The 144179-nt window shown below is 37.3% G+C and overlaps 3 protein-coding genes across 3 annotated transcripts; 2 read left to right on the top strand and 1 right to left on the bottom strand.

Moving 5' to 3' along the window:
* Positions 1-50024: 50024 nt before the first annotated feature.
* On the bottom strand, positions 50025-53073 carry cst3.L (cystatin C L homeolog). The gene is given in 3 exon segments (NM_001095613.1): positions 50025-50155; positions 50728-50841; positions 52856-53073. Coding segments are annotated over 3 exon segments (402 nt in total). The 5' UTR covers positions 53066-53073; the 3' UTR covers positions 50025-50077.
* A 795-nt stretch (positions 53074-53868) lies between these two features.
* Positions 53869-87468, top strand: ufl1.L (UFM1-specific ligase 1 L homeolog). The gene is made up of 19 exons (XM_018263377.2): positions 53869-54027; positions 57652-57797; positions 57940-57968; positions 60285-60382; positions 66221-66335; positions 67425-67555; positions 68777-68835; positions 70736-70882; positions 72150-72325; positions 73535-73711; positions 75726-75846; positions 78425-78550; positions 78962-79082; positions 81325-81491; positions 81574-81704; positions 82337-82417; positions 82712-82797; positions 83375-83555; positions 86347-87468. Exons 1-19 carry the CDS (start codon positions 53951-53953, stop codon positions 86563-86565), a joined length of 2388 nt encoding a protein of 795 aa, XP_018118866.1. The 5' UTR covers positions 53869-53950; the 3' UTR covers positions 86566-87468.
* Positions 87469-92513: 5045 nt separating this feature from the next.
* fhl5.L (four and a half LIM domains 5 L homeolog) lies at positions 92514-138411 on the top strand. The gene is made up of 6 exons (NM_001094408.1): positions 92514-92568; positions 122083-122254; positions 124200-124374; positions 127292-127461; positions 128268-128454; positions 138030-138411. The coding sequence occupies exons 2-6, from the start codon at positions 122096-122098 to the stop codon at positions 138179-138181; spliced, it is 843 nt and encodes a 280-aa protein (NP_001087877.1). The 5' UTR covers positions 92514-92568; positions 122083-122095; the 3' UTR covers positions 138182-138411.
* Positions 138412-144179: the final 5768 nt, after the last annotated feature.

Raw genomic sequence — 144179 nt, 5'->3', positions numbered from 1 at the left:
CTCCTTGCAGTGACAGACAGCACCCCAGCCCCTCTGGGAGTTCCTAACACAGACAAGTAACCTTCCTGTCCTTGCTCATAAAGACTTTCACTCTTCTGTGGAAAGTGAGCTTCAATATGCAAACTGGATCACTGAAATGGATTGTCTGGCTTGTCTGTTCCTTCCAGAACACTATAGCTTCCAGGGCCAGACAGCAATTTCATTTAAACAGAGAAATTCTTTTCTGTTTAGCAACATCTCCTTTGCCTGCGGTGGTAAAGTTACTTGAAAGGTTAACCAAAACTCATGTAACTCCTGCTCTTTCCTTATCAACCCCCCATGCACATCTAATTCTTTGGAGTCTCAGCATAAACACAAGGGAAAATGAGGCAGTGAATGGTAAAGTAAGGGACTGAGCAATTCATTTTGCATTTTTTATGGGGAGAGGGAAGGGGTGAGAGCAGTCTTGTTTGCATCGGCCTGGGCATAGATAATGCAACTTTTGAAGTTCCATTACTATGATGCTGCTGACTTTCCTCCTGCCATTCTGGGAGAGAGTGGGGCAAGGAAGGAGAGAGCAGGAGATTTGTGTCAGGAATGGACAATTAACTCTTTAAAGCCACTCAGCTACCAGTCAGCAAGGAGGAGATAGATAACAAAGAAAACTCTATATAGTGTATTACTACTGATAACTGTGGGAAAATAAAATATTGAAACTCTATTTCAATTATAATTAAAGTATACTTCATAAATGTGTGTGAAAAGCTTTTTTTGGTGCAGAGATGTATAGTTCTGTGCTAGTTTAAACACCACAGTCCAGTGTTTCTACAACAGACAGTGTTCACGTCAATAAGTGAAGATGTGATATCTGTTGTAAAAGTGCTTGGACTGCGGTTTTTAAAGTAGCACAGAACTATAACTCTCTGCACCAAAAATAGCTCTTTTGGATTTTACCAAGTTTAATCATAATATATTTTTTTTTCTTCAATTATGTGAACACTGCATTATATATGTAGTGTTTTTCCCCTAGCTCATAACAAGTACCAATTTTTGCACATAATTGCCATAGAACGTAGAATCTGCAGCACTTCTGAGTGGTGGAGAGCACTTAAGGCGTATGTTTTTTTGCAGATGAGCTGTTGTCTCTGCATTGGAGGCTCCAGCCACTTCTGCAGAGAGTGTGCAGCAGTGACAGTCCCCTGGGCAATGAGGCCCCCTGTTATGTTGGTCCTGCAACGCAATTGTCACCGGGCGACCGGGATTCGTCAGAATCGGTACTTTCCAAAAATATATGGCTTTCTGTGGGTCTTTGTACAGTTGCATGTTTTTCATTTGCAGTCTGTTCATACCACATACTTTGGTAAAGCTATACATATTGGGCATCAAAGTGTTCTGTAGACCTCTGGCATTCATACGCCTTTTATGTAAAACATTATGTGAGATAAATGTGTTAAATTGCAACATTTTTACATACCTCCCAACATGTTAGAAATAGAAAGAGGGACAAAAAGATTTGACATGCAGGGTGCTGAGAATTTTTTGACTATGCCCATTTTGTGACCACATCCCCTCATTACCATGTTCATTTTACAAAATTTGGCAGGTTATGAAAGTTTGAACACATTTCTGTGGTTTTTATTTGTTATTACAGTTTTGCTAATGAAGGTGAATTACCATTTAAGCTGCAAATCAATTTCCTTATGAGACCTGCTTATCTTAAATTGTTACAATAGTTTCTTTGCTTATCTTAAATTGTTGCAAAAGTATCCAAGTCCATCTGGCACATATTCTCAGCTCTCTGCTATAATCCAATTTTCTGGCTGTTCAGTGCAGGAGATCAAAAACAAAGTAGAGACATTTCAGTAACAATCCAGGACAGCAGGCTGAGCTGTCAAAATCAGGACTGTCCCTCTAAAAATTTACCAGGCCCGGGCTAGCAATCCGTGGGTTCTGCCAAAGGGGCTGCTGTAAATTGCCATTGGGCTGGTCGGGGTTGCTTAGGCCTCTGTGTACTTGGCCTATTTTAAATCCCAGTCCAGACCTGGTATTTACTTATGTTGGATTTGTCAGAATGTGTGCTTTCCAAAAATATATGGTTTACTTGGGTTCCCCTGTGGTGGAAAGCATAAAACACCCTTGTGTAAGAGCCCTTAGTTTGAAAGAGGTTCCAGTGCATGCAGCTGTGAGGAGGTTGCTTTTCATTCAACATAGGGGAAGGTGGGACATTGCTAGTGGGTTTGTGACATCACAACAAGGTGCTAACACTCCCATTCAGCAATAGCTTGAACTGGCTCTCAGAGAAAGGGTCCTAAAATACTGTAAATACTGTAATAATGTTTCTTTAATATACAAAGTAAGCATTTTTGTGAAACAAATATCCTTGAGAATATTATTATTTTCATCATGCCTGTCCATTTAGACAATTCGATTTTCATCATATTCCCCCTTTAACAAGTAACCAATACTTAGGGTCAGTAAAACGCCAAAGCTGCATTTTCCTCAGGCTATGTAACCGACCTTCGCTAATCAGCTTCTCAAATACTTTGTTTAAAGCTTGGTACAGAACACTTTCCTCATTAAGCAATTTGCCAAGGTCAATTGCAGGCTGATGCTAGGCAACACCCAAAAATGGTTCTGTATGGGAAAAAAACCCAAGCTGAGGCAAAGGTAAGGTATGGGCAAGGTGCTAGATGGGGAACCCCTGGCCTGAAGTAGATACCTGGGAAGCTTAAAAGGGCAACCCCGGTAAGATAAAGAGGCAGCTAAATTGAGCCTTTTTAGCAAAGGGTACAGCGATGTAGTGCTTTCCATCACTGGTGGGCTGGTGCCAGCCCCCTCTTTCCAATCAACCTATGGGTAGACAACTTGCCCTTCCATCTCTCTGGCTGACTATGGGTCCATCCAAGCAGAGCTGTTTTGTTGCTGAGTTTTCAGTAAAGGTGTGAATTAAGTTCATGACCTTTGGGTTAATAGGCTTGCACCTTAACCACTGGAGCATTCGGGAGGCCTCCCTTAGGAAGGTACACAGGGTCGTATTAACTCTGTTAGGCGGAAGCTGCCCTGCAAGCACTGCCGTTCAATGTAGAGGCACAAGGGGATATTCGGTTGTTAGGGTCACCCGGAACGAACCCTGGCAGGATTAGGCTCTGTGGCGCAGCAGCTAAAGTGCCTCTTGTTTGCCCATGGAGTCCCGAGTTCAAATCCCAGGTGGATGATTTCCTGTACCTTTCAGGGTTGGTTATTTCTGTGCAGAACCCTTTCTTCTATGCAGGCTCATTGGTGCCATTTTCTTTAGGCTGCATTCAAGTATGACTGTTACTTTGGTGTTGGCAAAATCGGCAAACCAACACATCTGTTCTGTGGCACATGCAGCAAATCTCCTGGGCTCTTCCCTCTGAGGGCCTTGGGTATGATCCCCAGTGGGTCCCCTTTGGCAGAAGTTGCCTTTGGTTCAGGCTACATTAACGATCGCGTCCTATCCAAATAGACCCTTGTCTCATCCATCTATGGATTTTATATTAGATCTTACGCCTTCTCAGGGGAATACTGTGATTTAGGTGGTGGTGCACAGATTCAGCAAAATTATTAATTTTATTCCACTACCAAATATTTTTTTTGCTAAAATGCTGGCTGAGTTGTTTATTTTTAATGTTTTCAAATTCATGGTTTTCCCTTTTCTTCCGCATATCATCCTCAGACCAATGGTCAGATATAAAGAGTAAACCAGTCTTTAGAACAGTTTTTAAGATGCTATATCTCTGACAATCAATTTCAGTGGGCCAACATGCTTTCTGGGCAGAGTTTGCATTTAACATGCATCCACTGGTCAGTCTTCATTTTTCATTGCGTATTGTTTGCATACTAAAGCATTTTCTTATTGTGGTCATTTATCCCCTGTTCCTACAGTGAATTCTTCTCTTGTCCAATTTTCTAAAATCTGGTGGCTGGGTAGGGAAGCACCTAAATATCAGGTTGGGAACTTGGTTTGGTTGTCTACAAACAATGTTAAACTCAAGGTTCCTTCTCTTAAGTTTGGCCCTAGGTTTATTGGTCCATATCCAATTATTGCAATAATCAATTTCGTTTCGGGCCACCAGGGCCTTTAATCAAGCCTCACACTTATTCAAATTTCCAGTGTGCTGCTGACCTTTTCTTCACTTAGACAACAAAAGGCCCGATAAGCAAAACCACCCATTGACTTTATTGCATTTGGACAAAAAAGTCACAGAGACAAAAAAAAGTTGCCACAAGAAAAAACTCCTATTGACTTTAATGCATTTGAAGCAAGAAAAATTGTTGGATGCATAAAAAATTGTTGCTTGTAAAAAAAATTGACGCCCATTGCGTTTTTTGCAGTTTTGTGAATTTTTCGGTGAAGCAAAATGGGACAGACTCACTCATCAATAATTATGGATTACATTAAAAATGATTGTGGAAAAAAAGCAGTCAATATAAATCTTCCATAAAACATTTTAAAAGGTTTTTAAAGTTTTGAAGACATATTGTTATCCTCCCTTCCTGCCTCCCCTTAGCTTACACTTTGGCAGGGGAGTCCATCATCATCTTTCTTACTGCTGCATTTTGCGTTTCCCAGCAGGAAAGTGTAGCTCCACGCAGACTGATGCTATGCCTGTCCGTACACTGGCAGAGGAAAGTGGATGATAGTCGAAATTCGAATATAGAAATTTATCTACTGTCTCTTTAATACTTCGACCATTCGCCACCTAAAAGCTGCCGAAGTGCTGTTTTAGCCTATGGGGGACCTCCTAGAACCTATATGGAGGCAATTGGGGGAGTTTTGGAAAATCAACGTTTTTTGGGGGAAAAACTTTGAATCAAAGTAGATCGAAGGCGATATTTGACCCTTGATAAATATGCCCCTTTGTGTGCCTCTGCCGTTAATTTAATGCCCTTTTTTTTAGGAATCAATACAAGCTTTTCTGCATGCAGGAGTTAAGTATATTTAACAGGGGAACACAAGTATAATTACACTAAAAGCTAGCACTTACTGAATCAAACAAAACTTTTGATTAATGTGATGCTGCCAATGTAATCACTGACATTACATAACATTATCAACTTCTAGTTTTAAATGACTTGTTACAACACTACTAAAATTCCATTTTGACATTTTGCTTTTAACTTTGTTTTTTTCTATACATTACATTTCTGTCAAAGCAAATAAATTATTTTTTTCTGTTAAGGTACGCAAAGATTTATTTCCTGATCTAGTTTTTGTAATGCAGACTGACATATTTATGAAATAACAGTGCAGCATATAAATCTAGCAGAGGCTGGTGTCAATTTATACAAAATGTCTCAAGTGGAGATTTAAAAGAAAAAAAATCCCAGTCCCTTATTAATCAATCAAAACGGAAGGCGCTAGTAAGTAATTGCCAGTTAAAGCACATTTTTCTACTGTTTCTGCAAATAAAATAAAGTCGATTTTTTGTTTACAGTAATGTTGTCCATACACAGGCAGACACTGCCTTCCAACTTTCCATGTTTTTTAAGTTGTAAAGTAAATTCTAATGAGCTGGGTCCTCTTTACCTACTGTATTGATCGGTGTGATGTATTTTATTGTTCAGCTCTGTGCAACATGTTGGCACTTTATAAAAATGTGCTTCTAATAATTGTAAAAATAATTGTGATAAAATATATCTGGCTCAGTGACAAAGCACATTCGGATTTAGAATACAGTGATCAAAATCTTGGTTGTCTACACAGAAGAAGAAAACAAGACTTTTGCTTAGAAATATATCACAAAAATAATCTATAATAGCACTTTTACTTGTGGTGATATTGGCCTGTAAATATAATACACACTAACTAAAATTACTTAAAAAGTAATCTTAAAAAGAAACACTAATCAGAAAGGCTGCATGTTTTATTTTACAGTTTTCAGTAACGGCAATGAACATCCCTTTTATCTTACCTATTAAACGGTAGGTTTGATAAAAAAAAAATTGAGGGAAGCAGAGACGCGTGTTTGCCCATGAATACAGTGCTGCCTGCCTTTAGCAGCTCTGTACTCATGAGAGGAGGCATGTAGGCAAAGCCTCAGTAAATGAACCTTCTGGAGCTCATGTAGAGAATGCAACACTGCCATTCACAATAACTTCTTCATAGGTATTCTTATAAAAAAAAAAGGAAATTTTAGGTCCATAACTTTATTCTAGTCTAGGGGGGTTATCCGAGTTTATATCAATATTTTCTGGAAAAAAAATGACCAAATCTGCAACAGATTTTTCAGTGTATTTATTAGTGTACTTCCCTGGAAAAAAATTTTGCGGGAAAAATCCGAAAAAATCGTGTAAAATAAGAATTAAAATTTTTTCATATTTCCTCCCGAAAACCCCGAAAATCTTTTTGACTTCTCCCATTGACTTATATGTAAGCTCGGCAGGTCTTAGATGGCAGATTTTCGGATTCTGACTTTTGCCATCCTCTGCGTATAATAAATTCGGAAAAATTCGTGATTGTTTCACCAAAAATTCGGATTTTATACTACAAAAACGCACATTTTTTGGGTTTTTGGCATTCGGAGTTTAGTAAATAACCCCCTAAATGTCATTGGTGCACAAAAAACATAGACTTGAACTTGTTTTTAAGCTTAGTCCTTTTAATATTGCTCATACATTTCATGCCCATTCCTATATTATAACAGTCATTCTGCGCCAAGTATCCTGCTGTAAGAACTCACACACAAGCTTCTCATAGATAAATTATAATAATTCCTCTTTATCCACACATGCATTTGACATACAATAAAAATGGCATAACAAATTACACTTAAAAAATCCCTGCAGTCAGCTATTTGGCCAGACAGGCAACATTTAATATATTTAAGAAGTCAGACAGGATCTTTTAAATTCCTTGTCGAAATGTGATTATAACACAATTATAATACATGCAGAACCGTCATTTAATGCAAGAAATAATGTAATGCTAGCAATCTAGAAAATATAATAGAACTAGCTAAAGCAGCAGGTCTGCACTTCATAAAACCCCCCTGCAATACTTCAGCTGGAAGTGCAATTTATTCTAGATAAAGGCCTATTTTTAACCTGTCAGTATAGAGAGGAATTGGAAATGTACTGCTCAAATTGCCTTTCAGTGAATCTGAGTGACTATCACACCAGTCATGCAACAATAAATAACAAGTCCTTAGACAAAGTTGTCTTTTGTGACACTATACATGCATTTGTGGAACTCAGTTTAGGTTTTTTTCCGCTAATTTTCAAAAACATGATTAAACTATATTAGATTGTTGGTAATGTATGTCATTTTGACAATATCCCCTGCACTCTGTTTCTCTGTTCAGTTGCTTGCTGTGCCCTAGTTTTTTTTTATTTCATACCCACTGTTTTCTTTTCATATTCTGTGCATAATGCTGTGAGAATGTGACATTGAACGTATTTGTTCATTTTGTGAGCTCAAGCCTTTCTGTTTAAATGGTTAACCCGTTATTCCTACACCTACTTGGGTGCATTGTCTCTGGTACAATGTGGCTCAAAGGGTGGTATCATGGGAGATATGTCCCATATGTTACTCATTTCATTTCAAAGTCATTATCTGCTCTAGCTTCTTTTATAACTAATTGTTTATGTATAGGCCTATTTATCAAAGGTAGGATTTTAGTGGTTTTAGTTTTTGAAACCACAACTAAATTTACAAACTCTAAAAGTACAAATGTCATGAGATTTATTAAAAGATTTGAATAAGAAAAAGTACGAATGGAAAATTACGCTGAACAATGCACTAAAAATTTTGAATACCTTGAAAAATTTGAGATCTGGGGAAAAAAAATCCGAAAACCTCTAAAACTCTGAATTGATTTAAAACGGTCTAGTAAGATCAGTGCAGCTTCCACTGACTTCTATAGAACCTTAACAACTTTAACCTGGCAACGTTTATATCAGTGTTTTTCATGGTTTTCACACTTAATAAATCTTGAATTTTTAGAAATCCGTGGAAAATACTAAATTAGATGGATGACGGATGCCACTGGAGTTGGGTACAGGAGGAAAGAGCAACGGTGCCATTGCATTAGCGGGGGTACTGGGAATTCTAGTACAGGTATCCAATATCTGGAAACCCATTCCAGAAAGCTTCAAATTATGGATAGGCCATATCTCATTTTATCCAAATAATCAGAATTTTTAAAAATGATTTCCTTTTTCACTGTAATAATAAAACAGTCCCTTGATCCAAACTAAGATATACTGTAAGCAATCCTTATTGGAAGCAAAACCAGCCTATTGGTTTTACTTAATATTTACTTGATTTTTAAGTAGACAAGGTATAAAGATCCAAATTACAGAAAGAACCATTATCCAGAAAACCCCAGGTCCTGAGCATTCTAGATAACAGGTCCCATACTAATGATCCAAACTAAGATATAATCAATCGTCATTGGAAGCTAAATCAGCCCATTAGGTTTATTTAATGTTCACATGATTTTCTAGTAGACTTAAGGTATGAAGATCCGTCATCTGGAAAACCCCAGGTCCCAAAAATTTTGGATAACAGGTGCCATAACTGTAGTAGCAATAGCCCCAAACCTGGAGAGCTGGGGCATATTAGTAGCATTTGGTCACTTTTTTTATGTTTCACTTTCACATGCCGTAGTATCCGTATCTGACTATAATGTGGACAGCACCCAGGCACAATTGGAATCATTTTCGTGGGTGCTGGGACCCATATAAAATGTGTGATGCCTATATGCTGATTATGATTAGCACATGAAGTATTTAAAATAAAAGTAGTGATCTATAGGAAAACACTAGGGGGCAGATCTATCAAAGCTTTAGTAGTGTGTGCGCACCAAAATTATTAGGGGTTTCCCCAGGTTTATTTTACATTTAGATATTCTGATAGTGATAGTGTATACTGTCATGGTGCAATTTCTGTTCTACATTCCACTGTCTCAACAATGCAGACACAAACAACAGATTCTCCCAACTTACCCATCTTCATATATTGTTGGATATTTAGACATCAAGTGCCAAGTGTCAACTATATAGGGTCTAAAATTGTACCTGCATTTCATTTTAAAGCATGGGTGTGAAAAGAATATGTCCACATAATTTAAACATACCAATACTGCACATGTTCCTTTATAATTTATTAAAATTCATTGCTACATTCTTTGCCAATAGCTCTTAATATATCTTACCATTTAGAAAAACATATTTATAAAAATATTTATATTGTAATACAGTATATTTGATCAAAACAAACAATCCTGTAAAGAGGAAGGAATTTTACATTGATTGTTTGCAACAAAAAAAAAAACAAAAGAAAAAAATTGGTTTCTGTGCAAGACTGTCGTTTTGCAAGCGAACTGCAGTTTTTGCAAAGCATTTTCTGGCATATCACGAGAAATGATCAAGTTTTGAAACAGCGCAATTCAGAGAATGTCATAAGTTGATAAATTGTTTCATTTATCTGTACTGGCTTTGTCTTCTAATATTCTTTGAGTGCTTCAGCAAAGAGCTCAAATCCTGTCACTATGCAGCTCTTCTTCATGCTTTGAAGTCAAACTTTCTTGGTTAACAGTTGCCACCTTGTGATCCTAGAATGTGAACATCATGTTCTGGGTAGTAGGAGAAATGTGTCAGTGGCACCAAATGATAACTAGCATGAGCACCCTGTGTCAGTGACAGATACACACTAATACATTGTGATAATCAATGCTTTAATGACCAAAGTCTGTTTGGCCTAGAAGCTAGTAGCAAGGCCCCAAGGACAAGAGCATATACTATAAAATAGATACTGCGGCACGCTACTAGGTGTTTTAAGACATTCCATGTTATAATTTTACCCACTGGCACAAGAATAATATGTGTTGCCAGAACAAATGTAAATGCCTCCCATGCCTTGCACCAGGAGTGCAAAGACACAGGGAAATAGAAACAACCCATGTTTCCCAGACTCCACCCCCCCCCATAAATAATCACTTCTCCACTTCTTTTTGTGGTAAAGAAAAATGAAACTTTAAGAATATCAGAATTAATATTCTTATACCAGAACAGGAGTGGATGGGTCAGAATAAAAAGATATGATGAATAACAGCACATGCTTATTGTGGTGAGGTCACTACTAGGATACCTGGGAAAGTCCAGGACGGAGCTTATTTATGCCCCAGGTTCCTAATAGAGTGGAGAGTTCCTGGCTGGGGAAAAGACACAGGAAAGCTGCCTGTGTGAGAGGGATTGAAATCACCAAAAGGTTTGGGATTTTATATATTCCTGTAAGTTCTTTGTTTTGGGGAGACAGGCGGTTGGCCTTCTCCTGGTTAGTTAGATAAACTGACCTGTATTAGTTAGAAGCCCATTAAGTGGCAAGTATTTTATTTTGAATTGTTTGTTTTGTTTATTTTTTCTGCAAGAGACAATACACTGCCAAAAAGAGACTACACTCTCATGAGTGGTGCTTGTGCCGTGGGCTGTGTTACCCTTAGAAAAACTGATCCCAGCTACCCAAACCCTTACATTATGAAAATAGTTCTTTTTCACATAGGATTTCATAAGCTGAAATTTGTCCAGATTGTCATTTCAGAAGATGCTTCATTCAAACAATAGGTTTGTATTCAGTCCATAAAGCAGCTGGTATGCGGCTCTACTGTTTCCCACTGGTATTCTGTTTTAAAAGAGAATCTCTACAATATACTGTATCTATTTTGGGGGAAAAGGCCACCTTTCTATTATCGTAAAATAATAATAATACGTTCCTTTAAAAAGGCTTAAAAAGCTTCCTTTCAGATAATAACAATGTTAGCAGAAATAAAATATTAGTGAAAATGTAAGTTCATCTTGGAATGAACATTTAATAGGCTATATAGAGATATAGACAGGCAATAATATTACCGAAATGTGTCTTATTGTTTAAGTTTATTTTTCTGTTGTGCTTGTTTCTAATTCTGTTCAGATTTTCTGCTTTTCAATGTGTCAGTCAACCATTGGTTGGTTAATGGGGTCAGCAATACCTTTGCAGCATGTCTGATAACAGTTTTGTTTCAAACTATAGGGCTTTATGATGCCAAAAATCTGAAAAAGTCACATAAAAAAGTCCAAATTTGGGGATTTACTATGCGACAAAACTGCAACAATTCCAAAAATAAACCTGTCAAAGTCATGTAAAAATCAATGGCAGATGTCCCTTTTACAATCTTTCTTTGATTGGTGGTTTTATAGGTTTTCGGGTATTTCTGATGCTGGCTTTTGGGCAACAATTCAAAAAGTTTGCATGACTTTTCTGCGACTTTTCCCGTTCGTGCTTTTTCAGTTCCGATTCTTTAATACATTTTGTGACATTCATAGTTTTAGAGAAAGTGAGTTTAGTCGTGGTTTCAAAAACCTAAAATTCGACCTTTAATAAATAGGCCTCTATGAATTACATAACAAAGTGTTAATTTCTACAGTCACAAATTGCTGTACATTATACTATAACAGTATAAACCCTTTCAATGAGTTCTCAACTTTACTTAGCACTATGAATCATTGTATGCATAAGGATTTCTGCCACTTTATATGAGGCAATATATAAGATTCCCATTTGTGAGGGGATTTGCTTACAGCTTGGCTTAGGTCAGAAGACAATCTCAAACATAATCACGTAAATCTCTATAACCTGATATTTCCCTAATTTACCAAATGTGAAATTATAACCTGCTATTCTGTATCGAAGCACTCTCTGATTTTCCTGCCGAGAAAGAGCCTTTCACCAAACAGACACAATGAAAGGATCCAGACTGAAAGAACACGATGAAAGTAATAGTGCTCACCATTTTCCGTTTCAAAGCACATCAACAAATGCCTTGTGGATAAATTCCTCTTACTTTGCAATCTGACATGGGTACTGTTCCCTATACCCATTTATTACTGACTGCACCAAACTTGAACTGAAAAACATAGATAGAAACCACGAGTTAAAGTCACTGGTTAGAGAGGAAGCAAAGTATTTCTTCACTCTGGATACATACTGTATGCATATTTCTTAACAGAATTCCCATCCTTATGTTTGAACGCAATTATCTGTAATTGGTGCTACTGCAAACTTTACTGTCTAAGATTTTCTGAAGATTGTCTTACCAAGATTTTCTAAGAGATAAGGTGATATATGTTGAAAATGCAGATTTATTGCTGTGTTCCATCTACTGTTAATTATGAGAATGATAATGTTCTACTGAAATGACTTGTGATGTTTGCAGGGCAAGCAATAGAATGATTTAAATGAAATGTTACTATTCTCCCAGGCTGCATTTCAGAATAACTAAAGAGACATTGTCATGGTATAACTTAAGTCCTCGTGTGGAACAGTGATAACTAGTGACCAGATAGAGAATCAGAAAGAGACAGGCAGGAAAGAGAATGCTTTATAAATGTCACATGAAAGCAAGGCAACATTCACTGTACTTTTGCAATCAATCACATGGAAGAGTATAATGTACAACTCTTTTAAGAAATCAACCACTTTGGGTGTTACCTGTAAGATATGTACTACACACCATTTATTTGCAGGAAATGAATAAATAATGCACTTTACAAGACAAAGTTTACTTACCTGCAGATAATTTAACCACCTCAACTCACCTCAAATGACAACTGTTAAGTGGGGTGCATACCACCCTAAACTTGACTTTGAACCCTTTAGCTCTCCAAAGTAGGCACATCATGCGTATCCAACATTTTGACATTACCATGCAAATAATGCTTGCCAATATTACACTGTAATACACTGACTTGTGTTGCCCCGATAATCCAAACGCATGGGTGCAAAACTATACTTCATTTCGTATTTTAACCATTGATAATTTGCAAATCCTGGGAATTTTTTGTCCAGCAAAATTTGGGTGGAACAACACTGCTGTTGTGTAAGGTGTATGTCCCATTTAATTCCCTTTCCTGCATGGTCAGTTTAATTTATTATTTATATATACATAATACATGGTATTGTAGGAGGCATTTTAATACTATACCAGAAATAAACAGACCAACACAAGAATATGGTGGAAAGGTGCTGTTGTTTATTTAGGGTTTTTTTTCATAACATTAACATTTAACCATTAATTCACTGTACTGAGACCGTTATATCATAACCACGTACCATTTCTCCTTGCCATAAAGCCTAGGAGCTACCATTACAATCACCATTATCCACCCTGATTGGGTGACATTTACCACCTAAATAACAGCAACAATACAAAATACATTTTTATATAACACTGTAATATTGGGGAGGGGGAACGTGTTCAAGACGTTGCAGGTCCCAAGAGAACGTGCACCTGCTGGACACTGGTATTTATAACCTTACCCCCCACACCTGCAGTAATCATCTAGCCAAACCACCTGGTCGCTAATTAATAAACCCCTTTTTATTTGCCTCCACAATCCCATGAGGCCTTTCGCCTATTCTGCTCGGCCCTTACCATTCTCTGCTTTAATCAGTTCTATCAATTAATCATTCTAAAAAAAATTCATTGAACTTTGCAACATTTCTGCGTTTTTGTTAATATTCTTGACAACTGCTTTGTAAAGATTTTAAGGTCTGTCCCATATTCCCAAAGCCACATGCAAAATTAGGCACTTAGAATAAAATAAAAACCTACTCTTATCTGGTGGCCTTTAGGTGACTGTAGGATATTTTTTAAATAAAAACACATTTGCATAGGAAATTTACTGTCACCTAACATTTTCTAAACCAATTAAATAGCAGATTATTTTCCTTGTCAGTTTCACAACATAAAGCATATTAAGGGGTTATGTAATAAAAGGTGCAACCTTTGTTACAGGTTCTTTTGCAACGAATGAGCAGGCATCATTTACTGTTCTGTTTAAAAGCAAACATCATATTGGTTGGTATGGGTTATGGAAACTGTGCAAACTGTGTGCCTTTTATTACATATTCATATATTTCATTATCCAATAGTCATTTTGAATTTCACTTTACAACATGAAGTTTCTCATAATACATAATACTTCAAACTTGTCTTCTGCATAGCATTAGCTTCTCATTGCAAATCTTTCTACAGTAACCTGTTTCTCCAGGAACATCACGTACCGAGAACTACACCAAGAATATTTATATATTGTACACTATATTGTAAGAAGAAAATGACCCATTACACAAGAACAGATTTTTAGTTAAATATTGATGATGGTGCATTAGAAAGAGAGTGTGTGTGGCGCCAGCTTGGGTGAGCTAGCATATACAGAATTTAATATAAAACTATACTGGAATAGTTATTTGATGGGAAGATGAAAACAATGAATTGCATCCAGGTTTACTGCAGACAGTAGCAGTAATGCTTGTTTGGCTTCTAGTTTAAATATACTGAATGCTATATCTTCTTTTTAAAACCTCATAGAATTTCCTTTCTTGCATATTCTGCACTGGTAAATGAGCATATGTTGCTGAGCATATTTTTAATAGCATTTCCTATTTTTATTCAAACATTTTATCCTACATACTGTATTCAGTATTGTACAATGTTACATTGCTTTTCTTGACAAAAATCCAATGAGAGCATAATGCTACCATTAACTCCCAGATGTTCCCCATCTTGAATATTTCATATATACTTAGCATCTTTTGAAATCCCTAGAAAAGTAAAAAATAAACATGCTTAAATAGTTTTGCTTGTTTCCTCCTGGCTGTTAGTTGTACAAACTAGAACAAAAGTTGTTTAATACTATCAGCAACAATTGTATTAAAGGGATAGTTTACATTAATATCACGTAATGTTACTTAAATTACTTTTAATATGATGTAAACATTGATGTTTTGAGATAATTTGCAATTGGTCTTCATTTTTTATTTTTTGTTCAGCAGCTCTCCATTTGATATTTTAGCAGCCATCTGGTTCTAGGATCTTATTTACCCTATCAACCAGGCAAAGAGAGAAATATGAGTAGTAGAGAGCCTGCACAGAAAGATATACAATACAAAGAAACTATAACAATAAAATTACAGCCTCACAAAGCAACAGTTTTTGGCTGCCGGGGACAGTGGCCCCCATTTGAAAGCAGGAAAGAGGCAGAAGAGAATGGCAAATAATTAAAAATACTACACTATACTATAAAAATAAATAATGAAAACTTATTGCAAAGTTTTTAGGAATAGGGCATTCTGTAACAAATTAAAAGTTAACTTAAAGGTAACCCACCCCTTTAAACTAAGAAGAGATTTTACTGAATGTTACCTCTTTCGCCAGACTTGCCTTTGCCACCTCAGACCAGGTGAAGTGTATTGGAGTGCATAGAACTTCCTCCATCCTTTGTTATGTACATCATATTTTTAGTGGAAAAAGTTTCTAAGTCTAGGGGGCACATTTACTTAGCTCGAGTGAAGGAATAGAAGAAAAAAACAATTAGAATTTTAAATGTTTTTTTTGGCTACTTCGACCATCGAATTGGCTACTTCGACCTTCGACTTGAACGATTCAAACTAAAAATCGTTCGACCGATATTCGAAGTCGAAGGATTTAACTTCGACAGTCGAATATCGAGGGTTAATTAACCCTCGATATTCGACCCTAAATAAATGTGCCCCCAAGTGATAGGCTGCAAAAGTCCTTAAAAATGTTTTGGGTAACCAGGTTCCCTCATACATTTTCTAACATATGGAACAAAAACTATACAGTGGGTTCATGTGTAGGGCATTATAACAACTATTTTATTTATTAAGGATATACATACATATACAACATATACATCCATTCAAATTTCCTGCTGTATGCAAATAAGCCAGAGCGAAGACCTCTAACAAAGTTGTGCTAGGCATAATTGAACGCTAGCGCATCTTCGCTTTGATTGCCGAAGTAACTCTAGCGAAAATTCATCAGCGGTTGGCGCCCTGGAAGCAACTTCTCATTTTAGAATAGCGTTGCCTGAGTGAATTTTTGCCTGGCGAAGTGTTGCGATGGCTGTGAAGCCGTCGCTTTCTAATTTTCGCCGCTTAGTAAATTTAACCCCACTAGTCACTAAAGCAGTAACGGATTACAGATGCTTTTAGATTTAACATTTTATTTACAGCTCTATTGATCTAGCCAGGAAAATGAGAGGAAGTGAGGATTAGGATGGGCATTAGTGCTCATAGCAGTCTGAGAAATTAACACAAGTATCTTTTTTAATAAATGTGTGAGATCTTTAAAGACTTTCCTGACTGTCAAGAGAATATCAGGAGAATTCCGAACAGAGAATTCTTAATGGTTATTTTTGTGTTTGATCTTTGTCCCAAATATTTTCTTCCATGTAGTTATTTGGTTGAACCTGCTTTTGTATAAAAAAAATGGAGTAAAAATAGATAGAGAGATAAAGAGATAGTGAATGCCTTTTTTACAAGCCATTCTTCAGGGTTCAGCCTTTACAGGAGAATTTTACATTGAGGTAATGCAATAAAAATGGTAAATGTTTGCTTCTGGTCTTGTAGCCCATAGCAACCAATCAAGAAGTAAACTAAGTAAATTCTGCACAGCTGATTACATTACTCTCAGCCTACTCTATTGGAGTGGTTTATATTTGCAAAAGCATTTACAGAAGAGTTTTCCACTTGACTTAACATTTTGTTTACGGTCATGATTGCCTTTTATCAACGAGCAGTTCACATTCAAGCTTCATGAGCAGTTTCAAGAGTAAAGTATGTGACTATAATTGTACTTACAGTTATTTACTTTGCAGACATTCTTGACCTATCATTTCAAGACATTGTGGCTATTAATTTGCTTCCATATTTATTTTAATGAATGTGTTGTGTGCTTATAGTGCAATTTGACGAACTATAGGGTTATACTGTATGTGGTGATTGTATTGTACAGAATGATTGCTATGTTTATGAAACATAATTACTCTCCACCAATTAATTACTAATATAATGAGCTGTGAGTGTGAAATATATTTCCCACTTTCTGACTGTGTTATTTAAGATTTTGTTCTTTTTTTTTTACAAGTAGGATTGGTATAAATTGGTATTTATTCTTGCAATATATAGACAATTTTTATGCATGATACAGCATGAAGGTTCAATGTATGGATAACTTGGATGTACAGTGCTACTTGAAAGTTTATGAATCTATATGAATTTTCTGCATAAAAATAAAATAGTATCTGTTTTTCACACAAGTCCTATAACTAGATAATATATATGTAGCAAAAGTATTTGAACCTCTAGGATTCTCAGTTCATGTAAAGGAAGAATTGGGGTCAGGCATTTCATTTAATGGGATGATAATCAGGTGTATGTGTAGGAGGCACTGCCTTTTTTTTAAAGAACAAAAATCTGGTTCCGCTCTCTCCAAATATGATCTTAACAACACAGGTCTGTGGAATTGTGTCATAGCTCAAACACAGGAGATTTCTGCAGACATCTGAAAAACATGGATGGTTATTAATGCTCAGTAGGCTGGAAAGAGTTTTGGCTCCATCAGTCCATAATCAGGTAGATCAGGTACAAATTGTGGCAAATTAAAACCATTACTGTCCCCCCTTCCCAGGTGTCGCTGAACTAAAGGGTTCTCTTGCATTGGCAAATGTCAGTGTTCACCAGCAGGAAAAACCTGAATAACATTGGTGTGCATTGTGGGGTTGCAAGGTGAAAACATATAGTACAAAAATGAAAATTTCCTATCATACTTACCGTAAATTTATTTTCCTGGCCACTTATCATGTCAGCAATACTATGGGTATTCGCCCCGCCCCCATACCCCAGTTAGCATTGTCCCTCCCCCAAAGAAAACGATAAAGGACCCAGCTCCTCCTCACTTACTTGTCTCATAATTTAGTCAACAGAGGGTGGGTTTGCTGACATGATAAGTGGCCAGGAAAAGAAATTTACGGTAAGTATGATAGGAAATTTTCATTTTTCCTGGCCACTTCATGTCAGCAATACTATGGGTTATACCCAAGCAATGACAACCAAACAAGAGGGAGGGCATAAACAGCTTTTAATCAACAGAAAAAGACCGCAGAACTGTGGAAGCAAAATTATGTTGAGAAGGTTTCTTAACATTCAAACGATAGAACTTAAAGAAGGTTCGAGCAGATGACCAAACTGCTGTCTCGCAAATTGCCGATTCTGAAACCTCCGCCTCTGCTGCCCAGGAGGTAGCTACAGCCCTTGTTGAATGAGCTTTTAGCCCTGCTGGTGCCTGCTTGCCTTGAAGATTGTAAGATTTTGTATCAAGATTACAATCCATCTAGCAATTGTAGACTTCGCTGGCTGTTCCCCTTTTCGAGGACATGCCGGTATCACAAACAGACTTCCAGACTTTCTCAAAGACTGAGTCATAGCCAAATAATGTTTCAGCATCCTCACCGGATCTAGCTTCTGGAGCTTCGAGGAAAGGTTGGGCTCGTCCGGTATGATAGGGATTATTATGTCCTGTGCAAGGTGAAATGTGGAAACCACCTTGGGTAGAAATGAGTCTGGAGGCTTTAAAATTACTTTATCCGGCCAAAAGGAAATGTTTTGCTCTTCTACAGACAGAGCATGTAGGAGACTGACTCTCGCTGCTGAAACTATTGCCACCAAGAATAAAGTCTTTAGGGTCACCAACCATAAGGACGCCTCTTGCAAAGGCTCGAATGGAGGTTCACAAAGGGCTTTCAGCACCATTGGTAGATCCCAAACAGGAGATAAAGTCCTTTTTGGAGGACAAATCTTTAACGTGGCTGAGAAGAAACGCTTTACTAACGGATCTTCTGCCCATCTTATCCCAGTCATCGCTGAAAGTGCTGCTACATGAACTTTTAGAGTTCTGTATTGCAAACCTTTGCTCAATCCTTCCTGCAGGAATTCTAAAACCTGAGGTAAAGGTGGTGGAAAACAGGAATTTGCCTTCTCCAATTGCCATAGGAGAAATCTTTCCCAAATCTTATAATATGTGGTAGACGTATTACTTTTCTTGCCTTAAGCAATGTAACCACCACTGCTTCAGAGAGGCCCAAGGCTACAAGCCTTTTGCGCTCAATCTCCATGCCATCAACGAGAGCGAGTGCGGGTCTGGATGTGACACTGGTCCCTGGATCAGTAGATTCTCCCTCACAGGAATCGGCCACGGGTCTGCTACTGCCAGTCTTCTGAGCAGAGGAAACAATGGGCGACAAGGCCAATAAGGGGCCACGAGGATTAGCTCTGCTTCCTCCTGAATAACCTTCAGTAGGACTTGAAGGAGGAGAGGGATTGGTGGGAACACATAGGCTAGACGGAACGACCAGGGCTGAAGGAGTGCATCTGTCCCCTGAGCTAGAGGGCTGAAATGTCTTGCATAGAATATAGGCAGTTGAGCATTGTCCGGAGAGGCCATGAGGTCCACTTCCGGAAGACCCCACTTCTCTACTAGCCGGTGGAAAATGTCTGGATGCAGCTTCCACTCGTGTTTTGACAAAGTCATACGACTGAGAAAGTCCGCTTTCTGATTGTGAATCCCTGGAATATGAACTGCTGTCAGATTCTCCAGATTCTGCTCTGCCCAGCTCAGGATTGGACATACTGCTTTCCATAATAGCAAACTTCTTGTTCCTCCTTGTTTCCTTATATAGGATACTGCTGAGGAATTGTCTCCCTTGACTTTTACCGCCATTCCTTTTATATCTGGAGCAAAGGCCTGCAGTGCTTGAAACACTGCTCTTAGTTCTAACACATTTGCGTGCACTTTCAATGGAGACTTCCAGGTTCCTTGAGCCACACTGCTCTCCAGGAGAGCTCCCCAACCTTGGAGGAGGCATCCGTTGTTATTATCCTCCAATTTATTGGAGCAAGGGAAAACCCCTGGACAAATTTGAAGGGTTCATCCACCATTGAAGGCTGACCTTGAGTTCGGGAGAAAGAGGAATTAACTGATTCCAATTGATTTCCCATCGATTCCAATGGGTCAGGAAATAACGTTGTGCCTCCCTCATATGGAATCTGGCCCATTTGGTCATTGGAATGGAGGCTGCCATCAAACCTAGGAGAGACATAAATCGTCTTGCTGAAACCTCCCCTTGGAGACAGAAATCTTCCATTTCTTTCACCATGCGCTCTATCTTCCGTTGTGGCAACTGAACCACATTGTCTGCCGTGTTGAATAGAGCCCCCAGGTAAATTAGGGATTGAGATGGCTGCAACTGACTTTTTTCCCAGTTGATTAACCACCCGTGAGATTGAAGAAAAGAAATTGCAATCTCTCTGTGTAACAAAAGGACTTCTGGAGACCCTGCGGATAGGAGGATATCGTCCAAGTAATGCCAGACCGTCAGGCCCTGTTTCCTTAGCTCTGCGACCAGGGTGATGAGTACCTTGGTAAACGTTCTTGGAGATGTTGAGAGACCAAAGGGAAGGGCCCGAAACTGAAAATGCCTGTGTCCAAGTGCAAAGCGTAGAAAACGCTGATGCTGATCTGCTATCGGAAGATGAAGGTATGCATCTTTCAAATCGATCGAGAAGAGCCAGTCTCCTGCCTGGACTGCCGCAATAATGGTGTTTATCGACTCCATTTTGAATTTTTGAAGATGCACCCAGGAATTCAGTTTCTTCAAATCCAGCACTGGCCTCCACCCTCCCGAAGCCTTCTTCACTAGAAAGAGTAGGGAATAAATGCCTTTTTCCCTTTCTTCCTGAGGCACTGGCACCACTACCTCCTGGTCCAACATGATTTGGACATACTCTTCGAGGGCTTTTTTCTTTTCTTGACCTCGAGGGATAGGGGAAACCAAAAAAAAACTCAGAGTTGGAACCGACAAAAATTCTATGCGGTAACCTCTTTTCAATAAATCCAGTACCCACTGGTCTGAAATTGACTGCTTCCAGACCTCGTAAAACCTTGAAAGCCTTGCCCCTACTCGAGCATCCATTACTCCATGATCGTCAGGAGGATTTCTTAGAAGTTGGGGACAGTTTGAGCTTGTTCCCCCTGATAACTGCGGAGTGACCCCCTCTCCAAGATGACTGTCTTGAACTGCCTCTACCAAAGTATCTATAGTTACTGGCATAACCTCTAGCTCTTCCTGAGCCTCGAAAAAAAAACCTTTAAAGGGTTGAGCCTTCGATTTTTTCCTTTCTTGCGGCAGGAAAGAACTCTTCCCACCTGTCGCTTTTTCTATGACCTCTTGTAATTTAGGACCAAAAAGATTTTCCCCAACATAAGGTAGGTTACAGAGACTTAGTTTAGAAGCCGCATCTGCACCCCAAGATCTGAGCCATAATGCTCTTCTTGCCGACACTGATACTGCCATTGACCTGGAAGCCAACCGCGTCAAATCCACTGCCGCTTCCGACATAAATGCCACTGCCATCTTTAATTCGGATAATCCAGCACTAATGTCAGCTGTATCCGTACCTTCAGCAATCGCTTTATCCAAACTGTCGATCCACAAGGAGACTGCCTTTGCCACTGAAACTAGAGCTACTGCCGGCTTACATGAGGCTCCTGCCACTTGATATGCCTTACGAAGCTCCGTCTCCACTCTTCTATCCATGGGATCTCTTAGTACTGACGAGTCATCAATTGGCAAAATTGTCTTCTTTGCCAAATGAATCACAGGTGAATCCACTGCTGGGGCTGCATCCCAGTTCTTGGTATCCTGTTCTTTAAATGGATATAACTTTGCAAATCTCGTAGTCATAGAAGCAAAAGAAACCTTTTTAGCTGCTTTACCCCATTCTGCCGAGATTAATTCTGCCACTTCCGGAAAAAGAGGAAAAAATTGTTTTGGCTTTGAAGAAGATGGGAGCACCTTAGACTTCTGAGCGTCCGCTACCTCTTCTACCCCCAAGATTAATTTTATTGCTTTAATTAACGGAGGGATTAAGGTCAAATCAAAGGATGAAGATTCTGTCTCCTCTTCTTCCTCCTCAGAAAACAATTCCGACATTGGTTCTAGACTTTCCTCTCCTGAGAAATCAGAGGAGTCGGACTCCTCCCTGGACACTGAAGCCCCTTGGCCTGAAGGGATTTCACTAACAGGCGTATCCTGTAGTAGAAGGCCAAAGCATGATTTACAAAACTTCTTCCCCGGTAAAGGAGCGTCAAAGCAGCCTGCACAAACTTGAGAAGAAGAGCCAAGCTTCCTTCTTTTCCTCTGCAAGGACTCCATAAGGCAAGCTGCAGAGACAATAACCAAAAACCATTTGAAAATGACAGTGAGAGAAAAAAAAAAAAAAAAAACTGCTAAGAGAAAACTAAGAGGGACATACCAAGCAACAAGGGCAGCTGTAACTGAGGCTGTAAGATCACCAGTACACTTCAGTACCTCCTGGTATGCTACAAGCAATACAGGAGAAAACAATGAAAATTTAGTTTTTACAAACCCGACCTTTCTGTAAGACAGGCATCTGATTACCTGACTGGAACAGAAAAACTGAAGTATCCACTTCCAAATGTATGCACTTTCCAGCATACAAAAATGGCGACCACTTTAAAAAAGCTGAAAAAACATGCGCCAGAAAAACGTGCGCGCGACAATACGCACGCGCGCGAAAAAAACATGCACTCGCAAACATGCACCCTAGGAAGTATGTTTGGTAAAAAAAACCACCTGGGATCTCACACACCAGTAGCGACTTTTTAAATCACTAACCTGGAGTAGCCTGTAATAAGGAATTGGATTCCTGCTGAGGGGGCTTCATGCGACAGTCTTACTGAATGAATAGCCCTCAGAAATCGCCAACCTTTCTGAAGAGTTGGATCTGAACAAAAGCCGCCGCCAAGATGTCCCATGCTAACTAGAATGAAGACTAAGCAAAAAAGACAAGTAAGTGAGGAGGAGCTGGGTCCTTTATCGTTTTCTTTGGGGGAGGGACAATGCTAACTGGGGTATGGGGGCGGGGCGAATACCCATAGTATTGCTGACATGAAGTGGCCAGGAAATAGCGATTATGGTGCATAAATGTGAAAAAGTAAAACATGTCTCTATTGCACCATGGATCCATTTTAACATGGTGCATTACATGGATAGCCCCAGGCTACTTCTTCAGAAGTGTTATACTCCCATGGGGCAATGCTACTTTCATATATATATAGATACATATTTCATATACACAAGACTATTTTAAAAATATTAATCCCTTACAAAAGGCAAATTATTATAAATATGTAAATTCATTTATATCCCAAATGCATTTGATGGTAGAGCACCGCTATTAACTTGTTACTATTATTCACCACAATCAAAGACAAAAGAGTCGGATTACACAGTTAATAAAAACATGATGATTTTCATTCTGTATTCATAATTCAGGTATGGGACCTGTTGTAAGAACTTGCAAGCATTGCATTTATTCCTTCTACTTTATAGGTGCCCTTAAAGCACATTCATGTGGATCCACCCTCCAGCACCATTGATCTATATAGACTTGGTGATAATGATGATGCCACATTTCTACCTCTCCTAAATGCAAAAATGGAAGTATCACTAAGGACCATCTCTGCACTGGATCTTGTTAACAGAATATACCAATATTTACTCCTTTGTGTTAAATATGCATGTTTACCAAAAGCACAACCTCTAAATTCCTGGGGGCAGATTTACTAAAGGGCGAAGTGGCCGTAGCTAGCAAAAATTCGCCAGTTCACTAACAGGCACAGACGACAATTCGCTAATAAAAGAGACCATCACTAGTGTTCGCACTCTATCGCCAGGCGACTTTTCCCTCAGGCAGATGGTTGTTGCTCTGCAAATTTTCTAAAGTGCGGATTTTACTGAATGCTACCTCTTTCACCAGAAGTGACTTTGCCACCTCAGCAAACTGCTAAAATGAAGCTAGATCTTCCTCAATCTTATATCACTTACATTCTAGCCTGTCTGCTGAAAAAGCATTAAAGTTGAAAAAACGCTGGCGACTTTTAGTTTTTTAAGCGGGATTGCCTGCAAAATTCCTAACAAACTTTTTTTGGATTAACATTTTTCCCCAGACATTTGAGGGCCATGGAACATTAATTTTACAGTGGGCTCATGTCTAGGGCATTATAGAATCTCTTTTTTCTTTATTTGCTCTTTAGTAAATCTGCCCCCTGGGCTCCATTCTTACTCCTGTTACTCACATCTTATTTAACCAAAAACTAATTTCTATTAGACAAACTCCCCTATCATACATTTATTTTGAATCCCCATTTTTTAATCCTTCTCAATAAATCTATCCTTAAGAGATACTGGGGGTTATGTAATAAAAGGCACTAAAGGTGGACATACACTATAAGATCCGCTCGTTTTCCAAGGTCGCCAAACGAGCGGATCTTAACCCGATATGCCCACTAACGGCTGGATTGGATTACAATGCTAATTATGGGCTCCGATGGGTTGCAGGAGCTCATCAACTAACCGATGCAGTCCTGGATCGTACAAAAATTCAAACTTGACCGATCGATATCTGGAGGACCCATCGGGAGCCCCCACACATGGGCAGATAAGCTGCCGAAATGGTCTAAAGGACCGATATCGGCAGCTTTAATCTGCCCGTGTATGGCCACCTTAAGTTTGTCCAGGTGTAGTAACCCATAGCAACCAATCAGCAGGTAGAATTCCTGTTGAAAAGCAAACATTTAATTGGTTGCTGTGGGTTGGTGTTACTGGGCAAATATAGGGGCAAATTCACTAAACTCCAAAAATTCGCCAGCGACAGCTTCGCTCATATCGAAACACTTCACCAGACGTAGATTCTCCAGGACAACGCTAATTCACTAAAATCCAAAGTTGCGTCCAGGGCGCCGAATGCTGACAAAGTAGCGCTAGTGTTACTGTGGCAAGCGAAGCAAAGTTGCGCTATCATTGGCTAATTTGCATACAGCGGGAACTCAAAGTTGAATGGACGTATATACAAATACATTACATTACACAAGCCCGGGAAACCTTAATAAAATAAAATAGAGTTGCTATAATGCCCTACACATGAGCCCAGAGTATAGTTTATGTGCCTTATGTTAGGAAATGTAGGGGGGAAACCGGGTACCCCAGAAAAAAATTACGATCTTCTGCAGCCTATTACCCTGGAAAATGAACAGTCGCCAGCGGTTTTTGGGGAATTTTTCAACTATTTTTTGAGGAAGTCCTATCTACTCTATTGCACTTCGCCTGGTCTGAGATGGCAAAGGCAAGTCTGGCGGAACAGGTAACGTTCAGTAAAATGCACATCTTAGTGAATTTGTGAAGTAACGCTCTTTCGGCAGAGTGAAACTTCACCTGGCGTAAGAGTGCAAAGTAGCGTTAGAGTCCATCTCCTTCGCTAATGAAGTTGACACTTTAGTGTCCACTCTGTACCACTTGTGGCACTATTGCAGTTCTCTACAAAAATCCTCAAGACATTGAGCTGCTCCAACCAACCCATGCACTAAGATTTCAATAACCTTTCCTAGTAGATGTGCTCCCCTATCTACCTCCAGCACCTTCAATTACTAACTGTCAATCTCTTACATGGAGCAGCTTCCTGACTAACCATGTGCTTTGGGGCAGCACTATGTTCTGTTTGCTTTTGTTCCCCAACATATGGGCACATTCCCTGCCCCCAAGAAAAATTACATTTACTACTGTTTTCCATGTCAGAGATCAACAGGGTTAATAAGTGGTAAGTTGGGGAGGAAAGGGGAACGCTCCTACAAGGAGCTTGTATAAAATGGAGACAAAAAGGAACACCAAGAGCCCCAATAGTGTAATATATTTTTACAAGGAGTAATGGTAGAGTAAACAAGTTAATACTCACAAACCAGGGTTACCGATAGGCAACCACTGTATAGGCAGGTGGGGAGATTATCCTGACCCCACTCAGGAATAGGACGTCGCTCTCTGTAGAAGAAGAAAACGGGGATGATACCCCTCCACTCGGGGTGGACTCGATATGGTAGTAAGACAAAACAGAGGCGCCAAAAGGATAAAAATAGCTAAAAGCACTTAAAAACCCAATGGGTAATTCAGAGGAGGTAGTAATGAACTTACAGTACCTCCTCCAAGCAGACACCAACGAAAGTGGTAATTTTCAATAATAGTTTATTCACAAAACAGTATTGCAACGCGTTTCGCAGGCATTTCCTGCTTCATCAGGCAATATGGAACGGGAGCAAAAACAACAGTGTCTTTGTATAAACACGCCAGGCGCCTCTGTTATTGAAAATTACCACTTTCGTTGGTGTCTGCTTGGAGGAGGTAAGTTCATTACTACCTCCTCTGAATTACCCATTGGGTTTTTAAGTGCTTTTAGCTATGTTTATCCTTTTGGCACCTCTTTTTGCTCCTACAAGGAGAGCTTTTGATAGCTAGGTCTATAGAGGAATAGTAAGATATTTCTGTTAAAACCTGGAATGAGTCACTATCCCTTTAGGGGCTGCAAAATACAAATTTGGTTACTAACTAGGTTAGCAACCAGACAAGTATTGTGTGCAGTAGCATTATTTCCAGTATATCACAGTTTCTCAGAGAAAATCAGCTTTTCCTGCGGCCTGAATTTTAAAAATGTGTGCATGGTACATGTGATTAGTTTGCCAATACATATGATTAATTTCTAATCTTTCTAAGATGCATGGTTTACAAGCTTTAATTCAGCACTTAAAAGTGCCAAGCATTTTATTTAGCAACATTGTGACATGATGAATAAAATCCAATTCGCTGAAATCACTGGTTTCAGTCTTTTTCGTATCACCTCTAAATCCAGGCACTTCACCATAACAAGCTAAGACAATATGACAGCTAGATGCTAAAATTGTTGACCTCCGGTATTCCACAGTACTTTAACTGTCAAACTGGACATTCAAATGACAATATACAATTAATTTCTTTTTTGACAATTATAGTCCTGACTTATTTTCACCTGAACTACCCATCCCCAGAGATTCAGGTTTGATATAGGCTTTAACACAATTGTTAAATAAAATGTTATGTAAAATATTATGGTTGGCATAATGCTATGCAAGGTCCTATGGCATAATAGTTTTAAAAAGAAAAATGTCCATTAAGGTATAGCCTCCATTCGAAAAACTCCTATTTTATCTTTGGTAAAGTCAAATGAATGGAAAAGCAAATCAGCTGAAGCAGCTTTATCTAACTATAACGGCATTTAGACCAGTTCGCAAATAAACACACACTCACGTGATGAGCAAAACTGTCCCATTTTGTTTAGTAGAAATATTTAGTAATTTTCAATGAAAATTTATGAAGATGTCTTATTCTGGAAATTCTAGGTCTCAAGTATTCCATATACAGGTATAGGATCCGTTATCCAGAAACCCGTTATTCAGAAAGCTCAGAATTAAGGAAAGACTCCCATAGACTCAGTTTTATCCAAATAATCCAAACTTTTAAAAATGATTTCCTTTTTCTCTGTAATAATAAAACAGTACCTTGTACTTGATCCCAACTAAGATATAATGAATCCTTATTGGAAGCAAAACCAGCCTTTTGGGTTTATTTAATGTTTACATGATTCGAACTAAAAATCGTTCGACTATTCGACCATTCGATAGTCGAAGTACTGTCTCTTTAAAAAAAACTTCGACCCCCTACTTCGCCACCTAAAACCTACCGAGCATCAATGTTAGCCTATGGGGAAGGTCCCCATAGGCTTTCTAGCCAATTTGGGATTGAAGGAAAACCGTTCGATCGATGGATTAAAATCATCTGAATCGAACGAATAGCGCTAAATCCTTCGACTTCGATATTCAAATTCGAAGGATCTAACTTCGAGGGTTAATTAACCCTCGATATTCGACCATTAGTAAATGTGCCCCATCATGTCAATTCTGGAAAACAACCCTCACTTGTTCCCCTTTTATCTTGATAATCTCATTTCTGTGTTCCTCTTGTCTCTAAATCACTTGAGCATTTAGTATACAACTGATTGACCCTCTTTTCCTCTGTTCATGGGTTGCTTAGTCCCTACAATCTGGCTTTGAGCCACAACATTCTACAGAAACTGCTCTAAGACTCACTACTGACCTATTATCCACAAAAGCCAAAAAAATATTTTTAAAATTAACACTACTACATCTTTCAGCTCTGTTTATCACTTTTTCCACTTACAGTCCATCTATTCTCTTTACTTCATAACACTACCCTGTCCTAGTTTTCCTGTTATCCTTTGATTTTAATCTTTTACTGTCTCCATACAATGGAGCATCATCTTCTCCATTACCTCTCTCTCTCTCTCTCTCTCTCTCTCTCTCTCTCTCTCTCTCTCTCTCTCTCTCTCTCTCTCTCTCTCCGTACTTTCCTTGGCAAACTAATCAATTAATATGGTTTCTAATACCACCTCTATGCTGACAATTCTTATATTTATTTTTCCCAGTTACAATCCATATCATTTAACTCAAGTCTCTTCTAGTTTGTCAGTCATTTGTACTTGGATGTCAAATACAGAAATGCTTCTCTTTCCCCATCCAACACATATTTTGATTCTGCACTGTCCATCACTCCTTATATCCAGTCCAATTACTCACCAAACCACTTATTTTAGGGTAGGACTACATGGACGATTTGCGAGTGATCCGACGCGCTGTGCAAAAACACACATCGCGGCACATCGGATGTGACAGAAATAAGGTTTTTGTACAGCGCGTCGGATCGCGCAGAAATCCATGAAGTCCTACCCTAACTCCCATATACATCCAACCTCCTCCAAATATCAATGCATTTTAAGGGGTTATTCAACTTCCAAAAACTTTTTTCAGTTCAGTTGTTTTCATATTTTTCATCAGAAATAAATACTTTTTTCAGTTGTCTAAGAAGATTCTCATTTATCCAGATCATGATATACAGTATCCCTGTATCAAATTTGGGATCCTGCGGTCGAAGTAAAAACGAACGATTAAATCCTTTGAATCGAACAATTCGAAGGATTTCACGAGCGTTCCATAAACGTAGAAAAATGCTCTAGAAGGTCCCCATAGGCTAACATAGCACTCCGGCAGGTTTAATTTGGTGAAGTATTTAAGTCAAAGTTTTTTAAAGAGACAGTACTTCGATTATTGAATGGTCGAATATTCGAACGATTTTACTTCGAATCGAATTCGAAGTCGTAGTATCCTGTTCGATGGTCGAAGTATCCAAAAAATTACTTTGAATTTCGAATTTTTTTACTTAGAAAAATTCCCTCGAATTCACTTCGACCCTTGATAAATTTGCTCCTTATAGTTTACTTAATACTGCCTTACAGCTGTTTGATTCCTACATTTAAAATTATATACCGTATCCCTACCCATCGGATGAGACCAGTTGCCTTTGACTTAATTCTACTAAATACTTTTTTAAATTTTTCTTTTTGACCATTTTACCAAAATAGAAGTTTAAAGTTAAATGTTCCTGCCTTTGATGTCAGTCAGGCAGTTTTAGTAATCCAGATGCAGATTCTGAACTGTTACAATTTGCTACATTAGTTGATACAATCAGCAGCATCTGTGGAATATAAGCAACTCAGGCTGTTGGTGACCCCCCCCCCCCAAACTACTTCAAAAAGGCATAAGAAAGTGAAAAATTAAGTTTAAACTTAATATTATAAAAACTAGGGATGCACCGAATCCACTATTTTGGATTTGGCCGAACCCCCGAATCCTTCGTGAAAGATTCGGCCGAATACCGAACCGAATCCTAATTTGCATATGCAAATTAGGGGTGGGAAGGGGGGAAATGTTTTACTTCGCTGTTTTCTGACAAAAAGTCATGTGATTTCCCTCCCCAACCCTAATTTGCATATGCAAATTAGGGTTCGGATTCGGTTCGGCCTGGCAGAAGGATTCGGCCGAATCCGAATCCTGCTGAAAAAGGCTGAATCCTGGCCGAATCCCGAACCTAATCCCGAACCTAATCCTGGATTCGGTGCATTCCTAATAAAAACAGCAGAAAATGGAATGTAATTGAAAAAAAGGTCTTTATTACTGGTGAATTATCTGAAAACAATTATCTGAGAAAAGTTTTGAACAAATATTTCACTGCTAAATGAAATGCACAATGCCATATCTTTTATTTTGACTTCTCGCCTTACCCATCCCCACACATTCGATTTTATACCCTTTTATCCTTAGACTGTAAGATCTGTTTAGCAGGGCCCCTATACCTCCTGTATAAATGTGTTTTTGTGTGTAATATGTATGTCAATGTATACACCCATCTTTTGTATAGCAGTGTCGGATTTGTTGGCATGTTATAAATGTGTGTTAATAATAATAATAATAATAATAATAATACAAATAATAATACAAGACAATGTTGCTAGCTCTGCCATCTGCCAGTTCAAAGCTCCTGCATCCATTCCCTTCAAAAGCAATTTGTCACTTCATTGCAAATTCCATTCTCCTGGGGATGAATCTCAGCTTCTTAAGAGGTGGCAGACATGTCCTTAGAGCTACCCCTGTGTGTTCAGGCAAGTGTTCTGTTTGTGTGTCTTACATTTTCCATAGTTTATTTTTATCCTTCAAATCCTAGAAACTTTTTCATGAGCATTGGTAGGTCTTAAAGTTGCCTAATAAAAGAGTTTAATGTTAAAAGAATATTATTTGCAGCATTCTCACAAAATTATCTTAACTCACCACCTACAGCACTATATCCGAAGACTGAATATACTGCATAAAGGTAATATTGGCATGCTAAAACTGCAGAGGAATCTCAAAAAAGAAACAATACCACACTTTGGGACAGACTCCTTCTTTGGTTATGAGTGTAACAAAATTACATTAATAGGTAAATATACCCACCCTTTATCACAAACCCTTCTTTTCTTTACACAAGAAGTCAGTTTTTTCCATGTTCATATGTGTGTGTGAGTGTGTGAGTGTCCATTTAGTCTTAACCTCAGTCTATTATTCCATGATTTCTCTTTATGTCATAATAAGACTTGTATGGATGCTCAGGAACACCACAAAACCCACAAGAACAACGTAGACTGTCTAAGAATCTGTGAGGAACTTAACTGGGGTGCAATGGGGACGCCTATTGCACCCACAGCAGGGACTCCAGCCGTATTCGCTTCCTCCTGCGCCTTTACAAGATGCTTCCTCTGCTTCTTTGGCTTTATTCAGTGCTTTCACGTCATCTCGCTGGTGCGAAATTCAAATATTTAAAGGAGCAAGTGGCTTTTGTACATTGCCCAACGTAAGTCTATTCTAATAGTTCCTGGGTGTGATTTCTTGTGTTTCCTAATCTGTTTCTAACCCTGACCAAGTCTTGTTTGCAGCCCGTCCTGACCCATGCCTGTATTTTGACTTCTTCTCTTGGATCCTACCTTGTAACTGCGAATTGGTATACTGACCCGGCCTGTGACCTCGACAATGCTCCCGCTTCCTGACTTTTGTACTGCGCTGCTTGTTTGGTGTTGACCCGGCATGTCCTCTGACCATGCTCCGATTTCTCAGTTTCTATTGTATGCACGGTTCCTTTGTTTGCCCAGAACTTTTTCCTTGGTCCTCTCACATTAAGACCTGGCGACACCCGAGTAGCAGAGGGCTCCCCCAAAAGCAAAAGGTGGTTGTTATAGGCAGAACAATGACCCGTGACCAGGACCTTGGGGTTTGTTCTGGGTTTGGGGTACCTAACATCACAGAATCCTATTGTCTACTCATGCTAATAATTAATTTTCAGATGAACTAGCTCATTTACGTAACTATATCTATTCAACTCAGTTAATCTGAGGCTGCTTCAGTCCCACTTTCCCCATGCCTCTACAACATGGATCCCCAACCTCTTGAACCTGTGGGTAACATTCAGTAGTAAAAGGAGTTGAGGAGCAACACTACCATGTAAAATGTTCTTGGGCTGCCAAATAAGTGCTGTGATTGCCTATTTAGTAGCCCCTATGTGGATTCAACCTACATTGAGGCTCTGTTTGGTAGTGCACCTGGTTTTTATGAAACCAAAACTTGCCTCCAAGCCTGGAATTCAAAAATAATCACCTGCTTTGAGGTCACTGGGAGCAACATCCAAGGGGTTGAAGAGCAACATGTTGCTCACGAGCTACTGGTTGGGGATCACTGCTCTACAATAATAACAACAAACAATAGCGAGGCAAACATGGTAAAACTGAAAAATATATGCCCTATAATATGTTTTTAATTACTCTTATAATGTCTTTGTTTCAGCATTCTAGTACAATATGCCTCTTCATTCAATAGATAACAAATAATCTCTTACTGTTTCTTGTTGGCATATAAAGAAACCTCTGTGAAAGACGTTGTTATATGTCCATTTATTCTTTTAATAAAATATACGGCAGGATATGATTTTAACCCATGCTTTAGAGAGGGCTGGGATTCTGATTACCCATCAGACAGTTAACACTGGAAGATAGGTGTAACATGGGGTGATGGTGTAGCTGCTATAGAGCAGACCTATCACATTTAGTTTATGAGTATTTTGAGAGATACTCAGGCTATATCTATTTCAATACAAAGTATACATTTGTACCTGACATTACCAAAGTCTAAAAATTATTTATTACTAAATTACGGAGTATGCTGATTATCAGGATCATTCTTGATTTTTCTAAAAAGGTCCCAACCAGTTTAAAACATTCCTGAAGTATCCCTCATGCATGTTGCATGCAAGTTTCTAGTTGCAATGGGGGATACAAGTTTGCTCTTAGTAGTTGGACATTAAGGGGGTTGTTTATCAAAGGTGGAATTTTGAATTTATGTGAATTTTTTTTACTCTGATATATTTGAATTTACTTACTGGAATGGGAAGTTATTTATGACAGATTATAAAGTTATTAGGTGGAAGAAAGTTTGTGGAAGAAAGTTTACGTAATAGTAAAGCTGCATCAGATAGCGATGACTGGATGTTGGCTTTAGATATAGAAAGACTATGCTCTCCCGCTACTTTATTTAAGGTAAGAACTATGTATGTCGACCTTTACATGATTTGTTCATTGAATTTATTTTAAGATATATAATATCTTAACTGAGGCTTTTGCTGAGCTAGGATTTAATGTGAAATCAATGGTTCACTGCTAACATATCCTTTAGATAACACTAATAAATCTGTATGCTGGGTAATCCAGTACAAATTACTTATTGTACAGTTAAGTGTAACTTCACATTCACAGTGTCTTGAGCTTTATAATCTTTTTTTTTCTTCTTTAATGTAAGTGGTATATTTAATGTCTGCTGTTCCCTTGTGGTAATGGACCAATTACACATAATTATGCCTGGTTAGCCATTTAACTCATAATTAAAACATCATAACTTTACAATGTTACAATTGTGGTAAGACAAGAAATATCTTGCATCCGCATATTATGGGGATTACTGGGGCAATATCATATAATAATTTATAATACAAATTGAGCATTGTATTTTCTTTCAACAATGTCTTCATGATTTAAATTAAGTTTTGGTTAATTAAAAACAACACAAACTGTAAGTAAAATGTAAATGTAAACGCCCAATGATTAGGGATGTAGCGAACCGCCGATAATGTGTTCGCGAACGCCGTTCGCGAACACCGGCAAAAAATGCGAACAGTTCGCGAACAGTTCGCGAACTTCGAACATCCGAAAATCGTTCGATTCGAACGATCGAAGGATTTTAATCGTTCGATCGAACGATTTTCGTTCGAATCGAACGAAAATCGTTCGATTTTAGCGACCGAATGGTCGAATGGTCGAACGATTTTGACGCGAACGCCTATTGGCGAACGTCGCGCGACGTTCGCGAACTTGCGGCGGACGCGAACAGCCAATGTTCGCGCGAACAAGTTCGCCGCAGAACAGTCCGCGACATCCCTACCAATGATTCCCCTTTTTCATAAACCCTTTTATAACATGTATTTTAATGGAAAAGTATTGAGATATTTTATGTAAAATTAAAAATTCAGCTTTCATAAATTAAAAGGTCAGTGTCATTGTTTGCTTTGATTCAGCTAAGTTTACTTATGTCCGTCCCATTCACTAATAAAAGGAAAGGTCATACAAGGTCGGATAAAAGCTGCTAACTTGATCCTTGAAGAACGTTTATTGGCCTATTTTTTGGACTTGCCAACTGACCTGCCTGTCCGATGTCTGGCCAAAAATCATTCTTAGTCTCCACATTTTTTTCTCAGGATACCACTGTGACTGGTGAATGAAACTTGATATTATAAGTAAATAAGTCACTAAGAATCATTTACGATTAGGAAAGTCCTGTGCAAAGTGCAAACACTGGACAAACTGTACCTTATTATTGCACTTTACATACTGCTTATCTTATTTAAAGGGACTCTGTCGTGCATTTTATGGTGTCATTTTTATTTCTAAATTACATTGTTTACACTGCAAATACTTCCCTCTACTATATAAAATTTTAATGTATTTTTCCATCTTAGGGTTTTTGCCTGACTCTGTACTTTCAGAAAGAGACAGCATTTCACAAAGGAACTCAGATAAGATATTGTTTCTTCAAATCAATATGACTGAAGGAGTCACAGTGGGACTTGGATTTTTACTATTTTGTATGATTTTCATATCTACCAGGGAGCTGTTATCTTGTATTATGGAGCTGTTTTCTTGTGTTAGGGAGCTGTTATCTGGTTACCTTCCCATTGTTCTGCTGATGAGCTGCTGGGGGGGAAAGGGAGGGGGTGATATCAATCCAACTTGTAGTGCAGCAGTAAAGAATGACTGAAGTGTATCAGAGCACAAGTCACATGATCGAGGACACCTGGGGAACTAACATCACCGTTTAGCACCATGTCAGGTTTTAAAATTAAATATAAAAAAAAGATGGTAGCTCTTATGAAATACAGATTTCAGAGTAAGATTTCCCATGAAAGAATCCCTTCAAAGAATAGCTACAGGTCTTAGCATGCTGTTTCAGAAAACAAAAAGCCCAATGAATACAGCACTGCTGAATACAACCCCCATGAATACAGCACTGAAGTAATATTTACTCATGCATAAGCCCAGAAAATTTGAATGTGATGGGAGATAGTCATCTAATATTCCAGAGGATTTGCCACCTGAGGAGAAAAATTAAAGACAAAACACATAAGTACCCCTGCACAAGACATGCACAGGACCCTATTATTTCCAGTTCTCTAATATAGATTGGCTAATATTATGCTGGTAATATATATAGCATTGAAGTTTCAAAATAATTACCCAGTGGTCTCAACATATAAACCCCCAGGCCAAGGGTTTCTACAATCTCAAGAACGCATGTAAGAGACCTGGTGGTAACAAATGCAGTAGTAAAAATAAATGTCAAAAATAATGTAGCATTTAATTGCCAAGGTTCCTTATATAAGACCTGTTCATAGAACTTAGTTTATTGCCAGAATTTCTTGAGAATAATGTTGTGCATGATAATATTAGATCGAATTTAGAATTTCTTGTATGGGAAAAGAACACACAGTGTTTTTACCGTAGGAATAGACACAGTGGTTTTTGCTGTAAAGGGCTTTCTATATTAAAGTGCATATCTAGAGAAAGAAGCAGGTCACATCATATTCACAATTTAAGCCATCTGGCATTCTAGTATGTAAGTAAAGCATCTACTTTGTTTCCGGCCCACAGTTATCGTTTTAACCTGTCGATACCTGTAACCCAGAGTTTGTTAACATCATCACCATTGCACTGATTGAAATGTCTGGCTATATTTGAATCAGAGTTATTGTTCTTTACATCTATGTGTTCCCTGATGTGATTTTTAAAGGTCTTGAGGTTTGCCCATCATACTGAGTGTGACACACGGAGCATTCGATAAATCACATAGGGTGTGTTACAATTTATAAAACGTTTGATGGTATATTTTTTGCATGTAACGGAGGACATAAAGAATTGTGTTTTTTGCAAATGTTCACAAGTGAGGCAATTTCTTGCCCCACACTTAAACATGCCTTGAGTGTCCAACCATTTCTCTGGGCTAGGGCCTTGTACAAAGCTAGGTTATACAGGTATGGGATCCTTCATCCGCAAACCTGTTATCCACAAAGCTCTGAATTACAGAAAGGATGTCTCCCATAGACTCCATTTTATCTAAATAATCCAAATTTTTAAAATGATGCCCTTTTTTTCTTTAATAATAAAACAGTAGCTTGTACTTGATAGAAACTAAGATATAATTAATCCTTATTGGAAGCAGAATCAGCCTATTGGGTTTATTTCGTGTTTACATTATTTACTTGTAGACTTAAGGTATGAAGATCCAAATTGCAGAAAGATCAGTTATACAGAAAGCCCCAGGTCCTGAGCATTCTGGATAACAGGTCCCATACCTGTATTCGGTTGCCACGTACGTTTTGCTACTGCTTTAAATCCTTATTCTAAGATGCAATCCAAGAGAGGGTCAGTTCTTAAGGTATTAAGATTCTTAATTAGGATGTTTTTCATTTTGTGAAACTGACGACTACATTTGGTATCCGTGTTACTCTTTGTAGATGTCTGTACCACTGGGTCTATGTTCTTTTGTATGATGGATTTTGCGTTTTATTTTTATTTCTACAGATTAATGGTTTAAAGTTAAAGGCCTTGGTAATGCATTCACAGGACCCTATTATTTCCAGTTCTCTAATATAGATTGGTAATATATATATAGCATTTTAGGGAGTGTTAATGTTACAGTTGCAAAATATTAAAGACAAAAATGCTAATTTTGTTCAGCTAATTGTATTGGTATACAGTTGCTCCTTTTAGTACACAATGAGAAAAGTAATGCAGTGCCACAGAGTATTCTTCCCACTGAAAAAGTATCATGTATTCAAAATGAAAAATAAATATCTATAAAGAGTTTCTTATTCAATCTACCCTTTATAGCCCTGTTCTGACATATAATGCGAAAGACATGAACAGAAATGTTTATGGCAGTCCATAACTAAGTGTGGAAATTGGTTTCAAATTGCACTCTCAGTCTATTCAAAGTTGAAGAGTTCGCTGAGAAGTAAAGCAATCACAGATTGTCAGCAGCATCATTTTCGGAGATGCAACATTTAACAATTCCCTCATTGAATCTAATGGTCGAGACATACAATGTCATTTGAAATAGTACATTGAGACTAGTATAACGTTAGATCCCTGTGATGAATAACATGCTGCATTTAACTTTGGCTCCCTGAAGTTTCAGAGAATTTGGAGTTTAGGGCAAAACAATCATCACATGAAAAGTGTAATTTAATCATGTGAATTTGTATACCGTAGTTTTTAGTTTTATAGCTTTTTAGATTTTTGTGCTGCTCACAGTATACTTTTTTTCCAAGCTACTTGGGGAGCAGGTACATTGTATGGTATCAAGAAGGGTGGCATTAGTTGCCACAGTTATTGCTAGCTTAACAGTAATATTAGTGCTGGCTTGCTAACTATTGGCAGGGAACTATTTTATCCTGAATTGCACAGGGGCCATGCAACTGGTTCAATAATGAATCACTCCGATTGTTTTACATCTAATATGTACCATAAATAAAAGAGTTCAATCTAGAAATGCATGCAATTCATGAAAGGGGTAGATTCAGTCTGCTAGTCCCTTATAACACAATATATGGTTTTTCATTATCATCATCATATACATATCTTGCCAAAGAGTTAAAACATCAACCAAAATATGTAAATCAATGAGGGAAAGGTGCTTGGCCATCCTCGGGGTCACCATAAAAAATCATAAGTCTCATACTACTTAGTTCTCAGGGCTCTGTCAGACACCTTGGCAACTACTGTATGTAATATGGCTCCTGGGACACGAAGTCCCTCTTCTTTCCAGTTTTAAAAGTGTGAAAAAAGTATTGTTTTTGCATATATAACCAGAAATAAATTAGAGGGAGTGCTGATTCACAGGTGGAGCCAGAAAGCCAGAAAATAAGTCAAACATCCCTCCCTGCTGTGCTACTCTGCCTTTAATCATATAAAGGGGAGCAAGCCATATTGGAAAGGGTTCAACCTTACTTGTTTCATTTCTAGCATAAAATTTAATCATAGCCTATGAGTAAGTGCTCATGTTTTTTGTTTTTTTTAACAATTCTTTATTTATTCATTATTGTATGAAAGTATTACATACCTGGTATCATAAGCATTGTCATGTCATTACAATAAAGATGTTTCACTTTCAAGTAGTAATGTGAATAAAGCAATAAAAAAAAAACATAAACATAATAAAATTATGGCAGTCTTTGTGTTTGTTGTTCACGTTCTATGAGCTTTTTTTTATTTTTTATTTTATTTTTTTTGTTTATCAGGGTGGATTTACCACTGGTTCCCACTCGACCCACATATCCCACACTTTATTAAATTTCTCTGGACACCCCCTTCTCATGTAAGTAAGTTTATATAAGGGTATGGATTTTTCAACCAGTCGTTCCCAATCATTAAGTGTCGGGCCGCTCTGAGACTTCCACTTCATGGCTATAGCTTTTTTGGCATACATACATAATATTGATATTGATATTGAGTCCTTTGTGATCGTATAGGAACCTGTTCCTCCATCCTTTGTAGTATCAATACCTTAGGATCTCTCGAGAGTGGAATACCAGTCCTACCTTGTATCTGATGTATAATCGTCTCCCAGTATCTTTGTATTCGGGGCAATCCCATACCATATGAAAAAAACCAGCTGGTGAATGTGAACACCTGGGGCACCCCGGGCTGACATTTGGGTTCATATCATGTAACCTCTGGGGGGTAAGATAAACACGGTGTAAGTAGTTTAACTGTGTCATTTTGTCTTTTGTGCTTATTATACCCTCAAAGAGCTCCTCCAAAACCTCTTCCCATGTCTCAGCTGTTAAGTCAGGAATATCCTGTTGCCATTTCATTATCAATTTGGTCAGCGTTGAGCTGCACTTCTGTATCATTTGTTTATAAAAGTAGGATAGAGGTTTGTTCAACTCTACCCCCTGTTCTATAATGTTTGGAGTGGTCTCGATATGTTGGACCTTAAATTGGGTGGCCACTGCATGTCTAACCTGTAGAAACCTAAAAAACATGTTATTAGGTAAGGAGAATTTTTCCTTTAGTTCCTGGAAAGTTAACAGTTTGCCTTCAACTATTATGTCTGCTATGTACTTGATATTATGTCGGGCCCATATCTGTGGGTCTGGTATCTGCCTAAGATGGGCCAATTGAGGATTACACCATAGAGGGGCATACTTTGAACAATGATGTTCTACTTTTGGGTAATATTGTAGGGCTGTTTTCCAAACTTTAACCATGGTTTTCATCAGTGGAGTTATCTTACTTGAGTAAGTAGTACCCCTATAGAGTAAATTCCTAAGTTCTTCATAGGATCCTACGACCTGAGCTTCCAAAGTTACCGCTGCATTTGTTAGGGGAGCAAGGGCTCATTGTCTCGATACCGCCAACTGAGCTGCCACATAGTATAGAAAGGGGTTTGGAGCCGCTAGTCCCCCTTGAGTAGTAGGGAGTTGCAGTGTTGTAAGAGCTAGTCTTGGGGAGGCTTTGTTCCAAAAAATGGAAAGTGCTCATGTTAAGTACGTGTTCCAGTGTGTCTGGTTTTAAAGACTGATGACAGGGATCAGGCAGTTGCAGTGATGTCTGAGGACCAATATATTAAAGAGATCTATCATCAACTCAATGACCCATTCACATATACTGTAAATGATGAGGGAGAAATCCCTTATCTGAAAATACAAGAAAATCTTTCTGACTTATGCTACCCACTTTCAGTGTGGTCACTTTCAACCATTATGCCCGACAATGGCCAGTCAGGGGGGTTGAAAAAGGCTGATAATTGTAGCAACCTGGTGAATTGAGAAAGTCAGTTAGATGTCGATTGGACGGGACTAAAAATCCAGTCGGATTGCGGCCGCATCTGTTAGTTTATGTGGTTCCACGATCGGACCGCCCGTTAAACATCGTTAGGATCAAGGTGGGCATATCGGGGAGAGATCCGCTCATTTGTCGCCAAATGAGTGTATCTCTCCGTGTATGGCCACCTTTAGATAATAGATTCTGTACCTGTATAGAATACAAAGACATAATCAGTTGCTAAAACCTCTTCAAGTTTTGGTGTTAAGATGTTTGCAAAACCTGCTAACTGTGATGTACATACAGTACTCTCTAAAAATCATCAAATCCATAATAAATCACCAATAACAAATAATGTATTTCAGGCAAAAGTGTGTATGCTGTGTGATTTAAATGTTGTTTTGTTATTCACTGAGGGAACTTTGACAAACAGAGCCACCTGGGAATGATAACTAGTTAAATTCTAGCTGTGTGCACACAAGGTATATTTATATCTAAAGTTTCAATTATTAGTATGAAAAGCATAATTGTTTATAATTATGCTATATAAACAATTTGTGTCAGTACACAGAGAGAGATTAATTTAGAATATGCAGTTATTTATGTGCATTTAAAAAGTACATTTTACTTCTCTGTCGCAAATTGCGTATCATTTCCAATAACTATTTTGACTGGCAATTGGTTGTGTCTGTAGCTGATAAACGTGAGATCACCTCTGTAATGAAGACTTGAATGCCACTTTAATGGGCACTTTTTACAGCTTATCAATGAATCATAGATAGTAACCCCATAAGGATCCCTGATGTAACATAAGCCATGGTTCTAAAAAGTTATCTGCTACCACAGCATATGACAGGGATTGAGACGTGACAACAACATCATAATATTTGTGTAATTGATCCATTTCAACATCAATATTAGCAAAGCATGCCCTGTTAGACAAAAGACGTGGTCATGGCTGTAAGTATTAATAATTAAATTATTTTTTATTTTCATCAGAAGAAACTTGTCATTTCCTTCTTTACAAAAGAAGCAGAGGGTTTTGGGGCATGGAGAAGAGACTGGTGTATAGCAGCACTTACTTTCTTTTTGCTTTATTGTCATCATCTGTTTGTTCATCAGTGTGATAAAATCACAAATGCTGCTAATAAATCTGTGCCTTTTTACTCTGTTCTGAATGCAAGCAGAGTGATGCCAGAACGCTTTGACGGTTTTTGGCAAAACATCATTATCGCTCAGCACACATTTTAATTTCTCGAATCAACATCAAGTGCAACCTTGTCTCCTTTCCCTTCTCTGATCCAGGATATAAAGTTGTCTTTGTAAAGTGTATTGTGTTGAAAAGCTATTTAATAAATACAGTTTATAAGCTGCAACAGGTATTGTGGATGTGCTGACAAGGCATCGTGGGAAAATCTACCCACTTTCATCTTTTATGAACATGTTCCTTTTACCACATTCCAGTATTGCTAGTGATAGCAATGCAATTCTGCTGAGATATTCGCAGGAAAATAAGCATCTTTGATATTTTTTTAGACTTCAAGAATATATATATGTGGGGCATTGCTCATAACAGCGGGTAGGGCTCAGGTAAAACAGTTCTTACAGATGAGACAGGAGGCTCAGGTTTGCAACAAAAATGAACAGGCTCCTGTCTGGGGTTCATTGTTCAAAGCCGGACAAACTTAAACAGTTCCGTGCTATAACTGTAACTGAAAACCTCACTTGGGTTGCAGTTTTACAGAATACAGGAAAACTCCTTACTGCTGTCACAAGGCAGTCGATCTTTGGAGTTGAAGTAGCATACATAGTTTGTTCGAAGATAATCAAAGCATTTGTTCAGAGCTCCTCTCTGTCTTCCAGTTCACACCCCCTCCACCCACTGCACAGCCAGGCTCCCTTAAAGGAAGGGTTCAGTGTAAAAATAAAAACTGGGTAAATAGATAGTATGTGCAAAATAAAAAAATGTTTCTAATATAGTTAGTTAGCCAAAAATGTAATGTATAAAGACTCGAGTGAGCAGATGTCTAACATAATAGCCAGAACACTATTTCCTGCTTTTCTCCCTTTAAGCCAGCGATTTAAAGGGGGGCCACATGGGATATAACTGTTCAGTGAGTTTACAATTGATCCTTAGCATACAGCTCAGATTCAAAAGCAACAGTTATGGCCCATTTGCCCCCTCTCAAGTCACTGATTGGTTATTGCCTAGTAACCAATCATAGTAAATCAAGAGCTGCAAGGCAGGAAGTAGTGTTCTGGCTATTATGTTAGACATCTGGTCACTCCACCCTTTACACATAACATTTTTGGCTAACTAACTATATTGAAAACATTTTTTATTTTGCACAGCCTATCTATTTACCCACTTTTTATTTTTATACTGAACTGTTCCTTTAAACAGTCCCACCTGCAGACTAAAATTTGGTCAAGGTATAATAAATCTTGAAAAATTTTTGTTTGTTTTTTAACGGGGAGTGTGAGTTTTGACCAATAAAATCAACTCGAAAACTCGAATTTTAGTGAAAAAAACAACTCGAACCTTAATAAATAACCTCCTAGAAGTTGACTTTCAACTGCTTTTCATGGTAAGTGCTGCACAGATTCCCAAGAAAGCAGATGGACTTCAATTTCATAAAAGAGCCAGGGTAGGAAGTATTTACACATTCCTCACTTATAAGGTCATGAAAGGGCACTTGCATTTCTATAGTACTACAGCTCCACCCAAATGTTGCTGGATTATCAGTGGAAGAGTACCATGGAACCCTGGGCTGAAGATAAGAATTCAAGAAACAGTACACTTGTTAAATAAGGGGTTCCCTTTGAACAGACTAATGTTTGAACCTTGTATAAGTTATTTGTAAATGTAATCTTAGTTGAAAACAGAATCTGTTTGGAAGATGACTTCCACTACATTATTTGGATAGTCGGAACTCTTGTTGCTTTCCTCTTTGCATGCAGGCCCCTAAAAAAACATTTTGCAAAAGTTCCACAAGACATTGAGATCATTTCAATGGATACCAACAAGAAAATAGTATAGAAAAGGTTGAAACATGTTTAAAAACTCATACTTTCTTTACAGGGGTTGTTCACCTTTGAGTCTACTTTTAGTTTGATGCAGTGGCGTAACTACCGGGAGAGCAGGGGATGCAATTGGTGGCCCGGCTGCACGTCCCGTGCCGTTTGATGTAGAGAGTGATATTCTGAAGCAATTTGTAACTGGTTTTAGTTGGCTTCTTATTCAGCAGCTTTCTAATTTGCAATTTCAGCCATCTGGTCAAGCATTAATAAGGATTTCAACGATAGGGAATTTGTGATGATTTATATACAGTAAGTGGGATTACAATCAAAAGCCAAGGCTTACTCATATTACAAAGTGACAGCATTTATGTAAATAATTATGAAACATTAGAAACATAGTGTAGAGCACTATATTGGTTAAATAAATGAGGCAACCTTGTACAAATACTTAACAATATATGGCTCAAGCATGAATGACACATACATACTTTCACAGATTTTTGGAAATACAAAGTCCATTCTACACATTAAAATTGTTTTCAATGTTTTAAAACTACCAAGACCTCTTCCTTCCAGTACAAAGTATTGATATGTGAATGCATCAGATGAATGTACGGTATATGCACTAATATGAAATATAAGCTTAACTAAAGTGTTACATTTCCCAGCCCAGTGTTCTCACACCTTATCTGTGCTTGTTGTCTGCATGTCAGTCGCACTAGGCATGGGCACTGTTATTAATTGGGGCCCAGTAAAAATTATTAGTCTTGCCGGCCTCCCCTTTCCATGAACACAAGCTCGTAGCACAAATTTTTTTGAGTACAGTCCTTGTATATGACACACAATAGATCAACTAGCAGGCAGGTAGGAGACAACTTAAATTAAATGGATGTGTTTTTTTCCCAACTACAGCTACTAATGATATAAACTCACCAATCAATTTAGGGGCCCAATTTTCAATTTGTGAGGCCCAATAATTAGTAATTCTACTGCAGGAAAATTGATGAAGGTGATAGCTGATCTACAGCTCCCACAATGCTTTAACCCTAGATAATATGACAGAGAATGGTGAGAGTTGTAGTCCAGCAACATTTATGTAGAGCAACATTGGCATAGAAGGTTCATGTCCTTCTCCTACACATTAAATATCTGCACTATTTAAAGATTAGTGACATTTTTGACATTTGATTAGTGACGTTTTTGACATTTTATTTTGACGCCGCCGAATTTTCACCAGCAAATTTTCTCGCCCGTTTCGCAGATTTATTCGCTGGCGGCGAATCTTGCAAATTCGCCGTGAATTCGCATCTGGCGAATAAATTCGCCCATCACTATTAAAGATCTTTATTTTAACATGATTAATCTGTTCCCCAATCTTCTTCATAAATATACTGCAACAAATCATAATAGCATAAAAAAAACCACAAAGTAACATTTTAATTTGTTCACTTTGAAATAATAATAGTAATCCATTAAAGAAATGCCATCTCACAATAGAAAGCCTTTATCTCTGCACAATAATCATATGTGATAATAATAACACAGCAGGGAAACAGTTTACTTTTAATTTTAAAAGGGCACAGAGGAAGCAAGAGGAAATTCAGGAAGGGGTCGTTGTGAGTATTATTACTATTATTAACACAAGTTTAAAAAACACCAACATATTCCCCAGCATTACGTAATAGACCCTTCTGTGTTGCATGGCTCAACCACACTTTACTTGATTGTTGCTGAACTACAAATCCCAGCATACTTCAACATATTATCAAGGTGAAGACATGCTGAGGTTGTATTTTTAAAGAAATAGTGATCAATAAAACTTTCCCTCAACTCTTCAGGACTGTATAAATCTGTCTCTGTGTTCTTTGTTCCTGCATTTGGAGCTGGAACAGTTGATCAACATTTAAATCAGCATTTTGGCAGATTAATTATCATTGCCACTAACATTGCTTTACAATTATTATTCTCTATTTATATAGCATTTTCAACACCATTCACATCATTAGCCTCTGCCCCAGTGAAGCTCACAATAAAATTGTGTATTTACACACATAATGGGAATCTTATCAGGATCCAAGTACCTGAATGGAACTCACATACAGTAAGCATGGGGAGAACATGAACCCCTTGCAAATAGTGTGCTGGCTAAAATCTAAGATAGGAACCCAGCACTGCAAGGCATTGCTAATCTATGTGCCCACCAAGTTGTATAGGTTTGCTTTCCATTTAATAACACAATGAACACAAATTCAACAACAGCAATTTGGAATTTCTGAACAGGTTTATCTTTTATTAGTAAACCAAATACCACATTCCATTGTGTTTGAGCATATTTACTGCACCAAATAGAGCATCTTATTAGAAAGGTCACATTATTGTCAAATTACAGTATATTCTATATCTCTTTTAGAATAGGAAAATACAAAACATTATGGAATGTGAAACTAAAATCATTATAGTATATCATAAGGGTAATACTGTATACAGTACATTAAATATGAGGATTAAGAAGACATATAAAATAAACGAAACGCCCCTAATTTCTTAGGCAATAATGTATACTGTATTGTGCTGGTTTTACTTTTGGCCAAAAATTAGTATTGACTTCAAAATGAGCCCCTTTATTTGAGATCCCCATAGATTCTCACTGGTCCCTGTCCGTGTTTCAAATGAGGGGTGGGCGTGTCTTAATATCCCTGCCAAAAGCACAGTAGGAGGGGGACAGCCAATCACAGCCCTGCAGTCACACACGCAAAGACAGGATTCAGTTCCCTATCAGGTCAGCCTAGCTGCTATCCTACAGTTTAGTGTGCCACCAGCTCCCCTGCACAACCAGACAATTCAGTGAGCAGGACAGATTGGCGGGACTAGTATAGTTTTTGCAGACATTTTCAATAAAATAACCAGAAACACAACTTTTTCAAGCATATTCCTTTTATATCTAAAAGAGTAAAATGCACTGGCGCATTCTTGTTTTTTACATTAAATGTCTTCTTTAAATATATCGTAAATATGCCAGACATAATCTATCCTTTAGCGAGACACAGGCTAGAAATGACTGGAACTCACATTTAATCAACTATTCCTATCATTGCATAAGAGGAGGGTAAAGAAAACTATTTCTTTGCAATCTACTAAAATATTTTTTCTTCCTTAAATGTATTGTCAGTCCATTATTTAATAACATGGGATCTAACTTTTTTTAAATTGACCTGAGCCATAAAGCACATGCATACATCTTCTATTTTTCTAAAGGATACATACAAAATGATTTCCTGTACAACAGCAATGCTGGAAAAATACACCACAATTTGGAGAATATGACAGAGAATAAAAATAACTGAGATTAGAATTACTAATAAGCAAATGCATTCTTTTCTTAGAAGAGATCAATATCAACAAGCATCACAAAGATAATTTAAAGCACAAGTTTTTCTTACAGTGAAACCTAAACCGAAATTGTAATACGTTTATGGGACCTGTTATCCAGAATACTCGGGACCTGGGGTTTTCCGGATAACGGATATTTCCGTAATTTGGATCTGCATACCTTAAAGGGATACTGTCATGGGAAAACATGGTTCTTTCAAAACGCATCAGTTAATAGTGCTGCTCCAGCAGAATTCTGCACTGAAATCCATTTCTCAAAAGAGCAAACAGATTGTTTTATATTTAATTTTGAAATCTGACATGGGGCTACACATATTGTCAGTTTCCCAACTGCCCCCAGTCATGTGACTTGTGCTCTGATAAACTTCAGTAACTCTTTACTGCTGTATTGCAAATTGGAGTGATATCACCCCTCCCTTCCCCCCAGCGGCCTAACAACAGAACAATGGGAAGGTAACCAGATAACAGCTCCCTGGTAGATTTAAGAACAGCACTCAATAGTAAAATGCCAAGTCCCACGGAGACAAATTCAGTTACATTGAGTTGGAGAAACAACAACCTGCCAGAAAGCAGTTCCATCCTAAAGTATGGCTCATTCTGAAAGCACATGACCAGGCAAAATGACCTGAGATGGCTGCCCGCACACCAATGTTATAGATTTAAAAAAAATACACTTGCTGGATCAGGAATGAAATTTTACAAGGTAAAGTGAATTATTTGCAGTGTAAACAGTGTAATTTAGAAATAAAACTACACTATAAAAATCATGACAGAATCCCTTTTAAGTCTATTAGAAAATCATTTAAGCATTAATTATACCCAATAGGCTGGTTTTGCTTCCAATAATGATTAATTATATCTTAGTTTGGATAAAGTACACGGTAATGTTTTACTATTACAGGGAAAAGGGAAATTATTTTTAAAATTTGAATTATTTGATTAAAATGGAGTCTGTAGTAGAAGGCCTTCCAATAATTTGTAGCTTTCTATATAAGGGCCACTCCCTGGGATTCTAGGATTCACAGTGCACACAAACAAACCATACATGTTAGGTCGCATGCGCCAATTAATCTGTGAGGCAGCACAGAGACTATCAAGAAATGGTGGTTCAAGGCAAGAGATGTTAGCTTAAATATAAAGGAAAAATTACTTAGTAAAGGGGGAGTCTAATTTGCCAGTCCACACAGGGCAAATGAGTTCCAGGATTTTGCTCCAGGACATCCTCAAATCGTCATTTACCAAAATTATCCCGTAAACTGCTAATTGTAAAAAGTCCAAAAATGTTTTATCAAGTTAGCATATTAAAATAGTACATACTGACCCCATATAAACCTCTGGTACTAGACTAGACTATGACTAAATAATGGAGGGTACCAAATGCGTTAAGTAGGTTATATATGGTGTCAGTGTGTACTATTTTAATATGCTAACTTAATAAAACATTTTTTGACTTTTTACAATTAGTAGTTCACAGGATAATTTTGGTAAATGACTATAAGATGTAAAAGGACAAAATTGACTCAGATATATATATTACAGTTTGGCAAGATTCTTTAACATGTCACTTAATATGACACAAACTATCTGTTGCTTACATATTCATTTTGGGGGTAAAGTTTTCCTTTAACTCTATACAAAGTGGGACTAACAACAAAAGGAATGTGTTGTTGTCTCCAACTGGGTAGCCTAAGTGTTCCTAATCACCCGTCATAGCTCTTCTAATGCAGGGCAATTATCTTAACAAGCTGGCAGCGCAGGCGGACATATCCATGGGAGCGGTAGGATTAATATCAATATCCGGCTTTATTTGAACATACACAGTGGTTTCAAGAAGTGGGAGTACGATGAACGAACACGTTTCCTGCCCCAAAAGCTGGGCACTTCCTCAGAGTGCCCAGGCATGGGGGGGGGGGTAATGACCAATTCTCTCCATCAACCTTATGTGTATTTTATACACTTAAGAATACCAACTCTTGCAAAGAAGGTACTTTGATCCAGTTGCTACTTGTAATTTCTGCCCACAATAAGAGTCTTGCTGAAAAGGTTTACTAAAAATTGAGTGAATACATGAGAATGAAAGCTGCAATTGATGGAGGTGGCAAATGTTAGGGCACCCCTAAGAATTGTAATGACGTACCCCAGGCCAGTGCAGTTTTCTGCTAACAGGAGAACCAGACGAGGGTATCGGGCAAGTCATTATTATACTTGGAGGATGCAGTAACATTTGGCACCCCCCCCCCAATTGATTGGAGCCTTCATTCTCCTTTACAAGGGGCAGATTTAAAGGACCAGTAACGTCAAAAAATTTTATAAAAAAATTCGTTCTAATACAACGAAAAAAAAAACACCAACACAACACTTCCTGTCCTCTTCAGAAACGGCGAAAGGGCGACCATCCATCTGCAGCGCTTGATTTCTCCTCCTGGCTATACACTGACAGCGTGTCCTCTGCCCGATCGCCTTCTCCAGCTCTTCTTCATTCAGCAGCAGTAGGAAGGTGATGTCTCCCGCTCCTCCGCTCCAGGAATGCAGCCCTGACTGCCGACCCCGTGCCCACTCCGTCACTGAAAAAGAATGCGTCCAAGAAAGAACGCTTCCAGGCTGCATTCCTCCCCCTGAGTCTGAGTGCACAATGGATACCGATGCTGTTGCTGGGGAGGTAGGGGTTAGAGGCAGCTGTGGCCATCACTTCCCCCCTGCACACTGCTATCCACAGGTTTGGGGCTCGTCCTCCCCCGCAACAGCCTTTCAAGGCTCCTGCCCTCCTCTGCGCAGCCAAGCTCAGTCCAGCTAGTAGCAGATGCCGACAGTGTGGGACAGGAGAGCGAGCAGAGTTGTAGAAGGAAAGGTGGAAGCAGAACGTCTCCAGCAAATGTCATGTCCCGGCGAGTGACAGGCAGTGGTGCCACGAGAGACTGGGAGCGAGTAGGGATCGTTACTCTTGGAGAAAAGGAATCCTACGGGATTGTTGTTTTAACAGCAGCCTGGAAGCGTTCTTCCTTGGACGCATTCTTTTTCAGTGACGAAGTGGGCACGGGGTCGGCAGTCAGGCCTGCATTCCTGGAGCGGGAGACATCACCTTCCTACTGCTGCTGAATGAAGAAGAGCTGGAGAAGGCGATCGGGCAGAGGACACGCTGTCAGTGTATAGCCAGGAGGAGAAATCGAGCGCTGCAGATGGATGGTCGCCCTTTCGCCGTTTCTGAAGAGGACAGGAAGTGGAGTTTCTGTAAGTTATTTCTTAATAAAGGCTTTGCTATTTTAAATTTTAATTTGTGTTAGTGTTTTTTTTTCGTTGTATTAGAACGAATTTTTTTATAAAAATTTTTGGCGTTACTGGTCCTTTAAGGGTCAAATTGAGATTTATCATACTCTGGCCCTTTAAGAACTCGAATTTGACTATGGTTACCTAAAACCTGCCGAGTTAACGTATAAGTCAATGGGAGACTTCCAGGGACCAATTTGGACATGTTAGTATAGTAGCCTTCCCGACATTAAATTTTTTTTTTTTTTCAGAGAATTTTTTTTTTCAGAGAAAAAAAAAAAAATCATCAATCAATTCAAATTTGAGTTTTCGAGTTGGTAAAATTCGTCCGAGTTTAAGATATTCAATTTTTTTTTAATGAAGAACACCCCAGTGGAATTTCGAGTATATTCAAATTTAAAAAAAAACAAACAAAAAAACACATTAATTCGACCCTGTCTTCATGTCTTAAGTGTCAAGAGCTTAAATAACAAAAAGTAGAGTACCTCAAAGAAAGGGAGACCATATACTACAAACCCTCACAGCACTAGGCTTTGTTTAAGTACAGACTGATGTATATCATTGTTCTTTTAAAACTCCTGTATAAAAAGGCACAACTACCATAGTTAATGAATTCTTTATTTGTAGTTTGTTTTGCAAACAATTCAAAATTCACCAGTTAAAATTTTTCTTAATGTAAGCATCAAACATTGCTTTTACATTTTTGTTCAAGTATGTTAGCAAGGTTAAAAACAATCATGGCTTTAAAATATTATTCGATAACTTGATTAACTTGGTTACAATATCAATGATACGGAAGATCTTGAATTAGTCGCATGTTTTCTTTTGCAGTTTATTTTCTCTTTGCCAAGGAATAGTCAACACCTCAAATTGGCAGTTCATACTCTGCAAGACAGAATAAAAAAAAAGTCAAGGCTCCATAGCAAGAGGAACTCAATATTACAAATATCTTTCAAATTTTCACTTTAAAAACCAGGACATTTAAGAGCTAGCCCTGACTTATGCAGACTTCTCGACTACACAAAAACATCATGGTAAATTGTAGGATTTTATCATGCGTTGTATTCAAAGAATTATGTTTAAGCAGGCATTAAAAAAGTAGCAAACCAACCCATCTACACTAGAAAGTGTTGGTTAACACCTTATATGCTGGGCAAATTGTGACTCCTAAAGCATTAATGAAACCCAGAAACAGAATATATAGGGAATAATGCATGCCCTATTGTAAAATATAAGGATACTGTAAGTCACCATGGAGTTTCATAACCATATAAAAAGGCATAAGGCCAAAGGCAGAGTTCTTCTATACGAGGTGACTAATAACATCTTATTTTACGAGGAGGTTTTTTTTTTTATAGAATTATACAACTTTCAGTGAACCATGTGACGCATAAACCACGGAGTATGGATTACAACATGCTAATTTTATTATTTTATTTTAAAGGGTTATTGAATACCTTGGCAAAGTTCCCATCAGTGTGGACAGGACAATTCTGAACACCAACTGCTGACTTTTTGCACTCAGTCCGGCTTACGACAGCATCTATACGGTAGATTGTACCAGACACAAGCTGTAAAAAAAAAAAAAAAAAAAAAAAAAAAAAAAGTTAAAATAAGAATAATCAGATCATGTCTACTTATATACACTTACAGCAATTACAATTGTTGCTGGAAAAATAGGTTCTTTTTTTATTATTATTATACTGATAATACAGAGTGCTTGGGACCTGGGGTTTTCCAGAAAAGGGATCCTTCAGTATTTTTGAATCTCCATGAACCCAATAGGATTGTTTTGCCTCCAATAAGCATTATTTATTTAGTTAGGATTAAGTACATGGGTCTGTTTTATTCTTAGGTAAAATAGATATTTTAAAAATTGGAATTATTTGTTTAAAATGGAGTTTGGCCTGGAGATAGCCTTTCTGTAACTTGGAGCTTACTGGATAACTGATTTCGGAATAACTGATCCCATACCTGTACTACATAGTATAGTGTAGCATTCATTCCAAGATTCAAAAATTTAACCAGAAAAAAAAAAAATCCCCAAGAAGCAAAATGCACATTTAATATTACATTGTATGTTTTAATTGAAAAAAGCTTTTTCTACAACTACATGATGTGGGTGTTTTGGTACAAAATTACTTCCAAACTGAAAAATAATCTCTGCTAAATGTTGATACATGTAACTATGGGCCTAGACTCATCCCATCAACAACACACCGGGGAAAACAAATGAACCCATTTAAAATGCACTGGAAGAGAGGTAGAACTTTGATTGTGGTATGTAAAGGGGGGATTGTAGGTACATAAAAGGAAGCAGAAATGAGCAAGAAATTCAGCTTTTGCTGTAGAGGGGAAGAGTAAGCAATAGCGGGATTCAGCAGATAGACAAATCTCCTCTTCTGTAAACCCTCAAAATTACTTGAGCTCATTAGCTCTCTGAAGTAGGTGGCTGTAACCTAGTGAATTGATTTAAAGTGGACCTGTCACCCAGACACAAAAATCTGTATAATAAAAAACCTTTTAAAATTGAACATGAAATCCACTTTCTATTTTTTATTAAAGTGTTCATAGCTGTTGTAAGCTCATTTAAAAATATCAGCTGTCAATCAAATATTGTCTGCCCGCCTCTTTTCCTGAGCCATAGAGGCGAGGCAGACAATTACTTTCACTTTCCATTCAGCACTTCCTAGAGGTCACTGCTCTTCACACATTCCCCTGTTCTCTTTACCATTTAATTGTGTAGCCCGGGCATGGGGATGGACATCAGGTCCTCCATTCTGGTGCACAAACAAGATTCTGAGATGATGCAAGGCTTGTCTTATTAACAGTGTCCACAAAATGGCTCCTGCCTGCTTGCTATAATTAAGAATTCCCAGACTCAAGGAAAAAAAAAAAAAAAAAAGATTCAAATAATTTATATTGTGTAATTAAAGTTTATTTTGCTTGACAAATATGATAAGATTTGAAATTATTTTTTTGGGTGACTGGTCTCCGTTAAAGGCAATGGCACACATCAATTTCAAGTGTCTTGTCTGCCAGAACAAATCTATTATTGCACCCCCAAGGAACCACCTGATGGCTCTAGGCAAGTGACAATTGTTTCAGTAGAGATTTGCCTGACCAGCATTATTAGTGTTGCTGATTTAGACCAGTTTTATAAAAGACAACTTTCAGTTAAAATGTAAGTAAAAACAAAACAAAACCCACCAGGGTGGGGGGGGGGGGTGTTGTTAGAATTCTTGGGTGCGTTTGCTTCACAGTGTGGCAGCAGCATCTTCCCACAACCATGATGTACACATAGAAGAGAGCGAACAGTAGGGCTCATTGGTCAATACTGGGCTGTAAACAATAGCAGCCAATCAACAACCGGCTTGGTCAGACTTCAAAAGGAAATACCGCAAAAACAAAAATACCATTGGCTGCCACTGCTGTAGTGCAGATTCGCCCATTGTTAGTAAACACCCCCTCTTGTCGGAGAGTTGCAGTTCATCAAACCACACAAATCAATTGTTTCCACTTGCAAGTTATAAAGTGCACCCTATTTACTTCCCTAGTCCTCGTCGCCCCAGATCCCATACAGACCTGTTTGGTTACTCCGTTAACCTTGGTGATCGTGTTGAGGAACATGTCGTTACTTTGTTTATTATATTCTTGCATGGCGAACGTCATCGCTTTCTGCACCCCTTGTTCATGCTCACTGGCGGGATACTGCCCACCAAGGAGCATACCTCCTCGAGATGCCGATGCGCCAGCCGCAACTACGAGCAACACAAACACCACAGCCGCATCCATTGCTAAACTAGCGGATTTCTACAAGACTCGCCACAGGGGCGGGGTTATATACTGTCAGTCACATGGGCTGGATTCCTGGCATTATGTACTTTGAACGCCTCACTGTAATTTGAGACGTTCATCTCACGCTGCAACAAAGGGAGTCAAATAGGAAACAAGTCATCCGCGCGATACAGTTCTTATCTCACTTCTTCAGTCGCGGTATTACACCATTTTACTCTCTCAATATTTTGCCAACATCAAATATGGCCGCATGTTTCTCGCAGTTTGCACCCAACGCGGGGCCTTGACGTCCACGCCCACAGTGTAAAAGTAAACAAGCGAGGCAGGGTACCATTATGCAGCAGTGCTTGCAAATCGTTGCCTTGTTCATATTTGATCAACTATTGTCTTTTTCTTGCGTTATTTTAGTTTCATTAATGAAGTCTTACCTGTTAAAATATAGTGCGTCTCGCTTTTTTACCTGGCGTAAAACATTTGGAGCCAGATCGTCTACCCTTATTACTGGGAAGGGAAGGGTTTCCCTTAACATTTCTATTACAGCTGGGGATGTGTGCCAAATAATCCTAAATGCCCTTAGTTTCTCATTTATAATGGAAATGAATCAATGATAGACTTATGAAGTAAAAAAACAGCATCATTTTGTTCCGTTAGAATTTATTTCAAAGGCATCACTTATATGGTTTTTAAAGAGCCCAATATTTGAGTCGGTGTGCTCAGCTACTTTGATATTCTTGTCATAATAACAAGGCAGGTCTTTACTAAGCTATCGCTTCTCACACACGCACACACATAAGTTTTGCGCGAATTTTGGTTCCTATGGCTCGCCGTAGCTAGAGAGCTGACGTGTGTCAGTAGAGAACGCTATAGTTTTCCACCACAAACATGTCCGCTGATTGGGAAGAGATTCGGCGGCTGGCTGCTGACTTTCAGCGGGCCCAGCTGAGTGACACTGTGCAGAGGTAATAGTGCCGGACTCTTTGTTTATCTTTGAGAGGTGCAGAACAGAAATGGGGGCGCTGCTGTCACACTGTAAAGATATCCAAATCGGTCCCTTACAGCTGTTGCAGGATATAAGTCCTCCGAGCCAAGCACAGCTAGGGAGGCCGAATAGAGCGTGGCAGGGATAACATTTATATGACATGCAGGCTCACAAGAATTGTTTTATCTGACAGCAAATATCTCGTACAACTTGAAATAAGTTACAGTGATTTTTATTCAATCGGAACATTAAGATTAACATAACGCAAAGTGTGGACCCCCAATTTCTTGCACATCCACATAATTGACTAGGGGCTTGGAGAGCAATAACAATAAGTGCCTATAGCTGGCCATAGATGTAAAGATCTTTAAAAAATCTTTTCGTTAACGTGACCGTGATTATCTCGAAACGATCGTTTAAATGTACTATTTGTCCATCAACTAAAAAGACCATTTCAGGCGATATTGCCAGGAAAACTGAGGGGAGCTGCCTGCTTGGCCCCTTGCACTGGGGCCGATAAAGTTTTTTTAAAGTGGCCGATCAATTTTCTGACAGATGTTGGACAAAAAATGTACGATCGTTCGAATCCCACTAACTTCACGATAATTTGACGGATTAGTCGGATTTCGCTAAAATGGGTCATTCGGCAAAGAAAAATCTTTGTGTCTATGGGGACCTTAATTCAACAGATCCAGCTAAAATCAAAGGCTAAAGCAGGAGTACTTTACTAATGCTGGGTCTACTTTTAGTGATGTTGTCCCATTATGATCTACATCCATAATATCACTGTGAGCATTATGTTCCATGGAAAATATTAGATTGATTTGTAAGTGAATTTAAATTACTATATTTAAAAAAAAAAAATATATATATATTCTTATGTAACCTTAACAGAATAACTATCTGAATTAAAAGAATAAAACAGAAGGGTAATTTAGACAAGTTGTTTGTTCATAGTGTTGTGAGATCTACTTTTCACCGACTAAATGTCTACTGATCTACCCTTTGGAGACCCCTGGGCTATGGTGTCTTAAAAGAATACTGAACAACTTATTTAGATTGGAAGTTTACGGCCGCTATTCGGGAGATTTGTCGTCCAGTGACATATCTCCTCTTCTTTCGGCAACTAATCTCCGTGAAATGCCTTCCCGTCGGCCAGAATGTGAATCGACCAACGGGATGGCACTCGGATTGATTCGTTTTCCGAAGTTGCCTCACGAGAAATCTTCGGGCGACTTTAGAAAGCCAAAGCGATCTGAGTGCCATCCAAACTGGCGATTTACATTCTAGCCGGCGGGAAGGCATTTCAGAGTTCCCAATGATAAACACAGTTTGGGCTTTTTTTTATCTAACGGTGTACAAAAAACAGTGAGACAATACACTCATATCCGCATTTCTTCACCAGGCATAAGCTGTATAATCATATTAAGGGACAGATATATTAAGGGTCGAATTGGAAATTCAAATTTTCGAATTTTTTTGGTTCGAAGCTCTCAAATTTAAATTGTGAATTATTGAAACGTGATTCGAAATTTAATTAAAATTAGAATTCCGAGATTTATCATACCTATACCCTGGGAATAATTTGAATTCGACATCTAATGTATGTATAAGTCAATGGGAGAAGTCCAGTGACCCATTTTAATTGTTTATAGGCTTCCTGACATTCAAGTTTTTTTTCTGAGAAAAAACTTGATTCGAGTTTAGTCGAATTCAATTAGAGTTTTCGGGTCGGTAGTATTCGTTCTAGTAGATATTACATTTTTTTCTTAAATAACCTTCCAATCGAATTTTCAGTATATTCAAATTTATTAGAGTTAAAAAAAAAAAACAGATGAATTTGAAATTCAACCTTTGATAAATGGGCCTCTAGGTGTCCCACAAAAAGTTGTATAGCTGCACATCCACTATTCATTTACTCCTGCATTGGTGGAGCAGACTCTCCTAGATGATAGGCACACCTCATGAACTGGAGCTGAAACTTTTTGTAAGGAGTTCCCCACACACAGCTAGCGAGCATACCCCATATAATGCATCCACCAGTGCATTAATGTTTCCGGAGGGAGACCCCCCCCCCCCCATAATTTTAGTTGTAACTTTTTTCAATGTAAACAATAGCAGCTGCTTGAAAATGCATGTAAAAAAAACAGTGATTGTTCATAGAATAAGCAGTTGATGCAGTCACTTTTAAAGGGTTGTACTGGGAGCATTTGTTTTTAGAATGGGGTCAGTGACCCCCATTTGAAAGCTGTAAATAGAAGAAAAAGGCAAGTATCTAAAAACAGCTATTAAAAAAAATGAAGACCAACTGAAAAGTTGTTTAGAATTGACCCTTCTATAACATTCTAAAAGTTAACTTAAAGGTGAACTACCCTTTTAAATGTCATTTAGATCCTTGATAATTGCTTTGTATGGCACTTGTAAGGGGTGCAAACCAGTGTTACTCCAGTTATCATGCTGCTGGGGGATTAGTGGGTCATTTTGGATAGGTAATATTACACTGTAAAAAACATAATAAAAGTAGGCATAGTTTTGTTTAGGTGTTTGGGTTAGCAAAAAGTTCAGCTCATCTTTAACTTTTAGTATTATTTAGACAATTTCCAATTGGGCTTAATTTTTTTTTATTTGTTCTTGAATTATCTTTTTGCTCAGCAGCTTTGCAATTTCAGCCGCTATCTAGTTGCTAGGGTCCAGCTTATCCTAGCAACCAGGCAGAATGAATGAGAGGCTGGAATCTGAATAGCAGGGGGTCCTAACAAAGGAAGATGTGTAATAAAAAGTAGCAGTCAGTTACCTCAATTTGAGAGCTACAGGGAGGCAGAAGGGGAAAGCAATCGTTCAAAAACTGTAAATAAAATGACCAATTGAAAAGTTGCTAAGAATAGGCCATTCTATAAAATTAAAAATTAACTTAAAGATGAGCCACCCCTTTCAGCTCCACTGCAAGGAGCTTAAAGGGCCTCTGACCCTGGAACTATAAGCAAAAATTGTATCATCCACATTTGTTTCAGTAGACTTTACTACAGCTCCAAGCATACTTTAAAGTGAAAATATACCTATGCTGACATGAGCTCATTCAGTTGGGCTTCTTCCAGAAATAAATATAAATGTATTTCTATCTTTACACAGACATACCTGATTCCACAGAATGAAAGGAACCCATGAGAACCTGTTTGTGCATTTGCTGTCTGTGTTTGCCTGTTCTCCCCCCGACTGTCCCTGTAATGCAACATCTCCCTCACCTTGTTTCATTGTGAAGTGATGTATTCTGGAACTTGGAATCCATCAGATTTCCAGAGGATCAGTGCACCTCCCACTGTTGTAATCAGAGGAAACACGAGTACCAGAATTCCTCACTTCACAGTAGGAGAAGGATGGAAATGCATGTGGGGTATTGGGGAAAAAAAGGTGATTGGAGCTTTCCAATTGGAGTTTCCGTGAATCCTTGGAATCGTGTATATTTGTGTAAAAAAAAAAAAAAAAAATTATTCTTCAAATCGCTTGAAAACCTGAACCAATTTTTTTGGAAAAAGTTACTTATCTGTAGACATTCTTTAAAATGTAGAACTTTTATATCTTAAATGTTATTTTTGTGTAAATGTAGGTTATCGGAACGTAACTGCATCGAAATTGTTGCCAAGTTGATTGCTGAAAAACAATTGGATGTCGTACACACTCTTGATGGAAAGGAATATATTACACCCTCACAGATTACTAAAGAGATAAAGGATGAGCTACTGATTCGAGGAGGTGTGTATGTTTGGCTGTTCTATTCCTTCCCTTCTCATTTTTACTTTAATACATTATGCATTGTTTCTGGTAAAGCGTAGGTCAATATCCACATCAAATACATTAATATTAAATTAATTTTCATACATTTTGTTGTTTAAAGGTCGCGTCAACATAGTTGAACTTCAGCAGGTATGTTTTTCAGACTCTTGTTCATAATAAATTATCTGTATTTATTGTATAAGTAACATCAAGTAACTTTTACCAATGCTACAGGTTTCTAAGCAATATTTGAATTTGATCCTAAATAATTTATTCTTGCAAACTTGTGCTTAGTTCAAGGGAATAATACATTTACAGAAGGACTAGGGGTGGTGCTAATAAAACACGTAATCACTAAAAGACAGCGAGTGAAGTATGGCGATTTACACTTGCAGGAAGTGCAAATTAATTTATGAAGTGAAAAGTAAGTAAATTAAGGGGCCGATTCACTAAGCTCGAGTGAAGGATTCGAATGAAAAAAATTCGAATTTCGAAGTATTTTTTTGGTACTTCGACCATCGAATTGGTTAAATTCGTTCGAATACGAACGAAATCGAACGAATCGAACGAAAAATCGTTCGACTATTCGACCATTCGATAGTCGAAGTACTTTCCCTTTAAAAAAAACTTGGACCCCCTACTTCGGCAGGTAAAACCTACCGAAGTCAATGTTAGCCTATGGGGAAGGTCCCCATAGGTTTGCTAACCTTTTTTTGATCGAAGGATTTTCCTTCGATCGTTGGATTAAAATCCTTCGAATCGTTCGATTCGAAGGATTTAATCGTTCGAAAAATCCTTCGATCGATCGAACAAACGTTTAGCGCTAAATCCTTCGACTTCGATATTCGAAGTCGAAGGATTTCAATTCGAGGGTCGAATTTCGAAGTATTTTTTACTTCGAAATTCGACCCTTATTGAATCTGCCCCTTAGTGTTTAGGCTAGATTAAATTGTAATACAGAGGTTTGCAATCTGCATTAAACAAGTGTTATTACTTTCCAATTACCAGGATTTCCTTTAAATCTGTCATGCTGAATTTATAGAAAAAACAAAACATTATGAATTAAACATGAATCACCATAACTCCATGACCTCTGTAAGGAGCAGTCATACCAGATCAATTAGAAAACATATCTAAGGCATCTTTATATGCAATTGGTGTGTTAGCAATATTCTATAACACATCCATCTCTTCCCATAATGAATATAGTACAAATGCATACAAAAACAAATAATACTACAAATGTGGCCACCACTACAAACTAGCCCATGTAGAGGCAGTACACTGAACTGGTTAGTATCATATGTAATCTTGACCTGCTCTTCAGTGGTAGATTCTGCCATATTGAAACCAGGGCAGATTAAATCAATCATAAAGGAGACAATGTTTAAGTGTACATATCAATGATGACCTGAGCTTTATTGCTTACAGATTTTCATTTGCCTTGAGAGACATTGTATAGTCCTTCTCACATAATCCTATTTATATGCTGTCTGGGGGGCACAATTTGCACACGGGAAGGGGTTAGCGGCACCAAGCAGTGCTTGCAGCTGAGGTACGCTGCAGGGTCAGGAAGTGGTTGGGTTGGATCATGGTGGGGGCCCGTGGGTGGTAGGCCCATATGGGAAGGTTTCCGTTGTGCCCGAAAAGTTCCTCTTCACTTTTTCAGTCTCCTTTTTGTTGCTGTTTGATAGGTGTTTTTTTTTCACCTTTCTTGTCTGTTGCATTCTCTCTCCAGGAAGATAGGAGTAGGTTTCACAACACTGATATTATCATAAACCAATGATATATCCAACTATATATTGTATATATTGCACTAAATACTGTCTGCATAACATTTACTCAGTGTGGGTTTTTTTTAGTAAAAAGAAAAAACCTTTATGTAATGTATTTTAATACATTGTCTTGTCTGTTACATTCTCTCTCCAGGAAGATAGGAGCATGTTTCACAACATAATATATCAAACATATATATTGTATATACTGCACTCAATACTGTTTGCATAACATTTACTCAGTGTGTTTTTTTGTAAAAAAACAAAAAAACCTTTCTGTTTGTCTTGTCTGTTACATTCTCTCTCCAAGACGATAGAGTAGGTGTCACAACATGGATATTATCATAAACTAATGTTATATCAAACATCTATATTATATATTGTCCAATACTGTCTGTATAACATTTACTCAGTGTGTTTTTTAGTAAAAAAACAAAACCTTTCTGTAATGTATTTTAATACATTGTCTTGTCTGTTACATTCTTCAGGAAGATAGGAGTAGTTTTCACACCATTGATATTATTATAAACCAATGATCTATCAAACATATATATATTGCACTCTATACTGTCTGCGTAACATTTACTCAGTGTAGTTATTATTTTTTTAAAAAAAACCTTTCTGTAATGTATTTTAATACAGATAATTTTAGTCACGTCAATGGAATTTAATATTGTGCCCTAATTTATAGGTAATCAATGTTGATTTGACGCATATCGAAAGCAGGGCCAATGATCTTGTTAAATCAGATAAAGGTATCCAGCTGGTTCTTGGGCAACTTGTGGATGGGTAAGTAATCAGCATAGCATAGTGCTAAGTACTGTTTTAGTACATAATGGGGGTTATTTACCAAAATCTGATCTTATCTAATTGTTTCAATAAAAAAGCTCAACCAAACTCCCATTACTGATTTTGCCTGATTCGTACGATTTTTTTTTACTTTTCTACCGAATCACTAGATTTTTTTCGTGAATTTGCCAGAAAACCAAATTTTTTGGATCATCAAGCCAAACCCACCACAAATCACGATATCTTCAAATTGGGATAGGGACATCTCCCATTGACTTAAACATTTCTACAAAAAAAATTAGAGTTTTTGCCTCAAAAAGCTGACCATACAAATTTGAAGTTTAGTAAATAACCCTCTACATTCAGCCTGAAACATATGAATGCCAGGTTCTTATCTTTTATACATCTGCTTGGCTTATTTCCATAATGATCTAAAGCAAAGAAGCATTTTCGGTAATGTCTAATATACAAATTAGTTGCCATAAATTTTGCTAAATGTTCCACAGACGTTTTGGCCAATTACCAAACCAAATCCAAATCCTAAATTGCTCATTCAAATCTGTGAAAAATGCAAAATCATCTGTGAACAAAAGTGTGTCACATTTTGTTGTTCAGGGCTTTAAAGTCCCATAACTAATTATTCAGTCAATCCAAATCCAGTCCTGCAAAAAGTTCTGGAATTCAACCAGATCCTCGGCTGAATGCTGATGTATTGTAAACAGTCTCATAACTGAACTGTTGTGCAAAACAGAAATAAGTAAAGGCTTAAAGGAACAGTTACACCAAAAAATGAGTGTTTTAAAGTCATAATAATATAATGTACTGTTGCTCTGCACTGGTAATACTGTTTACTCTATAATAGTTTATATAAACATGCTGTTGTGTAGCCATGGGGGCAGCCATTTAAAGATGAAAAAGGCGAAAAGGCACAGAACACATAGCTGATAAGCTCTGTAGTGTACAATGGGATTCTTCAGAACATATCTGTTATCTACTGTGTCTTCTGTGCTTGAATGGCTGCCCCCATGGCTACACAGCAGCTTGTTTATATAAACTATAGTAGTGTTTCTGAAGCAAACACAGCAGTTCCAAAGTGCCAGGCAACAGTACATTATAGTGTCATTCCTTTAAAACACTTTCATTTGTTGCTGTTACTATTCCTTTAAGGATGCACAATATAGCTAGTCATCCTAGAAGTTTTAATTGCTTAAAATCTACTTAGTGCAAATCCCAACATGTTGAGTTGCTGAAAATGTTTTACAGGGCCACCTTGTCATGAAATTGCCTAGAATAAAATGCTGCACACAGTTTTTCCCAACTATACTCACTTTTTAAGAGTGACAGGCAGTTTTCAGCCCACACATGAACATTTTTAAAAGTACTCAAGTGGTGACATAAAGTCCCCATTCTTGTCAATGACAGGCAGCACAAGAGGAGTGCTGCTTTTTATCTGCAGGTTGAAATACAAACAGAAAGATACTATATATGCCATTAATCTAAGTGTTGAACTCCCTACATGAATTACCTTCTCTGACAACCCTGCACCTTAAAGGGGTTGTTCACCTTACAACACTTTTTTCCGTTCAGTTGGTTTCAGATAGTTCACCAGAAATAAAGGCTTTTTCCAATTACTTTCTGTTTTCTATGTGTGACTGTTTTTCTATTATTGAAGTGTAAAGTTTCCTTTTTCACCTTCTAAAGCAGATCTGGGAGGGGAGGTCGTCGACCCTGTGAACTGTTCGAAATTGATACATTTAGTCGATACATTTCTTATCTTTGTCCCTGCTGAGCAGAATCCCTGAATTTCTTTACAGGCAGCTGTTAGAATTGATACAATAGTAGCTAATACTCCAGAATTGCTGCAGCAAAAAGTTGAAAAATTGTAACCGTTTAGAGTCTGTATCTGTATTACTGAGCTGTCAGATTGAAACATCAGAGACAGGGACATTACAAGTTAAACTTAGATTTTGAAAAAAACTGTAAAAAATGGAAAGTAATTGAAAAAAGTCTTTATTTCTGGGGAACAATCTGTAATAATTGAACTGAAAAAAGTGTTTAGAATGTGAACCCTTTAAGACACAAAAGAAATGGAAACAGTAGTATGGTATAGTACCATACAGCCAATCACTGTAACACCTCTCGTGTGCTTATATAGTCGGGCTCCATTTGCTGAACCTTTTACTTAATTCTGCACCTTGTTTTTGACTCCCTTAAAAAGGCAATTACATCAAGCCCATGTTGGACAATTTTGTACCTTGTTTGACCCTGGCCTAAAGTTCTGTTTTGAAGTCTGCAAAGATTTTATATTAATTTTAGGATTGGAATGTTACTAGGCCTCTCGAGTGTAGTATTTAATTTTATTGTTCTGATTAAAGATGGATGTTCTCTCCAACAGCTTGCTAATTGCAAAACTTGCATCCGTATGAATGTATGTTTGCTGTATATTCAGAACTTCATAATACTTCCCCCCCTACATTTCCTAACATAATAGTGCCTAGAAAAAGGAGTGACATTTCTTGGTATCTTGTTTATGAGAAGATTAACTGTGCAACAATATTATTTTGTGTTCTCAATTTTAATGCTGTCATGCTTTATATTTAATGAAGGCAAGCTAACTGCAAGTAATTAATCTAAAATACTTTACAGCTGTTATAATCTATTCTTCTATTGGACGACCATAAATAGGAATTATTACTAGGAATTATTACCTGAATGGAGTTGCAGTAAACTGTGTTTCTTCAGGATTAGATTAATATGTTTAGTGAAAAATACATGGGACCTGTTATCAAGAGTACGTGGGATCTGGTGTTTTCTGGATAACTGATCTTTCTGTAATTTGGATCTTCATACCATAAGCCTACTAGAAAATCATTTAAACATTAAATGAAGCCAATAGTCTGGGTTTGCTTCCAATAAGGATTAATTATATCTTAGTTTGGCTCAAGTACAAGCTACTGTTTTATTATTTCAGAGAAAAAGGAAATCATTTCAAAAACTTGGATTATTTGGATAAAGTGGAGTCTATAGCAGACGTCCATGCTGTACTTTTGATCTTCTGGATAAAGAGTTTCCAGATAATGAATCCCATACCTGTACATAGGTTTGCTATATAACAGATACATATGGATTGAATATTAAAGGTCAAGGAAGGGTAAGGAGCATCAGTAGTTGGCAATCTGAATAAAAAATCTAAAACTTACTCCACTTCCCTATGGTACTGTGATAGCCCACCTTAAGTAAAGATGGCAGGCGCAAGCTATTACAAACGGTGCTGACGGCAAGTAGAAACAAATGGGCTGATGTTAACGACTACAAAAAGGTTAGGAGAGAAGCAATAGTACAATACTCAGCCCATTATACTGATGTGTAACTTACTGTATATGCAGAATAAGTTACTAACTAAACTTTCCATATTACTTTTAAGACTAGCTGGTGTCATCGCTGTAGCTCGATGTAAATTTGCTTGATTCAAAAGGGTCATGACTGTTGAATGCATTTTGTGTATGTATGTATATATATATATATATGTGTATATATATATATATATATATATATATATATATATATATATATATATATATATATATATATATATATATATATACATATATATATATATACATATATATATATATAGCACTCACAGGGTTTATGTTGCAAAAAACAAAAAAGGTTTATTTAGCCTCAATGTTTTGATCCCCCACGGGGATCTTCGTCAGGAGTCTGTATGCTGCTCCTGACGAAGATCCCTGCGGGGGATCAAAATGTTGAGGCTAAATAAACCTTTTTTGTTTTTTGCAACATAAACCCTGTGAGTGCCTCAAGCTTTCTTTCTATTGCAAATAATCAGTGCTGGCACCCAGGTAGTATCTGAGTCTATGGAGTGCACCATTGCTTCTTAAAATAAAGAAATTGTTTAATGAAGGTTAAAAGACTAATGTTTCGGCCCACCCCAAGGCCTTTCTTAAAATACCAACATAGCTGTAAATGTGCCTTAAATCTATGAACTGGCGGGAAAAAACAGCAGCAGTGACGATGACGTAAATCCATCGTCAAAACTAAGCGACTGCCATTTACATAAATCACATTAAAGGAAAACTATACCCCCCAAACAATGTAGGTCTCTATAAAAAGATATTGCATAAAACAGCTTATATGTAAAATCCTGTTTCATGTAAATAAACCATTTTCATAATAATATACTTTTCTAGTAGTATGTGCCATTGGGTAATCATAAAAAGAAAATTGCCATTTTAAAAAAATAAGGGCCGCCCCCTGGGATCGTAGGATTCACTGTACTCGCAAACATAACAAACCATGTTAGGTCACATGAGCCAATTAACAGACAGAGTTGTGTCTTTTGCTTCCACACTTCTTCCTGTTACAGTTAGAGTTGTAGTATTTCTGGTCAGGTGATCTCTGAGACCGCACACAGACCATCACGAAATGGTGGCTCAAGGCAAGAGATTTAAAAGGGCAATATTTACTTATATATTTCAGTTTGGTAAGATTCTTTAATATGCCACTTAATATGATATGAACTATCTGTTGCTTAAGTGTTCATTTTGGGGTATAGTTTTCCTTTAAGTACTTAGATCATATCCTCTATGTCATTAAAATGTAAACGTCAGTTAGTATGCACAAATATCACATTAAGCAATACATCATAATTCTACACATACTATCGACCAAAAAGTTAAAAACAAAGTATTATGTTACACAATGTTGTCACTTAACATCCTGTGTGTTCTTCTTATCTAATCACTCACAGAGACTTTCTATGTTTCAAGTGTTACTAATGTATCTTTCTTTGAGTATAAAGATGTAAGCCTCCCTTCCATTATCCTCGCTACTATCAATTACAGTCTTCCCAACTCTGCCCACTACACTACCCCAAATGAGGTAGTCACTGCACTCATGATGTATCCCTGCATTCTCGTATGTGGGTACTCTAATCTGTATAATCCAGTTAAATATTACAATAACCCATATATATATGTAAATACTTAGCTATTTCTTTAATCAGTAACCCCCATTTTTTTATACGGTCAGAACTTCCCACTATTTTATCAAAAGGTCATTACAATTTATCACATTGGCCCATGCCGGTGTAAGGCCTCCTCCAGTGACTACGGTGTAATGATCCAATCCTGTGTGTTAACTCCTTACTTCCAGCGAATGTTAACCCTTTAGTGCCTGGAATCCTATATAAAAGTATCAATGTGTTAACATTAACTGTACTTTTGTACATAAGATAAAGTGTTAATAAGTAAAGAAAACAAAAGATAAAGGCAAAATAAAAAAACAAAAGGAAAAAACATATGTGTTACCCACACCCATATATATATATATATATATATATATATATATATATATATATATATATATATATATATATATATATATATATATATATATATATATATATATATATATATATATACATACACACACACACAAATATAAGAGGTCCTCTGCACTCAACCCATTGCCAATATATTTAGGACATTGAGATATTTTGTTCCTTAAGCTACTAAAAAATGGCTTACTCTTTAGTAGCTTAACACACAAAGTGCTTCAGTCTCTAAGGGTAAGGTATTTTTTGTCGCTTAAATGAACAGCAACACCAAAAAATTAAAGTGTTTTAAAGTATTAAAAATATCATGTAGTGTTGTCCTGCACTGGTAAAACTACCTGTTGGCCTTCAGTTGGACAGGCTTGATATAGCCCTTCCCCTAAAATAAAGCAAGAAGAAAAATGAATAGTACTTAAAACATGAATTATTTGACCATATATAGTATGCTGTCTTATATAGGAACCTGTATTTTCTGTTATTAGCAACTATCTGGACCAAATAGCAGAAGAGGTTAATGATAAACTGCAGGCAGCTGGCCAAGTGACTATATCAGAACTCTGCAAAACATATGACCTTCCCGGAGACTTCCTGAAAGAGGTGATAAAAGATTCATCCAGCAGCATATTTTATGAATGCTATTCCTATTATTTTATTTAAAACTGCATTATGGCATCAAATCAATTACATTTCATATCTGACATTTAGTAGAAATGCAATGTTTCTGGTAAATATAAACGTTGCTCTTGCAATATGGGTAGGCCTTAAAAATATGGAAATGAATGTGATAGTTTATCTTTTGAGTGTAATGAAAATATATACATTTATGAATTTAAAATTGCTTACAACTAGCAGATTTTTTTCTTTTTCAATTTTAATTATATTTATTTATTCTTTTTACTATTAATCATTATTAAATGTAATTGATTGCCATGATATTTATTTTACTCATATACCTTTTATATTTCATTTAGATTAGGACAAAATATTAACGGGAAAGATACACTATTGGAAAGCTTTGTTTTCCCATTTTCTCTCTCATTTCGATTGCCTTCAAAAACTCTAACCTATGCTTTATGTTTAGTTTAAAGCTGTTACATTTTTCTGTAACCAGATGACTGGATTTTTCCTAAGATGTTTTTCCTCTGTCATGTTGTGATTCAAAAATTACAATATATATTAGAAAAGACCCCAAAACAGTGATGCAGTAGCCAAAATAATTATAAAAAGTAAAAAAATCTTATAGTAGGAGATGTATAGCCTAACGCATTTTGTGCCAAATGGACATTTATTCGTAGGCTAGTAGCCTATGAAGTGCCAATTTGGCACGAAACGCATTAGGTTACACAAGTCCTAATAAAATATTTTTTACTTTTTATAATTATTTTGGCAACTGCATCACTGCTTTTGGGTCTTTTCTAATATATATTGTAATTTCCAAATTTGGTGGCCCTTGGACTGGGGGTCTTTTGAAGAGACCACAATGTGATTTTTGATATCTAACTCCATATCAGGAGCAGAGCTACACACCACCTCTTTTTCATGTTGTGATTCATGTCATGGTATAAGTGGCACTTCTTTTCTGGACTTTATCACTACAGATCGCAACACCGCAAAAGAGAAACTGCACAATGATCTATCATATAAGAAATGATTCAGCCATAATGAGCTCTGTATTTTTTTATTCAGTTTTTGAACTTGCGACTTGGCAGGATAATTCAAGGAAAGATCGATGAAAGTAACAGAGGTGTATTCTATACAGAGGCCTTTGTAGCACAACATCGGGCGCGAATAAGGGGTCTGTTTACAGCAATCACAAGGTAAGAGTTCCTTTTTAATACAACCGGTAGAAATGAGAATTGTTTCTTAACATCAATAATACATTATGGGACAGGTAGTTTTGTATAGTTTAAGTAAAGCCCTCCTGGTCTGTCAAGCATACAAGTGCATCTTGGAGTTATTTCAAGTTTTACAGCATGTTATAAGAAAACGATGGGAGGTTTCCTTTTGATGAAATGTGGCTTTTATAATTCAGTTGAACTGGCCCTCCCCTGAATGACATAATGCAACACCACTTGATATGCTAAACCATTCCTCTTCTGATTTCTTGTGATGGGATTATAAAAACAATAATATCCCTAAAGGTGGCCATAGACATAACAATAACGATCTTTCTTGGAAAAGATCTTTCCAAGAAAGATCGTTCATTTCAATACACACGTGTAGAGCCGGATCGTCAGATATACAAGTAGATAAACAGGTAGAAACAATAGAATTCTACCTTTATCTGACGATTCAGCACTAAAAATGGCCGATGTTTGGGTGCCTTCAAAGGTAGTTCAGTCATTGAAATTTAATGATATATACCAAAAATAGAGGGAGAAGGCGCACACCCTTTAAATCGAATTACAGGGTGCTAATCCATAGGTGACTCCCCATAAGGGTCTCCATAATGAAATACAATTACTGCAGATAATGGATAGCACACCCGATTTGAAAAGCAAAATTAATTTATTGCAAAAAAGAAGAAAAAAATAAGCAAAGAAAATACACAAGACAATCAAAATCAAAAATGAGCCCTGGGGCGTTTGAAAAAAACATATTTTCCGATGAAAGGATCCCTTTAAGCACAGGTTATAACTGATGACATCGCTAAACACTGTATCTAAGGATATATTTTGGAGTTTATTAATGAATCTTGTTTGTGTGTGTTTTAGAGACAGATAGAAAACTCAAACCATTGTTTTCATTTAAGTTTTAGATGCTAATATTTTTCACCTGAACCAAAATAAATAAGACTGAGGGCAGATTTAATTTTATTTGTAAGTAGGGTTTGGACAAATCATTGTAAGTAAATCCAAAAGAAATCTTAATCTAGTTTATCACTTTTTAATCCAAAAGCGGCTTTTTAAGATAGGATGAAAAACTTGCAAGTTTAGGTCATGAGCTTTTTGTTTTTGCAAAAAACTGATGTGGAAAAAAACTGTAAATAATATATTACTGTATTGATTATTTATTTATTTATTTTTTTATTTTTTTAGACCAACACCTGTAAGCAATATGATTTCCACATATGGTTTTCAGGAACATCTGCTATATTGTAAGTATATCGGTCGCATGGACTGTGGGTTTTGTTATATGTTCTTCAACAATGCAGTGTTGTTCCAATATTGTGTTTACAAAAATACACAAGGGCAGATTTATTAAAATTCTAATTTGGAAAAATTGAAAATCTTGAATGTGCACTTAATTATGAAAATGCTTGATTGCTTAACTATGTGGAAATACAACTTGCATTTAATGAATTAATAGTCGACCCTTGATTATCAACAGATTTCGAATGAAAACTTGCATTGAAAAAACATAAAATTTAAAAATACAACTCCCAGCTTTTACATGGCAATTTATTAGGCAACGAGTTTTTGAGCTTGATAAATGATCAAAATCTGAGCTTCTGAAACTTGAATTCACAATATATCTTGCAGAAAACTCACATCACAGTAGAAGCTCAAATACAGTGTTGATAAATCTGTAAAGTAAAAATTAAAAAGATAAATCCATTGTAAAAATCAAAACTGAAAATAACAATAAAAATCCTTGGTGAAAGATTAGACCGAATACAGAATACCGAACCGAATCCCAATTTGCATATGCAAATTAGGGGCAGAAAAGGAAAAAGTGGAAAAAAAAATCTTCTTTTGTGACGAAAAGTCATGTGATTTCCCCACCCACCCCTAATTTACATATGCAAATTCGGATTTGGTTCGGCCAGGCACAAGGATTCGGCCAAATCCTGCTGAAAAAGACCAAATACCGAACCGAATCCTCCTGGATTTGGTGCATCCCTAAATATGTTGCAGGAATAAAAGCTTATGTGAGAATATGCATTTGCCTTTAGACTCCTTCAAAAGGCTCCATTATTGCATTGTGGGACTTGTAGTTCCTTAACAGCTGGAGAGCCAAGGTTCCTGATCCCTGCTTTATAATAAGCAGCTGTGTGGATTTACCTAAACTGTAATCGATTAGCAGAGATGCAATGTGCCAAGAAAACGTCATATTATTGAACTCTGTTGGATCTTTTGGAAATACACTTCGCTTAAAAACAACAACGCGTATTTTCAATCTGGCGGCCAAACTTTCTCAAGATGGGTTGCGCATATACATATTAGCGTTGTATGCTGTTGATGTAATTACATTGTGTATTGATGATCAGACCGGCTACATTTTGCAGAATTGTGGGGAATGGGAAAAAACAGAATGCATGTTGGGAAAAGAAAACTACTGGCTGAAAAACGCTTATTATCATGCACTGTGGTTTCATTGGCTTATTTACGCCTACCGAACGTTTTAAAAAAAAACGCACCGTAAAAATGCCCTGTGTGACCATGCCCTAAAGGTTTGTGTAAACAGAGCCCACTGCTTGATCTTGTACATGGAGAGGCAGGGGGGAGCTGCCCTGAATAATGGCACGAGACTTGAGAGAGATCTGCAGCCTTAGCCCTATACTAAAGTCTTTGAGTCGCCTCACACTGCTGGTCCATCACTTTATAGACTCGCGCCTGCCCCGTCCTGCCCCTGTTGTGATGTCACCGCGGGGCGGGTAGAGCTTGGGTCTATAAATAGAGGGGACGGAATGGGTTCTGGTTGGGAGGGTGTGGGGCAGGGGCGGGTGTACATCACTAATGGTAATTTCTAAATTATATCACTTTTTTTCTGTGAACAAAATTGAGCTGTAGCAGATTTCACCTTTGCACTTGTGTCACAGATACTAAAATGTTCAAAGTTATTTTAGATGAGATGCTGGCAGATGCCCTGGGTGAATCCTACATACGGTTTTACATTATTTGGCACACAATAGGTTGTATTTGAGAGAGCCTTTGGGGCATTACAACTCCCTATGTGTGGGAAGCTTCACAAAGCACAACTAGAATACTTCTTTTTCAAATATTACTTTTTTTTTCTTTTTTTTAAACATATGTCACTTTCATTCTTTGTCGCAGCTCTGTTGGAGGAGCTTGTTAACTGTGGACGTTTAAAGGGCACAGTGGTTGGTGGGAGACAGGATAAAGCCGTGTTCATTCCTGACATCTATGCCAGAACACAGAGCAACTGGATAGACGCTTTTTTCAAGCAAAACAGTTACCTAGGTAACACTTCTCTCCACTTTCTCAAGACAAGAGGTTCTTTGTGAATTCTGTTTTCAACTGCAGTAAGGTGATTTAGAGAATGCTGCACAATATGCAGATACTTCGCTTTATTTTTCCTACTAATAGTTGTACTATTTATATGATTCTACAGTTAGAGAGTTTTTGTCTCTAAAGCTCACAAACAGAAAACAGAGATATTAAATCATGGCAGAGAAATTAAAAAAGTTAATGACCGCAATCTTTTTAGGTTGGAGGTTAATATTCATGCGCATAACAATATTATAATAGTTAAATGTATTTGTGAGTGTTGGAATTCCTTTGCAAAATAGCAAGAAAACTTCAAATGCCAATTTAATATAGCCACCTTGTGTGGACTAGAATACTACAGAGATTATGAAATTATTCCATACTCTTCATGATGTTTTCCAAAACCACCCATTTCAGTCATTTTAAAGCTATTAATTCAGTATATACTGAATACTTAGACTTATCCTTTCTTTAATATGCTTGTGAGGGCACTCCTTCAGTAACATAGCTGGTTGTGCCCTTTTTTTATCATTATAATAAGATTTTAAAACACAATATTTTTATTTTAATGATGGTTCATCCTTCTTAGTTTTCTATTATGTTCCATAGGAAGGGCATTAAAAGTGGCTATTCCATCAATCAAGCAAAATAATGGATTTGCATTGTCACTTGGCATCCTCTGTCTGAAAGTTTTCACTTTTCTTTCCTTGACTTTGCCATTTTAGGCTTAAACCTGTAATAGTAAATGTTGGATAAATTTATCTGGAATGGTTACTTGCCAGCATACTGTAGTCTGAATGTTATGCCTTGCTTGCATTGGATTGAATAATCTGTTCCTGTTACCCCAGTATCGGCAATATGCAGAAATACACTCGTTGAAATAAAATTAAAGGACATGTAAACCCAATTTCACTGGGGGTAGCAAAATGTAAGACACCCCCTCCCCACCCCCCAGGAAATTAATTTTTTTCCGAAGCCAGTGCTCCTTTTGGTAGAAAAATCACAGTGGAAAAATCTGAGCACTTTAGCGCATTGCTTACCTATTTCCAGCATCCCTTGCATTGATTGCTATTCGTGCATGGGCAGTAGAGTAAAATACTTTTTTATTTCCTCCTTAATTTCTTAATTTCTTTCAGTGCCTGTATTTCCACAGTACAGATTTGTAAATTAATGTATGTTTTCTTATATGTTTTCAACAATTTATTAACTAGTTTATTAATTATTTGTCTCTTTGTGTCAGAATTTGATTCACTGTCCAGACTTGGGATTCCAGACCCTGTTGGATACATCAGAAAGAGATACAAGTCCACCTACATGTTGTATTTGAAGTCGGCATGTATTGGCCAAGGCATAGTAGATCACGTGGAAGCTTCTGTAGAGGAGGCAATAAGCTCAGGCTCATGGCTGGATATAATGGTATATTTTTATTCAAATCATGTAGTAGACACTTGTCTGGTAGTTTAAAATGAAAAATAAATACATTTCCCATACCTACATATACTACACTTAAGGGCACATTTACTAAGGGTCAAATATCGAGGGTTAATTAACCCTCGATATTCGACCCTCTAAGTAAAATCCTTCGACTTCGAATATAGAAGTCGAAGGATTTATGGCAAATACTTAGATCGAACGATCGAAGGAAAAAATGTTTGATTAAATCCTTCGAATCGAACGATTCAAAGGATTTCAATCCATCGATTGAAGGATTTTCCTTCAATCAAAAAAAGCTTAGAAACCTTATGGGGAAGGTCCCCATAGGCTAACATTGATGCTTGATAGGTTTAAAGTGGCGAAGTAGCTAGTCAAAGTTTTTTTTAAAGAGACAGTACTTAGACTATCGAATGGTCAAATAGTCGAACGATTTTTAGTTCAATTCAAAATTCGTAGTCGAAGGTCGAAGTAGCCTATTCGATGGTCGAAGTACCCAAAAAAAAACTTTGAAATTCGAAGTTTTTTTCATTCGAATCCTTCACTCGAGCTTAGTAAATTTGCCCCATGGTGTGTTTAAAACTATTTTGCTTAAATGTGGCACTGACAGGTTGCCAAAACAGTCAGGTGTAGGAACTTCAGGTAACAATTACTTATAAAAGCAGACCTATCAGAAAAAATTATCAACATGACTTATAGGTAACTCTTAATGTACTTTAATATTTTGAAGACTGTGTCTAGCACAAAGCTGACACATTTCTGTGTGGATTTAACCACTTACACTTCTCTAGTTAATATTATACATTGCATTTGTATATAGTATACATAATGAACATGGGGTAATTTACAATACTTTTGGAAGGGTGCAAAGTGTAAAAAAAGAGATGCAATCTGCCATGTTTTTGGGAGGCATGAGTTCTAAATTATGTGCCTCTTGAACCTATTTGCTCTAGAACTTATTTTTCAATTCTAAATAAGACAAACTAGATATTTTTGTTATTGTATGTGGTTACGGTATGTAATCTCCTATAGGAGATGTATTGGTTGTGCAACCTTCTTTAGTATGTAATTCAATATATTTTGCAAGCAAATACTATTGTTATAACAGATTTTTATTATACCAGATGTTAGCCATTTTCATTTGAATCTCAGTTTAGTAATTTCCTCATATCCTTCTCATGAATCTCATTCTAGCCGTTGCTACCAAGTTGCTTTTCTATAGAAGATGCTGGAATTCTGCTTCAGGAAGTGATCAGAACACTGAACAATTCTTCTGCCCGAGTGTTTGGAGACACTATTGTTGTCAGTGAAAAATTTATAAGTGAATGCGCTAATGTGTTTAACAATCTTATGCACCACAAAGCTGAAAAGGTAAGCTTTAAAATGTTATATTTAGATGAACAATTAAATACTTTTTTTGCAAGGAAGGGACTCTCCACCCACAAAACTTTGCTTTCGCATAATAAAATGAAATGTAATTGTGTGCAACTCTCCAGTATAAATTCATTTTAAGAATTTGGTGAATTTATAGGTATTTTTGATGCTAATTGAACTAGGGATGGACTGAATCCAGGATTTGGCTTGGTATTTGGCCAAGATTTGGCCTTTTCAGCAGGATTCCGCCGAATTCAAGTGCCTGGCCAAACCAAATCCAAAAAGTCTTGTGACTTTTTTTTTTCAACCACGCGTGGGTGTTCAGTTCTCTTTTCTCCTCTTTTCCCTAAATTACAAATACAAATTAGGGGTTGGATTAGATTTGGTATTCCGCAGAATCTTTCACAAAGGTTTCGGCCAAATCCTAAAATAGTGGATTGGGTGCATCCCTAAATGGAACACATGCACACAGTTGGGCAAAAGCAGCCAAACTGCCCTGCACACTTTTGTGTTTTCTGGTCAAAATCCACTGACACTACTTCTTTCAGTGCTTTTATAGGGCAGTTTGGAGCAGGTTGGCTTCCCCCCCCCCCCGCCAACTGTTTGCACATGTGCCAAAAAGTAACATCATGTAAGTGTTTTAAAGTAATAAAAATATAATGTAATGTTGCCCTGCACTGGTAAAACTGGTGTGTTTGCTTCAGAAACACTACTATTGTTTATATAAATAAGCTGCTGTGTAGCAATGGGGGCAGCCATTCAAAGGAGAATAGGCTCAGGTTACACAGCAGATAGCAAATAAGCTCTGTAGAACATAATGGTGTTATCTGTTATCCACTATTTATCCTGTGCCATATAGCCTTTTTTCAATTTCCACAATTACTACACAGCAGCTTGTTTATATGAACTATAGTAGTGTTTCTGATGCAAACACAGCATTCTTTATCAGTGCAGGGCAAGATTACACAATATTTTCATCATTTTAAAACAGGACCCTACCAATGAACCCCCTTGCATGCTATGAACATGTCCATATGTTGATGTGTAGCTCAGGGACATCTACATGACCTAATTGAAATCTGAACAAAACATCAAAATTTACCAGAAGAACTTCATGGGTTCCAGTGTAGTGAATTTAATTAGGCACAAAATGAACCAATGTTGTGTACCACATCTCTCTAAATTAATTCACTGGAATCCTTTTTTCTCCTGATGAATTTTGCTGCTGTATTGGCTAATTCTACAGGTGTGACAGATTTGATCACCAGGAGGCGAGATCTTCTACAATCTTGGCAGTTTAAATATTTGGTATGACAAATCTTTGAAATCTGATCAAGCCTTTTCAGATATTTGTTCAGAAAAACTGATCGTTTTGGTTCTGTACACTGATGAACTACCAGTGAAACCTGCCATAACTGCCGAGTCTGAATATTTCATTTTTCTCTGTACCTGCACAAAATAATTGGCAGACAAGTATGTTAACATTGTATTTATGTTTGGTTCAAAAGTATAACAGTTATAAAAAGAATGACAATTGCACTTAAAGGTTGATCTGGATTTCAATTAGGGATGCACCGAATCCCAAATAGTGGATTTGGTGCATCCCTAATTTGAATACAGTATAAATGGCCAAGAACTTTCTGACACAGGCACTGTACTTTAGCAACAACTAAGCTGCATGAAAGCTCCTCCATTAAGTTCATCCTACAAATAATTGCATTTCTGTTATTCTTGTGAGACACAGTAGTTTTGATTTAAATGGAATGGTAGTTATGCTGGGGTACAGTACTAATGTTGCAACAGATATATACAGGCCTCCTAAATGTTATTGTAACTAAGACTCCTTTTCAGAGATATGTTGCTTTGCATGAAAATAGCAGCCACTGAAACATTTGTGAATGTTGTAGCACTGAGACCCAGAAAAAAACGGAAAAACGTATTCGGCTGTAACTGCAGTCTGGGTTATTGAGCACTGTGTGTTAATAAATTATAATATATATATGTATTGTAGGAAATGAAGAGCAGCCCTGTTTTCCTGGTGACAGAAGAGGATCTTAAGCAAGCAGCCATATTAGAAAATGAAGGCTTAAACAAGAAGGATAAAAGGGAAGAAAGAAGAAAGAAAGCAACAGGTCAGCATCTTTAAAGTCTATTGATATGTAGCAAAATGTATTACTTTATTCATCAGTATAGTTTGTATTTTTCATCTGAAAGTGTCTATAATTACAGTTGGACTGCACTGACCTATCTATACACATTTGGGGCAGATTTATAAAAATGTGATTAGAGCTCGCCACATGAAAACTCATTCATATTATAAGTTTAGTATTTATCAAATGGTGAACTCTAACTTTCACCCATTGATAAATATGTTTATAAAAACCCATAGGAATGAATAGAAAGTGGGTGAGTTTTTCTGCCCTTATGTGTTCATTTGTTTTCATTTGGCTATGGATTTTATGAATATATAATGTCTACGTTAACTCCTGAGTATGTTCCATCTGCTTCAAGTCTGTTATATTGTATCTGGTGTTAGAAAATAATAATTAGTATTTAGTTTGGAAAGTCTATTGGCATCAGCTAAATAGAAAGCTAAAGATAACCTAGCCATATGAACAACGTTTATTATGTTGTCTGGTAGTAACAAGGAATTCTGTCTACGGGAGGTGTGCATAAATTCAGCATGAGATTGCTTCCATCAACACTGCAATTAAAATAAGTGTCTCTGATATAGGATCATTTGCTTGCATCGAGCATTTATATTTAATGGCAATCTTAAAATAGACCCTTGTAACATTATATAATTTAATATAATTCTATGCTAAAGCATCTCATTCCATTCTCTGTACATTCTCCTACTTTGCTAAGTGAATCTAGCTGTGGGAAACCCCTGTCCAGTTTATAATCTTGGCCAGCATTATAGCTTGCAACTGTATTATCCAGTATAGTACGGTGCTTTACATAAGTATCATAGACTCCTCCACGGTTTGGTGTGTTATTGCTTTGTAGTAAAATGGATTATTTAGAATTTTTACCATTTGATTTACAGACCATATTCCTTTGAAGGTGGAAAATGTTAAAGTTGAAAAGTTAGTTAAAAACAGACGTGTTATTTGCATCAGTAATCACCCACCGAAATCTTGGCATTTTATCAATATAAAAGAGTGGACGGTTCAAAAATTACTGTAATATATCAGGATAGCTCTGAGCTTTTTAAAATGGATCCCCTATGTCTATATTGCAGTCAGTGCTCCCTCCTATTTTCACATCCTAAAAGATCAAAGAAAAGCTCAAAGATAGGGTTCCTGGGGGGATTTTCAGTGGGGTGTAAATAAAATAAAATGGTGTTTCTTCTTGTAGTGTTACACTTTTTATTCACTCAGGCCTCAAATAAAAATGGAATTTATTCTAGTTGAATTAATATTCAAAATCTCAAAATAATGGTGTAGTCGTTTAAATTAAATTTAAACTAAATTCATCACCATTACTATTTACCAACATTCAGATTTCTTTTTTTTCCACAAATTGGTGTTTTTTTTTTGTTTTTTTTTAATTTCTCTTAAAATTCTAAATTTATTAAGTGTACAAACCATGAAAAACTCTAATACAAAACTTCAGCCGAGGTTCCATAGAAGTCCGTGGGAGCTGCGCTGATGCTATTGGACCTTTTTTAACCATTCAGACATTTAAAGGTTTTCTCTTTTTTTTTTCACTAGTAATTGTCCAAAAAACTTGACCTTTTAGAGGTATTTTTATTTTTTAGCACATTGTTCAGCATTTTTTTCCATTCATACTTTTTATATTTGGGTCTTTAAATAATCATGGCAAGTGTGGTTTTAGAGAAATATGGGTTTATGTATATAAGGCACTAAGTTTGCCCAGGAGCAGTAACTAATAGCAACCAATCAGGGGGATACATTTTATTATTTATAAAGAGTGGATGTTATAGAATGCAGAAATATTCTGCATTCAACTAATTGTCCTGCTGAAAGATTAGCTATCTTCAGTTCCCCAGGCAGCCCCATTTTTGCCTGAGGGGACCTGAAGAAAAGACAATTTACAGGTAAAACATTCTAATCTTCCAACAGACAGACAGAAATAATCCCAAGCAGAAGGCCAAGCTTTATATGTGTATTTATCAATGGTTACAGTTCACCATCTGAATACTACGCTTCTAAAAATCTCATAGGAATCAATAGAAAATGGGTGAGTTCTTCTCACATTTTGATCAAATCTGCCTCTAAGTGGCTCAAGAACATTAAGCTGAATGTCCTTCAGTAGTCATATCACATTTATAGTTATCCAGACTGATCAATATCCAAAGCTGTGGCACATATTGGAACACAAGTGTCGCCCAACTCATCGTAATAACCACAAAAATTTTCCTGGTCGAATACATAGTAAGTTAGGTTGAAAAAAGACACACGTCCATCAGGTTCAACCTTTTGACTCTTTTTTTGCCTAACTGCTAATTGATCCAGAGGAAGGCAACAACCCCATTTGAAACCTCTCCAATTTGCCTCAGAAGGGGAAAAAATTCCTTCCTGACTCCAAGATGGCAATCAGACCAGTCCCTGGATCAACTTGTACTATAAGATATCTTCCATAGCCCTGTAATCCCTCATTTGCTAAAAAGCCATCCAACCCCTTCTTCTAACACTTTATATGTGTATGTGTTTATTTGCATATGGATGCCATTGTCGCCACCAGAGGGCAGTGGAAGCACTAGAGGAGGAGGAGGTAGTGGTAGTAATGCAAGAGAAATAAAAATAAAAAAGTCTAAGAAAAAATCAAGAAAGGATGAAGACGACGATGAATCACAGACCTCATGCTCAGGTATATATATAAAACCACAAAGACAAAACACAATATAAAACGTGAATAGACACCACCTTTGGCCAGCTTATATAGACATTTCTTTTGTTAATACAATGAGTTCTCTTTTATATTTTTTGTGAATTTTTACTAAGCACAAACTTAGCCACCACATTATTGTTTTTTTTATTAAATACATTCTTGAATAATAAAATCACACAATAACTGGATGTTGGATGACTGGTGAAACATCTTCAAGGGAAAAAAGACGGCAAATCCTGTTGACTTGATTTATTTCTACAGATATAACATGGCCTGGATGAATGAGAATCTTCACAAACATAATACAATTACACCTATATGTAGCAGCTAAGGGCACGCTCTTATAAACTAAGAAACAAAATTGATTTTATGATTTTTTGCCCACTTTAGGTAAACCAAAACAAAGAGAAATTGCATTTATGTCTCTTGAGGAAATTCAAGATGTTTTACAAAAACATGCGCCAGACTGCCCAGAGGAATTGGTCCTTGAACTCTCTGAAAATCTAATAAGGTACTTATTCAGCATGTCCCCCCAAATGCCATTTTCTATTTAATCGTCAATCCAAAGCCGTTACTGCAGCCTAAAATAATATCCTGCTATTGGGTAGAAGGGACATTGCTGAATGGAGCCAGTAGAGCTGTTGGTGCCCTCTGTTAAGGTTGGGCTGAGAATAACTTGGGCTTTTGCTTGGAATGAAAATGCGTGTACGTTTGCATTGCAGGAAGAAATGTCAGAGTTAAAGTGCAGGGTCTGACATAGAAAAATAATACCTATCATATTTTTCTGTAAATTAACATTTCAGCTTGCAAAATGTGAAATATTAAGGGTACAGCAAGTTGAAAAATATCAATTTAATTGCTCATACTCCTGTCCTATGCATGGAAAAATATTTCACCTGAAGCAGAAGTCATATTTCTTCCTCATTCTGCTATCCTTCCCACCATATGTAATGAACGGCACAAGCTTTGCTCATGTTCATGTTACTGGTTGCCCATATACTTTTAGTTTTTTAGGCAGGCTGTTGGAACTTTTGCCAATTGAGGCATTCACACTGTCCACCAGGGCATTTGGGATTTGGGAGGAGAACTGATACAGAGGTTGGTAAAGATGGCAGTATGGGTCATGGTGATACCAGTTATTGCAGTAAGTAGATGGTTACCTGTGAATAGGCCTGATGTTAGAGTTGTGTTTGTAAGGGTTAATAGTGGTTAGACATGGGAACGGTTTGCAAACCTGGCCTGTTCAGCCTACTACATACTCCATGAACTGATTACAGGTACAGTTAGGCCCATAAATCTTGACAGAGACAACTTTTATTCTAATTTTGGTTCTGAACATTACCGCAATGAATTTTAAATTAAACAACTCAGATGCAGTTGAACTGCAGACTTTCAGGTTTAATTTAGTGGGTTGAACAAAAAGATTACATAAAAATGTGAGGAACTAAAGCCTTTTTTTTTAACACAATCACTTCATATCAGGGGTTCAAAAGTAATTGGACAATTGACTCAAAGGCAATAAAATTAATATTTTCTATTTTTTATCTTTGGTGTTGCTGTACCCTTAATATTTCACATTTTGCAAGCAGAAATGTTAGGTTACAGAAAAAGGAAGAAAAGAAAAAAATACCTTAAGTCTACTAGAAAATCTTGGAAACATTTAAACCAATTGGCTTGTTCTTCTTCCAATAAGGATTAATTATATCTTAGTTTGGATCAAGTACAACATACTGTTTTACTATTACAGAGAAAAAGGAAATCATTTTTAAAAATAAGTATTAAAATGGAGTCTATGGGAGACAATCTTTCAGAGCTTTCTGGATATTGGCTTTCCAGATAACGGATCCCATACCTGTACCAATAGCAATCCCTAACTCACTTTGTTTATTCCCGCCATTTATTTCTCCCACCCTTAAACTTTCAGTGGTCGGTTTGCCATATTCTTTGTACCCTGACCTAATTATTGTTTTTTAATTTGATTTACATATAGTCTACTTTTAATTATATACCAAAAGTTACACTTTATTTGAGTTCAGTGGTGTTTACTCCACTGAGGTCCGGCACTTTTTATAGGGGTCATTTTCCTTTTTTTTTATTTCAATTTTTGAGACTGTGGCTCAGTTCAATTATCATTAAAGGAATTGTTCAGTATAAAAATAAAAACTGTGTTAATAGATAGGCTGTGCAAAATAACAAAATGTTTCTAATATAGTTAGTTAGCCAAAAATGTAATGTATAAAGGCTGGAGTGACTGGGTGTGTAACATAATAGCCAGAACACTACTTCCTGCTTTGCAGTTCTCTTGGTTTCCCCTGATTGGTTACCAGGCACTAATCAGTGACTTAAGAGGGGCCACATGGGTCATAACTGTTGCTTTGAATGTGACCTGCATGCTGAGGATCAATTGCAAACTCACTGAACATTCATGTCCCATGTGGCCCCCCTTAAAGTCACTGACTAACGGAGAGTTAGAGAGCTGAAAAGCAGGAAGTTCTGTTAGACATCCAGTCACTCCAGCCTTTATAGATTATATTTTTGGTTAACTAACTGTATTAGGAACATTTTTTATTTTGTACAGCTTATCTATTTACCTAGTTTTTATTTTTACACTGAACTGTTCTGTGAGCGACGTTCTTTTGCGTTCTCCTGTATGGTTTGGTTACTTGTGCCCAGGCTAATGTTGTACAGAGTTGAAACACCAAAACGAGCAAAAGCATTTGAAAAGATAATGTAATGGTATGTTTTATATGCAGGCCCCTTACCAAGAGCTACCAGGAGGTAGTACGGTCTGTTTTCTTGTCCTCAACCTCATCCACCTCAGGAGCCAGTAGAAAACAGACCATGAGAGACTTCCAGGAAGAAGTTACCAATCTGTACAACAACACTCGCTTGTTTGAAAAGGGAATCAAGTTTTTTTCAGGTGAATTAAATAAGGATTGTTACCTGAAACTGCTTAACCAATTCCTAGAGCACTAGATTAAACAATATTCTGTGTTTTACAGATGAAACTCAAAACAACCTCGCCAAGCACCTGCTCAAGACAATATGCACAGACGTTACTAATATTATTTTCAACTTTCTGGCGGCTGATTTCATGATGGCAGTGGAAGATTATACCACCATTACTAGTGAGGTATGACATTGTACTGATTTAATATTAATATGAGGAAATATTTAAAAAACTGCTAAGAATGGGATGGGTTGACATACTGAAAGTTAATTTAAAGGTGACCTGCCTCTTTAAATTATACAAGTGTATTGCTGACTGTGGAAATGAGGGGACGTAGAGTTTTTTCTTTTAGCTGGTTAAGAAATGAAATTGCCAACAAACGAATTATCAGCGTATCCCCAATCCTTGCAATAGTAGGCACTCCTTCCAAAGGTCACACCGTATAGACCTCAATTAACATCAAAAGAATAGTGAAAGGATGCCATAGACTGCAGAGCTCTGCTGCGTTAGTGCTTTATTGTACACACGACATGTTTCGAGTCACACTTGAGAAAGGGTCCGTGTGACTCGAAACATGTCGTGTGTACAATAAAGCACTAACGCAGCTCTGCAGTCTATGGCATCCTATCACTATTCTTTTGATAAGAAATTAAATTGGTAAAGGTGGTGGTTCTTTCAGCAAGAGGATTTTTTTCTGCAGGTTTATTCTAAGAATTGGATGTTTTAGTAATTATTGGTGAATGACTGCATTAAAAAAGCTCTGTTTTACTTGTTGAATTTTTTTTTTTTTTTAAATTTATATGTTTTTTTTTTAGGTTAGAAAAAAGATGTTGAGCAAACTCCAAGAGGAGGTTAAAGGCCCTTTGACTAAGCTTCATGGTTCTTTATCTGGAAAGGTAAGATGTACAGCTAATATAGAATGTATTCATTTTGTAAAGCACTCTGTTTAGTTCAGCTGAGAGTGAGTTATTCTGAGAAAGATCATGTTACTATAAATATACATGCGGTCATCAACATTTTAAACAGTTTTACGTGTGAAACATAGCACTGTAGCAAAATTATTAATGTAAGCAAATTCCATGCAGTTGATTAAAATAAAGATGGTAACTGCATTCCTTTTTGTTTTTTAATTAATAAAATAATTACGTTTCTCTATTTATTTATAAAATGTGGTTCTGTATACTTTATAGAGTATTGAAGAATTCTCGACATGTTTGGACGCAGCTGCAGATGCATGTGGAATCTTAGTGAAAAAAGGAGATAAGAAGAAAGAAAGGTATTGTTTTCTTTATAGAACTAGAATCTTGTCATAATTTTCACTGACATACAAATCTATTTGTTGAGAATTGAGCAGATGAATCTTAAATAAACAGTGGGTTATATGGACAAGAATGTATTGCCAGAGAATAGTATTCGAGTTTAGTCAATTCGATTCGAGTTTTCGAGTCGCTAACATTCGTCCGAGTTTTAGACGTTCTAATTTTTTCTTAAATAAGCTCCCATTCGAGGATATTCAAATTTAAAAACAAAACAAAATTCACATGAGTTCGGAATTTGGCCTTTGATGGGCCTCTTTATAATGTATATAATTATGCTGCTTGGGAGCAGTGTATCCCTATTTAGACTACTGTAGTACATGTTTAGTTACCATTATTTTCTCTTTCTTAGGTTTATTTCACAAAACTGATAGGAATGTCATGCTAGAGGTTTGAGCACAATGTGTTAAAGTACAAAAAAATATTGGAACATCATGCCACCTGTATTCTCAGTACAGTAAATAAAAAGTAAAAAGGCTTTTGTTGTCCTTTAAATTTATTTAATGTTTTTTTTTTTTGTTGTCCTTTTTTTTTTAGACAAATTATGTTTCAGCATCGACAGGCTCTTATCGAGCAGTTAAAAGTCACTGAAGATCCTGCTCTTGTGCTGCATCTGACATCCATCGTAATGTTTCAGCTCACAACCCATTGCATGCTCCATGCACCGGGAAGATGTGTCCCACAGATCATTACTTTTCTTTGCACAAAGATTCCTGAGGTATTGTTGTCCATACAAAAAACAATACACAATAAGGGTAAGGGCACACGGGTAAATTCTCTGAGATTAGTCGCCCCGACGACAAATCACCTCTTCTTCGGGGCGACAATCTCCCCGAACTGCCTTCCCCTACCTTCCGCCGGCCAGTGGGATGGCACTTGCAGCGCTTAGTTTTCTGAAGTCGCCTGAAGTTTCCTTGTGAGGCGACCTCAGAAAACTAGGCAACGCGACTGGCGACTTTTCATTATAGCTGGAGGGAAGGTAGGTGAAAGCAGTTTGGGGAGATTGTCGCCCCGAAGAAGAGGCGATTTGTCGCCGAATCTGCCTGTGTGCCCTTACCCTAACATAAATTGCTGCATCTGTAGTTTATACATAAATATATATCAATCAAAAATAGAAAGATGGTGCACTCAGGGACTCAATCAAATATCATGTGTTTACTAACAGTACCCAAAGATCTATTCTTTTTCCTGTTTAGTATTTTTTTTCCATATTGAAACTAATTGTTTCATTGTTGAAAATAATTACACGGTGTGATAGCATTGATTTTCATCAAGCATTAAGTATCCAAATTGCTGTTAGTGTTCAGCTTCTGTTGAGCTGCACTGAGTACTGACACCCATAGAAATTGAATGTTTGACTGCTTAAAGTAATAGTGACACTAAAAAACTACTTTTTAAAATATGAATGTACATTAAAAGTTATAACCTATATGTTGATTGTTTTTTGCTGAGAGGTTTGTTTTTGTAAGTAATTGTTAGTTGAAGTTCCTAAACCTGACTGTTTTGCCAACCTGACTGTCCCATCTCAGCCTGTGAGCTAAAGTTTCTAATGTTAATGGACTCCTGCTGAACAAATATGGCAGCCCCCTCATAGACAAACACGGGAGTATGATTGGTAGTGTAAAAGCATCCGACATATACTTTATGACAAAATTATAAGTAGCATGCAAAGCCAATATTATGATAGATGTAAAAAAAAATGTACAATTTCTGGTGTCAGTATCTCTTTAAAGCATTCAAGCCCATTCTGATAAATTGACGCATCTGTCTGCTTTGATAAATGTGTCGCTTTGTTAACAGTATTCTGAGGGTCAGAAAAGTGTTGTTAGCAACAGCAAGTTTAATCTTTAATAAACCTACCCCTCAGTTTACATAAATGGAAGGTCACGAGTTTGGATTTCATTTGTCTGGCAAAGTATGGCAATAAGGGGTGCTAAGCTAAGTATATGCTTTTTTGGTAATGAATACGAGTCCTTTCAGGTAAATCAAATCCTGTTTTAAAACAGGTTTAGGCTCTTGTATAGCCCAACTAGACTACAGAGGGATTTTCTTTTGTATTTAATATTTAAAAAGGAAAATGTATATTTGCACTAGAGAATAGTTTGGTGCTAAAGGGCACTATTAAATTTCAGTAAATTTGAAGGAAATAAACACACACACACTAATGGCTTATAACATGTACTACTTTACTAAAGATAATGGTTACTGACAACAAGCCTAAACAATACACACAATGCTAAGTCTACTATAGTGAATTAAAACAGTTAAACACTTAATACTTAGCTTTGTTTAGGAGATGACCTTTATAGAAGTTCCTTAAGAGCTGCAGCCCTTGCACAAAAGTAGAATCTCTTGGTCCCTGTTTCTAGCCACCATCCACGCAAGATTACTTGTCCAGGTATTTCAAAGTCTTCTATGAGATTCTCCCGTGCAAGCTCATTTCCTGAACCATCAAATTTCACAACCTAAAAAGGCTAACTCCACCTGTACATCAGGACCCACTTATGATCCTTCCCATATAACACAAGGGAAAGTTGTGCTCACCACTCATTTTTAAAACCATTGGGGGGGGAGGGGTGCAATGAGGCTGTGACCACAAAATACATATAGACAAATACAAGAAGTCCTCTGCACTCAACCCATTATCAATATATTTAAGACATTGAGACATTTTGTGCATACTGCTACTAAAAATGTCTTACCCTTCCATATCTTTCCCAAATACCCATACTCCTAGTACAAACTCCCCCACTCAGATAGTGGGAGAAAATTTCATAAAACAGGTTTAGGTGAAGTACAGTGCTGTATACTAAATGCCACCATGGTGGATTTGACGACACCTAGGCAGAGGTCTTTTGTTCTGTAAATAGCCTGGAGTCTGTTGGCCGCTGTTTACAGAAAGAGACAGACCTAGCCTAGTCACTTGTAAATGAATCTTGCAGGCTACGGTTTGCCCAATGTTTAATGTTTTGGGCCTTAACATATGCAAAAGCCTACCTTTGCAGTATTTATTTCATTCCAGAAAACATGGGGTTTTTTTGCGCTACAAAGAGGTTTTTGAATATTTGTCACTAGGTGATCAAAGAAGGGTATGCCTTGAGATCATAATAGATGTTTTATCTTTAGGAGTACAAAGTTTTTTTTTGCTGTGAAATTGGTGTCAGCAAATAGCCAAGACCTACAGTATTTTTCCGCGTCACGTCTTGGTCTCCATGCCTGTAGGTACAGTCCTGCAAAGATGAAAGATGCCAATTTGCACATGTGGGGTTTTCCTTGTTTGGTTGCATATGCTAAATAATATTGCCAGGACAGACCACAGCTTCTTTTAGATACCTGTGACTACTCTTTCATCATATCAGTCAATGTGTTTCTGAATCAGAATCAAGGGGTTAAACAACAATGAAGCTGAGCAGCCATAAAGTCAAACGGTTGTATAAATAAATGCTGTATGAAGACAGCTTTATGAAGACAGCTGGTTACATTATGATACATTTTGTTTTCCACTATAGGATCAACACAAGCTTCTTGTTAACTACCAGACTCTTGTCGTAAAGCAACTAGTGGGCAATACCAAGCAGAAGGATGAAGAAGATGTGGACACAATGGAGGACAAACAAGATGGCACAGAAAAGGGAACTGATAATATTAGAAAGGAACTTCTAGATCTGACCCCTGCAATCAAGGATATAGTTCTCCGATCTAGAAAAACATCCATCAATGATGAATGACCTGCTTATGTCTAGTTTAAACACTCAAGTCAATTTAAGATAATTTAATACTAACAATACAACCCAGAACGAAATAAAAACAGAATTCTAACATTCAACTTTAAATTGAGACAGCATGGCAACTTTTCATTAAGTTTATGGGAAAAGCAGTTATCCATGGCAATTGCAGGGCAGCAGAAATGAAGCCATTGTTCTTGCAATACAACGGCTGACTTTTAATAATTTTTTTTTTTTTTTTTTTTTTTTTGAAGACACAGCAACTCCAAATTAGGAAAGATCCCACATACTTGTTTTGGAGCATTTAGCTGCAAGATAAAAATAGGTTGGTGAACCACTGATAGCAAGCAATTACTGACACCTCGGAGCTGTTAGTACTTTCCCTATCTTGTAGGGTCACCATTATCAAGGGTTTATTATAATGGTATAAATAAAAGTTCCAGTATTATGTCACAGGGAATAGTTATTCTGAAAGCTGAATCACAGCACATTAGGTCCAGAGATATATCCATAGCTACTGACATACAAGTGCAATATGAGAGCCACCAAATATGTCATAAGTCTTTAATCACACCAGTCACCATTCATCCATTATTCTTACTTTATTCCCAGTTAGAGAAGCACAATCAAATTGATATATTTTAAAAAAAATATTTTAAATCAGTTGACGCACAACTTTAAAGTCTTAAGTGTTAATAATAATAAGTCAACGTCACTTAAAAGTTCTGTATGCGTTTATAGGGAACTAAATCTTTCACAAGGTATCTCTGCTACAGTGTTTGTAATTGTTTGCCATGTTTTAACTGAGAAAAGAATGCGTGGATCCAGACAACCACTAAGGAGCCCATTTCGCTTTTGATGCCTATCGCTCTTCACAAAGTTTATTAAAGGAGTACTTCACCTTTATGTTAATGTTTAATATGTTATAGAATGTCCTGTTCTTTGGAACGTTTCAGTTGGTCTTCAATATTTTTTTTATATATATCTATATATATTTTATATATATCTAGTATAAGTAAATCTAAAACAACTGGACTTGCTGAGTAATCATTGAAGACGTTTCACTTCTCATCCGAGCAGCTTCTTCAGTCCAGTTGAACTGAAGAAGTGTAGTGAAACGTCTTCAATGATTACTCAGCAAGTCCAGTTGCTCTAGATTTACTTCTGCTAGATATATCATGACCTGGATGAATGAAAATTTTCATAGTCTTTGTTTTTAATGTAGTTTTTTAATTATTTGCCTTCCTTTTCTGCCTCTTTCCAGCTTTCAAATGGGGGTCACTGACCTAGGAGACAAAAAACTATTAGTCTGTGCGGCTACAATTCTTTTGTTGCTATTCATTGTTATTGCTTATCTTTCTGTTTAGACCATCTCCTATTCATATTCCAGTCTCTCATGCAAACCATTGCCTGGTTGCTAAGATAATTAGGACCCTAGCAACCAGATTGCTGAAATACCAAACGTTTGAGCTAAATAACTGAGAAACCACAAAAACAAATGAAGACCAATCGCAAGTTGTCTCAGAAGATCAATATCTACATCATACTAATTTAAAGGTGTACCCCTTTAATAGGGACCTGCTTAAAAGGAAAATTCCATTTGCTTTTGGGACTTATCACAGTAAAAATAGAGTAAGAATAAAATCGTTCTTGTCCCTGTCCTAACCAGCAGTGTATCAGTCAGGCTTTGTTTCAGTTATGTTTCTTTAAAAACAGTTTTGTAAGAATATCCTTTAATGAAAAACTTTCTAAGTGACCTGAACACAACATGGAAACAATTTATAATGTAAGCAAATAGAAAAAAGAAAATATTTTCTTTAATAATTATTGTCAGAAAAAAAAAGCTTACTATGGGTATTTGTACATGTCGCCTTACCCTTCAGCCCTTTGGACATTCTCACATGTTGTTATATAAATTAGAACAAGCTTCTAGATTTGTATTTAATTTGATGGGAAAATATACAGGACATCCTTGTATTATTAAAAGTACATTCACCACCGATCTTCTATAGAAGTCCCAGGGAACAGCAAGATTAACTTATGTGTTCTTTTGTTCAGTTGCATAAATATGAAAACTTCTTCAATGTCATCATGCAGAGAAAAGACTAAAGTGCATTAATAATGCTCCTCATGCACTATTATAATACACATCAGCCATAGGTTTATATTATGGGCTACAAACAAACATAGGGGTTGTGCATATTTCTGGTGCATAGGAGCACAGTTCATGGGGAATGGATTAATGGACCTGTGGGGTAAGTGGGCAACTACATCCAGAAAATGAGTCACATGGTACAGAAGCACCATCTATAAAGCAAGAAATCTGAGACAATTCCTGGTTCTTTCTTACAGCATATTTCTTGAAAAAAATGCCAGGTGTGCCATTTCATTAGGACTACAAGTATGGGACCTCTTATCCAGAATGCTGGGGTTTTCCGGATAAGGGATCTTTCCATAATTTGGATCTTCATATCTTAAAGGGATGCTGTCATGATTTTCATTGTGTAATTTACACTGTACACTGCAAATAATTCACTCTACTGTGTAAAATTAAATTTCTAACCCAACAAGTGTATTTTTCTTAGGAAAAATTGGTGTGTATGCAGCCATCTCAGGTCACTTTGCCTGGTCATGTGCTTTCAGAAAGAGCCAGTGCTGCACTATGGAACTGCTTTCTGACAGGCTATTGTATCTCCTACTCATTGCAACTGAATGTGGTCGCAGTTAGACATCTATTTTTACTATTGAGTTCTTATATTTACCAGGGAGCTGTTATCTGGTTAGCTTTCTGTTGTTCTGCTGGAGGGAAGGGAGGTGGTTGAATCACTCCAACTTGCAGTGCAGCAGTAAAGAGTGACTAAAGTTTATCAGAGCACAAGTCACATGACTGAGGCACCTGGGAAACTGACAACATATCCTTAATATGGAATAATTATATCTTAGTTGGGATCCAGTACAAGGTACTGTTTTATTATTACAGAGATGATTTATTATTACAGAGATAAAGGAAATCATTTGGAAATGGAGTCTATGGGAGATGGCCTTCCTATAATTCAGAGCTTTCTGGATAACGGATCCCATACCTGTATGAACTTGTGCAAACTTGCCCATGTTTTTGGAAAGGCAGAACATCATCCTGACAAATCATATGAATGAAAAAGGTTGCCATTGTCTAATAATCCTCAATTCCTATTCAGATGGTAGATTATTCTGTATTAGCATAGTTGGAAATATGAAAGCAAATTGCTAATTGGTGTGTGGGAACCATGCCCCCAAATATTATACTAATCAGAAAGTAAGTGTTTTTTTTTGGGGGGGGGGGGATTTTCAGTATCCTTGCATTAGTAGCTTGCGGCTTTGAAGTCTCTAGCCACCCATGATACAAAAGCCTTTTCTTTAATTCTCTATTCTTCCTTGCAGGGAGCCAGGCCCCTGGAGCTCCAAATTAGAATGAATAAAATACTGACTTTGTTTTTACTTATAATTATATTAATTGCTGCCAGACCGCAAGAATTGCAGTAGCCAGACTTGACATGGTCAAATTATCTGGGCCTATTTATATGATCAGCCTGGAGTTACAGCTCTATCTGTCCCTTCTTTAATCAAATGTTGTAAAGAGCATATTTTTAGCTACACTAGGATTTTGGGATCGGCTATCCAGAATGCTTGGGACCTGGGGGTTTTCAGGATAACGGATCTTTCTGTAATTTGGATCTTCATACATTATGTCTGCTAGAAAAACATTTACACATTAAATAAACCCAATAGGCTGGTTAGGCTTCCAGTAAGGATTAATTATATCTTAGTTGGGATCAAGTACAAGCTACTGTTTTATCATTACAGAGAAACGGAAATAATTTTTAAAAATTTGGATAATTTCATTATAATGGAGTCTATGGGACTATGTAATTCAGAGCTTTCTGAATAACGGGTTTCTGGATAACAGATCCCATGCCTGTATAAGAAAAAAACTTTGTTGAAGAATTGTCGTGTATGTTCTATGTGTATATTTACAGTGTAATGATTTTTGTAAATACACACAGTTATTTTACATTGTTTGTTCCTCAGTATATTTTGTCTACTGCTTTATTTTTACATTTGCTTTTTCGTGCCATAAGTCATTTTCTTTAGCTGAAACAGTTTCAGGCATGAGAGGATATTGGCTTTGTGACCCCATGCCCATAAAAGATTCAGATCAGATTTAAAGTACATTTATGGAGAACAATGATAATTCCTTATATTCACACTTTAATCTTTAGTTTGCCATAAAATCTATTTATTGCACACTGTTTTTATGAAACATGAAATGATATTACACGGATAATTAATACACTCCCCCAATCAAGCTGTCAGGCCATGCTTCTATCTATAAATAGCTTAAAGTTCATGATTAATGCTTCTCACCAATAGTTAACTATAAATAGTAACATAATAACTACAAACTGCAAATACTTGAGTATTTTCATATAGTCAGAAGTCAATGGGAACTGTCTCTAAAAGCTTTATGTATTTATTACCCCAGTGTATTTAAAGCATTTGTGTTATCTCTTTTTAAAAAAGTGAAAACTATTCAGTTTTAGGTTTTTTTTATTAAATAAACTAGAGTTTACAATAAAAAAGCAAAGGGTTGATTGAGGTGTGCTGCAGTAAAAATGAATACATTCAGCCCTTAAAAAAGTAGTACATTTTAAAGAAATTCTGTGATGGAAAAACATGTTTATTTTGCATCGGTTAATAGTACTGCTTCAGAAGAATTCTGCACGAAAATCAGAGCAAGGATTTTGTAATTTTGAAATCTGACATGAGGCTAGACAACGTCAGTTTCCCATGAGCCCCCAGTCGTGTGACTCTAATAAACGTAAGTCACTCTTTACTGCTGCACTGCAAGTTGGCGTGATATCACCCCCCCCCCTTTTTATTTGCAGCATATCAACACACCAATGGGAAGTTAACAGAATATCAATTCTCTACTGTGACTCCTTCAGTTACATTGAGTAGGATAAACAATAGCTTCATCTGAAAGCAGTTCCATTGTGAAGTGCTGGCTCTTTTTGAAAGCACAGAATCAGGCAAAATTACCTGAGATGGCTGCGTACAAACAAATATTACAGCTAAAAAATACAATTGTTGGTTCAGGAGTAAAATTTGATATAGTTCATAATTGCATTTGTGTATAATTTACCCTTGCAAGACAACAGTTTTGTTGTCAGAACTTTTATTACATGTAGGCCTCTACAGAAATACAGTGTAAGGAATAAAAAGTAACAAAAGTCAAAATGCTGGGTTTAGATGGTTGAGCTCTTCCTTCTGCTCTACCTGCCCGTGACCTTACTGTGCCAGCTTCCTCCAGTGAGAGCTTTTTATAGACTCACACCTACGTGGCCCTGCCCCTTCCGTGACATCAGGCTAAGGTCAGGTGCAGGTGGTGGAGCGGCGGGTTAGGGTCAGGTGTGGGTTGAATTTTTGTTAACCAGCACATTATTAATACCTATCACATCTGATCATAGAAAGGCATTTTGTTTAGCATTGTCAATCTCATGAATATCTCCTCTCATCTGTACAAAGACAACTCGTTTGTCACTCTCGTCCTTAAATGTAAAGATTACAACATTTCAATGTATTGCAATTATCAGTGAATTAGAACAATATTCCTGGCTTGATATGTTGGTTACAACTGCACACCATCAGCTTCACATTCCAGGCATTTCTTCAGCCACTAACATTCCATCAAGTTAGCCCTTTGGGCCCTGGCCATGGTTTAAAGGAAGCAATCTGAACTCTACATTCCTCATTTAATCTATGCTGCTTTTCTTAATTTGCACATTTCGAACCTGAACATAAACATCCGTTATTGCAGAGTGAGGAGAGACAGCCCTTTCCCAAAGCCAAAAGCTGACAAGCCCCCAAATCCAAGACCTCTCTGGAAACCAGTTTGCTGCTCTCAGACTTCAGCATGTGAGAGGTCGGCAGCTTCCAGCGATCAAGCTCTCAAAAGAAAAGTCAAATGTAAGTAACTTGTTTAATCCCTTTTACATTGTCATAATGTTACATTGAGGAGTGGAAGGATTGCTTACAGTATGTAGAAATGTGGAATCCACTAATGAAATGACTGTGTGATGTCCTGTAGAAATGTATCCCATAGCAATTTATTGTTTCTCAAACATCAACTGAAGGGGCATATTACCAAGGAAAGCTTTTTTTCATAGTATCTGTCCTGTCAAGGACAAAGGTTATTTATTGCAAGAACTTCTTTAGTTTTAATAATGCCTTCCTTTTGATAACGTTGTCCTTTTAAGAGGATTTTTCGGTATCATTAAATGAGGTTTTTTTCTACTTTCCTCACATTTCCCTGACAACTGCGACTGTCAAAGAGCACCGAGTACAAACACTCATATATTCTGCAGAGGAAAAAGGCAAAGAATTATAATAAACCCCAGCGGGCACAACTAAATTATTTTGTGCATTTGGGAACTAAACATAGCACTGCACACATATTAATATATTAAGCACTATTCAACTGCCAATCTTTAAAACATGGTTTAAAGGAAAACACGCATTGATTTTCAGCTTTTGCTAAACTACAATTAACGGCACTCCCACCCAGCCAGCCAGAGTATCAGTCTGACTGAAATTTAAATAACTCTTACCAGGCATTCTTATTATGGTTTAATGTCATAATATCATAATATCATCCTTTATTTTGCTAATATAGATGCCAGAGCACTATCTGCAAGGAGGTTGTATGTTCTCCCATGTCTGTGTGGGATTCCTCCATGTTTCCTCCCACTCTTCACAACCACACATGCAGGTTATTTGGCTCCTGATAAAATTGACCCTCATTAATATGAAAGGTTGTAAGCTTTGCTGGACAGGGACTAATGTAAATGATGTATAATGCCTTTACAGTACTGCAGAATATGTTGACATTGTATAAATACAGAATAATAATATTATTCAGCCACTCACATTAATCCCTGCCGTATCGGAGTTTGTACAGTCTTTCCCTATTCCTTATGATAGTCACACACATGATAGGGGTCAGTTTCATCATCACCTAACATACCAGTTTGTTTATGGCATGTGAGAGACAATTAAAGGGCTTGTTCACCTATAAATTAACTTGTAGTATGATGTAAAAAGTGATATTTTGAGACAGTTTGCAATTGGCTTTCATTTTTTATTATTTGTGGGTTTTTGAGTTATTTAGCTTTTTATTCAGCGGCTCTCCAGTTTGCGATTTCAGTCCAAATTACCCTAGCAACCATGCATTGATTTGAATAAGTCACTGGAATATGAATAGGAGAGGGCCTGAATAGATAGATGAGTAATAAAATCTAGCAATAACAATACATTTGTAGCCTATTTTTTAGAAGGGGTCAGTGACCCCCATTTGAAAGTTGAAAAGAGTCAGAACTATAAAAAAGAAAAAAATCAAGGCCTTAGAATTGCTTAAGGCCTTAGAGTTGCTTAGAATTGGCCATTCTATAACATACTAAAAGTTAACGTAAAGGTGAACCACCCCTTTACACTTTTAGTATGATTTAGAGAGTGATACTCTGAGACAATTTGCAATCGGTTTAAATTTTTTATTATTTGTCGTTTATGAATTATTTGGCTTCTATCCAGCAGCTTTCTAGTTTGCAATTTCAGCAATCTCGTTGCATTGATATGAATATGAGACTAGAATATGAATAGGAGAGGCCCTGAGTAGGAAGATGAGTAATAAAAAGTAGCAATATCAATATGTAGCCTTGTTTTTTAGATGGGGCCAGTGATCCCCATCTGAAAGCTGGAAAGAGTCAGAAGAAGGCAAATCATTCAAAAACTATAAAAGGAAGGTCAATTGAAAAGTTTCTTAGAATTAGCAATTCTATAACATACCAAAAGTTAACTTAAAGTTGAAACACCCCTTTAATTAGTAGTCAGCACAGAATAGAATGGATGGGCCCAGGGCCAGAACTAGGGGTAGGCAGAAGAGATACCTGCCTAGGTTGCAGCAATGAGGGGGTACTGGGCAGGTGCCTGTTGAAGGGCCCGCTGCCTACCCCTAGTCCGTGTTTGTGTGCTCCCTGGTTTACGAGGAAGTCTCTTTTCTGCAAGGGGGCCGGCCGGGTTGCCTAGGGTACGCAGTCGGCTTGGCCCGTCCCTGATTGAGGCCTGAATGTCACTGTTTGTGGTCTGTACCTATATTTTGATTTTGAAGGCTCTTTAATCTGTGGTAAAGTAAATGGAGCACTGTTCAAGTTTTTATTATGGGAGTGTTGGAGGACACAAAAACATTTTACTAGATGATGTATGGAAATCACCCAAAATGCAAAACTCAGGTTCTGTGTCCTACATGCCACACATAGAAGTGTAAGTACAGGCACACTTTCACTATTCAGGTTTTGAGGAACCTTTATGGAGATATTTGTCAACACAGTGTTTTCTATTGTACTTATGGTCTACTACTGAACAATCATTTCAAACCGTAAATTGCTCAGCTAGCAACCAGTGGCAGAGAGTTTACTTTTATTAAGTAATCTTTATTAATGCTGCAAATAACTTGCACCCAGTTTATCAAGTGGATGCCTATTTGCATCCATATTGGTACATTGTCTTCTTTATGTCATCGACCCCTCCGTTAACCTCATCGACTCGTCCTTCCATGTCACTGAAGCCCCAGGACATCCCAACTGGTATTCTTCAACTAAAAAGTAGCAGCCCTATATTCATCAAGATTTGGGGTAAAACTTAATTCCCCCTGAGAACTTTGTGCCTTTCCATATGAACTTAACAGCTGCACCTTAGCTGAACTCCTATTTTAGGCAACTACACTGTATAGACTTTATATAACTATATAAAATTACAACAGCCTATCTCTCAAGAAAAGTGTTTGTTTAATATATTGAATAATATGTATAACTATTATTTGTAAAGGTTGGCAAAGGGAATTTAATTTGTACGGAGTGGACTTAGCCTTTGTTATGGCTTTTCATTATCAAAGCCAGCTTTCCTTTCTTAGAGTGTTCCCATTCCTCACCTAGCTATCATTAATTCTGAAAGTGACCTTCTCGTGCATATAAGGAAAATGTATCTTCAGAGGCTTTCATGATATAATTAGACTATATCAACAGAATGTTTCATTAGATGAAAGCAGAGTTAAAAATACAGTGTACGCTAGTTCAGATGCAGAGTTTATCCTTAATTTATTTTTTTACAGAATTTAAGGGCACAGTAAAGCATTGCTGTCTCTCTTGTAGTCTTTGACTTCCGGTATGATGCTGCTGTGCAGTGCTGGGGTCTCAGTTCAATTCCTCAGCAGTATCTGCAAGGAATTTAGATGTTTGCCGCATGTAATAATGACCAGTGGTTCCCAAACTGTAGGACTGGCCCACCCTAGGGCAGATACGGTCAGAATGCCTCTTTGCTCTGCTAGATACTCCTGGACGCCCATCCTGGAGATCAATTAATGCAAGATATGAGCACTTCTTTCATGTTGGATATTCTTGGAATAATGGGAATTATGGCTGAATGACTAATTCAACAATGTTATGGTTTCATGGGTTTCATGTGTCAAGATAATTTTCTTTAGGTTATACATTTTACTGTACAGAGCTTTGGAATTATTTAACATTTTTGTTGTGCAGATCAACCTTGGAATTGAAACTGTTGATATGGTTGCAATGGTCTAATCTACTATATCAACCAGGCACGGGTTCATCTACATCATACTCAAAGGGAAATGTATGGGGAGCCTTACCTGAACATGGTTGGGAAAATGCAAAATGTAGTATAAGAGAAGCGGGTAACTGGCAGCAGACTTGCATAGAAACGTCTATTCACATGAGTAAATTCTCACTGCTCAGTGAACATTCAGACGTGTGCTGTCAAAAACCGGGGGAATCCCTTTAGTGACAGAAGGCCCAAGTCATCAAACCGCTTCTAGCAGGCAATTTGTTTAGTCTAATTCATCCAAAGTACAGGGTTGTCTTATATAGGAGAAAATGTATATTCTTACTAAAAACAAAATGAAAGTGCAGGAACAGGCAGAAATATGTAAAACGATAAAAAAATGACATCACAAAAATAAAATCTAGCACAGTTTAATGAGCATTTTGGTGATTAATAATTGTTTAAATGTGATATTATACCTCAAACATTGCAGGTCTCAATAAATATCACATTCACCAGCACATTCAAAGCCTTTTTCGTGAATAATATTTTTCTTTCTAAAAGTATGTGAGATTAGATAATCCCATATTGAACCACTGTCATTAGGTCCCTCTGGTTTATATGAGGCACAGTGCTCACATGCAAACTAAGGGTACAACATACCTGCTAGGTTACATCAGCCAATGAATAATTGTGCCCATACTCCTCCCTGTTATAGGACTCTGTAGAACCTACTGTTTCCTGTCAGGTGATCTCTAAAGGGATCACACAGACCATCACAAAATCGTGGCTCAAGGGAAAAGACATAAAAAAGCAATATTTACTCATATGATTAAACCACTTATTAAGGTATAAATGATCTGTGGATTAAACTATCCTTCAGAATTTATATCTGTCCTTTTAACAGTAATGCAATGTAATGAATTCCAATGTGTAAACTGATCCCCTGAAACAGTCACATTATTATGAACTGAAACATAAGCTTATAAAGTTAAAAGCAGCTCTATACATCTGTTTAAATTTGGCTTTGGAACAAAGCAAGAAAAGATTAATTCTCCAAGGTCACAGGACTTATTATCTGGCAGAACTAAATTTAGCGTTGTTATTTTTTGAACTAAATCATCCAGAAAATTCAAATTTGCTTTACAGCAGGAAACGTGGAAGAGACTTTGGTATGTTTTTCATGCAATAGCTAAAAATAGCCCAGAGAGAAAAATAGCCAGAGAAAATCCTCTCCTGGGTTTTAATGTTTCCTCTGGCCCCCAGTCGATGGCTTCTTTCTGCTACATGTAGTTATTTAGCTATAATATGCTAATATAGTGCTAGGTGGCCAGGAAATCATTCTAGCTTTATCTCTTTATTAATCCACATCACATAAAAAGAGCAGCACACATAAATCCTGTGTGCCTCTTGGTGAGCTGTGCTATGTAGTTCAGCGCAGTAGAAATGGAAGGCAATAAAGCTGTGTGAGGCTGAACTAATCATAGATCAGCCACTTTATGGCAAGAATCTGCAAAATTTGAAAACACAGCTCTTTTCACCTTTGCCCTCAGTGATTTGTGCTAGAATTCCCACAATGCATTTCAAGCACTCTGGGCTAGCAACTTTTCTTACAGTTTATAAGAAACTGGAGATAGATAATATTATTTCAGCAGTGGCCACAACAGATAATATTGAAATATTCTTTAATGGGGATATAAACCCCACTATACAAGTTTGCCTAATGAAAAAAAATTGTAATTCTAGGAAACTCTTTAAAGGAGAAGGAAAGGCTTGCAGCACTTGGGGTGCCAAATGTTAGGCAACCCCCAAGCGATTGTATTGACCCAAAACCCTGGGCCGGTGCTCCTATCAGCAGAAAACTGCACCAGCACAGGGTTATACCAGTGAGCACCACGGAGTGCTTCTCTTCCATCTTCCTCTTTCTCTGTGCCGCTGCGCATGCACAGTAGAACAAAAACCCGAACTTTAACTAAAAAGTCGCTTATTTTTTGAAGAAATTTGAAGAAAGAAGAACCCGGAAGAGGATCGTTCCTTGGTGCTCAATGGTATAACCATGGGCCTGTGCGGTTTCAGGTAAGTCAATACAATCACTTGGGGTGCCTAACATTTGGCACCCCCAAGTGCAGGATGCCTTTCCTTCTCCTTTAATTAATGTTAATTATGATTCTTTATGTGGTTTTAAAACTATTTGTAAATACTGTATAGCTGATTAATAGTCTTGTAAAGGAGCAATTTAAGGCTGACACATTGTGTCAAGAGACACAACCTGCAGCAGGTGTGGATTAATGAATAAGCTACCCTAGGCTATAGCCTAGGGACCCAGAGTGCTCAGGGGTCCCATCTAGCTTTTTCAATTATCATTTATATTTTCTTTAAAAAATGCATTGTTGTCTGCGCTGTGATGGGCCTTGGTCCGGTCGGGTGCTGTGCAATACCTGCTTGCTGGGAGAGTATTATGTCACTGGCGGATATCAAACCCATCGCATCTTATAGACCTCTGGCCATACAGACATGAACAAGCCTGCAAGCTGCTGACTTGCCTTCTGGCTGCCTAATCTTCTCCCAGCACAGCAGGTATGGACCCAGGCCCAACACAGTGCAGTTAAAAATAAATATAAAAGGCAAAAGAAAATAAAAGAAGCTAAAATCCAAATAATAATTGAAAAAGAGCCAGAAGGGCCCCTTGTGTCTCCAGATGCACCCATGACCCAGCATCGCAGATGAAAATAAAAGAAACCGTGACTCTGACCCAGCACAAATAATAAAAGAGAGTGAATCACTCCCTGTGCATTAATGTGCCCCTGCCTGCTTGCACTATGAAAAGTGACTTTGGAGGCTTTAAAGGTCCCCTCCATATTTAACTTCCAAAAGTAAAGCAATAATCATTAATCACTACAGAATAGCAGGAGATGGTTACCCTTCTTGTAATGGGCACATTCCTGCAGGCTGCATGGGATTGGTAAGAAAAGATGAAAGATTAGTTGGTTTAGTTCCACTCTAGAACGTGAAACCTATCCCATGTTATGCTATAGATCCCATAAATGGCCTTAGTGCTCACTAATTGAAATGGAAGTTACATGAAATAATATAGGCCTTTTCTAGTATATTACCATTTCATGCAAACACTCCTCTTGCACTAGAGCAGGGATCCCCAACCTTTTGAACCGTGAGCAAAAGAAGTAAAAGTAGTTGGGGAGCAACAAAAGCATGAAAAATGTTCTTGCGGTGCCAAATAAGTGCTGTGATTGGCCATTTAGTAGCCGCTATGTGGATTGTCAACCTACATTGAGGCTCTGTTAGGCAGTACATCTGGTTTTTATACAACCAAAACTTGCCTCCAAGCCTGGAATTCAAAAATAGGCACCTGCTTCGAGTCCACTGGGAGCAACATCCAAGGGGTTGGAGAGCAACATGTTGCACACAAACTACTGGTTGGGGATCACTGCACTAGAGTCTAGAAATGGAATAGGCTTTGCAAGTATGCAAGAAGTCACTTGTTACCTTTGTTTTCATTGATGAATTCTCCTATATTTTCATTTTCAGCCCTCATCTGAGCCCTTGATACTGTGTGTCATTATGCAAGTGCACCTGGTGCCTAAATAGAAGAAATCTGTTCACTTAACTATGTATTTATTTAGTAGCAGCCAGCCCACATATTTTCTGCATTGCTGCACATGCAAGAGAACAACAAAAATTTCCATCTTATCGATGACCAAGTACTTTGCTATTCAGACATTTGCAGTTTACTCATGTTTCCTCTTCTTTATTGATATATTTGTTATGAAGGCATTTTTATCAAAGGGGATGAGAGTTTGCCTCACTTTGTATTGTTTTTAGGGCGTATATTTAACAAATGTTGAATTCTATTTAACCCAATTTGATAAAAATGGCCAAAAAAAAAATCCAATACTAGGAACAGAGAACTATAGCACTCCCCTCTAGAGAACTGTGGAAAATTCTATGTATACCCTTTGATAAATATGTGCCTTTCTGCACCAGTAAACACAGGAGGGGATGTTTGTACTGCAATTGTCTTAATACACACCTTTTCACTAGCTGTAAAAACTGGTATTCACCAGACAGGAAAAGGATCGGGAGATGTCTGAGCGAATGTCTGGAAAGGTAAGTCTCGGCTAAATGGATAAAATAAATGTGTAATATTTCTTTACATAATTATATTCTGTTCTTTTTATAACGTCTCTAAACAGTTTCTATAAGTGCATGTGTTAGCACCCCAGCCATTTTGGCAGCATGATTACAAACCCGGGAGCACTGTGTGTTTGTGTGTCTGTTTACTTCAGCGTGTAATATGGTTTATATACAAGATTTATAATCTCTCAAACAGATTAGATATAGGTTGATAATTCATAAAGTGTCACTAACCACCCACCTTGCCAACTGAATACCAGTTTAGTGACAATCTGTTGGCTGTCATGTCCTCCTGTAATTGAAAACTTTTCTTGCATACAAAGCAACATCACATATCTGTGTAGATCTGAAGCTACATTTTGTTACTTTCTGTCATCTAAGTGGAAATTCAGCTAAAAAGGATATGCTCATGGAGTCTATAGCACTAAATTACCAGATTATTAGAGGGGCATCACTTTTTTTTATTGTATTACCATTTTTTTTAAAAAAACTTAAAATATATATTTATTTGTTTGTGAAGAATCTCATTCATCCAGGTCATGGTACATCTGTAGATATAAGTCAAATCAACTGGACTTGCTGTGTTTTTCTTGAAGACATTTCACCAGTAATACAACTGGCTTTCTCATTCAGCATTATCATATAACACTGTACCTTCTAACTGCTGAATGGGTCTATTTCTGACCCCAGTACTACTAAGGCAGATGATTGTTATTTCTGAATTGAGAAAGCCAGTGACTGGTGGCTGGTGAAACGTCTTCATGAAAAAACACAGCAAGTCCAGTTGATTTGACTTCTTTCTACACATATATTTATTTATGAGAGAGGTCTTGCTTATCTGTATTCTACTGCCATAAAAATCAGTTGTGTCTGATTCACACCTTCTCAAGTTTATAGGGACAGTTGCCTTTTTTCTGTATATTTTGAGTTTAAATAAACCTTACACTTTTTCAAATTTTCAGTGTGCTGCTGGCATTTTCTCCATTGGATCTTTTGACCCTTGAAGCAGGTATGGGTCTTTCAGCCTAGCACCTGATACCACAAAAGGTATATATTCAGGGGTGAAAGCTCTCTGCTTCTGTTAAGGCAAAGACTTATAATAGTACCAGAGAAAACTGGGTATAAAGCTGAAGAAAATAAGAAAAGTATTAAAATGCTCGTTTAGAAAACTTGCTGTCAGATTTACCATAAATAGTATGGCATTTGTTAGCTGGGTTGGATTAGGATTAGTTTTAAATGAATTTTCACAGTACTTAATGGTGAATTAATAATATCTGCTTATGTAAATATTACCTGGGGCATTCCACCAATGAGGTGCCTCTGACTTCACAGGGGCAAAAAAGATAGCTCACAGAAGAACGACATGTGCTTTCATGAGGGTTTGAGAGGACAACGGCACGATTGGAGGCATTTTAAGGGTTGGACTGGAGGAGAAGTGAAAGAAGCAAAATGCACTGCCTCAGGATCTCCTCTGAAACATAAATGTACTCCATAATAGAGATACTTCTTACTCAAAGCAAAATTCAACATTTTGGGCCTAGTGGTGGTCGAAGCACATACTTCATATTAATGTATGATGTAAAAAATCACTTAGGCATAGACATCATGGACTTTTTGAGGAGAAAAATGCCATCTTTCCTTCTGCTCCATACTTTATTTCTTGGTGCAGTGTTATTTCCTAATTTTTTAGCATAGCTCACTGTGGAGTATCAGTAAAATTATATATTGATACGATTTGTAAAAGAAAAACAAAAAAGTGGTTTGTATTAAAGAATTTGCTGAAATAAGTGCGACTAAATAACTGAATTAGCTTTGCACTTTTCTGCTACATATTTTCCAGAGAGAACAGAAGCCACAAAATAGACTGGCTTCTTCTTTTATGGGAATTCAACCCGACGTGCATATGCTAATTTACATGGAACTGACTTACTAAAGAAATGTGCATGTTTTTGCCAAAAAAATCTTCTTGGTTTGTGTCCAAAGCCAAAAGAGCTGGAAATAATATCAAGTCTGAAGTGACATTCACATGACTCCAAAAACCTTTCAGTCCTGGTCTCTGACCTCCAGGTTAATGAGTAGCGTTTGCTGAAAATCTAGAATCAAATTCGGGTCTATAATATTTTCCTTGCTAACTGTCTAAGAGGATTATGGGAAAAGCTGAATGCAATTTTTCTTCTGGCAAATATTTTGTTTCTTGGTTTTAGATAATGTATCTTATTTATTTATTTATTTATTTATTTAAATTTCACAAAGAAAACGAAAAGTGTCAGATCACATTTTAATATATTTTGTGGTTTTGGCATAATATGTTTATATTTAAAGTCCCAAGTATTTTGCTTCGTGTTCAGTTAAACCACTTTAATCAGTTTAGTAAGACCGCTGATTCTTGAAGCAAAATGAAATTTGGTCTGTTTGGTATTGCACTTGTCATTTTTAATTACTTTGATGTTTTAGAATATTTCCTGTTAGTTGCACAGCTGCCATATTGAAGTCAGATCAGCAGTTTTGTCATAGAATAGTAAAATTGTACTTTTTAGCACAAATTAACACAGTTTTCGTATAGTTACTTTAACCACAATTTTTTTCTTAATTTATCAAGTGTGAAAACCATAAAATCTGCTAATACAAAAGTACAGCAAGTAAAAGTTGTCAAGGTCATGTAGAAGTCAGTGCAAGTTCTCTTTCTTTTCTTGCAAAGATCAGTCTTTTGTTGGTGGTTTTAGATGCTTTCAGAGATCGGAACATTCATTGCCATATGAATTTTTCATTCTGGCTATTTTCGTTCGTACTTGTATTCGGATCTTTTAATAAATTACAAGGCATTTGTGATTTTTGAGAAAGTTCAATTGTGATTTCAAAAAGGTCTAATATCACTAAAATTCTACCTTTAATAAATGGGCCTCTAAATTGACCACCTCATGCAACATAGTTCCACTGATGTAGCTGAAATAATATTACAAAAAATTCAAATACTCATACTTGATTTCAGGCCAACATCGCAAATGAGAATTCATGAATTTTTAACCTTATCCTGACCCACCAAAACCACATCAAAATCAAGCTAAGATCGGCATTGTGGGACTTGCACCTATTAATCTGTATGTCATTTATGAACACAGTGGTTCAATGGAGATATTCTCCAAAACTCTGAATTGAAGGCTGCAATACATACTCAGATTATATTTAATGTTCAGCAGAAACCAAAGGGTGCAATTATATGACTCAAACCAGCTGGACCTGACTAAAAATGGAAGCTAGTAGTTTCAACAATTTTGAGGGAGTGCTCTATTTTTACAGTTCAATAAAATTATAACCAACATTGTAACAATATAGAGAGAACATTTGGTAAGTGCTGGGGGATACAGCATAGATATAAAGATGTGGAGTACAATCTGGCCAGTTTAGACTCCTGGCAACAATATATATTGTGTTTCTCTACACTGTTCTGGCTTTAAGCCTGGAGGTCCAGGATTGTTGTGATTGAGTCTTTTTGCTGCGTTGACATTTTGTGACAAATATATACACCAGCATTAAGCACAAAAATGATGGCAACACATGAATTTAATTCCTTAAATTCAGCACTGAGATTCATAACTTACTACTAGATTCCTGCGATTTGCAAGCCAGTGGGCATCATTGAATCTGGTGGTGCATGGTCTCTACTCTGAAATAACTTGATGAATTTGGGTTCTGTTTCTTGATTGGATTGCTAAATTCTGGTGTGACCTCTAAGTTGTCTCCGCGCCCCCCCCCCCCTTACAACCTGGACTCTCTCTTGATCTAGGCTGTGTGCAGGGTAGAAGCAGACCAACTTATATCGACATGAACCTTTGTCACATTGTATTGCAGAAGTTGTAGCAAAAGCTTTCAGTGACCAATCCCTTCCTCAGGCTACAACTTCTGCAATAAAATATGACAAATGCTTAAGCCGATATAAGTTGGTGTTCTTCTTCCCTACACACAGCCTGGATGCTATACTTGCCCTGGAAGCAGTTAGGGAATTGAATGCACCCTATAAGTTAAGTAAGTAGTAGTAGTGTTTAAGGCAGAAAAGTTTTGTTGGACTCTCTCTTGGTCTACCAGCTGTAATTTATTTTTGCTTTCTGTGCTTTCACCCACAAAATCTGATGACAGTTGAGAGAATTTACATGATTGCGGAAAAGTAAACCTAATTTTTCTCCAAGGAAGGCAATTGGGCAACAAAAGTAGACCTCTGTTATTCATTTTTAAGCATTATAACCACTAATACCCTTTCAACTGTTTTCTCATACACTGGATACTGGATAAGTGCAAATGGAATAGGGAGATGGAATATTGATACTGATGATTGGATAATTAATTCAATGTTGAAAAGTGTAAATGTCATTTTGGTGCAGTTAACGTGTTATATTTCAAAGGTTCAACATTTCTCCAATTGTAGATTCTAAAATAGTATGAACCGTGGCCATTTATAGGAAAGAGTTCTGCGATGGACACAAATGCTTAGCACAAAAAGCTACAGTATATCCGCTGTATGAATACCTCTCGATCAAAACTATCACACATATGTATCACAGACCCCCACATTTACTGACTTCTCACCACTGCCCTTATGGAGTTCTTTAGGGTGACAATAATACAGTATGTTTTCCCCATCATTATTAGTTTGTTGTACGTAACAGATGAACACTGCAGTTTTACATTACAAAGTAAAAAAATTAATTTATGAAGGACAGAATAAATATTCAAATCCCACAGGGGACAGGTTGAATCAAGCAGTAATTGGGCATTGCCATGACAGATTGAGGACATGGCCTAAGAAATCATCAATGCTCAGACTAATCTCTAGTTAATTCATATAACCACACAAGGCATATTTCAGCGCTAGCAACTGATTTTTCTCTCCCTTTCATACAAAGACATAGTAACTGGTTTATTTTAAGGAACGTTTTGGATCCTAGGACATGCTGGAGAAAGAGAAAGTAAACATAAAATCACAATGCAGTTGCTTATAACTCTTTTATATATTTATATTTTAATGATTTACTACAGAAATGTCCTAAGTAAAGTCAATCAGCTTCATCTAACCAGAAATACAAAATTGCCTGCCCACCTCAGAATACTATGTAAAGTATAATAATAATTAGTAATTATGAACTGTCAGATTGTTAAAAAGTCCTAAAAACTTTAAGCACGTTTTTCTTTGCTTTGTTGTATGACAGTATGAATTGAGTCCTCTCATAATTGTTTTCGACTATTATGATTGTGTTATGATTTTTAGCTAGATCCCTGTTATGACTCATTCTGACTAGCATTTTAAGGAAATAACCATAAATTGCAACTTGCAGTGTAGATACATGCGTGCACTATGGACTTATACACAGTCAATGACCTCTATTAAAGCAACTTTGAGCTTATGCTGTGTAAAATTAATATCTCCCAAAACAAGGTGTAAAAACCTTTGTAAAATAAATGGCAAATTTATCAAGGTGTTTTGTTGTTTTTACCCCATATTTCAGCCATTATTTTACATTGCTTCCAGCAGAAGTCACTCTAAAAAAATATGCCTAAAAAATGTACTCCCTTTTTTTACATGGCGAAGCCTAGTGATGTGTTGTATTATGCTGCTGTTTGTTACACCACATAATAAATATGCACCTTATTTGGAGCAGCACTGATTTCAATAGTAGGTGCAAGTCAGGTCCATTTAAAAGTAACGCCATGCAGTCCTCTTAGCTAGTTATTGGCCTCAATGAACGCTTCAGTGTTGAGCTGTGTATGGAGCTTTTTAGATAATGGTTTTCCTGAAGCTTTATGGCCAGGGCCAGGTGATGGTGGATCTCCATTTGCATTTTTCCACAGGCACAGAATCCACTGCCCCACTACTCCTGAACAGGGATTTGGTGACCTTTTTTGGTTTAAAACCCCTTGATCAAGACCCTTATCTTGAAAAAGTTAAACATACTGTATGTAAAAACATTGCTTTATCACTTTTAGGCTTGGCAGCCTTCAAAAGATCCTCATCAAACTTTCAGCACCAGGAGAGTTTATAAAAGGACTAAAGAGGAAACTGGTACTGGGGAACAGGCAGAACAGACCATATGGGTATGGGCAAGACTCACTGCTCTTTATTTAGGTGCAAACAGTGCAGACTGCAGAGCAGGCAAGACAGACACTAATGGACTGGAAAAAGACATGAAAAGTTAAAAAAGGGTAAAGTGGTATGCAAGTCCAGGCATGGGTTAAGGCAGGCAGAGTCCAGGATGCAAATTCAAATAACAGGTAAATATACAAAAAATCAGAGGTAATTGCATTCAGGAACAGGATATGGGGACCTTGGATCAGGCAAATGCATTGGTGATAGTGGGGGCTTTAAATAACCTAAGTCTGCACCTAAAGCAGCATCTTCGCATGTCTTACATTATCTCCACATGCTTCTATAACCCTGACATAGTATTAGTGAATCCTTACCACCACCACCAGCCTTCTGGCACAGGGCAATGGTATCAGCATTTCTCCCCCAGTAAGCCCTTCCTTAGAATTAGTAACTCATGCATAGTTTACACAGTATATGTGTCCATCCAACAATATCCAAGAGAGAAATTAGGAATTAACTTCAAATTTCTCCTAACTGGTTTCCTATAGATTGAGAACCACTGCAAATAAATACATACATTATTTGCATTGATTTAACAATCATTAATTGAATCTGACAGTATTTTGAGGAAAAAACATTAATCTCACCTCCTATACAATTTAACACATTTTCCTTTAAAAATGATATAACCACAAAACGAGGTGTTCTAACAGCAAATGCCAGAAAAGCAGTAAATAGGCATCTGCTTTGTATCACAAGGTTCCGCTGCATAGTTCTCTCTCTTGGGAGACCTTCAGAGTGACCTCCACAGAAGGAACATCTTGCATCTATGAGACTAATGATTCAGACAGTATTCCTCTGGGTCATTTAGATGAGAACACCAGAGCACACTTGATTTTAATAGATTTACTTAGCAGATGTCTGAATAAAATGTAGAATAATAAAAGTGAAAAATTAGTCCTTGTACATTCTTAACTGTTTTTTTTTTTTTTACATAAAGTGGTCAGAGAGAATGCAGATCATGAGCTCCAACCATATAGCTCTGTGGATGGGCATCTTAAAGGGGATCGTAAAAGGGCACTAAACCCAACTGTTAGGCCTAAAGGCCACTTTGCAAACTGAAGCTTACTGTACTGTACTGCTCAACCACACTTTATTCAATTGCTGTTGGACTATAAATCCCAGCACACTTTAACATATTATCAGGGTTAAGGTATTCTGGAAGCTGCAGTCCAACAACCAAATGGATGTATTCTTAAAGCAAAACTTTTTCCCCAGCTCTCCAGAGCCAGTGGATGCATTTAACTGCAAAATAATCCTCCAGTAAGAATTCCACCTGATCTGTTTCCATGTTCTTTGCTCCTACAGTTAGAGATGGAAGCTTTAACTACAGTTTTCCCAGCACTGAACAAGTCTGTCCTTTATCCCCATGTCTTATTACAGTGTAATATAATTAAGTCAAAATGATCACAATATGTAAGATAACAGCAAGATGCCTGCAGGTAATTAACATACTCATTGGTGAATTCTTTTGCATCTATAATTATGTTTTTGGTCAGTAGAATTCTCATTGGTGAATTGGTTTCCATGTGTAATTGAATTTTTAATCAGCTTCTATAGAGAACTAGAGGGTGCAGTGGGACAGCTTTACAGTTGGGTTGTGCCCAATTAAATTTAAAGAGTAATATAATATGTTTAAAACATGGAGTTTGCCACTTCTGTGGCATAGTTAATTCAAATGTTATTGTAGATTTAATGGTTGCTAATGGGTCCTTCTGTCCTGGATGACCCTGGGCAAATGCCTATGTATATAAAGTGGCCCTGGCTTATTAATTTTAAATCTCCTATATTCTGACTACTTAGTTTTCTCTTTTTTTCACTTACAGTTAGGGGGTTATTTACGAAACTCTGAATGCAAAAATCATGAAAAATTTGTGATTTTTTTAATATAAAATCTGACGTTTAAAAAAAATCACAAATGTTTCTAAATGTATTAAACCCTAGGGATGGAAAAGTCAGAATCAGAAAATCCGGCATCTCAGACCTGTTGAGGTTAAATATAACTCAATGGCAGAAGTCCCAATGATTTTTTGATGTGCGCTAGGTTTCGTGCAATACCCCAAAGTTTTCTGGCCAAAAACATAAGAAAACTGAGTCTTTGGGTGAAAAATCTGGATTTTTCGCAATTTTTTTTTATTTTTTTCCCGCAAACAAAATTTTTGGGAAAGTGTATTAATGAATAAGCTGAAAAAACCCCTGCGGATTTGGTCAAAGTTTTTTTTTTTCAGAAAATAATGAGAAAAATTCGGACTTTGATAAATAACCCCCTTATTGTGAAAAGATCATTATGATGAGAAATGCAACGAGACATGCAATTTGTGCTCCTAGTGCAAATTAGCTGTCAGAAATGTCCTCCCTTTGTGGAGCTCTTAGGACATTAACATATAATAAGATGTAGCACCAGGGAGATACATGTTAGTAAGCAAGATGTTCAGAGTCTTAAAAGTACATTACAACTTGGATTACTGGTTCATGAATAACATTTTAAATGTAATGGTAAATGAATTATTGGCAATCCACACAATGTAATATAATATACAAACCAACACTATAAAAACCACAACAGAATCCTTTTAACAAATCTAATCCTCCTTTTTTTTTTGTATAGTTCACAAACTCCGATCCTGTAATTGCGTCTCCTAGATCATACCAAAATGACTACACAGTTTGTCTTTTCCTCCTACTTTCAAGTACTATTTTTGGTGTTCTCCCAAATGTTCTGTCTTTTATTTACTTGCATCATATTCATGTTGATACCATACGCTTGATTTTTTTTTTTAAACTTATTCACGGCATTTCTGTACTGGCAGGTTTAATTATTTAATCTATATAATCACATAGATGTAAATAAAGTATCCCAAGTAAATATGCAAATGTGATTTGCTGATTGCATTGATGGGCATTTTAATCATGTCTGAGTAAGAAGAGTAGCATTACTAAGCACATAGTTATTGACAGTTCTTTGTCATTTAGTTAAACCACAAACTGAACATCATTCAAACCACAAATCCTCCTGTGGCTGTGAATATTACATTCAGATTTTATTGGTTATTTGTCTGAAGATAATAGAGCCAATTGGAAAACATGTTTAGAAAAGGGTTAGGATTAACTACAGCCTAGAAGCTTTCTTGTACAGATTTACTTTAGCATTCCAAGAAGAAATAAAGGGGGCAGATAGCATTCTCATTGGTGATTTCTGTTGCATCTATAATTAGTTTTTGGTCAAAATGCTCATCAGTGAATTGTTTTCCATGTTTAATGAAACATTTCATCAATTTATATTAAGAGCTAGGGGGTGCAGTGGGATGCAAAATAATTCTCCAATGAGAATCCTAACTGATCTGTGTGAATCTGGAAGCATTCAGTATATTTTCTTTTTACATTGGAACATAAAAAAACGTGAAAACCTGCAATGAGAATATTTATCAAAACTGTAAATATGTCCATGATCAAGCATATGGAAAGGCAGTTGTGCCCCAAGTGCTGCTGAAAAAAAATTGATTTTAAAAACATCCTCTAATGTAAAATGATTTGAACTTGCCTTGTGATTATGCAGCACTTCAAAAGCAATTTTACTATGGGAGCTGAATTTCATTTGTGCTTTAGATAGCGGGACCGTGAGCTTTCTTTCCCAGAAGCTATTTGTGGCGCTTGCTAGATAAAATTATTGCCTGCAACTGTTTATTTTGGTAACATGGCAAATAAGCAGATTACTGCCTCACTCACAAGAAGTAAAGAACCCAAGATTGAATGCACATATTTCATAATAAGTTATCAGCAGGCTGCTGGGCAAATTTGACATCTATCAACCTATACATTTAAGATGCACATATATTGCCATGTGGAAGTCAGTTAAAAGCAGACTAAGTAAGATGTGTGGTATGTTTAAAGAGTCTCCTTTAGTCTACCTCTATCACTGATGTCCCACCTAACCAGATGCTCTGTGCATTCACTTACTGTGCAAAAACATTGTTACTACTTCAGAAGTCGAAGAAATTATTTCACTGAGATCTATCGATTCTGTAAATCTGCTGAAAGATACCACTTCTGGCACACGAATGGCTAAAAACTACTAAAAATATGCTGCTGAGCTTTGCAAGGTGCAGAAAAGGTTCCCTTTAATGTTGTCTGCTTCTTCGATTTAAATGTACATTCCCCTGAAGAGATAGATAAAACACTAAAAACATTCCTTTATAGACAGTCCTGAAATAAGGGGGCTAATAATATACATTGTAGGAGCTAAACTGTACCAGTGTATTTATTCATAGCAACACATCAAAAGTGGTATTTACTTAATGGGCACAGTGAACAAAGGGCGTGTTTCTGAACTAATAGACTTGTTTTTTTGTTTTTTTTAACCACAATGGATTCTCCAGAATTCAGGAAATTGCATTTGGTGCACTTATACTTGATGTATCAAAATGAATGCAAAAAAATGCATCCAATTGTGTCAGGTGCAATTTGTGGCTAACATTTTGTGGCGATTATATAATTTCAGGCAGTCAAGCAGTGTTTGCATATGATTCTTTTGCAAAAAAATGTGGTGCACCTATTTATGCAGCTAACTGTAGGAACTCTCAAACAGCTGCTACATTAAGGGTGAAGACAGCCCCGGGGTTCCCCAGCTTCAGTATGTGCACTTGTGCAAAATTCATCAGAAGATTATGCTCAAATATGTGAAGGGTCAAAGACCATAGTTGGAGGTATCCAGGGGCGTTTCTTGGGGTCCTTTCTGATGCCACACCACCTCGCTCGCCCCCCCCCGTCTTACCTTTCTAAGCACCGGGGGGAGGGCACATCGTTAGTGTGGAGAGAACAGTTGTGCTCCCCTGGAGGTATTGGAGGTAGTATTGGTAGCAACATTTGCATCCATTTCAGTGCAACCAGACTTGTACTTGCAGTTGTAAATGACCCTTCACATCTTCGTTTTTTTTTTATTTGGTGCAAGCTGTTTACATCTACTTGGTTGTTATAGGTAACTGGACTGATACAATTTAGAACCTGGCTTAGTAAAAAAAGCTTAGTATAAACTTAAAGTTGATTTTAATAAAATAACTGAATATTTAATATTATATATAAAATAAAATTGTTCCATACTGGCATACCCTATATTCAAATATATATTTTATTGCTAATACGTGCAAATGTGCAAATGTACATATGTACATATGTATGTACAAATGTACATATATATATATATATATATATATATATATATATATATATATATATATATATATATATATATATATATATATATATATATATATATATATATATATATATATATATATATATATATATATATAGTATATGTGATTAGGCACTATGAAATTCAGTGTCAGATTTATTAAACTTTGTAGCACTGGTCAAAAGTCCCTTTATTTATACCAGTGACAATTTGGGATGTTTTCTTTATGTGCATAAAGCATTAGCTCTAATAATGTTTGCTTCCTTCTGTTCAGCAAATAAGCTTTGCATTTATATTTGAAAATTCCTCATTTAATTCAAGAAAAGCCATCACATCAGATTTCATCTGGTAAAACTCATTGCACTCAGTTGCTGTAGGGCATTAAATGTAAATTGACTTTTTCAGAAACTCATATTAAGCAAGTTCTCCATGCCATCCCAGAGGGGTTAACTGCAGAGCCGTCTTTTTTCTATGAAAAGCTCATTCCGAAAAAGTCATCACTTCAGATTTCAGCTTGCAAAACTCAATGAATGCCATCAAAGATGTGTTATTAACCTTTTAAAAACTGAAATAAACAATCATCTCCATTTGTCTCCCACAGGAGCTAAATGCAGTGTTGTATTATTGCAAAGAAACCTGCCCGAATAGGAGCAGTAGCTTTATAGTACTTCTTCAGGTTAAAAAGCCTTGTGCCTACAGTATGCACATCTTCAATCATTTTTAGAATACTGCATTTTTTAGATAAATCTCTCTATACTACTGTGATCTGAACATTACAATTATTTTTTTTATGTTTATTTTACATAAAGTTTCACAGTTGGAAGGGGTAACTGTTTCCAGGTTAGAGTTCCCTGACCATTCTGTAGTTGGCCTGTGGTGTTAGCTGTCCCTAGTCTTTAAAAAGGGAAGCCCAATATGCTTGGTCTCTTTGGACCCCACATGCTTGAAGGGGTGGCTGGTGCTGGAGAGCTTGAAGTGGAGGTAGGAGAAGTTACTGTGACAAAATACCAGCTATAGTGCACTCTGGAACGAGAGGCAAAGTCAGTATTTAGTAAAGCAGCCTGAGGCTCCAGCAAGCAGATCAGGAAGGTTTGTAAACTGTGGTGTCAGCCCAGCCAGCAAATGGATCCAAGTGGTAAGACTCAGGTGATTGTAATCTACAAACTGTGAGCATTTTTTCTAATGCTGGGGACTAGTTCACCTATAAGTGAGTACTATAAATGAGTGATGCAAATACTATGTCTGTGTAACATCATCAAGTGGATGTCTAAAGTATCTATAAAGTGATTATTTTACCATCTGTGCGGTACCACAAAAGCGATTGTTTGAGATCCAGCAAATAAAGTAATAACTATTAGTTATACCTGTAACACCGTCTCAGTTATTGGTCTCCAAGAATGCAAAAATGTGATTGTTTAAAATTAATGTTCTCTAAACCTTGTTCTGTGAATTGAAATGAACCTCTTTTTAATGACCAGTAAGGTCCAAAATGCATCCGGTGGATCTGCCAGCCCTGTGATGACTATACAATGCTTTTTAAATTATGTTTTATGGATTTGGAGGAGGTATGGCCTCCCTTGTTGTCTTATGAGGAGCATTAATGGCATTGCCCTCAACACTTACATATGTATTTGGGGCCCAAACACTAGTCAGTGTGGAGTGGTGGAAGTCCTGTGTGGTTAACACTTCCTCCACCGATACATTTTATCACACCTGTGATAAAGAGTGCTATATAGCACATGCTGTTACAGCTAGTTTTCCCCTTCAGAAGGTAATCCTGAGTCATACATCAGTCAAAGTTCATGTACTTAATGCTTCCAACTCTAAACTTTGGCAACTTGCAATATAAATTAGTATGTACCATAGAGGCTGGACAAACCTCTGACTGTCCTACAACACTGTACTGTTCAGTGCATGGTTAAAGTGTTTGCAAGCCCAGGAGTGTGGGACCTGGGGTTTATACACCCAGGTCATCGTGGATAAAGGGTGACCACTTTGTTATTCTGAGCAGGCTTTTTCTGTTAAATAATCATTATAAAATTCACGTTTGAGAAGTGGGATCCCAAATGTTTTCTAATAGCAGTGGATATATGCCCCTTATAAATAGAACTTGAAATGAGCTACACTGATTAATTAATATGTAGCAGAGAAGCAAAATGAGTAATTAGTTAGTAATGACCCTTGAGGGCAACCCAGATTGGCTTATGTATTGACAAGAAACTGTTGTAGGTCAATCAGAGGTCTGACCTTCTCCTGTGAGATTGTGGTATTGGTTGATTAATATGAACTTTATATGACATTTTACACTTGTCACACCAGTATCTCTTTTCAGCCTTTGTACCCAATGGTGTCTCCTCTGTGTCCTGGTGCCTTACAATTCCAATCCAGTCCTTTTAACTTCAGACCCAGGGAAGAAGTGCACAAGCACTAAGGGATGCAAGGCTAGTACCATAATGCTAATTTGTTAACACTTACCCCAGTCTAGTTCCAGCCTACCCCTTGTGCCAGCTAAAAAAATCTATTTGAAGACTGAAGCATCTGTGAAGGATTTTATCTCCTGGCACACCTTCTCAGTGAGAGGAAGGTTGATCAGTCAGTGAGGAAGTGAGAGGACAGGAGACTTCTTCACAGTTCCCGTTCAATCTGGTCATTCAGGCCAGCAAGTCAAGCAAATGAAGTAATGGCATTTGGTCATCCCAGAAAAATAACCAGCCCACTAGCCAAACAGACAGATAGGTGTCAGACCAACTATTATGTGAGTTATCTCATGGTGTAAGAAAACCTGCGGGCGGCGGGGACACCCCACACTCCTAACCTGTTCACATCTTCTTCTTCTGCTCCTAGGATGAGTGCTTCCGGGTTTATGTGGCTCACGTGTGACGTCATGACCGGGACCTTTGGGTTTGTTCTACGTTCAGGATACTGTTATATTTTGGTAGCCGAGGATGAGAAGAGTATAACAGTGCTTTATTAGCAGGTTCATGCAGCCATTACACTTCAACAGTAACTTCACCTCTAATAATTTTAAGCAGTATAGAAAGTACTATGTACACAGTATAACTCTTGTGCACAGTGATACCTACAGGCCCTTTGTATAAACACCACATATTCCCCCTAGAGTAGGAAAGCATTTGGGCAAATGTAAAAAAAAGCAACATTTAAACAGTATGCATCTTAAAGCAATATTATGCATTATTCACATCACATAGTCCTTGGTCCATGCAGGTAGTTTTCCGATTCTCTCAGTATGCCTTATAGGTTCACTTTCTTCAGGTCTATTGCAGTTGGCATCAGGAGTAAGAAAATGTCCTTCATCAAATGGAGCTTCTCCAAAGTCATTCCTAACAGGAGCATGACGACTTGCATTCCATATGTGTCCATCAGATAGTTCATATGTGTATGGTCCTCACTGGCATCTCACTTAAAGCGGTGTAGTAAATTTAGATTATCCTTGTTTCAGTATTCCTGGTTTCTTAATTCTGACTAAAGCTCCAGGCACTTCTCTTGTACCACGTTTTCTGTCTGTATAAGCCTTGCATTTGGCTTGTTGACGTTTGACAATGTCAGCAGTAGACGATTTTGTAGGCACAGTATTTTGTGGAAGTTTGATGTCTGCAACATGTAACTTAGTGCGCATCTCTGCATGGTCAGGGTCAGGCTGTAATCCATCTTGTGAAATTATATGACCCAGACAGCTGAGTTTGTCTGAAGTGACTTTTGTAAAGATTCAGTTTCCATCCTGCAGAATCAATGCATTTCAGAATTTTTTTTAGGTATGTCATGAAGATCCATAGTTGGAGCGTAGACAATTATATCATCCAAGAAGCATTGTACCCCCAGGTATGTCATGGAGTATAGAAGACATCAGTCTTTGAAAACAACTAGGTGCTGAAGCCAATCCATAAGGTAAACGCTTGAACCAAAATAAACCATCATGGGTGATAAATGCAGTGAGGTCTCTACTTTCCTCATACAGTAATACTTGATGATAAGCATTCTGAAGATCCAGGGTAGAAAAGAATTTTGATCCTCGGAGTTCTGAAAATATTTCCTCTATGTGTGGCAAGGGATCATTATCCATAACAACTGCTTTATAAGGTTCACGGAGATCAACATACAATTTTCTTCATTGTTACAACAATGGGTGAAACCCATTCAGAGGATTCTGATTTTTCAATCACATCTTTCTCTACCAGTTTCTTTAGTTCCTGTGTGACAGTCTCCCTTATAGAGTAGGGCAATTGCCTCAATTTCTGGCATACTGGTTTCACATCTGGTCTCAACTTAACTTTGTATACAAAGTTCTTTGCACAGCCTAGTGAAGTGTTGTTTTGTGGTGAAATTTTAGACACAGGCTGCGTGGCAGGCACTGGTGCTGTAGTGATGAGACCATCAACTAATTGTAGGTTTAATGCAGCAGAGATCCCTTCCAAGTATAGCAGTACCCTTATTCATAATGTAAAAGTCACATTTTGCAGTATTTCATTCAAATTGTACAGTCACTGGCAAGCAACCAAGCACAGGGATTGGATCCTTTAAGTAACTGACCAGTTTCAAGGCAGGTGCAACAAGTGGATCTTTTGCAAAGTATTTCAAGAAAACATAATTTGGTAGTATAGAAACAGCTGAAACTGTATCAAGCATCAGGTTAATGGAGTGTCCTTGTCAGCAGACACAGTACTGACATTGCATATAAACTAGTCAACTACAAGAGGTCCTCTGCACTCAGAGGACCTCTTGTAGTTGACTATATGTATTTTGTGGTCACACCCTCATTGCACCCCCGCCTAATGGTTTTAAAAAATAGTGGTGAGCACAACTTTCCCTTGTTTGTTATTGCATATAAACTAGTCTGGAATAAATGTACCAGCTTTATCCACACTTAATACTGTAACATTTATAGTAGTGACTTCACGAACATCTTTAGCAGAATTACGGCAGATTTTAGCAAAATATCCTGCTTTTGTGCAGTTGCTGCACCATTTAGCTTTTGCAGGACATGTAACATGATTTGCAGTGTGTTGTGTTGAACCACAGCGGCAGCCGTATTTTTTATTTGTATTTGCTGCATGGTTTTGCAGTGTAGGTGAATCCCTTTCCTTATCACTGTATTTTGCCTGTGACTGTGCATTATTAGGCCACAGTGTTGAATTCACAATCTGTACATTCCCAGCAGTTCCCTGACTGAGAGTTTTAGCCTCTGCCACTGCTGTTTCAATTTGGCTAGCAACTGTAATAGCCTTTGCAAGGGTTAAATCCTGCTCTAGGAGCAGCCTCTGTCTAATGCCAGGTGAGTTTGTTTTTTCCACTATTTGGTCTCTTAGCATTTCATTTTAGATTCCCAAAGTCACAGGTAACAAACAGCTCTCTCAAAGCTGCTACAAATTGTTCTGTGGATTCGCCATTACGTTGTCCACGTTGGTGGAATTTATATCTTTCAGCAACCACATTTACTCTTGGCATGAAAAAGTTCTTTATAGCAGTAAGAGCAGTTTCATAAGTCTCATCAGGTAATGGTAATGTATAAAATATACGCTGTCCCTCTGCTCCCAGGCAGTGAATAAGTAAAGCACGCTTTCTAGCAGCAGAAATCTCCCCTTGGTCAGCAGCAATAATGTAATTTTCAAACATACAGATCCAAGCAGTAAAAGGTATTGTAGGCTCTCCAGGGGTTGGGAGAAAAGCTGCAGGCTGCTGCAGAGGTAGAAGAGGCACCTTGACACCAATTTGTTATGTTTTGGTAGCCAAGGATGAGTAGAGTATAACAGTGCTATTAGCAGGTTCATGCAGCCATTACACTTCATCAGTAACATTATAGAAAGTACTATGTACACAGTATAACTCTTGTGCACAGTGACACCTACAGGCCTTTTGTATAAACACCACAGATACCAATCGTAACACATGGTTTATCATATGAAAACTCATGGACGAGATTCAATTCTGGGAGAAAAAACTTTTTTTCAAATTCAGTTCCAGTTTTTTTCCCATAAACTTCAATAGAGTTTTCACATGATAAACTGTGAGATACAGTTTATCATGCAAATATGCAGTAAAAGCCTGGCAGAGCATTAAAAAGGAGGAAACCCAGAATCTGGTAATGTCCATGAGTTCAAGACTTCAGGCTGTCATTGCCAGCAAAGGATTTTCAAGTATTAGAAATGAACATTTTATTTTCAGTTTTTTAATTTGTCAAATTACTTTTGAGCCCCTGAAATGAAGTGATTGTGTTAAAAAAAGGCTTTAGTTCCTCACATTTTTATGCAATCTTTTTGTTCAACCCACTGAATTAAAGCTGAAAGTCTGTAGTTCAACTGCATCTGAGTTGTTTTATTTAAAATTCATTGTGGTAATGTACAGAACCAAAATTAGAAAAAAGTTGTCTCTGTCCAAAGATTTATGGGCCTAACTGTACAGTAAGTTTTGCTGTATTGAATAGCATCTCAAATTGAATCTTGTATATGAGTTTTCACGTGATAAACCTTTTTCTCACTGAATTGAATTTGGCCCATAATGTGTTAAACATCTGATTTAAATCAATCAGAAAATTTTATTTTATGGTTTATCACATGAAAACCTATGGGTAAGATCAATATGAGGAGAGAAAACTTTTCTCCTAATTCATTTCCAGTTTTTCCCCATACCCTTCAATAGAGTTTTCATGTAATAAACAGAAACGGTCTCTGGGTCAGATTCAATTCAGTGAGAAAAAGTAATCTCCTGGTTTATCATGTAAAAACTCATGGACGAGAAAAAATTTTTTCTCTCCAAATTCAGTTCTAGTTTTTTCATATAGAATTTTCATGTGATAAACCATGAGATAAGTTTTACAGAATTGAATTGCATATCAAATTGAATCTCATCCATGACTTTTCACATGATAAACTTTTTTTCTCACTGAATTGAATCTGGCCCTCTATGTGAAAAACTGAATTAGGATTATAATTAGAAGATAAACGTTTCTCATTAAATTAAATCTGGCCCTTTATGTGCAGGGTTCCCAGGTAATAAAATCAATATACATTGAGATTCTAATGGGTCACAAGCAAAAGGTATTTTTGGGTGATTTGTCACACAGGAGAGGAGATTTACCCCAACCGAGAATTGTGTGGGAACGATTTGTGAATAATTTCTGAAAATCATAATGGCTATTTGTATTTTTTTTTTATTGGATCATGCCCACAATTTGAGGGATGAGTTATCTGGACACCAAATGGCAACAAATACAGCATAGTGTTAAAAATGCCAAAGCCCATCAGGAAAGAGAAATAAATGCTACTGAAGCCAAAATGAATGATGTAGGCTGGGTATGTATAAATCATTCATCTGATGAGCAAGAGTCTTATTTGACATTCATTTGTCAGTTGTAGGATACAGTAGATCACCTCAAATATTTAAAATCTACTCTTCTTGCCAGTTATTATGAATGATGTTATACATTTTAAACATGATTATTAATGAATTATAACCCTGCAAAATCGAATCTACCACATCATTGTTTTTCTTCTTCTTCTAACTTGTACAGTGAGAGAATGTTGCACACATTATTTTTGAAATTAGCATCCATACTTTGTGACATTATGTTCAAAAAATGACTTGAATTTGAGATCTCTCCCCCCCCCCATGTTGGTGTCAGTCTGATCACCACATGCAGGTTTGGGCAGAACTTTCTGCGCTACATCTCTACCCAGTAATGCTGGCATATAAAGGTTATATCAAGGAAATTGTAGCTGCTGTCTTCAATACTATTTCAGCTGGTACAGGACCACCCTCACCATACAGGTGGCACAGATAATTACTTTTTTGCTTCAGAGCTCCATGACTTATATAAAATCAGTTCATGGAACTCCTATGTGGCTTATGTTTACAATTAAATTAAATGGCTGAAAGAAATACAGTAAGTAGAGCAGAATTCATGTACCTCATGAAAGCTGGGACGATTTCCCGTTGTCTACAGACTCTTTGCAAGGGATAGGCTGCTCCACAGTTATGATAGTTCAGGTGTTGTGGGGGAGAGGAATGCTAGAGGGTTGGAGGAAATTGTAAACTAGGGACAGGGGGAAAAGGATGGAGCAGTGTGAAGTTTTATGAAAGACTGAAAGCTTGTCAATATATTAAAGGAACAGTTCAGTGTGAAAATAAAAACTGTGTAATAGATAGGCTGTGCAAAATAAAAAATGTTTCTAATATAGTTAGTTAGGCAAAATTGTGATGTATAAAGACTGGAGTGACTGGATGTGTAACATAATAGCCAGAACACTACTTCCTGCTTTTCAGCTCTATAACTGAGTTAGTCAGCGACTTGAAGGGGGCCACATGGTACATTTCTGTTCAGTGAGTTTGTAATTGATCCTCAGCATTCAGCTCAGATTCAAAAGCAACAGATATGACCCATGTGCCCCCCCCCTCAAGTCTCTGATTGGTTACTGCCTGGTAGCCAGGGTAACCAGTCAGTGTAAACCAAAAAAGCAGGAAGTAGAGTTCTGGCTATTATGTTACACATACAGTCACTCCAGCCTTTATACATTACATTTTTGGCTAACTAACTATATTAGAAACATCTTTTATTTTGCACAGCCTATCTATTTACACCGTTTTTATTCAGTTTTACACTGAACAATTCCTTTAAGGGGCAGATTTATCAATATGTGAGTTTAGAGTTTAATAAATAAAAACTCACCCACATTCTTTTCATTCCTATGGGATTTTTAGAATTGAATTTATCAATGAGTGAAAATTAGAACCCACCATTTGATAAATACAATTGTATCCTATAGAATGTGGGTGAGTTTTTATTTAGCTCTAATCTCAAATTTTGATAAATCTGCCCAAAGTGTATGATTTCTAATTCAAGAATCTTGGCCAGTAAAATGGCAGAGGCCTGGGTTTCTGGATGAGATGTATGATGTAATTGAAATTGCTGAAACATGGCTGAATGAGTCACATGACTGGGCAGTAAATATAAAGGGCTATACCTTGTTTCAGAAGGTTTAGTGGAAATGGTAAAAAAGCAAGAGGACAACATCTGTATGTTAAGCATTATTTGAAACCCACTATTAAGAAGAAGTTGTGGAGGAGGATGAAAGGGCAGAAGCCTTATGGATTGAACTTTTTACAGATTAAAAGGCAAAAATGATAGGAGTATGCTACAGACCCCCTCATGTCAAGTAAAGAGAAAGAGGTGCAGCTCATGTTGGAAATATGGTTCAAATGTTAGAGAAAGTTGTATTAATAAGAGATACAAATTACCCAGACATTGATTGGAAAAGCAATCAATGTCAATAAAGACAGTTTATTTTAGGAAAACAACCTTTAGCACCCTAAAAAATGACAGCAAATGGATCGGGGCAGGTTTTCAATTAAAAACACAGAACAGAAATGGATGTTGTTTACAACCATATTAACTAATTACTATTCTCAGTTTATCACCTAATGGAGGAAATGTAAGAGCATTAACAACACCCCCTATGGCTTAATCAGATGTAAAAAAAAGTTAAACCAAGGTCTGCTGTTATGAGTCATGATGTTTTTATGGACAGAAACGAGTGTGGTTGTCAATGGAACATTTTCTACTTGGAGAAGGGTACATAGTTTATTCATTTCATTTGTAATGGATTTGGGAGTCATTCTAGGAAATGTATCTGTGTTTGCTGATGAGTATGCAGTCCAATTAATTCCATCAAGGAAGTGACATCCTTGCAGGGGCATGTAGACAAACTGGGCAGTTATGTGGCTGATGAGATTCAATGTTTATAAATCTAACAATATGCATTTGAGAAGCAACAATATGCAAGCCTCCTATACCCTAAATTGGATTAAGTAAGACACATCCTTGATGGAGAAGGGCCTTTGGGTTCTTGTGAATAATAAACTCAGCTGTATAATTTACTCTCAGTTGCTTTATTCCCCAGCAGATACTTCCATTAAACACAAGGTAATCAATTTTTTTTTTTTGCCTTGCTAAATTAAGTAGCTCTTGCACAGGTTTCACTTAGACAAAGAGATAGAATTTGATGCACATGTGTTTTTTTTCAACCTCTTCTACTTTATTGATATGAAAAGTCATGATAAGAACCTTCAACTATTTCCCAGTATCCCTGAGACTTCAGGTTGAGGCACATTTCGCACACATTTTCTATTCAACTGTTGGGCCACAATTTCTGCAATTTTTTCTTCTGTTGTAACCTAAAGAGAATCAGTTCTAAGACTTCTCAGTCTTAAGCAAATTATATTGATAAAATTGGTGACTGAACATTTTATTCATACTGTGTAGAGAGTATTTTATTATTAACATGTATTTATATAAAAACATTTTATTCATACTGTGTAGAGAGTACATGTGTAGATGAGTAAATTTGCCTAATAATCAATATGCTTTTTTTCCCAGTTGAGCTTCTAATATGGAAAAAGAAATATTTGACTGCTTCCAATGCAAGGAGTCCTTGTACGGAAAGAAATATACTCTAAAGGATGACAGTCCATATTGTATTAAATGCTTTGACAGCCTTTTTGCAAACCCCTGTGAACGATGCAAAAAGATGATTGAGTGTAATTCTAAGGTAAATGTCACATCATAAAATGGTCCATGTTTAAATTGATAGTTTATTTATATATTTTATTTCTTAAAGACCCCGGATGCTTTCCTCAAATCCATTTTGTATTGTGCCTGTCTCAACTATAGTTTTGCTTACCATGATATTTTTCACTGCTCTTATTTCTTATCTTTTCTCTTTATCAGTCTAAAGCACCATACACTCAGGGGCGCTCCCCCAATGAGGCGAGTTGAGACACTCGTCTCAGGTGGCAGCGCCCTCCTGGTTGCCAAGGGCAGCAAAAATCCAGCTCCTGGTAACTTTAAAGGAAAACTATACCCCCAAAATGAATACTTAAGCAACAGATAGTTTATATCAAATTGAATGACATATTAAAGAATCTTACCAAACTGGAATATATATTTACATAAATATTGCCCTTTTACATCTCTTGCCTTGAACCACCATTTCGTGACTCTATCTGTGCTGCCTCAGAGATCACCTGACCAGAAATACTACAACACTAACTGTAACAGGAAGAAGTGAGGAAGCAAAAGGCAAAACTCTGTTTGTTAATTGGCTCATGTGACCTTACATGTGGTTTGTATGTGTGCACAGTGAATCTTACGATCTCAGGGGGCGGCCCTTATTTTTTAAAATGGCAATTTTCTATTTATGATTACCCAATGGCACATACTACTAAAAAAGTATATTATTATGATAATGGTTCATTTACATGAAGCAGGGTTTTACACATGAGCTGTTTTACTCAGTATCTTTTAATAGAGACCTACATTGTTTGGGGGGTATAGTTTTCCTTTAAGAGCCGAATTTCCGGTTTTCAACCTTGAAATTCGGCTCTTCTAGTGCATGGAATGCAATTGCGCTTTCTGCACTAGTCACGTGGACTCCCCTGACCCCTGTCCGGCGCTGAAAAGGTGAGCGCTGTGGGGAGGGGGGACAGCAAAATGAAGGCCGCCTCGTGCGGCAAAATTGGCAGGATTGCCCCTGCATACACTAGCCAGATTTTAGAATCGTGGTGTCTACTAGTGAAATAGCACATCAGCATCTACCACTGCTAGACTGGCTATGTGTATGCCAAGCTTTACAGTGCCATAGATTATGTTACCCCATTCTATTATCCTGAAACAATTCCTATGGACTTGATTTTAACCAAATAATTCAAATTTTTAAAAACAATTTCATTTTTTTTTCTTTTACTATGACCTTGATCTGATCTACAAGGCAATCAATCCTTACTGGAGGCAAAACAATCCAAGTGGGTTTATTTCATGTTTAAATTATTTGTAGTGGGCTTAAGGTATGAAGGTATGGTGAACCAAATTACAGAAAGATCCATTATTCTGAAAACCTCAGGTCTAGAGCATTCTGGATAAAAGGTCTGCTACCGGTACATGGAAATATATGCCACTGAAAATATATCTGAGCCATCTTATTTTAGCATTTTATTTCATGCTTGGAAATATATGAAACGTTTCTTGATTCCAGTGAACCACTGGCAATTGGGGTTGTGGATCCACTACTGTTTCTGTTCTTATTCTGTTCTATTGACTTTTATTGAGCATGTCCCTATTTACATCCTGTATCTGTCGGCATTTGTATGGAATTATATATGATTCTACAAAAAGAGCTGTGGAATATGTTGACAGTGTGGGCACTTCAGAAATGCTTGATAAAAATAATAATATTACACCAAAACAGTCACTTCCCGTTCTCTATGTTACTCTAAGTTCAGAATTAATTAAGACTTATCAGTTATATGGGTATCAACCCCCCGACCAACTATGCCCAATAGTTTATAGTAAATGGCATAACAGAGAGAAAAGATTCCTCTACTTATCTGTAACTGTTTTAGCCTAATTTCTTGTTGTTGTTTTTTTAACTTTTAGAGCAATATTACAAAACTATGGAACTATTTAAATAAAAAAAAAATACTTTGTTTACTTTGAAGGACCTTGCATATAAAGACAGCCACTGGCATGAAACCTGTTTCAGGTGCGACAAGTGTGACCATTCCCTGGTGGAGAAACCCTTTGCTGCCAAAGATGAGCTCTTACTGTGCATCGAGTGTTACTCCACTGAATACTCCTCAAAATGTTTTGGCTGCAGAGCTGCCATAATGCCCGGTAATGGTTAATTCATTTGCTTAATTAGGGCTGTTCATTAGTCACATGAATTGTAATTAATATATAATCAATTTTTTGTAATGGGAGGATATGGAGTAATGACTTGCTAATATTGCTATTTTTTTCCCAAGCAGATGTACAAATTAGAGTTTCATTTGAATTCATTCACCTCATTATTTTTCTCACACAGGGCTGATGTATATCTTGTTCTACAAAGACTAACACTGTATGTTCAAATTAATTTTAATACCTAGGCATTTATTAATCACAAATCAGGTACAAAGAGAATAAAAAAAAAAAAAATTTTGTCAGACAGTCTATTTTATAAACATTGTGAGCTGTGGTATGGAAATATTACTTTTATATTTTATGCAAATGAATCTCCTACTGGCATTATTCCTATTCATAAGGAATGAATCCTGTTTAAGGGATAAATGTTAGTTTTCCTTCTGTATGAATGGATTCATGCTTATGAATTGTAACAATCAAATTGTTATAGAAACAGGACAATCATTGGTAGTGATACAGATCTTTCTAAACCAGGACAAAATGTAATTTCAGCTGGCCCAATAATGAAATGGATAAATAAAGAAAATAATTGTGATGGCACTCACACTTTAGCTAAACTCAATTCCCACTTGCCAAAGATACAAGAAATGTTAAATGAAAAAACAATAAACTCAAAAATTTCTCCAAGGCATGCTAATAGATAAAAAAATATACTTTATTTACATCAATAGTTAAAAGAGATGGAAAGTATTTACAGTATTTTTCCATACAAGGAATAGAACAAATTAAGACAGGCATTAGAGGGGGTGACCTTCTGATGAAATTAAAGAAAAGAGAGGTATATTGGATTTTTCACCTACAAACCAGGTTGCCACTAGGCCTCAATTATACTTTTGATGTGACTTGTTATATTTAATTATTTATATATGACTATTTTCTAATTATATTTCTGTACATGCCCTGTAACATGGATTATCTAACACATAGATCATTGTATCTGAACAAAGCCAGTAGTCCATTGGATGATATATGGCAATTGTAACATATGTTTGTGATTGGTTTTACTAAGGGGAGGGACTACATGTGCTAGTACTTAAGGAACAGAGCAAGAGAGACTAGTTGGATTCTGCCTATGACTAAGTGCTGGGTAAGCATGAAACGCGTTAGGCGTTAGAGGGGATACTTTCCATGTCTTTTAACTATTGATGTAAATAAAGTATATTTTTTTATCTATTAGCATGCCTTGGAGAAATTTTTGAATTTATGGTTTTACCTCTGTTTGGTCACTAGAGGTCTCCGGCATGCATACCAGTAGTATTTACTGATTCTGCTCCCAATTTGACTCTAATAAATGAAAAAACAAAACAGTAACAATTTTATTACTATAAAGTATTGCTAATATTGTTAAACATTAAGGGGGTTATTTATTAATGGTCGAGTTCCCAAAAAAGTTTTAGTTTTTACTACAAAAAGTTGAATTTTTCAGGATAAAAAAAAACAAAATTCTTTGAGATTTATTGGGCCCCGAAGCTGCTAAAAGCCCCAATCCAAAAATACTCCAGTTAAAACCTGTTGGGGTCATGTAGAAGTCAATAGCATTTGAAGATGTGTTTTGCCATCTTGATTTTGTTTTGTTTTTTTACTGTGGTTTGCACTAGAAAACTCGATAAATTTGAGTGTTCTAGGGGTTTTGGCCTATAAAATTGATAAACTCTGGCTGGCAGATTTACCAAAGGGCGAAGTGGCTAACGCTAGTGTCAAATCGCTTGAGTTACCGCCCGCAGGGACATCGCCAATTCACTAGCGAAAGAGACTGGTGCTAGTGGTCATTCGCACTCTATCGCCAGGCTACAATTCGCTCTGGCGAATGGACGTTATTCCGCAAATTCACCAAAGTGCAGATTTTACTGAACGTAAACCTCAGACCAGGTGAAGTGCATTGAAGTAGCTAGATCTTCTTCAATCTCCTATCATTTACATTATATTCTGTGAGCTGAAAATGCATTAGTCCAAAAAACGCTGGCGACTTTTCTTTTTCTCAGCCTGATTGCCTGCAAAACTCCTAACTTGAACTTTTTTTGGGTAACTGTTTTTCCCCATACATTTTCTAACATACGGAACATTAATTTTACAGTGGGCTCATGTGTAGGGCATTGGAATAACTCTATTGTCTTTATTAAGGTTCCCTGGACATGTGTTTTAAAAGGTGTAATTTGTATAATAAAGTATAGTCACCAACATTTAACATAAAGATGTCCATACAACTTTAAATTTCCCACTCTATGCAAATTGACCTGAGCGCAAAATCCGTAGCGAAGTTTTGCTAGGTAGAAATGAACGCTAGAGCATCTTCACTTTCAAATGCTGGCATTGCTAAAGAACGTTAGAGAAAAGTTAACAATTGTTCGGCGCCCACGCCGAAACTCTGCAATTTAGTGAATTATGAGTAATCTGAGCAAATTTTCGCCTGACGACATATTGCACTGGGTGCGAAGTGGACGCTGGCCAATTGGTTAGCAAAGCTTCCCCTAGGTATTTTAGTTTTTTCCTCAGTTGCATTCAATCTAGTTTTTTACATTTGGGTTTTTTCATAAATAAGCAAACATTTGAGTCGTGAGTTTATTCGAGGTGGAAAAAACCTCACAAACTCGACTTCTGATAAATAACCCCCGGCTGGATATGGAATTTTATATAACAATAGAAAGATTGTTTGATCTTTTCTGTTATGGACCCATGACATCAACAAGAGACTCTAAAGTAGTGTAAGGTCTTACTATTAGCTTAATATATGCTACACAGAATATGTTTGACTGTAATGTTAAACGAATGTAATACACTGAAATGCAATAGGAGCAGCTTTTTATATTGTCTGAATAGTACTCAAATACATTCTCTTTCTCCTTTGTAGGGTCACGGAAAATGGAGTATAATGGAAGTAACTGGCATGAAACCTGTTTTGTTTGCCAAAGCTGTAGAGCGCCAGTAGGAAATAAGCCATTTATCCCCAAGGAGTCCAAGATATACTGCATGCCCTGCTATGAGAAACAATTCGCTAACCAGTGCAAGTCTTGTAGAAAGGTAGAAAGACATAAAAAGATATTTGTATTCTAATCCTTTAATATGTGAAGCTTTCAGCACCATTAACAACCAATTTAAAGGGGATCTAACTCCTGCTGTACTGCACTGCTCAACCACACTTTACTCATTTGTGGCTGGCATACTTTAAAATACTTTAATATATTATATAGAGAAGATAGACATTTTTGTCAAATTTTAGATTGCATTCATCTGAATGTGCATCTGTAAAAAAAATTGTGATGTCAGTAGGGTAGGGCAGCTGTTCATTTCAAACTCGCTTGGCAAGTTCCACCCAAAATGTAGTACAGGTATAGGATCCGCTATCCGGAAACCTGTTATCCTGAAAGCTCCGAATTACGGGAAGGTCATAACCCATAGACTCCATTTTAATCGAATAATTCACATTTTTAAAAATAATTTCCCTTTTCTCTGTAATAATAAAACAGTACATTGTACTTGATCCAAACTAAGATTGAATTCATCTTTATTAGCGGCACAACAATCCTGTTAGGTATAATTAATGTTTAAATGCTTTTTTTAGTAGAGTTAAAATACAGAGATCTAAATTGTGGAAAGATCTGGAAGACCCCAGGTCCCGGGCATTCTGGATAACAGGTCCCATACCTATGGCATAGATATCCTGTACTCAGCTCTATTCATCAATGCAAAATAAAACAGCAGCGGTTCTTTTAAGTATTCAAAATAATGTATAATTCTATCAACAATGATGGGAAAGGAGATCTAAAAATACATTATCGTGTCCTGAAATTCACCGCTGCAAATAAAACATTCTTGTTTTCACACAGGCAATCACCAAAGGTGGGATTTCATTCCAAGAGCAGCAGTGGCACAGAGAGTGCTTTGTGTGTACAAGCTGCACGAAAAACCTGGTTGGAGAAAAATCTACTTCTAGAGATGAATCGCCATATTGTGTGGATTGCTTCGACAATCTGTATGCCAAGAAATGTGCAGCTTGTACAAAGCCTATTACTGGTAAGTGAACCAGAAACTTAAAGATACAGAAAAGAGATTTACTTTGACCAAATTCACTTTGTCCAAGAAAGAAAGACATTAAGTTGCTCTACCCAAACATTCTTGCACTGTAACTCGGGCGCTGTAGTCTTAAAACAATACTGCACAAAAAACTTTTACAAAGTCCTCCAGAACCAATATTCCAACTGATCAATTGGATCCAAAGGATCATTTAGTTAGCTCTGTTTAAACTTACAGGGGTAATTCACCTTTAAGTTAACTTTTAGGGGCAAATTTACTAAAGGGTGAAGTGACTAACGCGGGTGAAAATTCGCCAGTGTGTCATCATTTCGGTACTACGCAACAGTCGCTGGCATAACTTCCCTAGTGAAGGAGATAGACTCTAGCGCTACTTCGCTCCCTAATGCTTGGCGAATTTGCGCTCTGGCAAACTACGTAACTACGAAAATTCACCAAGATGCGGATTCTACTGAACGTTACCACTTGCACCAGACTTGCCTTCGCCACCTCAGACCAGGCCAATCGACCAAGTGCAATAGATTAGATAGGAGTTCCTAAAAAATAGTTAAAAAAATTTTTAAGTCCCAAAAAACGCTAGCGTCTTTTCCTTTTTCAGGGTAATAGGCTGAAAACGAGGGTACATTTTTTTGGGGGTTACCGGCTTCCCCCTACATTTCCTAACATATGGCACATAAACTATACACTGGGCTCATGTGTAGGGCAATATAACAACTTTATTTTATTTTATTAAGGTTTCCCGGGCTTGTGTAGTGTAATGTATGTGCTGCTACATATACTTCTTTAACTTTAACTTCCTGCCATATACAAATTAGGCAACGCTAGTGCAACTTTGCTTCGCTTGACGCAGTAACGCTGGGGCAACTTTGCCAGTATTCGGCGCCCTGGACGCAACTTTGGATTTTAGTGAATTAGCGTTGTCCTGGCGAATCTACGCCTGGCGAAGTGTTGCGCTGTGAGCGAAGCTGTCGCTGGCGAATTTTCAGAGGTTAGTGAATTTGCCCCTTAGTGCGTTATAAAATGGCTAATGTTAAGCAAATGGACTTAATGTTTTTCTTTTTTTTATAGTTTTTGAATTATTTCCTACTTCTTCTTACTCTTTCCAGCTTTCAAATGGGGGTCACTGACCCCATCTAAACAACAAATGCTCTGTAAGACTACAAATTTATTGTTAAAGCTACTCAGCCTTCCTATTCATAGTGCAGTCTCTTATTCATATCAATACATGGTTGCTAGGGTAATATGGACCCCAGCAACCGGATTGCTGAAATTGAAAACTGGAATGATGCTGAATAAAAAGAATTCTCCTTGGTGAATTGTTTTCCACGTGTAATTAAAGTTTTTTTTAATAACTTCTATGAAGAAGTAGGGGCTGCAATAGGACAGCTTTATGGCTGGGTTTAGCTAGAATTCTACTAAAAATTGAGAATAGAAGCAAACTTTGAAATGAAGCACAGTTGAAAGTGGCTTACAGATATAATGGTCATGAAAAATGATAATACCCCAATTTCTATATAATTTTCTGTAGTGAAAGCTAGACCAACAAATAATGATGGGAAGCACAAATCCCTTTGCAGATGTGTTTAGTATTTTCTCTTGCAGAGCAGTAAGTAAATATAAGGAAACTGATTCATACAAAATGCAAATTCAAAGCAATTTAATCCCTTAAAAGCCTGTGAATTTTTAATTGCAGAATTTGCATTGCAAATAAAAAAATTTTTAAAAATTAGCTGATACCAAAGTGTTGATAGCAGGAAATATTTTGCTAAATGTTTGGCATGATTACAAAATAGCAAAGTGTTTCTATATTTACTAATCTCTTCCCACAATAGAAACTGTTTGTCCCATATTACATGGATATTAAACATGGTTTAGTTCCATAATAACCACAGTAGTATACAGATACAGTATCAATCAACTTGACAGGTGCCCCGCCCCCTGACAGGTGCCCCGCCCCTAATGGGCGGGGTTACCGCCCCTAATGGGCGGAGCTAAGTTTGATCTGTTCTTTCTGACCTGACATGGCCACGCCCACTGCGGCAAAGCATTCCCCGCCCACTGCGCAGCCGCCATTTTGTGAAATTAAGCCGCCATTTTGTGTAATACCCATAAACCCTAGCTAGCCAGCGGCAAAGCATTCCCCGCCCACTGCGCAGCCGCCATTTTGTGAAATTAAGCCGCCATTTTGTGTAATACCCATAAACCCTAGCTAGCCAGCGGCAAAGCATTCCCCGCCCACTGCGCAGCCGCCATTTTGTGAAATTAAGCCGCCATTTTGTGTAATGCCCATAACCCCTAGCTATCCTCTACTGTGAGTGCCACCAGTTGGTTATGTTTGATATTACAAGCGCTATATGGGATCACAGTGTAACTGAGAGGGCCATCATGCGTTTATTGTTATAACTACCGATGAATACCGAAAAAGACATGTACAGACATGGCTTTTGGTATTTTATAGGGCCTCAGGGATGGGCCTACATGCCTGGGCATGTCTAGAACAGTGTAGAGCATATGTATAAATATGAATTAGAAATAAATAAAGCACAGCATACATATTGTAATGAAACATAGCATATTTTTATTAAAGACAAACCAACACACATAATGTGAAATATACATTGTAAAAATATACAGAAATGTACAAAATACTGTATTCACTAATAAGCATTGATATAAACGTTTTTTTCAATTCTACACATATATACAGCTATAAATACACATAGATATATACATTTAGTATTTCAACCAGTCAATAGATTGAAGCAGAGAGCTAGAGCGTTTTTTAGGTAACATGTATCTATGGGGGGTTAATGATCCAGGGGTGCCTAAAGTAGTACTCTGCATTGGTAAGTGTTTTATAAGTTTAGGGTTTGATGATGAAGGTCCAGAATCAATATGTATTTTTATATTATTGAAATATTCACGATTTGAAGTATTACCAATGACTGATGAAGGTATATTAAGCTCAGCCATCACGCGAAGCATTGTATCCCAGCCGTGGGGCATTTTACGCTCAGCAACATAATGACTCTGCGTAACACCACGGACCAAGTCCAGTATATTAGAACCTGATACTGTGTCATTTTTATAAACAAGTTCCCCTTTGTCATTCCAATCTACAATATGTTTTGATTGTGACATTTTGGCAAGTAATAACTTAGCATTTTTTTTAAAACGCGGATTTACATTGTTTATAACCTCATCAAACATAGTATCAGCTGCTGTAGTGACGGTATCACCATCTGAATTCGGTTGTGTCACAGTTATAGCAGGATCTCCAGGTGGCATTAAAAGTGTTAAGCTCATCTTCTCACGATCATCCTGCTTCGCATGAACCAGGTACTTTTGCAATACAGTTGTATAACGATATATTTTTTCACTATCTGATAAGTCTTTTCGCTGTACAATATCAGAAATCTCACCATCAAGTTGCTGTGCGACAGATTGGTGCTTATGAACAACCTTATGCCTGCTATAGAGAAAACATTATAAACATAACAAATAAAACCGTCACTAAATATAATTCGAATGATGAGCCGGAGGTAAATACCTACACAATCGACCCTTTTGAGTACACCACCTTAGCCTCTGTGTGTATGGCAATGTACAGGCTAAAGTTTTTACCCGAAAACTGTATTGCAATCTTACCCCCTGACAATTACAATACGAAACATAAACGTTTCTCAACACCGGCTATACAATGGATGATGTACATTGCTCACAAAGAGGGGATTGCTATACAACACGCCTTACAAGGTGGTGAAAAAAAGGTTGGTAAATACTGGTTGGATGGCTATGCTTTTGATAATGGCAAACATATAGCCTTTGAATTTCAAGGTTGCTTTTACCATGGATGTCGTGTTTGTTATTGTGAAGATGACTTTAATAGGGTAACCGGCACTTATTTCCGTCAACTGAACCACAAAACACAAATCAAGACTAATTTTTTAAAAACAAGGGGCTTTGAGGTCCGTGAACTCTGGGAACATGAATGGCATGCTATGCTGGAATCTGACAAGGACCTACAGGCATTCATTCAAGAAAAAAAGTTCCCCCAACCCTTGTCCCCCCGTGATGCCCTCTATGGCGGCCGTACAAATGCTATAAAGCTCTACCATAAAGTGGCCCCCGGTGAACGCATTCACTATTACGATTTCACCAGTCTGTATCCCTATGTGAATAAAACAAAAACATATCCAATTGGTCATCCAACAATTATCTTTGAAAATTTCAAGTCTTTTAATTCTTATTTCGGCATCGCTAAAGTAAAAATATACCCCCCTAAAGACTTATTTTTTCCTGTTCTGCCTGTAAAGATGAACGGAAAACTAATGTTTCCATTGTGCTATACTTGTGCCTCTACGCATCAAAATATGGACTGCTGTCACACGGATGCCGAACGCGCATTAACGGGTACGTGGTGCACAGTTGAAATTCAGAAGGCCTTAGATATGGGTTATAAACTTGGTGAAATCTTTGAAATTTGGCATTTTCAATCAAGTACTAACAATCTCTTTACCGACTACATTAAAATACATCTCCGTGATAAACAAGAAGCCTCAGGCTACCCCAGTTGGTGTACAGATGACGAGAAAAAACAGATGTATGTTGATGATTATTTGGCTAAGGAGGGGGTGTTATTAAGACGAGAACATATAGCCCCCAATCCAGCAAAAAGACAAATAGCTAAACTGTTTCTAAATTCTCTGTGGGGTAAATTTGGTCAAAAATCTAATCTACCTACAACTAGCATCGTCACTAATCCAGATGATCTCTTTAAGTACGCATTTCTATCTCAGTACGAAGTGTCATCATTAGATTTTTTAGATGATGACACAGCAATGGTTAATTGGAAGTATGCAAAAGAATGTCAAACTCTTTCACGTAACACAAACATATTTATTGCTTGTTTTACCACAGCATACGCCAGGCTTGAATTATACAATCTTTTGGCCCGTCTAAAAGAACGCTGTCTATATCATGACACTGACTCGGTTATTTTTGTAAGCAAGGACGGTGACTGGAATCCGCCTCTTGGTGACTACCTAGGGGAACTGACCAGTGAGTTACCTGCTGACACTTACATTACTGAATTTGTATCGGGCGGACCTAAAACCTACGGTTATAAGTTATCGACAGGTAAGACTTGTCTAAAGGTTAAAGGCATCACACTAAATGCTAACAATATCCAGTTGATAAACTTTGACAGCCTAAAGGATCTGGTATTAGACTACCCAGAAAATTCAAACCCTCAACACCAGAAAAAGATTGTGGTACGTCAGGACGGTATAGTTAGAAACAAAAAGTGCTGGCAAATAGAGACTCGGACGCTGCAGAAAACACAAAAATGTGTTTATGATAAACGACGACTAACAGACGGTTATCAAAGTATAGCTTTTGGTTACAGTAACCATGGACACTAGACTGCAACATCCTTTTTCATGTATACTGGCCGGACCTTCTAATTCAGGAAAAAGTTTTTTTGTGAAACAACTACTGTATAGTTCAGCTACACTGTTATCGCACAGGCCTGATAATATTGTTTGGTTTTATGCATGCTGGCAATCACTTTATGATGAGCTGTTACAGAAAATACCAAATGTTCGGTTTATAGAAGGATTACCAAATAGCTTTAATGATGATGAGCTATTCCCCCCTGATAAAATCAATCTGACTATTGTTGATGATCTCATGGAGTCTGCTAGTGAAAACTCTGAGCTTGAAAAAGCATTTACCAAGTATGTACACCACCGAAATCTCAGCATCATGTACCTAGTACAAAATATATTTTGTCAAGGAAAAAAGAGCCGAACCATAAATTTAAACACCAAGTATATGGTGCTTTTTAAGAATCCGCGTGATAAACTCCAAATTACTACTCTGGCTAGACAGATGTACCCTGGCAAATCAAATTTCTTTTTAGAGGCGTTTGAGGATGCTACATGTAGGCCATATGGCTATTTACTGGTAGATTTACGTTCTGCAACCCCTGATAATTATAGGTTAAGAACCGGTTTATTTCCTCCAGAACTGCCCGTTGTATATATCCCTAAAAAGCAAAACTCTAAAAAGAGGTGATTTCATACTTGTTGGGTCATTAGCTATTTTTTCCACAGGCGGTTAACATGTCTACACGTTTGAAGCGTAATTGGCATACTTTAAAAATGTTAATGAATGCTAAGCCGAATCAGAGAAGGGTCATTCTGTGTACAGCATCGGATGACTTGATCGCAGCCATATGTGAAATAGCGCTCAACACTCTTAAAGGTAAAATACCACTTACAAATCACCAAGTGGGGGTGCTTAAAAAGTGGCGAAAAGTTATAAAAACTTTGAGCAACAAAACATTTTCATTTGTTAAGAAGAAACGTCTAGTGAAACAGTCCGGTGGTTTCATCCCCTCTCTATTGGGTTTTGCTATACCTCTGCTAACTGGTCTACTGACTAACCGTTAATGGAGTACACTGAAAAAATGTACTTAGTTCCTAAACAGGATATAGATCGCTTACAACGGACTGCCGATAAGGTTGTTCATAAGCACCAATCTGTCGCACAGCAACTTGATGGTGAGATTTCTGATATTGTACAGCGAAAAGACTTATCAGATAGTGAAAAAATATATCGTTATACAACTGTATTGCAAAAGTACCTGGTTCATGCGAAGCAGGATGATCGTGAGAAGATGAGCTTAACACTTTTAATGCCACCTGGAGATCCTGCTATAACTGTGACACAACCGAATTCAGATGGTGATACCGTCACTACAGCAGCTGATACTATGTTTGATGAGGTTATAAACAATGTAAATCCGCGTTTTAAAAAAAATGCTAAGTTATTACTTGCCAAAATGTCACAATCAAAACATATTGTAGATTGGAATGACAAAGGGGAACTTGTTTATAAAAATGACACAGTATCAGGTTCTAATATACTGGACTTGGTCCGTGGTGTTACGCAGAGTCATTATGTTGCTGAGCGTAAAATGCCCCACGGCTGGGATACAATGCTTCGCGTGATGGCTGAGCTTAATATACCTTCATCAGTCATTGGTAATACTTCAAATCGTGAATATTTCAATAATATAAAAATACATATTGATTCTGGACCTTCATCATCAAACCCTAAACTTATAAAACACTTACCAATGCAGAGTACTACTTTAGGCACCCCTGGATCATTAACCCCCCATAGATACATGTTACCTAAAAAACGCTCTAGCTCTCTGCTTCAATCTATTGACTGGTTGAAATACTAAATGTATATATCTATGTGTATTTATAGCTGTATATATGTGTAGAATTGAAAAAAACCGTTTATATCAATGCTTATTAGTGAATACAGTATTTTGTACATTTCTGTATATTTTTACAATGTATATTTCACATTATGTGTGTTGGTTTGTCTTTAATAAAAATATGCTATGTTTCATTACAATATGTATGCTGTGCTTTATTTATTTCTAATTCATATTTATACATATGCTCTACACTGTTCTAGACATGCCCAGGCATGTAGGCCCATCCCTGAGGCCCTATAAAATACCAAAAGCCATGTCTGTACATGTCTTTTTCGGTATTCATCGGTAGTTATAACAATAAACGCATGATGGCCCTCTCAGTTACACTGTGATCCCATATAGCGCTTGTAATATCAAACATAACCAACTGGTGGCACTCACAGTAGAGGATAGCTAGGGGTTATGGGCATTACACAAAATGGCGGCTTAATTTCACAAAATGGCGGCTGCGCAGTGGGCGGGGAATGCTTTGCCGCTGGCTAGCTAGGGTTTATGGGTATTACACAAAATGGCGGCTTAATTTCACAAAATGGCGGCTGCGCAGTGGGCGGGGAATGCTTTGCCGCTGGCTAGCTAGGGTTTATGGGTATTACACAAAATGGCGGCTTAATTTCACAAAATGGCGGCTGCGCAGTGGGCGGGGAATGCTTTGCCGCAGTGGGCGTGGCCATGTCAGGTCAGAAAGAACAGATCAAACTTAGCTCCGCCCATTAGGGGCGGTAACCCCGCCCATTAGGGGCGGGGCACCTGTCAGGGGGCGGGGCACCTGTCAAGTTGATTGATACTGTATCTGTATACTACTAACCACTATATCAACTCTTTTTGTTAAAGAGGGCCTTGTAGGCTTTTAGAAACCAGTGAAATTAGCATCAGAATAAATCAGCCCTGTAGCAACAGCTTATATGACAGGCAAACTTAATTTCTGTTTGTTGATTTGCAAAGACTGCCAAGATTCAACCTCTCAGCTGCCCAGAACACACTGAGCATGTGCAGTGTCACTGACACTCCTAACAAAATCCAAACTGGTAGTTTCTATTCACAACTTTGAAGGCCTGGATCATGTTGAACTTTCAGGCTGGTGCAGTATGTTCAGTATATAAAATGTAGTATTTCTAGCCATATTCATTTTAGTAGTGATGCACCGATTCCACTGTTTTCAAGGATTTGGCCGAAGTATTAGACCTAATTGACCTACACCTACACTAATTGGGTGTGGGGTGTGTCTAATGAGTCCTATGCTTTTTCGTGAGTGACACATTTGGTAGTACTGCCTACTTTCTTCCCATTGGCTATCTTTCTTTTAAATAGCTTGTACGTAATGTTTAATGTCCAAACTATGTCCCTGGTAGACATGAAACGTGTCAGGTCCCTCTCCAAAAGAAATAGGCTAATGGGCCTGCTTCTCATTTGAGCTGGGTATTGTTGAAAAATGGCTTTTTTGAAAGTTCTTTATATAGGATCCACAAACAAGTCTTGTTTTAGTAATGCATAGTCCTTCGCGCAGATCTGTGCCCCAGGTCTTTTAAAATGCAGATACACGTCTAATGCCAATCTTTAAACCCAAGAACCGTGATTAGAGAGTCCATTTATTAAACCTCAGTTTTTCTGGTTGAGGTTTTTAGGGGGGAAACAAACTTTTTTTTGGAAAAAAAAACCCTCAAATTTTGAGAGATACCCCAAAACTGCTAAAATCCAAATCCCCATCTCAAACCTGTTGATTTCATGTAGAAGTCAATGGAAGATATCACTGAAGTTGTTTCTTGGCATTGTGATCTGCGCTGGATAATCTGGAAAAGTTCAAGGGTTTTGTCCAATAATCCTAAAAAGTCAGGTCTTCTCATCGAAAATGTAATAATATCGAGATTTCGGAGCGTCGGTCGCACAATGCGAAATGCTTGGTTCTGTTGTGACGTTTTGTCGCTCGATTTTTTTGAGAAAAATGATTGATAAATGTGTGAAGATCGTGGATTGTCGTCTTTGTTTTCAGAAAAAAATTGCTAAATTTGAGTTTCAGTATGCCTAACTGCCAATGCACTTTCTGTGCTTAAATCATACTGGTGAAGTTTTGAAGTCATCCTGTGTATGGTTACATTTAGCCTCCCCAAAGAAAAAAAAGTCACCCTCTGCCTATGAATCCTGTCCAAAACAAAAACCGAATCATGGAGTTGGTGCATCCCTAATTTTTTTCGTGTTCAGTTCTCCTTTAATAGATGTAATCTGTATGTTTACTAAAGTAACCAACATATCCATTTCTGTTTAGGGCAAGGTGGAGCCAAGTACATCTCTTTTGAAGAGCGTCAGTGGCACAGTGATTGTTTCATCTGCACCAAATGCTCCAAGTCACTTGTTGGACAGAAATTCCTTACTCAGCAGGATGATGTCCTGTGTCCTGCCTGTGGGTCGGCCATATAATATATAATATAATGTGAATTGTCTTCCCTTTCTTTTTTTCACTTTCTTCTCTGATTTCTTTTATTCATTGCTTCTTTAATTCTTGTAACCTTGGGCACATTTTATGTCCTTTATTCTTTTCAAATTTTGGCAGGCCTGACATTTTTATAAAAACGCTATGAAAAAGTAATGGTACCTTTTTAGCAGTATATTATTTTGTCTGGAATAAAACCTTTTAATTCAAGAAGCCATAAATATGTCAGTGTGTGACGTTAAAAGTTAAAACCTGGGTGGACAGTTACAATCCAGTGACTCGGCTAATTTATGAGACTGCCAAATTTATACATGCACATAATAACTATTAGTTATGATGCATACGCTAATCAAGAAAGTCAATCTAAAATAGAGCCTCAGTATAGCACCCCTGTTATAACAGCAGCCTCATTTGCAACAACATATGTGAAATAAAAATGTTATGTAATCAATATAACACCTCTGTCAACCTAAACCCATCCTCTACATAACACCAATACTGATACCTTCTTTCAGCTAGTAAGATAAACAGTATATATGTAAGGATTTTAGCTGGCAGGAAGGTAGGGGAAGGCAGTTCGGGAAAATTGTCCTCGAAGAAGAGGAGATTTGTCTCCAGGGGGACTAATCTTCCCGAATCTGCCCGTGTGCCCTTACCCTAAGGGGTCATATTGTATATCTAATGTAGTAAAGAAAGTCCAAATATATATATATATATTTTTCACTTTTCTTATCTCTGATCTCAGGGGTATCCAACATGCAGCATTCATGCTATTATTGATCACAATACTCCTAAGGATATTGAGTGGTTACTGAGGCTGGAGCCACAGTTTTGGTTAGATCTTCAAAACAATGATAAATACTGTACGTAATGTGCATGCCTGTTTTTATGCATTTCCTCCAACAGATTATATAAAGCCCAATTCCACTTATATTGCATCACTGAAGGCCATTTTCATGGACTACGTCTCTCTTTAGTGCTGGCCAAGGAGAAATCGCTGCATAAGATGAACTGATGTACATGAGAAAGTCATGTGTTTTTATCTGTAGTGTGTCTCTTCTACGTGTAATGGGCATTTATATAAAGTTAAAAGCAACAAATAATTGGATAATCTGGCAGGAAAGAAAGAAATCAGTCTGTCCATCCCCACACAGCAAATAATTGATATGCATTTATGGGATGAGTCAGAAAATGCATATAAAATAGGGCAAATACATCATAATCAGCAAAATGATCTTACTGGGTCTTTTTAGAACAATAACTTTCAGGTTATGACTAATTATAGGCAGTTCTATAGTATAATTAATTCCTGGTTCGGGGATGAAAAGGTTTCCCTATTATTCTAAATCTCAGATGTTGTTTTATGACAATGAGATGCGTGGATTTCATTTTATAGACATTGCTTCTTTTCAAATACCAAAGAACCTTGCTGATTAGATTTTACAACACATTTCTTAGTTTCGGTGCATCTTCTGTGCCCCCTACAGCTGAAAATATGGTACTTTAATGTTCAGCACTGTCTCTTCTGCATGGCGATGCAATATACGGAATGGATAATGTATATGCTTGTACCAGTCTAACAATAAAGTCATATGCCTGGATTCATCAATTTTGCACATTTTTTTTGACATTTGGGGGCAGATTTATCAAGGGTCGATGTGAATTCGAGGGAATGTTCGAAGTAAAAAAATTCGAAATTCTAAGTAATTTTTTTTAATACTTCGACCATTGAATAGGATACTATGGGGCAAATTCACTAAGATTCGAAGTTGCGCCAGGCGCAACTTCGCCACACTTCGCCAGGCGTAGTTTCGCCAGTGCTCCGCAAATTCACTAAAATCCGAAGTTGCGCACAGGGGTAGCGTAAGGTTGCGAAGTTGCGCTAGCGTTGATTCGCTATGTAAAGCGAAGTTACGCTAGCGAAGGCTAATTTGCATACGGCGCGAAATTCAAATTTCAATGGAGGAATACGTATCAGCACTACAAATGCCAAGAAAACCTTCAAATCATCAAATAAAAATTTTATTTTGCCCTACACATGTGCCCACTGTCTAGGTAAATTGCCATGAGTCAGGAAATGTAGGGGGGAAGGAGGGGAGCCCCAAAATTTTTTTCGATCTTTTTCAGCCTATCACCCATAATGTAGAAAACACGCCAGCGTTTAGGGACTTAGAAAAAATTTTGACTTTTTTTGACACAATCCCTATCTACTCTATTGCGCTTCGCCAGGTCTGAGGTGGCGAAGGAAGTCTAGCGTAAAAGGTAGCGTTCAGTACACTGCGCAAGTTAGTGAATTTGCGTAGTTACGTCGAAAATTCACCTGGCGTAAGGGTGCGAAGTAACACTAGCGAAACTACGCCAGCGTTCGTTAGTGAATTTGCGCAGTAACGAAAATGCCAAACGCTAGCGAATTAACGCTAGCGTTCGGCGCTTCGGCGCTTAGTGAATTTGCCCCTATGACTTTGAATTTACTTCGACATTCGATTCGAAGTAAAAATCGTTCGACTATTCGACCATTCGATAATCAAAGTACTTTCTCTTTAAAAAAACTTCAATACTTCACCAACTTAAACCTGCCGAAGTGCTATGTTAGCCTATGGGGACTTTCCAGAGCAAGTTTTTTGTATTCGAAGGAAAATCATACGATCGTACGATAAAATCTTTTGAATCATACGTTTCGAAGTACGACCGGAGTACGATCGTACTATGATCGGAATACGATCATACGATGAATAAAATCCTCCGACTTTGAATTCAAATGTCGGGGGGGATTCTATTCGATGGTCGAATTTCGAAGTATTTTCCACTTAGAAATTCGACCCTTGATAAATCTGCCCCTTAAAGGGGTTATTCACCTTTGAGTTAACTTTTACTATGATGTAGAGAGTGATATTCCATTTTTTATTATTTGTGGTTTTTGAGTTATTTAGCTTTTTATTCAGCAGCTCTCAAGTTTACAATTTTAGCAATCTGGTTGCTAGGGTCCAAATTACCATAGCAACCATGCATTGATTTGAATAAGGACTGGGGTATGAATAGCAGAGGGTCTGGATAGAAAGACGGGTAATAAAAAGTAGCAAATCATTTAAAAACTATAAAAAAAATAATGAAGTGTAATTGAAGAGTAAATGAAGAGTAATTGAAAAGTTGCTTAATTTTGGCTAAAAGTTAACTTAAAGGTCAATGGGAGCTGTCCTAGGAAAAATATCCTTTTATTTGAGTTTTTAATTGGTCAAATTTTTGAATGTTGGCTGCATTTGAGTTTTTTCCATTTTTAATCGTTCAAGTTATTGAGATTCCATTTTTTTTAGTCCACATTTTCGTTTGGTGAGTTTTCAAGCTTTCTCAAATAAAAAAAAGATTTTTGCCTTCTAGAGGGTTATTTACTAAAACTCAATTTATCTCATATTTTTAGTAAACCAAGCTCGCAAACCCATCCACAATTTTATCTCATTTATCAATAAAATAACCCGCAAAGGTCGGGTTGGGAAAAAACTCGATAAAATCAAACAAAAACTTGAATCATATGAATTTTTTAGATTTGGCGACTGAATTTCTCAATCTTTTTGGTTAATCGCCCCGAAAACCCCCAAATTGTTTGGATTATCAGACCAAACCCAGCATAGATCACAGAATATTCAAGTTGTAAAAAGGACATCTCCCACTGATTTATACATGACTTTGGCGGGTTTTAGATGGTGGATTTTCGAATTTGGATTTTTTGCAGCTTTGGGGTATAAAAAATCTCAAAAAAAAACAATTCTCTAAAAATTCAAGTTTTTGCCCAAAAAACCCCAACCAGAAAAAAAATCAAGTTTAGTAAATAACCCCCTTAGTGTCTTAGCACTTGTACCAGGGCCTTTGTACATAGGAGTTAATTTTCTTGTATTGTTTTTCTTAAAGAGGTAGTTAACCTATAAATTAAGATTGGGAGACTCATTTATCAACATTCTTGATTTAGCGGTTTTAGAGACTTCTGAAACCACGAATAAACTAATTTTCTCTAAAACCCTGAATGTCATGTAATATATTAAAATACTTGAATATAAAAAGCACAAACAAAAAAAAATTCTCTGGCGGGGAAGGCCAATTAATAGAGAGTTACAGTAGTCTAGATGTGATATTATGAGAGACCGAATACGATTTGGCATCCTGTGTGATAAATGATCATATTTTGTTCCTTAGGTGAAAGTGACATGATTTAGTAAGTGATTGGATATGAGGAGTGAAGGACAGGGTAGAATCTAGGGTAACCCAAAGGCACCGGGCCTGGGGGGATTGGGTTATAGTGGAATTGTTAGCTATGATAGATACTTCCGGGATGTTATGGGTGTTAGTTGGGGGATAAAAGAACCATTTCAGTTTTAGAGAGGTTTAATTTAAGGTAGCGTTGCGACATCCAAGTAGAGATAGCGGACAGCAAGGAAGAGAACCAAGTTAGGAGCTCTGGTTTGAGATCAGGAGAGGAGAGATATATCTGAGTATTGTCATCATAGAGGTGGTATTGGAAACCCTATGAGTTAATTAGTTTGCCGAGGGAGGAAGTATAGAGAGAAAATAATTAGAGGCCCAGGACAGAGCCTAGAAGAACCCCCAACAGAAAGAGGTAGGGGAGAAGATGATACTGTATTGTAGGAGACACTGAAGGACCTTGAAAGGTCTGAGATGGCAGATTTTCAGATTCTGGCTTTTGATTATGGCCCCAAAAACCAGATACATTTGTGATTTAGTAAATAACCCCCTTAATGTTAGTAAATAGGTCCCTCAGTATGATGTAGACAGTGATATTGTGAGGAAATTAGCAGTTTGTCCTCTTATTTAGATTTTTATTCCACAGCTCTCTAGGTTGGTCTGTTAGCTATCTGATTACTAAGATTGATTTTACCCTAGCAACCAGGCAGTGATTAGAGAGAGTAGAGAATGAATAGGAGAGGGTCTGGTTAGAAAAGTAAGTAACAATAACAGTAAAATTGTAGCCTCACAGAGTAGTTGTTTGTTTAGCTTCCGGGATCAGTGACCCCTTTTTGAAAGCTGGAAAGAGGCAGAAGAAAATCGCCAATAGTTCAATACCTATATATAATAATTCTTTCTTCTGTACCCCTGTTACTTCTGAAAAAATATAAATAAAGATTTTAAAAAATAAATAAATAAAGACCAATTGAAAAGTTGCTAAGAATAGGCCATTCTTTAAGATCCTAAAAATTATGCAGTTTATAAAGAAGAAAAAAAGTTTGGAACTGCATATGCACTCATCCAGGACAGTGCAAGGGGTGCCTTAAGTGCATCTTTTGAAGAAGAGAAGCTCAGGGTAGGAGGTATGTAACGGGGCCAGAGTAGAGCCTGAGTATTAACCTGGGTTGTTACCTGGATGGACCACTGTCTGTTGAGTGGGGGGAACACATGGAAGGAGATACAGCAGGCAGGGATGTGCAGTCAAACAACTTCTTCTTTATTCGTCACAGCATACAGAAAAACAGCAGTTCGCCAATAGGGCTCAATTCCCTGGTCCTTCAGCTTTCTCCTTCTACTGGACTTCACTCTGTCAGGTGGGCCCACTCTCTCAGGCACCCCACTCTCAGTCAATGCTAGCCACTTTACCCCTAAGTGGCAGGTATCCCGCTAGACACACTGTGCTGCTCACTCCTTGTAGGGGCCACAGCAGCCCATGTTAATCCCCGGCTAATTTACGACCACTATAGCGTACTAGTTAACATCAGCTTCCTCACTGTCAAAGTCTCTACCTCTTCCAGGGAATGACTCAATTACTAGAGAGCCTGCTGCTCTCTTTCTTTCCCATGACTTATCTCAATATTCCTGCCTGTAACTTCCCCTTTTATCACTTCCCTTGCTCCACCCACTGGGGACTTTCCCTAGCAACAGCTAATCTCTAGCTCCCCTTGGTGGTATACCTGAAAAATACTTGTATTAACTATTTATTCACCTGTATACAAATAACCATTTTACCCTACTACAGGTAAGTGATGA

Source organism: Xenopus laevis, chromosome 5L (assembly GCF_017654675.1).
Source record: "Xenopus laevis strain J_2021 chromosome 5L, Xenopus_laevis_v10.1, whole genome shotgun sequence".
NCBI classification, from domain to species: domain Eukaryota; kingdom Metazoa; phylum Chordata; class Amphibia; order Anura; family Pipidae; genus Xenopus; species Xenopus laevis.
Note: the sequence above shows the minus strand (reverse complement) of the source record. Positions and strands in the feature narration are given on the sequence as shown.

Excerpts from the sequence above, each read along its gene's own strand:
- ufl1.L (XM_018263377.2), top strand. The coding sequence starts at position 53,951 with ATGTCCGCTGATTGGGAAGAGATTCGGCGGCTGGCTGCTGACTTTCAG. Across the intron at positions 73,712-75,725 it reads TGCACCACAAAGCTGAAAAG|GAAATGAAGAGCAGCCCTGT; the intron begins GTAAGCTTTAAA and ends TATGTATTGTAG. Across the intron at positions 79,083-81,324 it reads CTCTCTGAAAATCTAATAAG|GCCCCTTACCAAGAGCTACC; the intron begins GTACTTATTCAG and ends TTTTATATGCAG.
- fhl5.L (NM_001094408.1), top strand. The coding sequence starts at position 122,096 with ATGGAAAAAGAAATATTTGACTGCTTCCAATGCAAGGAGTCCTTGTAC. Across the intron at positions 122,255-124,199 it reads TGATTGAGTGTAATTCTAAG|GACCTTGCATATAAAGACAG; the intron begins GTAAATGTCACA and ends TTTACTTTGAAG. Across the intron at positions 124,375-127,291 it reads CAGAGCTGCCATAATGCCCG|GGTCACGGAAAATGGAGTAT; the intron begins GTAATGGTTAAT and ends TCTCCTTTGTAG.